The 132,546-nt window shown below is 37.9% G+C and overlaps 2 protein-coding genes and 1 long non-coding RNA gene across 10 annotated transcripts; 2 read left to right on the forward strand and 1 right to left on the reverse strand.

Moving 5' to 3' along the window:
* Positions 1-1,981: 1,981 nt before the first annotated feature.
* Positions 1,982-86,690, forward strand: ABCA1 (ATP-binding cassette A1). 7 transcript variants are annotated; one of them, XM_089924996.1, is made up of 40 exons: positions 1,982-2,244; positions 2,467-2,546; positions 2,655-2,826; positions 6,047-6,129; positions 8,017-8,233; positions 8,851-9,080; positions 16,280-16,340; positions 16,444-16,530; positions 17,506-17,738; positions 17,826-17,940; positions 18,026-18,115; positions 24,267-24,487; positions 24,571-24,683; positions 26,008-26,114; positions 27,640-27,702; positions 28,611-28,697; positions 37,189-37,287; positions 37,369-37,553; positions 39,034-39,088; positions 39,174-39,245; positions 42,840-43,544; positions 43,730-43,908; positions 49,269-49,479; positions 51,956-52,039; positions 66,648-66,689; positions 66,775-66,871; positions 67,114-67,241; positions 67,335-67,439; positions 70,616-70,762; positions 78,127-78,390; positions 78,590-78,725; positions 81,426-81,505; positions 81,584-81,691; positions 81,829-81,979; positions 82,168-82,304; positions 82,403-82,477; positions 82,543-82,840; positions 85,313-85,446; positions 86,037-86,095; positions 86,170-86,690. In XM_089924996.1, the coding sequence occupies exons 1-40, from the start codon at positions 2,158-2,160 to the stop codon at positions 86,249-86,251; spliced, it is 5,679 nt and encodes a 1,892-aa protein (XP_089781122.1). In that variant the 5' UTR covers positions 1,982-2,157; the 3' UTR covers positions 86,252-86,690. The 7 variants fall into 7 exon arrangements, 3 of the variants coding, with proteins under 3 accessions (XP_089781122.1, XP_089781123.1, XP_089781124.1); XR_016396240.1 differs by having other exon boundaries at positions 1,983-2,244; positions 81,618-81,691; XR_016396238.1 differs by having other exon boundaries at positions 1,983-2,244; positions 81,630-81,691.
* Positions 86,691-117,304: 30,614 nt separating this feature from the next.
* On the forward strand, positions 117,305-122,397 carry LOC149753042 (phosphatidylinositol 4-phosphate 5-kinase 6-like). Of its 2 annotated transcripts, XR_016396242.1 has the most exons (7): positions 117,305-119,299; positions 120,450-120,617; positions 120,711-120,876; positions 120,965-121,081; positions 121,178-121,371; positions 121,500-121,609; positions 121,696-122,397. XR_016396242.1 is itself a non-coding variant. In XM_089924999.1 (5 exons), the coding sequence occupies exons 1-5, from the start codon at positions 118,017-118,019 to the stop codon at positions 121,337-121,339; spliced, it is 1,896 nt and encodes a 631-aa protein (XP_089781125.1). In that variant the 5' UTR covers positions 117,305-118,016; the 3' UTR covers positions 121,340-121,462. The 2 variants fall into 2 exon arrangements, 1 of the variants encoding a protein (XP_089781125.1); XM_089924999.1 differs by lacking the exons at positions 121,500-121,609; positions 121,696-122,397 and having other exon boundaries at positions 121,178-121,462.
* Positions 122,398-127,044: 4,647 nt separating this feature from the next.
* Positions 127,045-131,089, reverse strand: LOC149753043 (uncharacterized). Its single transcript, XR_016396243.1, has 4 exons — positions 130,495-131,089; positions 130,108-130,176; positions 127,216-127,347; positions 127,045-127,128 (listed from the first exon to the last, which is right to left on the reverse strand). It is a non-coding gene; the product is annotated as an uncharacterized LOC149753043 (long non-coding RNA).
* Between the last annotated feature and the right edge of the window lie 1,457 nt (positions 131,090-132,546).

Here is a 132,546-nt window from a genome sequence, read left to right on the forward strand (position 1 = left end):
CCATAATTTTTATATATTGTGATGATTTAGTAAAGAATTCATCCTAGATTATTTAGGTTTTCTAAAATTTTGAATTCTGGTCATGCCCTACGGGGCTTATAAATACCTCGCTTATATATTTTATAATTGAATCAATAAAAATTTGTCCCTTTTAAGTATATGCTAACTCATGTTTCTTTTTGGAATGGTTTGCATAATTGATTTTGCGTGGCTTGTATAGCAAATTCTAAAGAATTTCGAGAATTAATAAGTTGGTCGATTCTAGAGGATCGTAGCCTTTTTCAAATATTCTTTATGAATTCCAAGCATGGGCGAAGATTTTAAGTAGCAGCACAAGCTACAAGCTATCTTTCTAGCCATAAATTTAGTTATAATCTATCATTTAGTTTAATATCTTTTAATTTATCTTTTTAATTACTTTTCTAGTTTAGGTTATTAGTTCATACTGCTTTTCCTTCAATTGTGTTGTTCCAAAGCCCGTGATAGACCTTCCAACCTGTGTCAATGCCTCCTCTCCACTTATCTTTAATTTGAGGGATCTAAGAGGAAGTTTAGATCAAGAAGCCAAATTAATTACTTATTTATTATCAAAATATTTGTTTATTATTTGCAATAGATAAATGAATTATAGGTAATTGAAGATTCATGTAGCAATGAAATAGAGAGCTAGCAAATAATTTAGTAATGTCAACTAACAAAAAAAATCTTTCATAACAATATGGTGAGTATGATTATATTTACTTTCAAATCTTCTTCATTGCACCCTTTCCATGATTTTCGATTTATGATCGCGGTAAAACTAGGAGTCTTATCCATTGATGCCATTTTAGGTCAGCTACTAAGTCTTATCCATAGATTGAAATAAGGAAACATCTAGTTGGTTATCAAAATGGGTTAAATAAATTTTGAAATATCATTTGACATAAGAAGGTGATTCATTGCTTCACTTTACTAAATGAAGCAACAGTTGCATTTAGAACCATGCTTGGGGGCAAGAGAAGCATTAGGATTGGAGATGGCTTGCTACAATAGTAATGGCTTTTGCCAACATTCAAAGATTTCCAATAGAAGGCACAAAAATGCCAGGCACTTCAAAACCAACATCCCTATCAAATGCCATATAAATGCAAGTCAAAGTTATCTCAGGAATTATATGTCGGCATTTTCATAAAACGTCAATAGAAATACGGCTTTTTTGCGACACTTCTATTGGGCTTTCCTACATTTAAAAGGATACCATGGTTGCATCGTACAACACTTATAAATACCGAAAATTATATTATAATGGTTATCCTACTTAAATTCAAAATATTTTGACTAATATTTTTTATTGTTAGTAGAAGATTCTGGTCAACATTTAAGAATAATACAAATTTTGTATTGGTTACAAGCAAATAGATTTTGGTGGCACGTAGAAATGTTGAAAAACAGTGATTTTAGCCTTCTATTTTGTAGCACTAGAAACTACCAGCACATATCTCTATTATTATATTGAATGCATGATCTAGAACATCTATGCCATTGCAATCAATGTGAAATAATTATTTGTAGGTATATACTTTTTTAAGATATATTTACAAGATGAACTATATTTTGCATAGCTATTTTTGGATCAATATAATATGTAGTTATGTAACCATATTTACTAGTTATAGCTATTTTAAGATATATATGCGAAGGATACGACTTCGATCCGGACGGCGATCGCCACCAACCTATGGTAGAATCTATCTAGGAAACTTCTCAGGACAAGTCCGATCCAACGCTTGATATAGGCTCGACGTGGGGGCAGGTCAAGCCCATGTACTGGCCCACAGAAATATCAGTGCGCTACGCGCCAGTAACCCCATCCGTTTCTTTTGGCAACTTCCGAGCACCACCTTGGGCCACCACACTCGGCCGCCCACCCGGGCGGCGGCTGGGCCCTCCCTCTCCCCGCTTTACCAAATGTAAATGATCCTCGAAAGCAACCCCTCAGGCCCTCCTCTCTTTTCCAAAGTCTTCTCTCTTCGCGTCTCCTTTCCCCTCCACCCACGCAGTCTCCGGTTCCTCCATATTCTCTCTCTCTCCCTCTCTCTTCGTTTTATCGAGTAATTGGTGGTCTCTTCTGAATCCTTGGAACGAAGAAAGAGGGATTCTTGCAGGGGGGAGAGAGATATGGGGAGCTCTCGGCGGCAGCTGAGAGCGATGCTCCGAAAGAACTGGCTCCTTAAAATCCGCCATCCTTTCGCCACTTGTGCCGAGGTTTTCATCCCTCTCTCTTTCGAGGGTTTCAATTCTCGCCTTTCTTTTAATTTCATTACTTTTATACATTTTTTTTGGGCGTTGGCGGAAAATTTCGCTCAAAAGATCACTTTTTTCGTCCTTTCTTGAATAAATTCCGGTTCTTGCTGGATTATGCATCTGCTTTTTGGTTTTCTCAGACGAACAGGGTATGAATTTTTGAATTCTTTGCTATTGGTGCAGATTCTACTGCCGACTATTGTGATGTTGATGCTAGTTGGCGTTCGGTCAGGAGTCGATACACAAATTCACCCCGTACAAGCGTATGATATATCTGGATTTCCATCACTCTTCTGGCTTTATACCTTTTTTCTTATGTAAGTTTTTGAGTAAGCATTAGCATGAAGGCATTTAATTGGGCTTCTGTCCAGGTATATTCGAAAGGGCATGTTTGTTGAAGTGGGAAACAGCGAGATTTCTCCGAGTTTCGATGACATTTTGAAATTGATGGTTGTCAAAGGTGAACATTTGGCTTTTGCACCTGACACTAATGAAACGAGATTGATGTTGGATGTATTATCCCTAAAGTTCCCACTCCTAAAGGTACTGCCGACCATTTGCTTCACAAAAAAGACCCTTTTTTGCTTGAAGGTTTTGCGTATCTGTATCTTCCTTTGCTGCGTCACTCAGTCATATGAAAGAACTTTGGAGAAAATGGACATATAATTAAAACTAGGAGATGAATATGTGAAATATACAGCCACATGACTTTGGCATCTCTGTGATGAATAAGACAGAATTATACATGCAACGAACAGATCCAGTGGAAGAAGGTATGCTTAGGCCTGAAAATTGTTGCTTGACATGAATCTTGGTCAAGCTTAGGACAATAGTTTGTGAGTGCAGCAGCCCCACTTAGGCTCGAGTAGAGTATATGTTGTATTGCCTATATATATATTAATATATTACACACATTGGTGTGCCATATGCATGACACAATGGGAAATTTTCAGTAGCTTCTTAGTAAATTTTTCTTGGTATATGTTCAATATCAGAAACCTCATTTGTTTGCTCAATTATTTGATTTCTCTTAATTTGAGTTTCCAATTATTCAGATTGAGATGGTTGGCATCTCTTTGAGCTTTCAACTAACTTGAGTCAAAACTCAAACTTGGGCTGCTCTGAGTTTGCTGGAGCTAAGCTCTCAACACAACGGGCTATGCTGAACTTCATTTATGTCAGGCCTACGGCAAATTTTAGGCAAAGGTGGTAATGCTGGGTAAACCAATATCACCCTCGGCACATTTTAGCCCAATTGCTTTTCAATGCTGCCAAGGGCATGAAATTGCCAGGCAATGCTAGGTGGTGGACCCGCTAAAATGCCTAGGAAGTAGCTTAGATATGAAAGGATGCTAATGCTAAGAATTATGCTTCCATAACTAAAAATGTTCATTAAATAGTAAAAAATACATGGTTTTGCATCATAAAATTTGTTTATCATGCACCAAGCATAACAAAAAAGCCTTACATGCCTCTAAGTTATAGTACTATCATAACCATGATTTGCAAAAAGAGGAAAGAAAGAAGTTAGAGAAGAATTAGGAGGAAAGGAAGGAAAAGAAAAGGAAAGGAGGAAAAGTTGAGAGAAAAGGAGAAGAAAATGAAGGAGGAAGAGGCAAGAAAAAAAATTAGGAAGAAAAATATATTATTGGATAAAGAACCAAGGACATTGTTTCGTGAATGAGTGCTTAAATGGAGTAGCACACTTTGGCTGATGCCTCCATCAGCATTGTTTGTCTTTAGTGCCCGTTAATCCCTTGTGATGCATTTACCTTTCTTCCATGATAAATTAATGTTTAAATTGTCAGCAACTTGGTGCTACATGACTATACCATTTATATTGAGATTGGCTCTCACTTTGTGCACTATTACTTTTTTTTTTTTCAGTTGGGGGGGGGGGGGGTTGCCAACAGATCAAGTTGTTGATTTCTTGGTGAGTGGGAAACCACATTTTACAGAATGGTTCTTTTTTCCTTCCTAGGAAACTCTTTTAAAGTGATAATTTATGATATAGAGAAAAGGTGGAGGCAGCTTCATGTCTATAGGATCACACTATAAACTGACCATTTTTCTATAGCTGTTATGTTATTACCACCTTGGTTGCCCTAAGCAAAATGCGTTGTTTGCTCTCTTCCTCTAACTTCTTGCTTTGTGTATGAATCCTTAATATTAAGGAGTTTATTGTGCTATTCCTTTGTACTTCCAATCTCCAAGTCATCATTTCCAGTGAGCAGAATGTTTATGGAGGTCGTTGAAACTATGATCATTTTCTTGTTCTTCTACGTATACAACACAATAATTGATGTTTTTTTGTCACAATATGTACATTACTTACTTCGAATTAGCAGACTACACTTTAGTTGACTGCAATAATTTTAACTTTTTTCAGTTTGCTTAATTTACCCCCTTGACACCTGAGGCTATGCTGGTGTATGCTTTCTTGTTGACACTCAAAGCATTTTTCAGATATGGTATGATGCAAATGAATTATATACTACTGCGATGAGGTGAATGTGTAGATTTGTGCCTATCATTTGGAGCAAGGTCTCTGCATAATTGATTACTGTTAATTGGCTATATTTCTTTGCTACTAATTTGGGCTTACTTTTGTGATATGGTCCCATCAAGTTATACTTTAGGGTAAATGCCCAACAACACCTTATAGATGTCATGAAGTTAGGGATGTTGTTACACTATGATCTATTATGGACCTATTAGATGCCACTGCTGGTAAACAAGGCTTGATATTGACCATACTGTACTGTCTTGATACACACTGTATCAACTTGTATCAACATGGGGGTATCTTTTTGTATCTCCTACCATACCCTTATATGAATGATACAGGATTCATACACGAGTTTCAAACTTTGGTGGTAAAAGTGCATTCTTCGTGTTCATTTAATAAAGAGATTGACTCTGCACATTGGTGATCCCAAATTCTGGTCTCTGATCTTTTCTAGAGTTGTCAATTCCATACTTCTCATTAGAACCATGATGAAAATAAAACTCCTGTAGAGCATAACCATCCAAGTCAGTCTTGAGTCTTGACCTTGTATGTTCACTTGGTTTCATCTTAAATCTTTATCATGAGATCTGTGGGTCTTTGAAGGTGCATGGTATTCGTTTTTGTTTGTCTGCCATCGTGGATGCCGAGTCACCTCACTATATGACTGTGGCTCTTTAAATAAATGACTGGTTGCAAGCAAAAAATGAAAGTATGAGAAAATAAGATCATCCCAAAGTTTACGATTTAACACATCCTCTTAAGCACATGAGGGCAGTCTTTAGAGTTGCATCAAAAGGGCATCAACAGGGACATTCTAAAGCAAAAGAACCATATAAAATAATTAAGGATCGGCAAGAGTAGATAATCTCTTATGATTGATGACTCAAGAGTTTACAAAAAACTAAAAAGTGGAAATTTAAATCATAATAATTTAATTTATTCAATAAATATGTTTATGAGCTGTCAAAAAGCATAGCCTTTGCAATTGTCCTTGTCCCAACTATGCAGGGTTGGTTTTATGAATCCTAGTATTCTATTCATTCCCACTTATAAGCCATGTGCTTTAGTTATCTTAGTTATGTTGGTCATGTTTTTCTATGGTATCCACTTTCAACATCACCATTTATGTTTAATATAAATTTCTTTGTTAAATCATGCCTTGAGTTGTACTTTGTGGTGCTTTTTTCAATCTCTTCTATGGGCTAATTGCAACTATAACTTAATTTTGATGGGTCTTCTTCTGCCTGTTAATAGATGGTCGCGAGAATTTACAAAGATGAGCTAGACCTAGAAACTTACATACGCTCAGATCTTTATGGCGTTAATGATCAAGACAAGTAAGTTATGTTTCTTTTCACATGCCTTGTTATCGTTGTTGTGAACTTTAATCTTTTGTCCAAAATACTACTGAAGCTCTTAATTACAGTTTGGATTCCCTAGGATTGTTCAGTTGATTTAACCTAAATAACAATTCTCAAAATCTAGTCAGTGAATTGTGATATTTGATAAGCTGAAGCCAGATTCTTAAAAAGGTTTGGCAAGTTATATATGATATATAATGGCTGTGACATCTGTGCATGCATTGATGTGTCTGTTGGTGTGGAAGTGGGCATGGTTGTGTGCAGGGTGCATGTGTTCGCCAGTGTGTATATTTGCTCGTACCTGTGTATATGCATGCAAGCATGCATATGTGCGTCCGTGCATGCATATGTGGGTACTTCTATCTACTAGTGAAGTATTGCACTTGCATTCACTCCAACACCTGTTTTAATCTCAGTTGATAAGTAATGCAAATTGTGGTTCAAACTTCCATGACTTCATTAAGTCTGGTCTAGTGATACTCACTCCTGTGTTCTTGATGGCAATCATAAAATTGGATCCTTAATGACCTCTGCTTTGCTGGAAATTTAATCTTCGGACCATTGCTATAAAGTTTTGAACTGTTGCCAGCCATGCGATAAGAATTTTACTGGAATCAGCATGAACTGTGGATTTAATCTTCCAAGAAAACTTGACAAACTTGTTCCCTTTCTGCTATATGCTACAGGGCCATTGCTGGAATTCTTTAACCTGTTGCAAATGACATGATAAGAAGTATGCAGAATTAGCAAAGATCATTGGCTTTATCTTCCGAGAAAGCTTTAATCAATGTTCCAGTCATCTGTCTCTCAACAGTTCTAATGATCTAATGGAATCTTCAGGATTTAGTATTATGTTTGTTAATACTATAATTTTCCTTTTTCCTGGATAAAATTAGATCCGGGGGCCTCTTGTTTAAGTATGGAAGGATCTAAAATCACCATCATGGAGCTTTAATGGTTTTTGCTCCTCCTGTGAAATTCTGCTGATATATGACCAGACTATTCTCTGATATTTCCTCCCGTCTCTATTACAACCTGTTTTCTCTTTTCAGATCATCTTCCTGCTGGATATTGTGCCTTTTTTGTTGCACTATTATTTGGTTTTATGGTTTTCTTTAGATTTTCAATAATTCAATAATTGGTTGTTTTCCAATGCTTCTTATTGCATTATATCTCTATCCTAATAGTTTTTCCAGACCATAATATCTTCTGATCATGAATTTTAAACTTGCTTCTGTGATCAAGTGTGTTGTTTGGTCAAGTGAACTCCCCATGCAGCTTCCAGATCCTACATGTGGGAACATGGCCTTCTGGACTGCATCATTTGAGACTTGATAGATTTTCAGATCCTGTTATGTGTCCTATGCATATTTAGAATGATATCTAAAGGTTGGATAATTTGCTAGTCTAAAGTTTTGGAGGTCGGTAAGAGGGATTAGCTGATACAGAGCATTGGAAGCATGCCATTCATCAATTTAGTTATCACAAAAATTAGATTAAACCAACTGAAACTGAGTTGAATTAAATTTAAAATAGAAGTGTACATGGTCTGGACCTAAATATCTGGAGTTCTGGACTTGTCTACAATAACAAAATTTGGGCATGAAAGCTTATCTATGTTATTATATTTAAAATATGATTATCATTGAAAATTCATCAATCCCTCTCATTTTTTCGGAATTAAATATGAGCTATTTTCCCAAGCCGGTTGGTCCTTCATATTTCATGTGGACTTGTCTAATATTTTCAGATTTTATATTTTTTTACATGTTTTCAGCTTAAAGAATGCAGTACTTTTTTTGGAAAGTCGATATTTTTATTACTTAGTTTCATAGATTCTGACAATCATCTTTCTCTGTTCAGGAACTTTTCGTACCCCATGATCAAAGGAGCAGTAGTATTTCATACACAAGGTCCTCAAATATTTGACTATAGCATACGTCTTAACCACACATGGGCTTTCTCAGGTTTTCCTGATGTTAAAACTATCATGGATGTAAATGGACCGTATCTTGATGACTTGGAGTTAGGTGTCAATATTGTACCAACTCATCAGTATGGATTTAGCGGATTTCTGACTGTATGAGTTCTTCTCCTCTCCCTTTTAGCTTCTCCATCTTGCGTCAGGATAACTGATTTTTGTAACTTGTAGATTATATTGTTTGGAGATTTGTGCCTTGTTGTGGCTTTTCTATTTTATTATCACTTTCACATTCCTTTTGATTGCTGGTCCTCTGAAGATTTCTTTGGCTTTAAAAATGCTACATATCAAGTGATTCAGAAAGCTGCTTTCTAAGCTATGAATAATTAAATTCTCTATATTTGCCTTATGAATAAATTATGCTACTTTGCATGTTTTTCTTTTCCGGCTGTTTGGGGGGGGGGGGGGGTGATAAAATCAAGTTCTGTTTTGGCCCCAAGTTCTGTTTTGGCTTCATTCTAACTCCTGTTCTCCTTCTGATGACGAAATAGGCACAAACATGGCAAACAAGTGATAAAATCAGAACTTGTTGAGAAATAGAAAACATAAAACATGTCAAATGAAACCTGGCTAGGGGCCACAAGTCAGCCATGAAACTTGGGGGGGGGGGGGGTGGGTGCGGTGGAGGGGGCTGGTTACGATTGGATACTTTTGTTATATGTGGTGCTTCATTTTTTTTCTTACAAAATTAATCTTTTTTTACTTTGTTCTTGCAGTTGCAGAAGGTAGTGGATTCATTAGTAATACTTCTTGCACAGCAAAATGGAACTCATACTACCCCTGAGAATAGAGCACTGCCGTTGTTCCACCCATATGGCATTCATTCTCATATCAACCTTCCATGGACACAGTACAGTCCAGCAAACATTAGTATTGCTCCATTTCCAACTCGTGAATACACAGATGATGAGTTCCAGTCAATTGTAAAGAGTGTAATGGGGGTATTGTGAGTATAGTTACATTCCTACTTGAGTTTTGTATTATCTCTTTTGTTATATTTTCCTTAAAAGAACCGTTCATTCGTCCTGCAGATCATTACATCTCAAAAATAAAGACTGCATAAAAATAGTTTAAACTGATTTAAATTTTTCCTTATGTCCTAACCCGTATGCTGTCATCGTTATTGTTGTAAGAACATTGATTTGAGTTAGTTTGGTGTCATAGTCATACTATTGGTGCCTAATTTACGTTTAAGCTTGGGGTTTTTCTTTTTTCTTTTTTTTTTGAAGTTATATGCTTACATATTTGTTGGTGTCTGCTATATGTATTAACATATTGGGCCTTTTCACTATTTTTTCATTGTAATTGGCATCACATATAAGATGCAAAATATGTAAAATACCAATAAGTGACCAAGCTACTTAGGAGGGACCATGGCATGCTATACCGGCCTGAACCGAGCGGTACGGAGCATACTATACCATATTGGTTCGGTACCGGTATCTGATACGGGTGGTGTACCAACACTCGGTACGCCAAAAATACTTCGTACTATACCATATTGATATTGTGCTAGTGTGGCACCAGTACGGGGTCCGGTACCGAGACGGCGAACCTTGGGAGGGACATTCTAATTTTTGGTTATCACAAGTCGTTACACTGTCTAATCAAAGAGGAGCAATATCTACTGATCATTCTAATCATTTTATTCATCTTACTCTCAGGTATATTGAGGTCTGACCCTGATTGACTGTCATATTATGTTTAATTCCTGTTAACTGAAGAAGTTATTCCTGGTCCTTGCTTTTGATGTCCATTTTATTTCTAATCTCTGGTTGTGCATAAATATGCATAAAACAAATAATTATGTATTGAAAAATGTATAACTGTGTCTGAAAACGGTCCAACTGTGTAAGGACTAATCAAAATGGCAGTTCAACAAATCACTGGGTGTCAAGTTCCCCCATCTTCTTTAAGTATTTTTCTTCATCCTTGCCTTTTTCATTCTTTCTGTTTTATTCATCTGTCTTCATCTTTTCCTTATCTACTTCCTTTGGTTTCATACATTTTTTCTACATTAGAGAAGTAGGACTTGCACCAAATTAGTATACATGATGGACTATCAATTGAGAGGGTATGGGCATGTCCAGTGATGACCTCAGAAGACATTAATAGAACATGTTTTCGAATTTGTCTAAAGAGCTATGAGAAATGAGAAGACCTAAGGTTATGTGAATGGTGATTGGGAGAGAGGATTTGGAAAAGCTCTTATTGATAGCAGAGGTGCTGAGGTAGCTTTAAATGGTTGGAAAAAATTCATGAAATTGGCCTCAAATAAATTGTATAAATCTTGATACTTATAGGATTTTTTGTTTTCCCACATCTCTAAAAAAGTTTTTCCTCTCTGGCATGGTTCACCATCTTGGTATTGGACCCCCTACTGGTACGATGATGGTATAGTGTTGGTATGCCTGGTACGAGGGTTGGTTTCTCGGTTCGGTACCCATATGGTACGGTATGCTAGGTATGGGGCAGTATGTATTAGTACCATGCTCTCAGGAGATCTAATCTACAGGTTGCTATCTCATTAATGTTTTCGGGATGTAATCTAGGGCTTATCCATTTTGTTCTGGAGATCAATTTGGTAAGAAGAGCATGCTTAATTGGGATATTCCTTTTCTATTCCCACCCTTTTGAAATCCTACCTAAAATCTGCTTGGAGATCTTTTGGTTTGTCTCCTGTGGTGCATTTATGGTGTCTTGTAGATATCATGTTTGCAAGGTTTTGAGTTTTGGTCTAAATCATTCCATTCTGGCTGGAATGGACCAAAATAGATTGGTTTTGGCTGGACTGATTTGAAATCGACCTCTATTTTTGGGTTTGAACAGTTTCAATCAATTATGGTCGTCATTATCTGATTTCGGTCTAGTTTCAAATGTTCTGATCAATTCCAAGTGAGACTGGCTGAACCAGCGAACTAGTCTTTTTTTAAGTTTTATTTTAGTGTTTACTATTATCAGGGTCATCTCTTTCTTTATTAAATGCATAACCTATGTAGTATCACTTTTCAATGATTTATCTTTTTTTTTAAGAGTTCAAAGAGGGGATTGATGTTAACACAATCCTTGATGGGTCAAGGCCTCCAAAAAGGCCCTAGCACTGTAGTTTACAAAGATAAAGTGAACATCCTAGTACACACATTTCATAGGAATAACATCTTTTTTATATAGAATATATACAATTTTTTATAACTATATGCATTTTGTCATATTATATTATTATAATATTTTATAGTATCTATAAGTCCTATGAAAAAAATGAAGAAAAATATGTTCTTTGTACAAAATACTGATATAGATAATGTATTTCATGTATTGTTAACTTCAGTCTATAATGAAACTGCACCAATAAAAAAACCCATATAATAGAAAATACCCTAAAGTCTAAGCTTTTATTTAATAACTTTTATTTGGCATTTTTATTTTTCTATCAGTATTACTGAAATTGCAAAGCTTGGAGATAAACATTGAAGACCACCAAAACTATTGAAACTGAAACTCAACAAAACCAGGCCCAAAATTGAAATCAAATTGACTTTTCAAATCTTGGTTCGCGTCCTAATCTTCATGACAGAAGCCAGAAAATTTTCAAAAATATATACTATACTTTTCTTAGAGAGGGTGGGCCTTGGTATAAAGGTAAGGGTACTCCATCGTGATCCTGGTGCCATGAGTTTAAAACACAGACACTGCCTCTCCACACATGGGGTAAGGCTGCATACGTTTGACTCTCCCCATATCCCATAGTGGTGAAAGCCTCGTGCACTAGAAAACCCTTGTTATATATGGTGATGTTCTTAGAAATGCTAGTTAAGTAGTTGTGGACAATTTGCTTATCGAGCTGAAGATAATGAGGATCATGTCTGCCAAGGTTCAGTGTCTTGTTATCGGACCCTATACTAGTACCATGCTGGTATAGTGGCAGTATGCGCGGTACTAGGGCTGGTTCGACATACTGTACTAAATCTCGGTTTGGTATCAGTACGGTGTAGTGCGCCCAGTACGGAGCGGTATGCATAGGTACGATGAACCTCATTGTTAGGTGCTAGCCTTGAGCTTGGAAAGTTTTTTGTATAAGACTAGAGTAGCAAATAAGTTGTTGCTATTGGTGCATATTTGTGTAAATTGTGGCATGCAAATACCTACAAATGTCTGTAAATTTATGTTCTTATTTTCTCTTGTGATATAAATTGTCCGTCAATTGTTGATTATTAGAAAGCCGATTGACCTTGTAAAAATTTATTTTTTAGCATGATTTGCATTAGTAATAGAAGGTATGGTACCTTATATTGCATGAAAGAAGATATATGTTATTTCTTCTACTCTTAATGAATTTAATGTCAAGCTTGGAGAATGACATCATAAAAGGGAAAGGGTCATGAATTGCTTAAGTAACTGTGTATATTTGCATATTAGTTACTATGCAGTGCTTTTTGAAACCTTAAGAGGAATTTGATAAGCTTCGAAGAAAGTAGTAACTCAAATTCATTTAGGGAACATGGGAGAATGCACTTGTACTGTACAGTTTGTCTAGCAAGTATCGTCGTCTATCCAGAAAAAAGAAACTAAAGCTTTGTTATTCATAGAATCAATCTCCACACAGTAGTCAAGAAAAACCAAGTTTTTGCCCCTCTTTTTTTTTTTTGCTAGGATGGGTAACTCATACTTGACGAGTACGAATACACCCAATAAAATCAGAAAACAGAATATCTCGAAGTGTCCGAGGCAACTCCCTATCCTTAGCCCACAGGATACCACCCGCATGGTTGGCCACATAGGCGGCCACCCAATCCGCAGCCCGATTGCCCCTTTTTTTAGGTTTATCTATAGATACTAATTTAGCAGTCAAGCTTTTAATTTTAATGAATAGCGTATGGAATGAAAAAATTGGAGTCTCGAATGGAGTAAGCAAACCTAGACATATTTGGAATGACAAGGTCAAACATGAGTCTCATGCCCTTCATGCAGTTATGGAGTGTCAAAATCATAGATACTCTTGCCTCTCCCTTCCCAAACCCCAAAGTTGGGTGCGACAGGAATCTTATTGGCCAAATTCAAGAAAAAACTCCTATTTCCCACTAGAAGCCCGAAGATATCTGATAGCTTTCCACATACTTTGTGTAAAATTTCTAAAATATTGATAATTTGGTACAATGCATACTATAGAGTTGGCAGGCACGCTTTTCCATCCTTCCTTTGTCTCAGCTATCTTAGAGTCAAAGGTTGGGGCATTTTGGTTATCCTTCATTTCAGTTGGTGAATTGAATTCAATTTCTTCGGCTATGTTCAAGGAATTTTTTTTCATAGAGTTGCATGAAGTAGTAGGGTGACTTTGACAAGAAAATGATCTAAGGGTTTTTTAAAAGTAAAATTCATCAAACTGATACCAGAGGTCGTACCGGTAGGCAATTGACACGGTATGGTACAGGTCCATACCATGTCATTCCAAGGCGTACTGAAAACAGGAGAGGGAGGGGGAGAGGGAGAAGGAGAGAGAGGAAGAGGAAGAGGGAGATGGAGGGAGTGAGGAAGGGATGGGGAGAGAGGGGGAGAGAGAGAGAGGGGTTGGGGCTTGATCTATCTTGGAAGAGCTTCGAGAGCTCCGGATTCGGCGATGGGGATCAAGGGAGAGAGGGAAGAGAGAGGGAGGGAGAGACGCTCAAAGCCCCAGCAATGGGGATCGAGGGAGAGAGAGGGAGAGGGTTGACTCCCCTGGGATTTGTCGATTAGGGTTTCAGGGATGGAGCTCTGCTACATCAGATGGAGGCTTTCTTTTTTGAAGCCTTGCGACACGATTGACATGTCCTTCTTCAAGCGGGGAGGCTTTAAAAAAAAGACGAGCTCTATATTGGACCGGCCAGACGAACCGTGCTGGTAACCGACCGGTCCGGTTTGGTACGCCCCGAACCGGCTAGTTCGGCATAGTTTGGCAATCTTTGTTTAGAAGTTTTAAAGACATGGAGCAAATATGGTGATTTGGAGGTAGCTCCAGCCATAAGGGGAAAACTAACCTTTTGCCTAACCGGAAGGGATGAAGGTATGAAGAAATCAAGGAACCGTGTGATTGTCTTTTGAGGAAAACCATGCAAGTGTCAAATTAGAAATTTCTTGAATTTCTGAAAAGTTAGAGACATCCTTTTATCTAGAAATATCAATTCCAGCATCACACTTTGAATTGTAAACAGCAAATGAAGATTAATGATACTTGTTTAGGCATACCTAGTGGTGTGAAGTGTGAACCAACAATTTATTCACTATCCTATGTGGTCAACTCTAGTGTCTGGTGATTTAACATCTCCAGTCTCTATAGGTCAAAAGAGAGACAGTCTTCCTTCTCATTTGGTTCATATTGATTCTTTTATGCATTTACTTCTTCACTATTGAATGTCTACTAACAAATACTTGTTGTTAGTCAAGGCTTATCAAGGCTAGTAAAATCTATGCAGGAAAAGGTAAAACTCTATGATATTGATACAAATGAGCTAGTTTCCCTTCCTCGAGGAAACATGCAAACTGCTGTCAAGGTTGGATTGATCTAGGTTGTTGACTGTTAGCTTGGTGGAACAATGGAAAGGTTGAAATAGTGCTTGTTGCTGAAGAGTGTGCCTGGACCTGTATGAGTAGATTATTTTGAGACTTCTTGTTTTTTTTTTTTGGCTGCAAAGCATCATTCCCTGAAAGTGATTTTTCTGTAATTGTTAGTTTAAATTAGAAACTGTAATGGTGTGATGTGGCGAGTGTTTCGCTTTTTCCTAAGTTCTATTTTAGAAAGTTAATATGCAACAACCTCTTGATTTTTTGCTCCGGAGGAAAAAGAGATACGTGGGTAATTTCATTACAATTCTAAACAGTCTCATGAATCCTTCTTGAAAAGGTTTTTTAGGGAGTTTGCTTGATGGAATTAGAAGTCATGTTGATTATATAGTTCAAAATTGTAATCTGCTGCTGAGGCTCAGTCAGGTGCGTTTACTAGTGGATAGAAAGTCATCGATAAACTTCTCTGCCTTTTGTTGTTGGAAAGCTTGTGGCCCAGAGAACTAAGAAGCTGAGTATAGTTTGGGATTAGCTGTAGCAACTGAATATGCCCTTGCTCATGTCTCTTATGTTACATGCACTAATGTTACTAGGGCAGTTTTTTCTGGGTTCAAAGTTTGATCAAAGGTCTAACTGAATAACACTCTGCGACATGGAAGCTAGATGAACAGCTAGTATTCTGGACAAAAGGAAGAAAAAACATATATGATATTTCATTTGAGAGCATGTTTTAAGTGAAGTGGTCACTCTGTGAATCTAGTTGGAGGATCAACTGATAGGTGTTGTTGCAAATCATGCTGTCATCTCCTGTGCTCTCCAATTTGATGAGAATTATTGAAGATTTAACCTTAAATTCAAACCTTTAGTGTGTGCTGGTTCTATAATCATTTAGTCATTGTCTCGTATTTTTTCTTTGTAGTGTGGCTCCAATAAAGTCCCAAAACATAATTGTTCTCCATAGAAGTGACTACCACTTAGGCAGCATCCGAGCTATGGGATTGCTAGCTTATGAAAGATCATAGATTGGGGACATCTGACTGAGATAGATTGTCTGGGTGAACCTCTCTTTGAATCTTTGTCGATCAGGTAACTATGAGAATTATTCGGTATGGGAATTAAAGAAAATAAGAGACATAAGACTGATAAGAGTTCATATGCAGTTGTTTGAATCCTATGCCTACCACCTCCCTTATCTGCTGATTTATCGTAGATAGCAGGCTGTCAGAGGTTTTGATAAAATAAAAGGAGTGCTACAAGAATAATCATCCAAGACATATTGTTTCTCCTTGCTATCTCATGTAATCTCAGATTTTCTTCTTTAATCTTATCTTTTTAATTTTTATTTTCTAATTGCCATATTCTGCTGCATTCCTTTGGAGGATTTTGTTTAAGAGATCAAATATGCGGGTCACTATTCTTCTAAGTGATTTTAATATCTAATCAAGGGTCTATCTATAGTCTTAAGTATGAGAAAATTTACTGGTAGTTGTATAGGGGGTCATCTTTTGTAGGTTGCCAAAAATTATTTTAATCATTTTATGAATAGCAATCGGTAAGCTTCCTCTGTTATTTTCATTTTTTTGAATTTTTACCCTCCTTGGCAATGGGCAGATATCTCTTGGGATTTCTCTATCCAATTTCTCGTCTAATCAGCTATTCTGTTTTTGAGAAGGTATGAATATGAACATGAGTTTGAATAATTTGTTGCTCTAATTTGATATATTTTTTTGTTCCCTTTATTTGGAAATAATTGCATTGTTACTTCTCTGTTTCAGGAGCAGAAGATTAAAGAAGGCCTGCACATGATGGGTCTTAAAGATGAGATATTTTACCTTTCCTGGTTGATCACATATTCCTTACAGGCAACTACTGCATACCTGAGAAGTATTTGATTTATCTTAATTATTTAACTGTAGCAACATACTTATTTGTTCACATGGATATGCGATAAATTTGCTTATTTATCTCTTTATGCCCTGTGAAATATTAAATGTGCCTCATACCTGTGAAACTGTAGTTCTACCTGTAGAGAAACCCAGATGTACCCAACAAGCCTTTTTTGATCATTTTGGTTTAGCTTTATGAATTCCTTTTCTCCAGTCATTGCTATCAAGTGCTACATTCTTGCTGATCTTCATCATATGTGGTTCTGTTATCTCAATATTTATGGCATAGGTAGCTGCTTTCATTTTTAAAGAGTTTAACTAAATTTAATATTCATTTTGCACAAAGAGACTTGGTTCCTGTGATAGCTAGTTACACCATCGTACCCTTTGGGTGATAGGTTGGCAAGAATATATAGTTAATTGAATGATTCCCATCTTTAGAGTTTCTTCCATATGTACAAATTACTTTTTCTTTTTGGAAGAAAAAATAAATATTAGGAGAAGCCAAAGCGTCTGGACTACATCCACCAGCAACCATGGCGTTTTCTTCTCAGTGATACAGCAACTCTGAAACGTATAAAAGGAATTTTGTGTTCTGTGAGGTGTTTTTAGCTTTGCTGATTTATTTAGATTAGATGGTCATGGTTGTTGATTTCTTTTTACATATACTGGTGATTTTATGTGCACATGATTCTTATCTAAAGCAACTTTTTTCCTCTGATCATGTAGAGTACTGTATCCTTGGTCTTTCTTTGACTTTGTTCCATTATCCTGTTCTCATCTTCCTTTTTTTGCTTTTCTTACATAAAAAACAATTATCCTATAATATTTATATAGGATATAAGGATATTATTATGAATTTATGACCGGCATGCTTTTTTTTTTATCAATTCTGCTTCTTTTAGTTTCAAGCAGTGTTTCTCACTAAACTTATTCTGGTTTTTCATGCAGTTTGCAATTTCTTCAGCAATCATTACAATATGCACGATGAGCAGTCTTTTTATATATAGTGATAAATCACTGGTCTTCGTCTACTTCTTCTTTTTTGGTTTAAGTGCGGTCACGCTTTCCTTTTTGATCTCCACATTTTTTTCTCGTGCAAAGACAGCTGTGGCAGTCGGCACCCTTTCTTTTCTGGGAGCCTTCTTTCCTTATTACTCGGTCAATGATCCTGCTGTCCCTATGTTAGTATTGCTGCTACATTCTGTCTTCAATTATCTCTGCTAGAATTCTTTTCTAATGCAAATACATTAATGCGCTTGGACTGCTAGGATATGGAAGATCTTGGCCTCTTTGCTTTCACCTACAGCATTTGCCCTTGGGACGGTAAACTTTGCTGATTACGAACGTGCTCATGTTGGAGTTCGGTGGACCAATATCTGGCAGGTAATTACTTATCTGAATAGTGAAATCATCTCAAGATTCAAAACTTCCATATTCAGATTCAGATCCCGTGAATGAAAAACTGCAGGCTTCCTCTGGAGTCAATTTTTTGGTCTGCCTCTCAATGATGATGCTTGACATGGTTTTGTATTGTGCTATTGGTTTATACTTAGATAAGGTAATGTTTTACTGCTTTATTTGAAGTTTAATTTTGTGCATCCTCGAAAGCTAGCTTGTTTAGAATTTGTTAATAACACAACACACTACTTTCTGTGAAACTTAAATACATCCATCTAAATGTCTATCTCAATAAGTATAGTTGTGTATCTGCAGTTATTAATTTCTTTGTTATTTTCATATTACTTTCTTTATTATTTTCTCTTTTAAGGATTTAATAACAATGTTTTTACTGAAAGGTTATTAATAGAACATGATTACTTACAGACTAGATGCTCATGACTGCTGTTTTACAAATGCTTTCTTCTTGCTTATCTTTTAAAGGGCATTTTAATGCATCTTCTGTAGGCACCTTCACTAGCAAGGTTTTAAATCCAGGGTCCTAGACCCGGTATCATTTGCTTGTTTTCTTTTCTTCTTTTTTTTTCAGAATTAGGACGAGAGGAAGCCTAACCAAAAATCGGGTAAGGTAGGGATTGGAACTTATATTATTGGTGCTGACCGCAATAAATTTACCAGTTGCACTAGTCGGCACCCTCTAGACTAGGTACGAATTATGGACAAGGTTGGGATGATATCTTCCTAACACTTGGGATCAAGGTACGCGGTACCGACTGTACCGACGTACCGGTGGGCATCGGTACTGATACGGTACCGAACCAAACCGAGCCGAACCAGTACTGTACCGATGGGGCTAAAAGCCAAAAAAAATTGCAGCCGGTACGGACTGGTTGGTTCGGGCCGGTATCGGTTCGGTACGGGCCGGTACCGAGTCGGTACGGTCGGTACCGGTCGGTACGGTTCGGTACCGAAATATGTAGCTGTACCGTACCGGTAGGGTCCGGTACCGGTATGTATCGGCCGGTATCGGTCCGTACCGACTGGTACGGCAGACCATACTTGGGATTGGTGGCGGCCTAATTATTCTCTAGATACCAATTCCTTTTTTCTTTCCTTTTTTATTTTGTTTTTTGTTGTTTTTAATTTTTGTTTAGAGGATTTCTAGGGTAATTTTGTCATAATTAAGGATTAGGGTAGGTTTTTGTGCTGATCATTAGGGTTACAGTGTGTTATTGCTACCAAGGTTTTAAAAACTAGTGGGGAATTAAGGGCATCCCACTGTCCTGGGTGTCGGGATAGGGCACCCCTTCCTGAGTACCAAGACAGAACGAGTCCAGAAATAGATTAGACAAGAAGGGACATCCATCATCCAAGTGTCGAGATTCAACGCATCCCATTCCACAGAAAAAAGGGACAACCCTATCCCATGATATTTAAAACCATGATCAGTACTGACATTGATGGGGTATTAGGTTTGTGATGGCCATGATCCGAGCTCTCTCTCCTCTTCTTCTCTCTCTTTTCTATTGTTATGTTGTCTTATATTTAGAAGACATGCTAGTCCAAGCTATCTCCTTGGGCCTTCAAACTAGGGGCTGAAGCACACAACGGAAACGCCCATGTGGCCCTAGTATTGGCCGGTTTTGATCATTGACCCATTATATATGCCTAGGAAGAATTCCGTAAGTTTGAGAAGTTCAAAATTTAGAAAAATCCAATATGTTTGGAAAATAGAAATGTTTAAAATATCTAAAACAATAAATGTTTGTGAACTTATATTTATATGTGTATATATGTTTATACGTCTATATTTATATAGTTATGTGTATGTTTATGTATATATATGTATCCATATATACATACACACACACACACATGAATGCACGCACACATGCACAAGCATGCACGCATGCATACATATATATAAAATTTATTCTAATTTCTAAGTTTACAATAGGAGTTTGGTGTAAAGGCAATTAGCTTGCTTCTTTGAGGAAGCCTCCAGCCCATGGTCTGTCGTTCCACTTGGTACGGGGCATACCGTACCGTATCGAGAGAAAACCAGTATGAAACATACCTTCAAGTTGGTACAAGCTTCGTATCGAGTCGTATCGAGGTATGTAGCTGTCCATATCGAGGCGTATTGAGAAAAAATTGAGAAAATTATTAGCGAGTTATTTTGGTACAAAGCTGTACCGTACTGTACCGCTAAGATACCGAGATTGCGGACCTTGCTCCAACCTGTTAGTCATTATCTTGGAGGCTTAGAAAAATACAAACATGGAGTGGAGCAGAAAGAGAATAGGAGAAAAGAAAAGAGAACAAGAGAGAGAAATAGGGATCATCCCTCTGCTTTCCTTGTTGGAATCCAAAATAAGAAACTTCGATATTTTTTTGACTTGTCAGGTCCTTTACAACCCACGTCACCATGCATGTGACCATAGTCTGCTATACCGCCCTGTACTGCTTGGTACGGGGCATACGTACTAGCAGAAAATCGGTATGAGTACCGTCCGTATCGAGACGTACCGATACGTACCAATCCGTACCGAGGTGCGTACTAGTTCGTATCGAGGTGTACCGAGATGGAGATTGAGAAAAATGGTTGGAGAGCTATTTGTGATTTTTGCAAACTTAATGAATTTTTCATGATCCATTCTCGAATTAACAAGTTTTTCGCTCAATGATTTGGCCAAACAGCTAGTCATGAATAATTCATGAATTTTTCAGATATTCTCTAAAGTCTAAATATTGTAACTATGTAGATTGATGCCAACGGGGATGACCTGATTTTATTGGTATTGGGGTCCCAGACTCATTCTAGGACATGGTCTATGATTTTGGTCTAATCCGGGATGGGTAGGATGGACTAGTCCTAAACGGATCTTTAAACCTTGACCATTAGCATTAATTCATAGTTTCATACTGTTGTTTATATAGATTGATAAGATTAGTCATTTAACTGGTTATCAAGCTACCAGTACATGCTTGATTTTTGAGGTTAGGTTACAATGATAATAAAACTTATTAAACATTCACAATTAATGTACTTCTAATTGCTGTTTCAGGATTTATACTCTTGCTATGTCCTTTCATTTTCTCATCTTGCTTGCTTGAATGTGAAGAACAGAAATGCATGCAATCATCCATATTGTCACCTGGTTACTTATGAATGGGATTTTAATTTTTTTTTCCCTTTCTTTCTTTTTCCCCTTTATTTAGGGTCATTCTAGCTGTACTATTGAGCACATAAAGAGCTGAATGGGTCAACCATTTCCAGCCGTTTGGTCTCTCTTCAACCTCTCTTTTCTTTTGTCCTCTCCTTTTGCCTCCGATTTCCTTTTTTCCCTAAATTTATTACTTTCCTTTTTATTTATCTTTCTTTCTGCTGTATATCATCTCCTTCATCAATGCGTTGAGAAAGGGCAGAGAACCTTTCAACGAGATAGTGCCTTTTCAAATCTCTACAAATGTAATCTGTTCCAAACATGCCATGTTCAACAGATTATTGGGCCTCATGCTTTGACTCCATTGCTTTGTGAGAAATCATCATAAAGACAACATGGGAGCAAGCTTCTTATAGATATATTTTCCCTCCCTTGCTTTTCATTCTTTGATCTTTCTCCTTTCATAATGTAGATCTGCCCTAATGTAAATTTGGACATTTATATTTCTGTTCCTTTATGTTGTGGAATCAACATGGATTTCCACTTGTTGAAGTTTAGTAAGTCCTCATTGTGCTAGATGCTTGAAGACTTTGTCAGGGAGTTTGTGCTGTCTTGAATTATTTCTTGGATGGTCTGGTGATTTGAGTTGAGCAATATGCAATTCAGTGTCTTGAATTATTTCTTCGATGGTTTGGCGATTTCAGTTGAGCACTATGCAATTCAGTTACGGTCGTCACTTTCAATCGTAAAGGTGCATGTATATATTCTTAAAATAAGTTATTGCTGTAAAACTGTATGGACATCATTATTGATGTTGCTTGACAAACATGTCAAAAGGGAAACATATTCATTTCACTTCTTTTATTGGTTATGATACAACATAAGACTATGCTTTGGATATGAGACTATCTGAAAGAAGCATTTACTCCTGCTGTAATACTGCTAGAGGCTCAAGAAAGTCTTGGGTAGCTTTCTTCAAGGTGGAATCTTGTTCCTATTTAAAAAGATACTTTCTGTCTCACTGACCTTGCCAAATGAGACTTAGAATTCTATTATAGTCACGAAGGGTCAAGGGTCATGAAGGAAGAAGTGAGAGTCATGAAGAGAAAGTCTCGAGTCTCAAAGAATAAAATTAACAATTGATGGGAACTCTCTGGTAGACTAACTTGGAGAAAACAATGATAGTGGCCAATCATGAACTGTGGACACTGGACAAAACACTTCCCCACCTATGAAACCAAAGTAAGGTCTCATGCCGTCAAATGAGGACTCTTTCTTACCCCAAATTCTCAAGAATCATTATCTAACAATTTCGTGCCGCAGATGCAATTCAAGTACTCACTGCCTTATGGCATATAGGTCTATACTTGGTGTGATTAGGGGTGCAGATGGGTCGGGTCGGATCGGATCGGATCATGAGTGACCCCGACCCAACTCGGTTTCTTGTTTGGGTCCTAATTTTGGACTTAGACCCGATCCGATAGAAGATCCGGTTGGGTCGGGTTGGATCCACCGCTACAATTTTTGACCTAACGGGTCATTCGGGTCGGGTCCATGTATAATTCGGACCCAATCAAAAAATTTGGGTCAGGGTCTGGGTCTGGTTCGGGTCCGGTTCGGGTTCGGGTCCGATCCGGGTTTGGGTCGGGTCCAGTCCGGGTCAATTCATCCATAGCTTCAGAATTTGTGTTTGCACCCTCGCGGGCTGCAACCCGTGGGCCCAAATAATTTTACAAATTTAGGTCGAGTCGGGTCGTAGGATTGAAAATTCAAAATTATTCAAATTTCAAGTAGGTCAAGTCGGATCGGTTCGGGTTTGAATTCAGTAAACCCAGACCCGACCTGAAAAATGAAATGGGTCCACTTTAGAATCCGATCCGGCCCCACGGATCCTCCAAAATGGGTCGGGTCGGGTCACAGGTCAACCCGACCCATTTGCAGTCTTAGGTGTGATTGTAGCACATTTGGTCACATGAGTAGGTAGTTCTTGCTTTCTTCTATCGATAATTTATCTTCTAGCAGCTTTTTTTTTTAAAAAAAAAACTTTAGTTAATGTTTCTTCGACCAGGTTGCTGGAGCTTAGTTTCTCAAAATTGATGCTTTTTTTCCGTCTTCGTTGTTTCTATGCATGTTTTCTGAAACTTCCATGAATGATCATGGCGATGGACTTATTGTAGATGGGAATGTGGAGGTTATGGTGGCTGCCTTAGAGGAATAACTCTTTTTTCTTTCCCCCCTCCGAAAAGCCGTCCACGAGGATGAGGGGTTTGGTTCTACAGAAGAGCAACATGACGTATGCTAGATGTAATCTACAAATTATTGTACTTGATGTTGTTGAGACATGAACGGGAAGCCACAATAGGTCAGTGCTATAATTGGAAATCAGATTTTTCTTTTTCTCCACACCTAATCTTGAAATGTCACCCTCTTTCTAGAGACCATCACCATAACTTAAGGTGTGCATGGTCTCAATTCCTATGAAAGGTGTAAATATGGAATCAGTGTATATAACACGTACCACTAATGCTGATCTGGCACATTGTGGTTTGGGGCTGCAGCTTGGGTGGGTGGGTCAGGTTAACCTAACCCAACCTCTAAAACCCCAATCCTAACCCAGCCCAACCTGGTCTCAAGTTGGAATTTCACTAGCCAAACCCCATCTTAAGCTAAATTTGGGTTTGCTCTTGTTAATAGGGTTGGGTTGTTTTGGGTTTGGCCATGTCATTTGGGTTACATCTGGTTGAATAGGGATTTTAAAATAGGAGAAAGTCTTGGGAGGTTGTTGAACATCTTGACATGCATGTACATTTATAATCACCTGCAGACCTAAACATGCAGATTATTTGCCGGAGTGGAAGAAGATAACATTCACCTATCAGTCATGCTGCCACAGATTGTTTCCCAAAAAAGACTTGCTTAATGGATTTTCTCTACCTTTTGACATGACGTAACATCACTTCTATTCTTGCATTAATTTTGCAATAACTAGTTACTATTCCGTATTTCTTTCCAATTTAGCTACCTTCTTTGTGAAGGGCAGTCATCTCTTTGAGTTTGAGATTCTGTCAGATTCTGGGTTTAACCATTACTATCTTATATCATGTTTGCAACTTTGCATAATTGTATCTTTTGTTATTTTATTAGGTTCTTCCTAGAGAGAATGGAGTTCATTATCCTTGGAATTTCCTGTTTACTAGGCAATTTTGGCAAAGGAAAAAAATGTTTCATCATCATGCTGATAGCCTGGAACACAAGCTCCATGATGAAACATTAGAAAGCAAATCACATTATGCTGGTAAAGGTACCTTTGAACCTTCAATAGAAGCAGCAAGCTTGGATATGAAACAACAGGAACTTGATGGCCGGTATGTATGCTACAACTCTCAAAGATGAACCATTCTAAGTTTGGTTAGTTTACTGAACTTTATTTTGTTTTTTCTTTCTATAGCTGTATATGTATCAGGAATCTGCATAAAGTCTATATGACAAAGAAGGGAAAATGTTGTGCAGTCAACTCGCTTCAACTCACTCTCTTTGAAAACCAGATTCTAGCTCTTCTAGGTATGCTTAACCATTTTATAACTTCCAATAATTTCTATTTCGTTCTAGTGGAGACATTTGAATAACTCAGATACTTGCATTCATCTCACTTCTCTTATATCCTAGGATTAAGTACTGCTACCTTACTAATATGGTAAGGAGTGGTAGGTATGCTACCGTACTGATGCAAGATAGCTATTGGTGATGATACTTGCAGACAATATAGCTACTGATATGGTGTTGAGGGGTGTACTAATGCCGGTACCTTATTAGTACGATATGGCCGGAACCAAGGCTTTGAATCATGTGGGATGGGGTTGTTCTGGTTTTCCCATGGAATGAAACGCGCCACCATCCTGCCATGTCCCGACACTTGGGACAGAAGATGTCCCAGAATGTGCTGATCAGGATGCTGAGACAATGGCAGGACGGTCGTATTGTGAACAGAATCTAGGAAAACATCCTGTTATGCAGGATTTAGTCCCAAACTGAAATAAATGGTATTTGTACATGGACTAGCATCAAATAATTGCTTGTTAATTAATAATTTATGGTAAAACTAATGAACTTGGGGTGCCCTTGGCTATTATCTATTCTTATTGTTGTGGTTATATCATACATTCTTGCATTGTCTGATAGTTATTAGTTTAATTACTATTACTAGCATAATTCAGATCTTTTCCTATGAGTGTCGAAACTCTGTAAAAAAGATAAAAATGGATGTGTAGTGCTTGAAGAGGAGGGGGGGGGGGGGGATGGATGTAGGGAAATAAACAAATTCATTAGGCCGGATCTTCAAGAGTTGGTTCTGTTTCTTCGGAGGAGGTAAACCCACAGGGTTTTGGTAAAAGTTTAATTACAACTTTATGGCAGGGAAACATGGGTTTGAGTTTTATTCAGGTCACTCGAAGAGTTGCTCAAGAGGGAAGATACAAAGTAATATCTGAAGCAGATTTCATGATGCTCCTAGCTACGCTATTTGAATGATAGGTATTGTTCTGAAGGTCTTGGAGAAGTCTGAAAAAAGATGGTTAAATCATTGTAGGCAAAATCATATATCTCAAATGGGTGGTTCATGTGCTTTTCATTGTAACTGATCTGATAGGTAGGTACTACTCTTTTGACTTTGAATGCTTAAATGGCCATACTTATCTAGCCACAACTTGCAAAGACCCTGGGCATATTTTTAGGTGGTATTATGACATTCTACTTGATAAATATCTCATTTGTCAAAGTTTTCCTTAATGTTAACTCAGTGAGATCCAACTTATAAAAGAATTGAAGCTGTATGCAAGTTATATTTATTTTTATTACTACTACTAAAATGTTATTTTTTATCAATTAGGGCATAATGGTGCTGGCAAAAGCACAACCATTTCTATGCTTGTTGGTCTTCTACCTCCTACATTTGGTGATGCACTAGTTTTTGGCAAGAATATTAGAACAGACATGGTGAGTTCTATGCTTGGTCCTTTAGATGTTCCACTAGGTAATTAATTTAATTGGTGATGACAGGTTTAAGGTGTGGAATTTCACAATCATTTTCTGTAGTTCTTATATTTGGCGAACATCTCTTCTTAATATTGTTGATTGTATTATATGTATATTAAGAATCCTCTTTGTATGTGAGATGTTGGCACATGAACATGGAGCACACTGATCTTAATTTGTGCTATGTCTATATATATATATATATATATATATTTGTATTTCAATTCAATTAAATTTGGTTACTATATTATTTTACTTGAATACTTGCAATCTTCTGTAAAGCTACCAGATCTGCGTCCTTTTTTTTTTGTGGGGTGGGGGGTGGGTGCGGACAGGGGGCCAAAAGATTTTGAGGTGTGTGATAAAAGGACAGAAGCTATTAGAGGAACTTGGGTGAACCGTCGGAGCCTATGTTACTTTAGGAATTCGTGAGAGTAACTTATTTCATTCTTATTTTTTAGAATCTTTTTTGGGTGGGTAATGCAGTGCATTGGTTCCAAAGGAAGAAATCCAAACTGGACCAACTTCCTGCATTGGATTGATCTGACAGGTCAATACATGCATCAAAGACATGCAGACTGGCACCCCAAAGGCAAATAAGAGGAGACATCTGGTGCACTGATTTTAGCATCAGATTCTATCCAGCGAGTTGTTTCATGCATCAGATGCCTTGGAGCATCAGAATTGGTCAAAATGAGTTGGTTTTTTCTTTCCTTTTGTTCATTTTTGAAGGTGCTCATGAGTCTTAACTAGCATAAATACCTAACAATTGTTCTTAATTTACATGTCAAGCAATAAAGTTAGCATGATTTATCTCAGTTTTTGTGTGGCATGAGGCCTTATGAGAAATCCATAGTGCAATGCTGGGGATTCAATGGGAGGAGCTTGATTTGAGGTTGGGTGAATATGGTTCAGATCCTCTGAAGACTGGAGGTGCAAGGCCTTGCCAGTTCTTCCATCTATCAATTTACATTAACTTTTTGCTTTCTATCTTGCTTTCCACTGAACCAATCTTTAACTGATTAGCTGCACTAATCTAGATTACACTGTGGGCCCTCCCTTTGCATGTATCAGTGGGTCATTTAGGTGTACAGTTTAAGTTATTTTATAATTTTTGACAATTTAAGATTGTATACTCAAGTTTGGTCCATTACACATTCTAGGTTTTAGCAGGCAAGCCTATTTCTGATCGGGTAAGATTCCAGATATAAAATATACATGTGACTGTTGTTCCAGTCAGAGATTTGGTTAAGTCACATGCTCATAGACAATAAAGATTTTGAAATCTTAGCTGCAACTATAATTTGAAAGGCCAGCAAATAAAATAAAATCTTGTGTAATGCTGTTATGATTCAAAATTTTATTACTAGTTATATATCTTATTATGGTAAGTGTATTCTGTGCACCCTATCATTTAATGTTTGGAATCATCATTTGTTTTCCTTTTTGTTAACATTATTTGTTCTGTTTTTTTCCTCACTTTTAGGATGAAATACGGAAGACATTGGGTGTATGTCCACAAAATGACATACTTTTTCCAGAACTAACGGTAAGTATGACCATCTAATTCTATGTCTAAACACATTGTTGTTCCATCATTTATTCTTTTATAACTACTGTTCCAAATATTGCGTAAATGATGATGTCTACAAGGTTCCAGTTGCCAGCTGTGCTGGTCCATGCTAGTTAATATGTGTACCTTATTAGACCAGTAGTGGCACTTGGCACCATTTTTAATTAAAGAAGTTTTATAAGTTTTATTTTGGGCTTTGGCATGGATTGGAACATGGCATGGAATGGTTGGCATGACATGACACCTGCTGTGCCAGAACGAATTTTAACATTGTATGTGTTTGCTGTAAAATTAGTTTTTTAGAAATCTTTTTGGCTGAGCTATGCATATTGATGGTTGTGTCCTTTGGTCACAATATATTGTTTCATTTGCAAATTTTCTTAAAGTGCATAAGTTACTTTGGAGGGCAGTTGTTTAGAGAATGAAAGAAAGTACTCGAGAAGATCCTGAAACTACTCCTGAATATTTCTTCATTTCTGGGTTCATTCACATCCTTGAATACAGAGTATAGATTATAGAATATAGGAAAAGATTCAGGGCCTCTTTTGCTATTACACATATCTCAAACTGAATATGTTGATTAGCTAATACATTATCTGATGAAAGAAGCTGTTGGCTGTAGAATAAGATTTTTTGATGAAAAAGTGTTCAACAAGATTCTTAGACATGGTATACCTTAGAATACATAATTTGCCTTCAATTTTACTTCATAAAAATGTTGATGTTTCATTTTTTGATTTATTGAATGAAAGATTGGTTTAATGCAGAATTGTATGTTGATTATTAATGTATGAGACATTACCATACTAATTATTTTTTATGAAGAATTTGACAACTATTTATTCTTTTACTTCATTTATAGCTTTTTGCTGTATTCCTTCTAGGTCAAGGAACACATGGAAATATTTGCCATTTTGAAAGGTGTTGAGGAGGACTGCTTGGATAGGAAGGTGAAAAATATGATTGATGAAGTGAGTTCCTTTGCTATATATCTGCGAGAATTGCTTACATTGGTTTCTAGTAGGTTTGGCTGTGATATTGCATTCATGATGCAGAAACTTCGCAACTTTGTTGCTTTTAATTAGATTCTTAGAACTTTATTTTGTATTGGTTCCTTTGTTAGGAAATCAAATATCACCTCCACTATATGAATGATGAGTGCAATTACAATTACAGGAAGAGATGTCAGTTAATAAGATCGCTCGCAAACTGTTGTTAGTAAGATCTCAGAGGGCTTGGGCAGTAGTCTGATGAGTATTAAGATGATCTGTCAGAGTTATGGTGTATCTGAGCAAACGTGCATGCAGAGTGCTAGCATGCTAGTGCCGGTTCCTTGTTGACCATGCACACATGGCATGCTTTACTACAATCTACACGTAGCAATACCTAGACAAAAGATAGATACTGACATTTTATGATTGACTAGGACAATCTGATATACTGCATCAAGGATACTTTCACTTTTATGGGTTTTAAACAACAATATGATTTTTTTACTCGATCAAATGAAGCTAACTTTCAAATCTGCGTTAATAGTGCATGCTGATTGCTGATATATAGACCTTAAAATTTTTTTTATAATTTCACAGAAATCTGACCAAGGAGATAGTGTAAACTAGCACTTTTATTGGATTTAACAAACAGAAACAAAGATAATGACTTAAAATAGATTGGTGAGATCAGGAAAAGTTAATTTGATAAAGGAGTCACCTGAATGAAATGATCAAGCTTAGGTAGGTTCGCTGTGTTTCTGAAATATGAGCACGTGCTTACTTATATTGTCTTGTATTGCCACAATATGCTAACTCACTAGTGGATATGAGTTAAGGTCCGCCGTACTGACCGTACCGACATACTGGTGGGCGTCGGTACCGAACCGGTACTGCTGGTTCGACTTGGTTCACGCATCCAAAAGTTTCAAAAAAATTTGGAACCGGTACGGGCCGGTACGGTTGAACGGTTCGGGCCGGTACGGTTGAACGGTTCGGGCCGGTACGGTTGAACGGTTCGGGCCGGTACGGTTGAACGGTTCGGGCCGGTACGGTTGAACGGTTCGGGCCGGTATCGATTTTTAACATCGAACCGGACCGGTCAAAGATGGTACCGGTTCGGTACGGGCTGAATCGACCAGTACGGGCCGGGTCAGCATTCTTTGCTTATACCCAAAGATCACTGAATCAGTACCGGTAGGTGTATCTGTCGGCCATCGGACCGGTTTGAACCGGTACCAAATCGGTACCACTGGTTCGGCCTCCAAAAGCCTAAAAAAAATTGGCCTTACCGGTCGGTACAGGCCGATACCATTTTTTAACATCGAACTCGACTGGTCAGAGATCGGACCGATTCGGTATAGGCGGAACCGGCCGATATGGGCCAGTTCAGCATGCTTTGCCAAAGTACGCCAAATCGGTACCAGTCGACGTACCGGTGGAGATCTGGACCAGTTTGGTACCAGTTCGGGCGGTACCGAACCGGTTCGGCTGGGTTTCAGCTACGACGCCTTTTTTTGGAAGTTCTCTTTTTTGGATCTTTTTCTATGCAATGAAGTCAAATTTGATGTTTTTTTGTTGGTTTTTGAGTTTTTTCATGTTTTTTGATGTTTCTATGTTCAGGTTTAAGATTTAAGCTAAATGATGCATCTTATTACTTCAAAATGATACAAATCATAAAATAAAGAATATAAATATTTTCAAATTAAGATACAATCAATTACATATATTTAAAGCATTCTCGGCTATCTAAAATCTGGTTAAGTAGCGATGCTTCTCGTAGATATTTGGATCATCAGCATAATAAGAAGGCATATCAACCATCCCTCTAACCAAACGGCGTTGTAGCCTTCTATGCTCAATCCCTGAGGAATCCGGGTTGGGTCATAAGAACTCTCGAATCTCTCGCTGAAGCTTTGGCTCTGAAAGGAGTCCTCTTGCTGATAATATGGTTGTGGAGGGGCCCATCCAAATATGGCAACAGCAAAGATTCAACCCGTGAGACTTTTCGGACTGCATAGGGTAGTAGCCACCAGAAGATGACTCTGATGCACCGTATCCATAGGCTGCCTGACGCCGCAGATAATAGGATCCAGTATACGATTCGGAACTTGATACATTTATGGATCCTACTCCATATGTGAGGTCATTTGCAGCTGTATCCTATCCTAACGGATTCTATCAGATGGCCTACCGTGGTCCCTATGCTGTATAGCATGCCTAAACTGGGACTTACCGGTGTATCGATTACCAGCCTCCGATTGTGTCTCATAAGTAGTACCATATTGTCCTTCACTCCCTCCATGGCTAGTAGATCCATTACCACCAGAATCTTCATCGCTGCTGCTCGAGGTCTTCTTGTCACTCTTCATTGGGGCCCTTTGTTTCTTTTTTTTGTTTGCTGGGCAGGTGCTTTCTACCCTTCATGTCCCTCTGCCTGACTACCACGCCCTTTTGACCAAGTCGACTGGGTACTGTAGCATCCTCGTCTGAGCATCTTTATCATCTCTCTGAGAGGGTGTGTCGTACTAGTCATGTGGTGACTGGCTCCCCTCTAGCTGTGACTGATCAACTGTGGGAGTGCGTGGAATATTGCGCTCAGCCCATTGCTATAGATCGACTTCAGCCTCGCTGGCTATGAAGCAGGTTGGTTGTGGAGGCGATCCTGGCTCGTCAAGCTCGGGCTTCTGCTGCTGGCCCACAAGCTCTCCGAGCATAGGATCATCGTTATCATCTTTGAAAGCCTTATAGATTGGATTTGCATATTTGAGGTCCACCTCCTTCTGAATGCATTTTAGCCTCAATCATAGATTGTAGCACACATAAGCAAGGTCGTTGAGGTGCTTTTGTGTCAAACGGTTTCTTTGTTTGGTGTAGATGAGGGCGAAGGTGGATCAGTTGCGCTCACAGTCACTCGAGGAGACCATCTGGGAGAGGATCTGGATAGTCATCCGCTTAAGATTTCTTACGGACCCGCCAAAATGAATTCACCATTCAGCTGCAAAAATATTAAAAAAAATTACATATATGATAGTGCCATATTAGTAACCATGTAATGCCAGGTGAATGTCTTCCTGATGTATAACATATCTGGATTCATAGTGTCTTGCTCACGATAGCTGCTCGTTCAAAGCTGTTGCTGCCTTCTCTAAATAATTTGGTCTGTAAAAAAGAAGCATCTTGTACTATGTTAATAATAGAAGATGTCGGTATACTTACACATGCTACTAAATCATGTTACCTCTTCTGGACATAATGCTGCGACTTCTGAATCAGACCTCATCTGGTAAATAACATTACATAGAGCCTCTAGATGTTCGTCATCCATACCGATTTCAACTTTGTTGTACTGAAATTGGGGGTTCAGGTAGTATGTTGCACATAGACGAGACCGTCTTAGTAAAATTATACAAGTACATCTATCAATATAATTATCAATGTTCTTGCTTACATGCTACATGTAATTTTCTACCCATTTGGGCTCTCCACCGCCGCTCAATGATGTTGATGTACTCATGGGCATGGGCTGGATCTGCCTCCATGATCTGAGCCTTTGCCATGTCCATCATGTGATATAGAAAGCCTATTTGGGGATACCTCTCGTTATCCACGATCCGCAGCACTTCATATAATGGTTTGATAGCCTTGACTATCGCAGTGGTCCGCTGCCAGAATGACTACCACGTAACCAAGTCTTCCATCTTGCTCCCTTCAGTGCCGGCCTAGGCATACCTACTTTGCTGCCACTCGGGACTGACAAACATCTGATGTAGGGCTTCTTTCCTTTCGATAAGGCTATCAAGTGCAATGTAGTTCGTAGTAAACCGTGTGACTCCTGGTCTCAGAATCTCTTTCCCTGCAAACTTTCTCATGAGTGAAAGAACCCAGGTACGACTATAAATATATTTGGTGATGCGTTGGGCTATCTCCACCATATGCTTCACCCTACGGATCTTTTCAATGTCCATCAGCATGAGGTCGATACAATGTGCATCTATAGGGTTTAGAAATTTTGTGGTCGCCGCTCCATCAAGATCTCTCCGGTCAACTTATATTGCGACCCATTATCAGTGACGACGTGCACGACGTTCTCCTCTCCTACCTGATCAATCACCTCTTCCATAAGTCCGAGGATGTATTCGGCGTCATGTACCTGATCCGAACCATCAACCGACTTGTGGAAGAAAGTCTTCGCATCACCGTATGTCAGAAAGTTGATGCTCTGCCTTGTCGAACCGGTCCAACCATAATACATCACAGTAAGTCCATATGTGGGCCACTTGCTCTTATAGGAGGCAATCCTCTAGCTTCTTATTGTTGTCAAGAAGCTCATCATAGATGTCCTTCGAGCCTAGAGGATCTACACCAGGACCGACAGCCTGTATGGCGGAAATGGTAGACTATAGTATGTATTGTCTGCCACATTTGCTGGGATGTGGCTGAAGTGGAACCAGGATCCAATAGCTTGCCACATATCTTTCTTTTACATTGAGTCTACCCTTTGCTGCTTCGAATCTTTGCTTTGGAAGGCATGCAGATCTACATCATAGATTGATGCTCCTGGTGGAATCCCTCTGGTCTCTGGATGACTTCTTTCGAAAATCAAAACCACTCAGAATAGATGTAATCCAGCCACGTCCTCTGCTGACGCCCTCCCTGACTAAGGTTGTCGTCATGAACTCTGAATCTTCTCTGCTGCTCGCAGAATCGGCTCCTGACTCGTAAGATGAGGGCTCAAATCGAGCCCTATGCCTCACCACCTCCTTCTGCTGCCACTGATCATCCAGGCTCGCCCGCATGACAGCTTGGATCTGTGCCTCCTCCTTATCTATACGCTCAACCTCCTCTGACTCTCTAAAGTGATAGGAAGGTGGCTCTGTCATTTGGTATTCCACCTCTGCTTTCTTCTTGGCAGCCCTCTTCTTGGCTTCTTTGATGCCAGCGAGGTTTTGTCTCATCAGCAAACGGATTTTCAGTGGGCAATTGGGGCACGTAGCTACCTCACCGGAATTACCGGCTAAGTGCTGCTTCAATCTGGTTACCTCTCCTCTCTTAAAGCACCTGCGGCAATATTTGCATTGAAACTGATGCCTTTCTTCGAGCATGTACCCATGCTCGCTACCAATATCACGCTATGAGGTTTGGTTTTTCTTGATGACTCCATTCCTATGAGAATGATAATTTTTTTATTTTAAAATTAATTTTTATTTTTTTTTATTTTTTATTTTTCATTAAAAAATTAATTTTTAATTTTTTTATTTTTCATTAAAAAAATATATATTCCGAAAAAAAAATTGTCACCATGCACATCGTGCATAGATTTACACCATATAACAAAATTAAGCCCGAATCGAAAAATTGGGCATGATCTTATCTTTTTTTGCAATTTTTGTTGTATTTTTTTAAAGTACCTTAAGAAAAATAAAGAAAAAGGATAGAAAAAATAAATCATACCTTAATTAGCCTTCGCTAGAATTTTTTGGAAGGAGAACATCGCTCTCTGACCTCAATTTTTTTTCACGCCGCCTCTATTGGATCCCTGTTCGATCCGCCTTCCCTTCCTGTGCTGAATGCTTTGATCCTTGCTTGAATCACTCGATTTTTATAGCTGAAAAGGAAGGGCGACATCACGTGCTTCCTCTGATAGGACATCGCACGCACTGTGGCCGAAAGGGCCACAACGCCACTCGCTGTCGGCCATTTTCAAAAGTCCACGCGCTGTGGTCAAAAAGGCCACAACGTGGCGGCCTTTAAAAAAAAATGATACCGGTCCGGACCGGTTCACACCAGTACGAAGCAGGAACCGCTCGATTCTGGAACCGTTTTCCACGGCTGTACTGGACCGGTCCGGTACGGGCCGGTTCAATATACCATGGGTGGGCCTTTATGTGCTCATCCTTTGTTACATGAATAGCCGCTCCAATACTCGTCATCGTCACTATCAATCATCTTCATCTTCATCATCATTATTGTCATCGTCGTCGTCTCCTAATATTTATTAATTGAAGTTTTTAACCATGCATATTGAAACTGTCCGCCTTCTGATTCTTGAGTATCTTGTAGCTGACTTGCAGCTTTCATCAAACCCACCACAATCATCATCATCATCATCATCATTGTCGTTGTCGTGGACATCTTGTCATCGTCATCAATTCATCATAATCATTGTCGTCATCATCGTCACCGTTGGCATCTTCATCCTCCTCCTCCTCCTCATCATCCCTCAACTTTGTAGAATTTATACTTCAACTAACTATTGACATCAGTACCCAAAAAAGACAGAATTACTTATATTTAGCTAAGTATTTTGAGTAGAACAGATTAGCGAAATCTCTTATACTAGTGAAGCATTCTGTATTTTCAAAATTCACAGGCAGTCCATGAATGTGGAGTAAATATTCTTTTAGATTTCTGTTGTTGTAAACCTCCAACTTTTCAAGTTGTTGGACTGTTATGCCCAGACTGAGAAATTGAGTAGCTGATCTTTACAAAATTAATGAAAAGCCTTAAATTTTAATACATGTCACTTGAGATCCATGTGCATGAAGATAACTTCTGTAAGTGCTATCTAGTTTATTTTTTTTAATACTAACTTATACTTTCCTTTCCAATGGATGTGTCATTGAAGCTAGTTCTAGTGCTTATTTTGTCACTATAATCCATTATGTTCTCCAAATCCACCTCTAACATACAACAACGCTAAGGCTTGTCTTAATGGTTACACCCATGGTCTGCCGTACTGATCCGTACTGGCCGGTACAGGCCGGTATGTACGGTCCGGCCTGAGATCGGTACCGAATTAGCGTGGAATCTGGTACCGGTAGTTTATTGTTGAAGAACCGGTACGGGACCAATTCGGACCGATCCGGGCTGCCACCGGTACGCCGACCGGTACCGGTACGGCGGACTTTTTATGCCACTCTGCTTTGGTAACTAGAGATTCAGTTCTTGGATGGTCCATCCCCAGCGAACTAGACTTAAATAACTATAGTGTGGGTGGATCTCCCTCCTTTTCTCTTAACTAAAACACTCTATGGCTAGACATAAAACCCAAATTGAATGTAGAAGGATCATATGATGAGGTAGTGTATCATTGTATGATTTAATTTCAGTTTGAAATCTTTGAATATTGCATGCTAAAACTATCTATTAAGGTTGATTTTGTGTTTAGACAAGCATCATGGCAATATTTATGGGCTTATGTCTTAAAGAAAGATAGGAACAAAAGGGAGAAGCCGAGAAGCCCAATTTAAAATAGGTATTGTTTTCATTAATTTATCAGATATGTGTGCTATATTTCAAGTGGATTTGAAAAATCATTCCAATGAATCCTTTTCTTATAAATCTTTGAAGAAAAAAAAGTAAAAGGTTAAATTTACTAGAACTTTAGAAAGAAACCGAGAGTGTTCATCCATGCTAAGATATCATATATCTAACACTTATCCCGAGTTTCTAGGGAAATTATTATTTATCCATTGAAAAAGATAAAAAAAGTTATTGTTATTGTACATTGAATTAATTAATTATTTTAACCTGTTCCTCAAATTGCTTATAAGTATGTCTTTGCAATGGATCTCGCATGAAGGGTTACGTGGGTCTTAATGTGTAAACTACCAGGGAGATGCTTTTGTATACATTTTTTTTTTATTCTTGATCCCTGTCAGTCCATCTTCTAGTTCTGCACATGCTAAAACTGACTGCTCTGATGATTCTATATGTTTTTTACAATAAACTAACTTGTATCTCGGCAAATGCTTGATTTCCTGGTGTACTTGCTTCAATTGTTTGTTAAATGATCCACTGTTCAAAGTCAAACAGTGATTTGTGAAAACAATTAGAGCTAATATATAGTTGATTCTACATCTCTTTAGTTTGAATGCCCAATTTCTGGATGTCCTTTCCTTGGGTCTACTAATTCCAATAAAAATTTCCAAATCCTTCTTTTCAAGCATCAGCCAAACACTGTTTATGACAAACTTCAGTTTAGAGAGATTAAGACATTATTGGTTGTTATGATTCTTAAAGTCTTTAGATGGCTAATATCTCCAGCAAGGGAGTTGCCTCCTACCATGCATATCTCTCCGGTCCAGGTTCTCGCTACTTCGAGAGTGTTGTCGGGATAAGGAAAAAAGACTGTTAGCTGTTAGTAGTTATGTGCTTGTTGATTATCAAGAGTATAGTCATTGTCATACATGTCCAAATATAAATAAGTCAAGAAACGAGCATCATAACATGAACTGAAGGTATAAGTCAGTACTTCATAATTTTCCATCCTTTTCATTTCTTTACTCCATTGCCTTTTCAGGTTACCAACCGGGAAACAACTAATGTACTCATGCTTAACAAACAATACTCAATTTCCATGCATTGGTATTGTGGAAAAAGAATAATGGTTATAATTAATCAACCATGACATTATGAAATTTTATGAAACAAACCTATATATTTTCTTCACTAATTGGATTGAGATCAGGTGGGTTTGGCAGACAAAGTTAACACAACTGTAGGTGCACTTTCTGGGGGAATGAAGAGGAAATTATCCCTTGGTATTGCTCTTATTGGAAATAGCAAGGTGCGGTGAAGATAAAATAATTGCTTTCCATATTGTTCTTCATGTTACTTCATAAATGTAAAATTTGTTCTCAATTCACAGGTTATCATCCTTGATGAACCAACCAGTGGTATGGATCCATACTCAATGCGTTCAACATGGCAGTTGATAAAGAAGATCAAGAAGGGAAGGATAATATTATTGACAACACATTCCATGGATGAAGCCGACGTTCTAGGTGATCGAATAGCTATCATGGCAAATGGTCAATTGAGATGCTGTGGAAGGTCTCACCTGTTCAAACTTATGATGTTTAATCAGCATATATATTTATATAATTGCAATAAGATATGCTCTTCATCTAATATTCTAATTATAATATAATTGATTTTTGCTTGGCCTTTCGGTAAATAAATTCATGGAATATTGACTTATGGGGAATTTTTTATATATATATGTTAATTCTCAAATAGACACGTAACAGTTGCATCTAGGTTCAATTTGATCATGATTCCTTTTGTTTTGATGGTTGAAAAACATCAAAAGAATTGTTTGTAATTTTGAATCTGTCAATGGGTTCTCAAATTCTTACTGAAAGTTTATGTACCAAGTTACTGTCAACAAACTTTGTCAAGAACTACTAAGCTTTTCCTTTAAAGAAGATAGCATTGAGGTACTGTATTGAACCAGTTTGGTAGATACCTAGAATCTTGGAAAAAAATTAAAATGGAGATGGTCAGAAGCAGATTGTTTTGCCGGAGATTTCGTGCAAGGCTAAGGAAGAAGAACTAATGGATGGTTTTGATGAGGATGTTCTTGGTTGTACACCGAGTTATTACGATATAGTGCATCCTAATTATCTACATCCGCTGTCTATATCATTCAGCTCTTTATGCTTGAAAACAAAGAGAGATTAATGAATTTATAATAGTTAAGGTAAAGAAAAAGTGAACTCACTAAGACATACTTAATGTACTCTGTAATAGACAACGTTACTAGCATGACTGCACACTTAGTATGCTGTGACCTTGTTTCTTGGGGTTTAGACTGAGGCTCCTCTTCTTCCATTCATTTATACCGAGAGCCTGATCCTATTGTAGGTAAAGCATCTTCAGATTGTTGTGGACCACCACGATCTAAATAATCTTTGAGTTACTCCGGTTTGTTTTGTCGATGATGTGTCATCCTATGCAGTATGCACCAATGATTGCTTCCTCCATTGTATATGACCAGACCATCATAGTAATACACATCCCAAAATTTTATTCTTAACCCAGTTTACTTATCCATTGGACTCTAATTTTAACTTTAGTATCTGAACTACATATTCTCCTTAGCATCCTTATCATATTTTACTTACCATGTATCTGTCCACTTCTTTATTTCTCAACATTCTGATCCATTCAGCATGAAAGGTCTAATTCCCTCAACTCTCCCATAGTTTTGCCTTCCCACCATATAGAGCCTATATTGAGTTATCCAGTGATACTGCTTTCCATGGTGTATCTTTGTCTTGGTTGTGTCCTTCCAACTTACTATTATCTGTGTTGAATGTAGTTAATGTCTTTATTCTGTAATTTGGTGGGTGTACCATCTTATGTGAATGAGGGTCTTGGTCAAATCTTACTTTCAAGAGGTAGTGCAAGCAATAACATTTAGAACTTTTAATACATAGTAATTACCAAGCTCCTTATATTCTACACAACATTTTTTTGGGTTTGTGCCTTTAACTACCTTCTTAGTTGTATAATTTCTTTTTCTTGGCAGCTCCCTTTACTTAAAGCATAAATACGGGGTTGGTTACACCCTTACAATGGTGAAGGTTTGTTTCTTAGCTTATCTTTCAGTTTTTTTTAATGTAAATTTAACTCTTGTTTACTATCTAATATTCATAATATTCTATTCAGGCTGCACCTGGTGTCTCTGTGGCTGCGGACATTGTTCATCGTCATGTTCCAACTGCTACATGCTTATCTGATGTACTTCTCTTTCACTGATCTGTTTTTGGTCTTTAGCAGATATCTCTTACCGTTCTTTTTCTTGCTTTTACTAAATAACTAAGGACATTAGGAGCATCTTGATTGAAACTGTTGTTTCCAACTTTCCATGATTCGTAGAGTATTAATGATTTATTTCTTTTATTTGGAGTGCTCTTGTTGTGGCCATATTTTTATTTTAGAATGTAAAAAATTTGTTCCTAGTATGCTTTAGAATTATCCATGTTTTGCTGTATATGTTGTGAACAGAAATACGGATCACTGTGTACATGCTCTTATGAAACTAAGATATCAATTAAATGACAGCATCCATTCAGTACTGCAACTTTCTTTAATTTGATTGGTTCATGCATTATCTTTTGCCTAGTTGATGACCTGAAACAACTGCATATTCTTCATCATAATGCTGCAGTTGTTTTACATGGTTTATTGCCACTTGAAGTGTAAGAGAATGTTGTATGTTTTTCGGACATGTTCTGGTGCCTTAGAGAATATTCAAAATCCAGATATTGAGTCTGAAGCAGCACTGATGCTTTGAAATACTTAATTAAGTAATTTAGTTCCCTTATCCAAGGAGAGTTGGTCAGAAATAGTGACATCGGACACCGTAGGGAACCTCAAAATGCCATTGCTGATATCTGGAATCAACTGCAGCAAAAATACGAAATATGAATTTCGATTGTGTTCTGTTGCTTGCAAAGTAATGTTTGAGGATCACTCTTCATGAAAATAAAACTCACAACAGATATCTAAGTGCCTTTATATACGTTTTGACTGATATTTACATGCTCACCTTTAACACTCATGACTGAAGGGCCCAAATGTTGTTATCAAGATTGGGATTTAGTCATAAACCCTAAAGGGGGTTAGATTGGATGGGATCATAACTCATAAGTGTTTTTCGATTTCTTTCAGATTTGTTTTTTAAATATAAGGAAATGAGATATGAGTCAAGTGTAAAATAGATGAATGGTGAATAGAAAGCCTTATATTCCAAAAATTCTAGTTTCGACCAATATAGGCGCATAGCATGTCTTATGGAACAATACTTTGTTTGGTTATTCAAGAAATTTATATATTATCAATCAATTTAACAATAGTTTTACATAGAATGTTTTAGAAAAAGCAAGGACAAGACTTTAACGTGTGGCTGTAAAAATACAAAAAAATTCTTCTTTTTTTTTATCAACTCTATGAGCTTCAATAATAGATTTACTAATTTTACTACCCAAGAGTTATTGTTGGCAAATAATTTGAGAGCCCCAAAGTCATGTTAATTACTGAAAACTGATCCATCCATGATTTTAATTAGCATAATCAAGTTAGATCCTCTGATCCAAGGAGGATCATATAGTACATCATATGGATCTAAATCTTGTGTTCCTACATTGATCCTGATCCAAGGATGGGATCAGATCATCTAGGGGCATTTTGGTCCAGATTGTAAGATCTAGATCATGAATTGTAAGATTTTAACAACAATGGGACCAAATAGAAAAGGATTCTTCAGACAAATTCTTTTCGTTGAGGCATCACATGAAAAGACTGAAACCCTGTTATACCACTTGATGCATTCATTTTCTTAATAATAATAATTTGATGAAAACAAGAAAACCTTTCTGGTTGCAGTTATCCATCTTGATGAAGCACCATCTTGCCTTTGAGGAAACTCCACCTTTGTGTGGGCAAAAGCCAAGATTTTGATCATGACAACCTTTTACGTTTAGCATCCTTTGCATAAGGGCATTGGTCTTGCATATCCTCCATTATGTGTTTGATAGGCTCTTTAGCAATAATAACTAATGTTGAAGCTGGTTCCTGTCAGTCCTTCTGAAGTTGCTTGAAGTCTTAAGTTATTGTGGCTTGAAGAGATGATAGAGGAACTTGTTAACCTGATCAAGCTTTTGAGCAATCTCCCTGTCCAGTTTGCTTCAAACTCAGCCCTCCTTTGCAACTATGGTTTGATAGTTGGCTTGTTAACAAGAACTCCTGTATCCATGGCATACAAATTGAGGTTTATGATTCAAACTTTTCATTTTGATTGCACGTGACAGTCATGCACTAAGGACACTTGATGTCAAGATGACCACACCCAAAGCCCTTATCAATTGTATTTTGAGCAGAAATAGACGAAACAGAAAATGAGAAAGAGGTAAAAGATGGGATATTTACTTAAGACAGTTTGAAACCTCCAAAAACATTTAGAGTTTAGGTCAATTTTATTAAATCGATCAATTGAATATGTGTTCTTTAGGCACTATAAATACATTGACTCCATGGATAATTGTCCTACAAGAATAAGGAAAATCTATATAGAAAAGATACTCAATTTCCAAAGCCACCGAGGACGAGAAAAATATGAAGCACGAGGTAGCCAATTCCCATTGGATCTGGACTCCTTATACTAAAATAAATTCCCTAATTCGATTTAAGTCTTCTAACAATATGATAATTTAAAAAACCTAAAGAAAGGAACCGAGGAAGGAAAAAATGAGGAGCAAAGGGATTAGTTAGAGCGATGAAAGAGACTGAACGTGGCCAAGATGTTTCTTTGAAACAAAATAACTCCAATTCTTCACAGTTCATCTCTCTAGATAGACCATTGACTCAGGAGTCAGGACTTTCAAACATGATTTCAAAAGGCATTCTTAATCAATCTGCAGTTCTGCTACATCCAAAGGTTTTCAAATAACAACCAAATAAAAGGAAAGGAGAGATACATGAGTTATGACTCCTCTCATTTAATACTAGGAGATCAAAGAATCTCTTTTGCTGGGCTATGTCTCAGTCATTAGGTATATCAAATGCTCCAATAATCTTCCATGATGCTTGCAGCAGTTGAACTAGGTGCTCAAAAGAGCTCCAATATCGTATGTCATGTGAGATGTATTTGGGGACCATAGTTTGCAAAATGTAATTAAATAAGGCCTGCCACTAAAGGAGGTTTTTAATTATATTTCCATTGCTTCAGCAGTTGTGCTAATTGATACTAATAAAGGGATTATTTTTAGGTCAGTGTGCAGCAAGGCGCCATTCTTTGTTTTCCTCACAAACCTTCCTCTCTTCTGTTTCATTTTCTTCTGATTTCAGTTATTGAGGCTTCATTTATTGCACCTGCAATGATCAAGAAGAATAACCTGTAAGGCATGATGAATAATTTGAAGTTGAAGACAAGATTATCTGCATCTTTTTTTTGGGTTAGAGAAAAGCACACACTTCACTGACCTAAGTGTAGATAAAGACATGAAATACAAGGAAAAAGATAACCTAGGTTTTACATTTACGGCCATTTTATTTACTTGACATGAAATTAATTCCATGAGTACTCAAGCACCTTTGCTGTCCTTGCATCTAAATCATGTTTATTTCAATGATCTATGTGGGGAATGTGGTTTTAGATAGTTTTTAATTTTTGTAAGCTTTCATTGCAGGCTTGTTGTTCATTTTATCTTGTAAAGCCTGGATGATCACTTTTACTAAAGTTAATCTACTATTTTCTTGCTCCTATTTTTCTGTTGTTTATTCAATTATTCTTTATTGCTGAAACTTTTTGCATTTCATTTTCTGCTTCTTTAGGTAGGCACAGAAATTTCCTTCAGACTTCCTCTTACATCATCTTCTTCCTTTGAGAACATGTTTCGAGAAATTGAGAGTTGCATAAGACGACCACATCTAAGCTCTGAAAAATGTCACTCCGGTTACAGTGAGGGAAATTTTGGCATTGAGAGTTATGGTATCTCTGTCACAACCTTGGAGGAGGTGTTCTTGAGAGTTTCAGGGCAAAACTTTGATGAAAATGATAAAAGTGTATATTATGCATCTCATACTGGATCTGATACAGTGGTTTCTGAAGCTTCCCACAATACACTGATAAAACCAACAAACTCAAAACTACCCTTTCAGGTTCAAGTGTTCTTCATATGGATTTGTTATTCTCTGGGAAGCACCTGCAGATTAATATTTTCCACAGTTTGTAGTTTCATAGCATTTGTTACAGTTAAGTTTTGTAGCTGTGGTTTGGTTACGAGGTCTACATTTTGGGAACATAGCAAGGCTCTTTTCATAAAAAGGGCAATATCTGCTCGGAGAGATCGAAGGACAATTGTTTTCCAGCTGTTCATTCCAGCTGTATTTTTGCTGTTTGGTTTGCTGTTTTTGAAACTTAAGCCACATCCTGATCAGTATTCTATGACTTTGACAACATCATATTTCAATCCTTTGCTACGAGGAGGTGGTGGAGGACCTATTCCGTTCAATCTGTCTCTTCCTATTGCCAAGAAGGTTTGTTTTGCAACAGAAAGAAAACCTTATCTTTTGTGCAGTTTATCTCTTTTCATTTCAGTGCAGTATATCAGTTGTTTTAAGTATATCATTTCACGTGTGCATGCATGTCTTTTGAGATGTATGGTTTCATCGTTACTAAAATTTCTTGAAGGAGAGACTTTATCATATTTCTAATCCTACAGGTTGCATCTCATGTGAGGGGGGGTTGGATACAGAAACAGGAACCAAGGACTTTCAGGTTCCCTCATTCAGGAAGGATACTTGCTGATGCCATTGATGCAGCAGGGCCAGATCTGGGCCCTGCTCTTCTTTCCATCAGTGAATTTCTGATCACGAGTCTGAATGAATCTTACCAGTCTAGGTATTGTTGGTTTGGACCTTAAAATTCTCAACATCTTTGCTAAATTCCATTTCACTGACCATTCATTCTAACTAATATAATGTTTGTATTGAGATGTGTTAGAATTAGAAATCTGTCTAAGAAACTGATACATTAATCAGGGTTTTTTTTTGAGTTTTTTTAAGGAATTATTTTTCACATCTATACAAAATTAAAACAACTATAGTTGTTGCCTTAAAACACTGTTTCAATGTCAATATCTTTCATAATTTTGTTCCTTTGGTTCTAAGCCTTTCCTTTTTATTCTGTTTAGAGAATATGTTGTTTAAGACTTTGTCTTGATAGATGCTTGACTTATGGTTAATTTCAACCTGACTAGAACTGCTAACTGTTCATCCTATGCAATGCAGTGTCCCCTAATCCATTATTTATTCCCTTGGATTCTTCTACTACTTTTCTTTTCTTTGCGCCTTTCAATTTTGCCGTCCCTTTCCATTCTGTTTTCAATTTTCCATGTTTACTTGCTTGCTTGCACGTGGGTGCACTTGTGTGTGCTTAATTGCTTTTATATTTCTTCATTTTATGTGGGTTAGGAACTAGGACCAACGCGCTTGTGAAAATAAAGAAACTGTAACCCAAGGAAGTATTGTTTGTATAATATTATTTGGCAACCAAATCTTCTTTTTTTGGTTGTTTTCTCATAGCAAGTAGTTGGTGGTCACTATAGTATCATTCCTTCAGCACTTAACTGCATCAAAGCCAATTTAATAATGCTATTGTGTGACCACGCGGTAGAATTTTGATTGGACTGATTAAATGTAAAATAAGGAATGTTTCACCTAGCTGGGTGCAAGAGCAAAAAGATATTGGAGTGCATGGTTGAAAGTTACGTTCGAAAACTTTGAAACCAATCAAAATCTGTTAAGAGTTTTGGTTGAAATTAACTTATGGAGCAAAATTTAATACTACTATATATGTCATCTATTTTAATTATTTTAAATTTCTTCATTTCATTAAAGGCTGAGAAGCATTTTCTCTATGCTAAACCTATACCTGAGAAGTGAGAACAGTTGGAAGCATTTTTGCATTGGATTCCAAAAAAGTTAGAAGGAAGAATAAATCTTTTTGACGTAGATGTGGCTACTCTAGAGCTCAAATTCGATAGCTTTTTTTTATTTGTCATGTGTTGGCTTGCCAATGAGATAGTAAGGTCTAAACAAAACTTTTGAACATTTTATTTTCAAAAAATAATTTTAATTGTCACATTGTAGGATTGTCAAATAATGGCATTTAAAGGTCGAAATTACTGAAACTAGAGTATAACCACAGGACTGAAACTCTTTTGCTTTGGTCAAAAGTGGAACCACGTCTTTGAACCGTTTTAGAGCAGTTTCCCATTAGAATATTCGAGCTGTCAAGCTAGTTTGTGGATACTCAATTTTAAGATTTCTAGAAGTATCAACACTTCTGGACATTTGGGCATGATGAGAAGTGATGTAAGAAGGCTGAACACTCTGCATCGATGCATCCTGCTGATGTCAGCCAAAAGATTTGGTGCTTTTTTGGAGTGTCTTGCAAGGGACTTACAGTTTCAAGTGTTGGACAATTTGTGTCATTATGTTTAGTATCAAGTTTTTCCGATTATTTATCAACTCAAGTATATTAAAAGTTTAAAACATCATAAGCAACTTTAGCTGTAAACTCGGCATATCTCTCTCTCCCCTTCCCCTTTTCAGTTTTTCTTTTTCAGATAAGCATCAAAACAATGGCTTGTATATTTGTATATACTCATATTTTTGTATATTCATGCATACATGCATACATATATATATGTACATATCTAGGTTCGCTGTACCAGTATCGGATCCCATACCGGTGCCATACTAGTATAGTGTCGGTACGGTATGGTACGCGGTATGCCTGGCGTATTGAGTGTCGGTATGCCATCGGTATCGGTACCGGTACCAAATTGGTATGGTATGGTACGTTCGGTACCGTCCGGTTCGGTACGGTACAACATACCATGGTACATACAAACATACATAAATGTATGCATTCATGCATAAATATATGTACCTATGTACAGGTGCCAACTTTAGAGGTGAAACTTCTTTAATTGTGTAGCATAGCTTTTATATGTGGTTTGGCATTGTTGGTTAACATTCCGACTTCTCTTTGCGCTATTCAAAATTATGTTGTGAGGTTACATGTCGTTGAAAGTGGGTCAAATGGGCGTTACCTGCTATTTTTTTTATTTCACTGGTTTTCGAAAAGGAACTAGTGGTGGAAATGCTTTTTGCTTTATCGAAGCCCTTATTATTTTATATTAGAAATTGCACTAGTTGTATCCAAACTATATGCAATCAAATCCAATTTGTCTTGACTTCTTCACATTTTGCTTTAAATTGTGTTCCAAAGTAACCTATTTAAACTGTTTCTAAATTTAGATTGAACATTCCCTCCTGGCACTTTTGTATTTAGCTCTAAGTTTCTTTATTTAGCTCTATGAAAAAGCAAATACAACAATGAGCTGATATTGTCGTGGGCTAGCTCGCCCTGTAATAGGACACCTTGCTCTTTGTGGGGTGATGAGAATTTTGGAACATCAAGACAGACTTGGACTCAAGAATATTTTTTTTTAAAAAAAATAGTCCTTCAGTTTACAAAAAGGATTTATGGCTTAAAAAAGAAGAAAAGAAAAGATTTATGATTTCAAGCTTTTGAATGTTGGAAGCACCTTTGTTTGAATTTAAGTTGATTTTTTGAGAATAATAGGAGAGTTTTACATCTTACGTATAGCTGAGCTTTGTATATTTTCTTACTAGATGTTCAAAATTTAAAGTCTTGTTTTTTTTTGGTGTGTGTTTTTCAGCAATTTGTCTGTAGAAATTCTTAAGACTCCAATAAATGGCAATTGTTCAGTAATACTATGCTTAACTTGAAAATATTGTTTTAGTCATGTACTATATTGTAGTTTCTTACTTTCTTTTGAAATGTATGTTACTGCTTTCTTCACGTAAAAATAATTTTTTAGATTAAATGTACAGGTTAATGAATTAACATGATATTCCATTGGTTCACATTAATTAGAAGAAGTCTCAAATAATCAGGCTGAAAATTTTCATTCTTCTTTTGTTCTTCTTCTTTGCTTTAGATATTTGTATCTATGTTAATAGATACTATGTTGAAACTCATGAATAATTAAATTCATGATATTGATTGCTAAGGGAGAGCGAAAGAATGTCTGCCCTGCCCCTTAGTCTTTATCATGATTAAAATTCTTTGGGAATGATTCCCATGTTATATGCTCTCTTTTTTTGTCATACCTGAATTGGACACTACAATAGGTCGACGCATTCTTTTAGACAGATCTCCCTCGAAAGCTGAAACTAATGTGACTAAGGCAAGGTGATGTTACTTACTAAAAGAATATGTACATATTTCGCCACATTGTGATTATATAATTAATCTTGCAAATTTAGAGGATATTAAAGTATAGTACAAGTCCTCGGTGCAAATTATACTTAAACCCCATTTGGCAGAGCTTTTGGCGGGCCAGAAAATACCAAAATAGCCATGATAAAATATTATAATTACAGATTATACTAATAGAACTAATCTTCTTTAAAAGATTTCCCATAACCAATCTTGCCTGCTGCTGCGGTAAAGGCTTTTTAATATATAATGATGATAATTATAATATTTTATACCTTTATTATTGTATTATACTATAAATATAATATTATATTACATTAATCATAATATATTAATATGTTATGTTGCATAATATCAAATTATGTTATATTATTATGCTATACTATACAATATTATATTAATATATTATAATAATGTTATACTATATTATATATTTATGTATTAATATATATTACATTTTATTATGCTCTGTTGTATAATACTATGTAATGTTCTTTGTGGTCATTTTGTCATATCAGAAGTACTTTCTCAGTTTGTTTACCAAATACATATTAAAGTTCCACAACGCTTTAGAAATGTAGTTACCAAACAACGAATAGCTTTTTATAAAAGCTCTACTTCAAAAAGCTCTACTTCCGAAAGCTCTACTGCCAACAGCTCTGCTAAACGGGGCCTTAATGATTTCCTTCAGAATTTGGTTATTCTATTCTTTGGCCTTCAAAACACTGAATGGAATCCTTAATTAATTTCAAAATCCCTTCAAGTGGAAACTCCCTGCTGGTTAGTTCTCTTAGCAACATTGGTTTTAAAGGGACATGTGAGTGTGTAAAATGAGTTACAATCCCATGGGGAAAAGAAATAAATGAAAAAGGAGGTTTGATGAAGATAGGAAGTAGAAAGAAAAGGAGTGTGAAAGATTTTACAGCTAGAACCATCAGTTTATGTGACTTACTTTCTTTTTGTAATTGCTTGAGCAACCATTTGTGAAATGAGAGGAGCCAAAGAACCAAAGTGCCCTTTGAACTGGCCAATCACTTTATGTTGATTGAAATTTTGGGCCTTACATTTAAGCTCAGTTACATAAGAATTATAAAGCAACTGGTGTAAATGCCTACGCAGCTGGAAAGCTAATAAGTGCACAATGCTTATCTTTAAAGATCCCACATGCTGGAGCTTATTAGTCTGACAATCCTCTTATAGATGTTTCTTCTTCTCAAGGACCATGTGGATCTATCAGTCAGTTGATATTATAATTTAATGCATGGATTAGTTAGTTCTTTAGAGCCATTCTTTCGATGAATCAAAGTTCACTTCAACACAATGTTGTATAATTGCCCAGGTGGTCCTAAGCCATGGCCCCTCGAAATTTCATAATTGGCAAGCTTAGGCAGCCAGGCAAATGCCTAGAGTTAAAATCCCTGAAAATTAAATGAAGTTTATATTATGTTCTTGTATACAGATGCATATATTCGGTTCATGGAACCAGATAAAAAACACCATACTATCTAAATATATGTTGAAATACTAGGGAGTGAATAAATTTGTATTGTATATGAAGAAACATGGAATTTAAAATGATAAATAATATCATAAATAGGCACCCTTGTAAAAAAGCAGTCAAAAAGTGACAGGTGCCAACTTCAGCACGTGAGCAGCCACCTAACCTCCAGCTAGAAAAGTACGAGGTGCCTAAGTGTTGTGGCTGGCACCTAGGAGGACTGCCTAGGTGCCTAGGTGGCTGCCCGTGGCAACACTGCTTCAACATGATTAGTTCCTTCATGACATGGTAGATTATTGTGATGAATTATTATTTATATGTCAAATATCTCGTAGCAAACTGAATTTACATATGTTTTTAGCTGTGGCTTAATGCTCAGATTTTACTTCTGAGTCCTGACTTTGCGACCTGTGTTCTGCTTCTATATATAAGCTTGTCTTTCTTGTAGGTATGGTGCAATTGTAATGAATGATCAGAATGATGATGGGAGTGTTGGATACACAGTACTTCATAACAGTTCCTGTCAGCATGCCGCACCAACTTATATCAATGTGATGAATGCTGCAATTTTGAGGCTTGCAACTGGTAATAAAAATATGACAATTCGAACTCGTAATCACCCTTTACCGATGACTGTATCACAGAGGTCGCAGAGACATGTATGTATCTTTCTTTCATTCTGTTTGCTACTAACTGCCATTATTGTTCTCATAGTTTCTCATGTATTGTTAGACTTATACAGTTAATACTTAGTAGGAAATATGAAAGTCAATTACAGTGCTTCCAGTGGTCAAATTTTACAACTACTTGAGATGGGCCAAAAGAAAATGGACTGATAAAGTTACTTAACTTTCTTCTTAGAAATTCTGCCAGAAATCCTTTGACTTTATCAAAGTCTATATCTTAAATAAGTCACGTTTTAGAGTAAATGTATACCTGAAGTGTACTAACAATATCTTAAGGACATGGATGCGTTCAGTAGTTCAACTTTGACAATTGGGGGCATCATATCTGCTTTTGGCTTCACCTTTACAAATTTTATCTGCTACTAGTTCCTAGGACAGGAACATGATGTCTGAGATCGCATTCAAATTTCCCCAGCAGTGCTAAACATTTCCTTTCAGCAACTCATTTTGAGCATCTTCCATAGCATCATCATTATTTAATTATCTGTTGAATGTATGAAAGCCATCTTGGACTATTCTTCATGGCGTCTTAACCTATCTGGTTGTTTCTAGGTTTGTTTGAAGTGATCAATATTTGCTATAGATTTTGTAGATATTACCTAATGCAATTATTTGTTTAGTTATATATGTTCCCAGTGATTGATTCCGTGATGTAATTGGCAAAGAGAAGGAAAAAATATCTAATAGGCACTTACATTTGGTATGGGTGCAATTGTGCTAGGTTGGATTCAAACCGTCCGTAATCCAATTTGAGTGTTTATACTCTATAATCATTTGTCCAAAATTGACCATCTTCTGTCTTCAGGTTTTCACTTGATGATCTACAACATTTGACCCCAATGGATCAGGTGTAAAAGGAATAGAAATGGACTGTATGCAACATTTGTAACATTATCCATTTGTTGAGACGTGATGGTATCAAAAATTTCTAAGAACTTTACAAGTCCTAGAAGACCTCAAGAAGGAAAACTATGAATTTATCCTGGTGTGATAATTGCTACTATTTCTTGACGAATTTCAAGTAACTAAGTACTAATTTGTGGTGATCTGAAATTTATATAAATTAAATTGAGATCACAATAACAGAGGTAGAATTGGAGGTGTAATTTTGTTGATATTCTGGACCAAATAATCAAATATGAGGTGTTTATGTTCTGATCCTATGTTTTAAGTACTGTGTTTTAGATCCCATATCAGTCAAGTAGCCGGTCGGAATGGGTACCTTTATGGTAGGGTACTGACATATGGTATGCTACACCATACTGGTCTACACCGATGCATTAAAAAATGATCATCATTTGTTCTTTTAGTGTTTCGTAGGTTTTTAATGTTGCTTTTTTCCTAGTTTTTTTCCAGTTTTAACAGTATTATAGGGTTTCATGCTAGAGCATAGTTTTTTCCCAGTTTTAATAGTTTTTTAGGGTTTCATGCTAGAGCTCCAGCATATAATGAAGATCATGCCAAAACAAGAAATTTTAGCATGATTTTCCTTGTATTTTTTCGTTTTTATCCTTTTTTCTGGACAAAAATAAAGGCGGAAGGGATGATAGTTACCCTAACAAAGGGACTTGGAGATTTGATTGTGCCAATTTGCAGCCTGATATGGAAGAACTTGAGCTCATCCACTCAGTTTTCCTCTCCTATCTTGAACAAACTAATACTAGTGCGAAACTGCCAGATGCTAGACCATACTGCTTGGTACCAATCAATACCGAGCGGTTTGGACTAGTTCTTCCTGATCTGGCAAGGAACCTGGTACTGAACCTACTCTTTGTAACTATCTTCACCATGTCAGCATGATATGCCCTGTACCACCCATTTCGGACCGGTACTTAAAACACATTTATAAGTTATAACCCTTTGTTTTTGCTTGAACTCTTGAATCAAATGGGTCCCTAGGGTACATGCTTTTGTACATTGTTGAGAATGTATTAATGAAGCTGGTCTGATGTAGTTTTAATCATCTGGCAATGCTATTCTGAATATGTTGCACCACATGATAAGGAAAGTTGCATACTTTTTTGAATTGTAGTTTAACTATATATATATTACTTCCTGCAAAAGAAAGTAGCATACTTCTTTGATCTGTAGTCTAATTATATCTATTGCTTCCTACAGAAAAATCTTAGATGGAGATATCTAATTGTGCATAAATTATACTAAATTTCTTTGACTTACTTTGCTCCATCCTTCTGAATGAACCTTATAGATCTTCATGTATGTCATTGTAGCTTATTTAGTTGTTTTGAACATGTTATGCTTACTTGCAGTCATCATTTTTTTTTTTTCAAATTGTTAATGCCATCTATATTTCCATCCAAAGTGCTCATGTATACAGTTTCCTGGCTTGGCTATTTTTTGACTTGCTGCATATGGTTTCATATATTCACATTACTTATGCTAACTTCCATGTTGTATTCGCTTTTGATGGCATGTATCCCTGTTGTAGGATTTGGATGCGTTCTCTGCTTCAATTATTGTTAATATTGCATTTTCCTTCATCCCAGCCTCATTTGCAGTCGCCATTGTTAAGGTGATTCCTTTTTGCTCATCTTTTAAACATTTAAATAAGCAATGTATTTCAAGTCGCTCATTTCATGCATTTTGTGTTGCCTGTTAAGAGTATGAATGCTCTTCTACATTTTCCAAGGTTTGTGCATGCTTCTAGGATGCATGGTAGAGTATATGATATCTGAAAATTGAATATGCATGGTAGAGGATCTTAGATGGCATAGGATTTATATTTTAAGCATTTGCAATCCTTTGCATCACTTTTCATGTTCAATGAGTTTTGCTTTTAGATTGTTAGGACCTTTGTTGGGGTGGTGTGCTTATAATCTATGTATTGGTCCACCTACCTAGCTTACCCATATATATAAAGGAGGGTATGCTAATCAACTTTTGTGGAATCAATGCCTAGTGATTTTATTTGACTGACTGAGCCAGTTGGCACCCTACCTTAGCAGTAGATTATTGAAACATCCTTTTACTTTAGTTTTAACAAAAATGTGATGCAACACCTTAAGTATCACCTTTCAGCGAAATAAGTTGGGTTGTTGATGACCCAAAGATTGATTCAAAGATTGATTTTGATGATCACAAAACCTTGAAGTATAAATACTAATGTTTGTGTTGCAAGGAGAAAGATATTTATTTTGCAAGGAACATAGCAAGTTGGAAGAATACAAGAAGGCCTCCAAAGTTCTCAAGAAAAGTTGGAAGAAAGCTACAATTCATTGGCCCAAGCTTAAAGTTCAAAGGATTCAAATTGGAGGAGTAAAATCAAAAGAAAAATTCAAAAGAACAGTCTTCGAGTCGACTCCAGTGGAATTCGAGTCGACTCCAGAGAAGTATGAGTCGACTCCGGAGAAGTATGAGTCGACTCCTAGGAGTCACAGGCAGAAAAGTCAGAGAGCAGTTTTCGGGTCTGAGATTCGAGTCGACTCCAGTGGAACGCGAGTCGACTCCGATGGTTGGTAGGTCGACTCCGAAGAAAGCAAGAGTCGACTCTCAGCGGAACACAAGGAAAAAGTCAGAGAGCATTTTTGGGACTCTGAGATTCGAGTCGACTCCCGCATTGCACGAGTCGACTCCGAGACTCCGCGACCATCAACAGACAGAAAACCAAGTTACTGCCTCTGAGATTCGAGTCGACTCCCAGACAGCTCGAGTCGACTCCAAGGCAGCGCTACACCAAGATGGCAGAAGGTTGTGTTTCACAAACTGAGAGCCGAGTCGACTCCAAGGAAGTTCGAGTCGACTCCAAGACTGGACGAGCCAAAAGACAGAGGATCGGGAGTTCGGGGTCTGAGATTCGAGTCGACTCCCAGGACAGTCGAGTCGACTCGAGAGGACAAAATTCAAAATTGGATCCACGGACTTCAGTGGATGAGCCGACTCCGAAATTGCCAAGTCAGCTCCAGAAGTTGGCGAGTCGACTCCGGGTTAAGACGAGTCGACTCCCAGTCGAGGATGCACCATAATTCAAATTTGGAACAGTGGCCGAGTCGTCTCCAGTAAAGCACGAGTCGACTCCTGCAACAGGCGAGTCGACTCCTGATCGCGCGAGTCGACTCCGATCCCAACGGTAATATTGTCAGGAGGTGCAGACTGGTTCCAACGGCTCTATTTTTGTCTCTAACGGCTATATTCTTGTTTCCACGTTATCAAAAGCTATAAAAACAAGAAGAGAGCTAGGAGAGAACTTATGGAAGTGGGAGAAAACATTTAGGAAAGAGATTACAAGGAAAATCTCCCATAAGCACAAAAAGGGCCATCCAAAGAGAAATAGAGAGAAGAAGAGCTTCCAAGTGAATCCCAAAGCTTCCTCTCCATCAGTGTGCTGCCTCGGTGATCCTCTACTTCGTGCCAAATCAGAAGAGGGTCAAGTAAAGAAGAAGTCGAGCTCCTCCATCTTCAAAACTCGTTTGAGGGCTTCTCTTTACTCTGTTTGTTTATATTGTTATATTTGCTTGTTTAAGAAGCTTTGATTTGTTTTAAACTTTGTTTTATTATCTTGTAACTTGATTCAATCACGGGATTGAATCAAGGGGTTAAGGTTTGTTGGTGAGCCAAAGGGAAAACCAACGGTGTAAGGTTTGTTGGTGAGCCGAAGGGAAAACCAACGGAGATAGGTTTGTTGGTGAGCCGAGGGTAAAACCAACGTGAAAGGGTTTGATTGTGAGCCCGGGAAAACAATCGGGGTTGGTTCTAGTCGGTGAGCCTGGGAAAACCGACCGAGTTCGTTGTGATCTCGCAAAACAACAAGTTGGGTTGTGAGCTTGTAAAACAACCGACTGTAATCTGTAGGATTATAGTGAAATTCCCAAGAAGTCTTGGGGAGTGGATGTAGGTGCTGGGGTGCACCGAACCACTATATGTTTGCTGTGTTTGTAATGCTTTTTGTCATTATCTAACTCACACACTTACTCACTTAGATAAATTGCTTGCTTAACTATTATCCGCGAATTCTTTAGTTGCAAGCATACTCAATCAAGTCACATTCTATACATCAAACTGTCGCTAAGTTTAACTTTCACTGCGCATATATACAACTTAGCATAATTAATCAAAAAGTGCTAGAAGTAGCTTAAAAGTATTAAAAGACCCAATTCACCCCCCCTCTTGGGTTGTATCTACTGGGCAACAAGTGGTATCAGAGCAGGTGCTCTAAGATTAATTATTGATCTCACGATCAAGAGCCAAAGATCATGACAACTCAAATAGATAGTTTTCTAGGAGAAGGACAGTTAATTGATAGGCCTCCACTGTTTAATGGCATAGACTACACATATTGGAAAGCACGCATGCGCATTTTTATTCAATCACAAAACTATTATTTATGGAAAATCATAATAAATGACCTTCATACACTCTCTAAAACTATTAATGAAAAGGACTTAGCACAATTGAATGCTAATGCTATGAACATATTATATTGTGCTATTCATGAAACGAAGTTTAATGAAATTTCTGCATGCTTATCTGCTAAGGAGATCTGGGATACTTTAGAAACTATTTATGATAAATCTCAGATTAGCTCACATGTGCTTCAATTGCGTACTAACAATGAGATTGCAGAATCCTCCACAGTAGCCGAGTCGACTCCCAGTTCGTCCGAGTCGACTCCTAGAGAAGAACAGTCTGAAAGGCAGAGACACAGTCTTGAAGACCCTGTGAACGAGTCGACTCCAAGTAGTTCCGAGTCGACTCCCAAGCTAGCCGAGTCGACTCCAATAAGGTCCGAGTCGACTCCGAGGCAAATCAGCTTCCTAAAGACAAGGAAAAAGAGAAAGCAAGAAGAAAGGAAGAAAGAGATAAAAAGGAAGAAAGCCTTGACCAAGAAAGAGTCAAGCCAAAAAATAAAGGTTAGGAGCAACAATGATGATATTAGCTCCAAGAAACTACAAGAGGTAACTGACTTGTGCTTTATGGCACAAGAAGACAAGGTAAAATCTGAATCTACTCTTACCTCAAATGATTTTCAAGAAGAATTCTCTTATGATGAATTATTAAATGCTTTTCATGAGTTGTATAGTGAATGTAGAAAATTAACTGTAAAGAATAAAAATCTTAAGAAACTAAATTCTGAAAATGAAAGCTTAAGGTCATTTTCAGAAGAATTGATTCAGAAAAATCATAGCTTAATTAAAGAAAATCAAAACTTACGCGAAGAAATTAATCAATTAAAATCTTGCATTAACAAATTCACCGTAAGCTCAGAAAGATTAAAAATGATGTTTGAAAGCCAACATGCTGATTTTGATAAATCAAAATTTAGCTTGACTCCTTCACTTAGCCATAAATCTCTAGAGAAAAAGGTTATCAATTTATCAAGCAAACCATTAAATAAGATAACTTATTTCAAAAATGAAAAGGATGGGAATAACAACTTTACCTATCGTTCTAGTATAATTAAATTAAATGGTAAAGTTATTACTATTAAACAGATATGGGTTCCAAAAGGAACCATATGTCCTAACTCTCAAGGACTCAAGCAAGCTTGGGTACCCAAAATGAGAAAATGAGGATGGACACATAGGTGTACCAAGGTACCCATGGAACATAAAGAAACTTAAAAAGTTATTAACAAAAAAATAATAATGAAATCAGTAATTCTCGCATCCTCTCATACTGAAATTGTTTTATTAGTTGATTAAAACACATCTTGCAAGTATTAATCATTCTTTTCTTGTGATATAAGTGATATTTCTGATATGAAAAGAAAATATATCCAAATCACTCCATCTTTCTAGATTATGCTTTACTTATAGATGGATAATTTGGTAAATCAATTCTCCTAAGAATAACTCAATGAATTCTCTATATGCTTGACTGAGAGTTTTTATCCATGGCATTATTGTTCATTGATCATAGATATGAAAATGTGTACTTGGTATATCTTTGAATATATGTATTATAAATACTATGATCAAAGAATTCTTTTTGGCATATAAAATTAACTTATGCTAGTATGGACCTAATCTCAAAAGATCTTGTCATTGGTTTACTTAGAATATCTTCTGCAAGGTCAAAGTTTACTATGCATGTTAACTAAGGAAACAAACAAGACTAAAGATGTTGTTTCCATCACTAAGTTTTCACAAGCTTACATTGGATTTGTTTTTGGCAAGTAAAATTAAAGTATTTTCTGCATTTGCTAAATCTTGTGAAAGGGATCAAATGAAAAAGGTTTGCAAACTATGAAAGTAAAAAAAAAAGGCAATGTTGTACGATAGTCATTTAAAAGCTATCATCATTGCTTGTCATATATATGGTTTCTATTAGGTCTATATTTAATGAAAACTCCATTTGATCTTCTGAAAAATAGAAAATGAACTACTGCATATCTTTCATATTTTTCAGTCGTACACGTTATACCTGATATATTCTTATGAAAATAATGCCAAATCTGATAAAGATATTTCTATCCTTGGATATCATTCATCAAGCAATGCATATAGAATATTCAATGAAAAGATTCTAGTTAAAGAAATATCAATTCAGTTTATTCTTTATGAGACTAATGATTCATTATCAAGATACTAAAATCAAATTATATATGGATATGTTTAATCTTTTACATATGACAATCTGAAAACTTGTTAATAATTAGAACCAAATTGAGTTTTCAGAAATGCACTTAATGAAGAAAAATTGGTGACTACTAAAAGATTCAATCAAGAAAAGATGAATTAGATCTTGATGAAATTCTTGCATGATTAGAAGTAAAGATCACCATTATCATTTGCTTGCTTTATGAGCTTTATATTCTGTCAAATGAATGTGTAGAATATACGTCTATGTGGTTATTTCATTTAAAAAAAAAAATCTATGTAAAATAACCACCTTATTTGAAAACACTCATTACCAATATGATAAAGCAATATGTGATTTGGAACAAGCATCAAAAGCATGATAGAATAATTATTTCATCAAACACCTAATAGACCAGATTGTGTGATCATTATGTGCCCTTATGCAAGACTTCAATCTAACTCTAATGAATCATAATTTATTGATAACAAATGAATCATAATCTGAATTTTGATAGAAACAAATGTTTAAGATAAATTGATTAAAACATAGTTAACATATCTTATTAATAATTATCTTAAGCAAATAGAATCTAAACTAAATTGACTTAAACTATCTTGGTTAATGAATCTATCTCTTTAGTTCAAATGATATGTGCTTGCTTATATTTAGGCAATCTCTTGAGTAAAGTGACTCAACATGCAACTATTGTCATATCTTATATTGAGTCATCTAGTTAAAAAATATATATGTTGGATGAATGCTTTGTATCTTAAAGAAACTAATGACCTTCCTTCAAGAAAGAAAAATGAGAGATTTCAACTTGAAGGATATCTTCATGTAAGATACAATAAACATTCACATGCAAACAAGAGAGAGGACCTTCTTCAGCCAAAAGTTCATACATAAGAAATCTAGTAGGTATTTGACTGAAGAATGCAGAATGAAATGGTAATTCTAGATACTTCTCTCATAAATTAATTGAGCAAAGTCAATAACTTAAGTCTTATTACGACATGATTAAAGTCTTTAATTATTAATTTTTGATATCATGTCTATAATTGATTGAATTGTACTTTTAGAGAGTGTTTCATGGTTTGCCAAAACTAGAATATATCTTTGCATATGTCATAACCATGAAATACACAAGTATATGCTTAAAATTTTGATGTAAAATAACTTATGAGAAGTTATGAATCCATGAGCATAATGAAAATGTTGTTTGCATGATACACATATAAATGATACACAAGATAAATTCTTTATTCTGCTCTTTCGTGTAAATTACTTGAGAATAACAAAAAGAGAGAGAGATAAAGAAAAGAAAATGGATATTATTCAAGAGAAGTAAAATCCAAGTAGAGGCAAATACCCCAATCTTAAGGAAAAGCAAAACAAGCATAATATATTCGGCACATTTGGAAGGGATAAAATTCGTAATTAATTACACTTAAACAGGAATAGTTTGAAGTGAACTTTATAAATTTTCTATATTGCTCATCATAGGGATGGTGCCAATGGGGAGGCTAGTGGTAGTACCCGGCACTATTTGACCCAACTATTCGGTGTAGGGCATATTAGGGACGGCACAAGAGGGAGGCTAGTGGTAGTACCTCGTGCCCCTTCCAACTCCACCGGATAGGGAGCAAATAGAGTATAGAGCATAAGAAAGTTATAAATGAAAGACAAAGTTAATGAAAGTAGAATTAAGTCAATTTTTTTTAATCACTTGAAAACACACTTTAAGGATAAAATCATTGCAAGATTATATTTAAATAGGGGGAGTTTATTTGAAAAATATTGATTTGGATCCTTGACATGCTTGTTCTTAATATTTTAATGCATGATTTAACACATGATTTATTTTGCATATGGTATGATGTCTTGATTTATTGGTTCTCAATGTTTTGTAATGCTTCATCCTTGGACAATTTGTTTGAATGTTTGAATTGCTACATAACATCTTTTGTTTGGTTCTATTGAAAAGAAATTTCAGATTTGTCGTTCACAATCATCTTTAAAATCTGAAAGTTAAATAAATTTGTAAAAAGGAGAAGAGAAAGATATCTCTATTTAGGCAGAATGAATTAATCTTGATCTATCCTTCAACTTGCCTAAATTTGGTATATAATGTTCAAATTCGTACCAAAACTCAACATTTAATACAAAGATTCTGAATATGCTCTTATATGTTTGAAATATGTATTTTCAATCGTAATGATTTAAGATGAGCTATAATGTGGAAGATACATATCTCAAATTATGATTTTGAAAGCCTCAATTGAAAATCCTATGTAATTCAGAATCTGATTTTGTATACAAGCTTAAACTCAATATGATTTCTAAATAAAATCTTAATGTAAGAAAAACAGAATTAATTCTGATGCCTTTGGTTGATTGCTCCGATACGCATCCGAAACATATCATTTCTTATCTTCAAAGTGTACTAATATTGGTCCAAATGATGTGTTTTTCGATGATCTTGATTGCAAACAAAAATTTCTAAATATATGATTTTATTTTGATATTAAAAAGATTTATTGTGTTTCATGAATACATTGGTGAAAAACTATGATTAAGAAATTGAGTTCTAAAAATATATATATTTCAATAATCATCTATATGTTTTTCTCCCCTACATTATTAAACACTTCTATCAATAGAGTGAATGATCTTAAAGCTAGAAATATTTCAGCTCACTCAAATGATTCTAAAAGAAAGAAAATGTAAATGCGGTTGAAAGAAACTAAGCTTCAAATGAATCATTTTCTGATTAATATTTCTACACATTTTCTCTAAGATTATGAGAAAGCATAACTTGTTCGTAAAGGATTAGAAAGAGTAATTACTACAAATTTTGAAATAATACTAGATTACTCTACATTCTCGATGTCATAGAATTTCAGTGTTATTCACGTTTATCACTATAATCTGAAATTCAACAATTTAAAATGATTAAAGAAGAATGCATCTTTTGAGGGGGAGCTTTAGATATTCAGTATCCTATCCCAAAGACACTTTATTTTGATGCATGCTTTGAACTTTATGGATTGATTTTGATGAACCTCCTTATATTGCAAGACATGCTTTAATTACCTTGAGATGAGTTCTATAAAGGTTGTCTTATCTCAAACCTTGAGTCTTATGAAAATAAGCTGAAACTTATAGAAAATATATTTTTGAGATTGACAATTTTGTTGAACATTATCTTAGGATTCTAAACTCTTAAATGGAATGATCAATTGAGGGGGAGAAAGAAAATTTCAGAAGGAGAGGTCTTATGGAACTTAATTACATGAATCTATAGGAGAGGGAAAGAATACTAAATGAAAAGTGATCCTAATACTCTCCAATATGTATCATCTGAAATTTAAATCTGAAAATCTTTATGATACACCTTGAGGCGTGTTATTTGGTTAGTATATCTTATGCATCACTCATGAACCAAATTACAAATCTTGAGAGCCTCTAACTTAATGAAAAAGGGGGAGAATAACGTGTAATTGACTTGAACTTTAGAACTTAAATTGTGTGCCAATTCATATTGTTATGTATCAAATTGTGCTTACTTTCTACAGAGATAAAAGAAAGTCTCTAAAGAAATCATGTTGCATGATTTCATATTTTGGTGTTTGTGCCCCAATGATCTTATTATCATTAAAGAACTTTGAAGTTATTAAGACTTAATGATCCAACATGATGATGTGTCTTTTACATATATAGGTTTTGACCTGTTACTCTGAAAATTAATTAAATTGCTCTCCTGTTGATAAAACACTTAATAGATTGGGCAAAAGATCTTAAATGAACAAGCTTTCATACTTATTATTGAAGAGATGTTAGACTTCCATTCGTGCTTTTCATTGAATATCATTTGTGGTACTTCTTGAATTAACCTAAGAGAGATTCCACCCACACTTGATTAGAAAACTATCTGTGGTATCAAATTAGAAAACTTCTTGAAATCACATTCAATGTGTTCTGCTCTGAAATTATCTTAATTGGCTCTGATCTGTGCTCACTAATCTGATTCCAATATTATTGCCTTGAGTTATATGATTCATATTCTTGCAATAATTCAACATTCAAATCAGAGTACAATAAGGAAAAGAAATATTTGTGCTTAATGTTTCCCTATTTTTTTTTGATGTTGTCAAAAAGGGGGAGAAATATTTAAGTATATGCTTATAATGCTTTTTGTATTGAGTACAAATCAGCTTAAATATTAAGGGGGAGAAATATTTAAGTATATGCTTTTTGCTTATAATGCTTTTTAAATTGATTGTGTTAAGCTGATTGAATCTAAAGCAGTATCATGAAGTATGTTTCAAATATATATGTTTTCTACTTCATGCAACTTTGCTATGTATTACTTCTAGAAAACAATATCTTTTATATTGCATATACTCCAAGTTTTGTCATCATCAAAAAGGGGGAGACTGATGACCCAAAGATTGATTCAAAGATTGATTTTGATGATCACAAAACCTTGAAGTATAAATACTAATGTTTGTGTTGCAAGGAGAAAGATATTTATTTTGCAAGGAACATAGCAAGTTGGAAGAATACAAGAAGGCCTCCAAAGTTCTCAAGAAAAGTTGGAAGAAAGCTACAATTCATTGGCCCAAGCTTAAAGTTCAAAGGATTCAAATTGGAGGAGTAAAATCAAAAGAAAAATTCAAAAGAACAGTCTTCGAGTCGACTCCAGTGGAATTCGAGTCGACTCCAGAGAAGTATGAGTCGACTCCGGAGAAGTATGAGTCGACTCCTAGGAGTCACAGGCAGAAAAGTCAGAGAGCAGTTTTCGGGTCTGAGATTCGAGTCGACTCCAGTGGAACGCGAGTCGACTCCGATGGTTGGTAGGTCGACTCCGAAGAAAGCAAGAGTCGACTCTCAGCGGAACACAAGGAAAAAGTCAGAGAGCATTTTTGGGACTCTGAGATTCGAGTCGACTCCCGCATTGCACGAGTCGACTCCGAGACTCCGCGACCATCAACAGACAGAAAACCAAGTTACTGCCTCTGAGATTCGAGTCGACTCCCAGACAGCTCGAGTCGACTCCAAGGCAGCGCTACACCAAGATGGCAGAAGGTTGTGTTTCACAAACTGAGAGCCGAGTCGACTCCAAGGAAGTTCGAGTCGACTCCAAGACTGGACGAGCCAAAAGACAGAGGATCGGGAGTTCGGGGTCTGAGATTCGAGTCGACTCCCAGGACAGTCGAGTCGACTCGAGAGGACAAAATTCAAAATTGGATCCACGGACTTCAGTGGATGAGCCGACTCCGAAATTGCCAAGTCAGCTCCAGAAGTTGGCGAGTCGACTCCGGGTTAAGACGAGTCGACTCCCAGTCGAGGATGCACCATAATTCAAATTTGGAACAGTGGCCGAGTCGTCTCCAGTAAAGCACGAGTCGACTCCTGCAACAGGCGAGTCGACTCCTGATCGCGCGAGTCGACTCCGATCCCAACGGTAATATTGTCAGGAGGTGCAGACTGGTTCCAACGGCTCTATTTTTGTCTCTAACGGCTATATTCTTGTTTCCACGTTATCAAAAGCTATAAAAACAAGAAGAGAGCTAGGAGAGAACTTATGGAAGTGGGAGAAAACATTTAGGAAAGAGATTACAAGGAAAATCTCCCATAAGCACAAAAAGGGCCATCCAAAGAGAAATAGAGAGAAGAAGAGCTTCCAAGTGAATCCCAAAGCTTCCTCTCCATCAGTGTGCTGCCTCGGTGATCCTCTACTTCGTGCCAAATCAGAAGAGGGTCAAGTAAAGAAGAAGTCGAGCTCCTCCATCTTCAAAACTCGTTTGAGGGCTTCTCTTTACTCTGTTTGTTTATATTGTTATATTTGCTTGTTTAAGAAGCTTTGATTTGTTTTAAACTTTGTTTTATTATCTTGTAACTTGATTCAATCACGGGATTGAATCAAGGGGTTAAGGTTTGTTGGTGAGCCAAAGGGAAAACCAACGGTGTAAGGTTTGTTGGTGAGCCGAAGGGAAAACCAACGGAGATAGGTTTGTTGGTGAGCCGAGGGTAAAACCAACGTGAAAGGGTTTGATTGTGAGCCCGGGAAAACAATCGGGGTTGGTTCTAGTCGGTGAGCCTGGGAAAACCGACCGAGTTCGTTGTGATCTCGCAAAACAACAAGTTGGGTTGTGAGCTTGTAAAACAACCGACTGTAATCTGTAGGATTATAGTGAAATTCCCAAGAAGTCTTGGGGAGTGGATGTAGGTGCTGGGGTGCACCGAACCACTATATGTTTGCTGTGTTTGTAATGCTTTTTGTCATTATCTAACTCACACACTTACTCACTTAGATAAATTGCTTGCTTAACTATTATCCGCGAATTCTTTAGTTGCAAGCATACTCAATCAAGTCACATTCTATACATCAAACTGTCGCTAAGTTTAACTTTCACTGCGCATATATACAACTTAGCATAATTAATCAAAAAGTGCTAGAAGTAGCTTAAAAGTATTAAAAGACCCAATTCACCCCCCCTCTTGGGTTGTATCTACTGGGCAACAGTTGTGTTGGTACATCTGACACCCTTATGTTGATTTAGAGTTTAGACATTATAAACAAATAGATTAATGTTAAAAAGTCCACTGATAATTTGAAGCTTTGGCAAATTAATGGAAATCTCTTTCAGGATTTGTGAGCCAATTAAAAATTTTGAAACCTGAGGGGGTGTGAGAGCTACTAGGGCAAAGTAGGGGGAATGAAACTGTAATTTCCGTTCTTTTAATTATCATCAACAAATATGCAATCTTGTCCATTCAGTATTCTAATATTCTAAACTGCACACACAATTTGATTAGTGAGCTGTTTTATTCCCCTCCTTTTTGACAATCTTTTAATCTTGGAGGAACATATTCTGCTCCTGCACTATGCTTGGGGCCTTTTGTGGATGTTTGTTTGGCTTGTGCTCATATTGATCAGTGTTTTGGTATTTGCATCTTCCTTGAAGTTCTCTTTATCATTAGGAAGAGCAGTAAGTATGATATTGTTTCTCATTTTATCACTGTGGCTGGCTGAGAATACTTCAGTCTGAATTTTTGTTAATCTATTTCCCTAAGTACTCTCGGTTGCATCCAATTAGGGTTGTCAAACGAACTAAGCAGCTCAAGGTTGGCTTGAGCTCAGCTAAAGAAAAGCTCAAACCATGCTTAATTGAAACCTTAACAAATCAAACTTGAACTTGCAAAACAAGCTCGAATTTAATTTCGAGCCATGCCAAAGATTGATCCAACTCAATCAGGTTTGGCTCAATAAGGCTTGAATATAGTTGTGGATTATATAGATAATGGGCTGTTGGATAAGCCTTTAACCAGTGTAGTTTGTTTATTCTTTGAATTTATGAATGTTAATTCTGGCTTGAACCTAGCTTGAAATCAAGCTTGAATCAAGCTATCATTCAAACTTGAACTGAGCATGTTTCAAGCTTGAATTGATTTCAGATCAATTTAGGATTTCCAAACTTATCAATTAGGCTCAAATTAAGCTAGGTTCAAAATTAAGTTTGAATTGAGCTCAATATAATGGTAAATAAGTCAAGCTTGATTTCAAGGTTCAAGCTCAAAATTAATTTCAAACCAAGCTTGGTCAAACCCAAGCTTGATCATCCTCGGCCCGATTACATGCTCACATCCAATCAAACTCGTTGCTTGTGGATTTCTTTGCAAAGCCACACCCAGATGCACAAATGATATCTGCTCTGCACCTTTTCTGGTTTTGGTCCATCATGAATTTAAAGTTGGGTATAATGTATCTCATAAAGTGTATATTTATGTCCTTGTGTTCTCATAGTTTGCTTTAGTTAATCATATATGCTACATGATGATATAATGGCCTATGGTCATTTGCATAAAATATAAAGGGTTTTTTGCATGAATACCCTTCTAAATATCGAATTTTGCGTGAATACCCTTTTAAACTTGATATCTGCATGTATACCCTCATAAAACTCTGTTATTGTACAAATACCCCTAATATAACGGTTGTTCTAACGGTGTTAAAAAAAATCATATTTATATTAATGAAAAATAAAATAAAAATTTGAAATGACGTTATTATCCTTACTCTTTCTTTTGCCCCCCCCCCCCCCCCCCCCCCCCCGCGCGCGGTGCCTTCCTCTCCCCTCCCCATCCCGGCTTCAGCACCCCCCGGTGCCCGGCTTCCCCCCCACCCCCAGCTGTTCTTGTGCCGGAAGAAGAAGAAGAAGAAGACAGGAGCTTCACACAGCTGTGCTCTGCTTCAGAATCTCTTGGGCCCAGAAGAGAGAGAGAGAGAGAGCGAGAGAGAGAGAGAGGACTGCTGGTTTGAGTTGGAAGGAAGGTGGCTTGTCTAAGGACCAGAAATGATGCTAAGTAGGTGGCTTTAACAGCACTGAGTTGGTGGTAATGGAAACAGAAAAAGAGAAACAAAATCAGGATAAAGGCTGCACAAAGCCACCGAAAATCCAGCAAAAGCTCAGAGAAATGAGTTTGCTTTGTGATAACAAGCAAGAGCGTCTCTTCTTTTTTTTGTGTGTGGATGGTGGTACTATTGGTCGTTTTTAAGTGAATTTATGGCGGGTTTTCAAGGCAGACAGGAAGGAGATATGGGTTTCTTAGGAGCTTGTTAGCTTGCTCCCATGGCCTTATTATTCTCTAAAGGGATGGGAAATGCCAGTCAATGAGGAGGAAAAGCCCCAAGGGGAGTAGGGTTCAAGTGTGGAACGATAGCAACAACCATAGGTTCATAGAATCCAAAGGAACCTCGGCCCGTCAGGATTCTCCCTCGATCTATTACACTGTTGATACCTCTGGTGTCTCGGTAGCTGGCTTTTTTTTTTTTCTTCTGTTTTTTGGTTTTTGTTTCTTTTAACTTTTGAAGGGAGAGAGGGAACACTCAACCATTCTGACTGGAGGTAAATGGCAAGTCTTTCGAGTCATGGGTCGCCCAGCACCCCATAATTATGATATGATTAATTAGATTTGCCCAAATTCTTATCCAAAAGCATGTAAAATTTCTATTTACTTGTATATTCTTATAAAAATTTCTATTTGCACACTTACCTATTAAGAATATTTTAGTCATTTTAATTTAAAACCGTCAATTTTTTAACGGCATTAGATGGCATGGGTACCTATGCAAAAATAAGAATAAAAAAGGGTATAATAGCAAAACAAATATTTTATGAGGGTATATATGCAAATATTAATTTTGGAAGGGTATTCACGCAAAATCCGATATTTAGAAGGATATTCATGCAAAAAACCCAAATATAAATTGGGTCATTGCGATGCTTTAGAGGATTATGCACACTTGTGACCCATCCGACAGCTCCAGAGGTAACTATTAAGCTCAGATTACTTATCAGTGGTTAAGTGGGGCTAAAGTTGGAGGTTAAATTGCAAAGGGAAATAAATGCTTTAATATATTTTACTTTCGCAAACTGGAAAATACTAACGGAGTAAAAGATGCATGAAACCAAATATATTTGTATTTAGCTTAATGATTGCAGTAAATCCTTCATGTTGTAATCCTTGGTTAGTTTTGTGCAGTTCTATTTCTTCGTTTGAGTATATGGGCTGATGACTTGTCTTAATTGATGTAGGAACGTGAAGTCAAAGCAAAGCACCAGCAGTTGATTAGTGGGGTATTATGATATTTTTAAATTTTAACTAGTAGTGGCTTCTGTGTTCATTTCTCTTAAAATTTAACATTTCTTTACGTCTACTCAGGTTTCTATATCGTCATATTGGATATCAACATATGTATGGGATTTCATCAGCTTCTTATTTCCTACTTCACTTGCAGTTATACTATTTTTTATCTTTGGTGAGTAGTGAAATTATGTGAATATTAAATAACTATCACACTTGATTTTGTTATAATTTGATGCATAGTTAAAAAAGGGAAGTGCTTTCTGCGCGGGTGCGTGGGAAGCACAAATCAAGAATATGGTTTTGAGTTGTTATCAAGTTAAATTAGTTTTATTCTTATAAGTGCTTAGTATCATTTCTATATTTGGCTTTGAACAATAATTTGTCACAGAACTTATAAAATATCTCTATCTGTAGATCTGAGTCAGTTTATTGGAAATGGTTGTTTCGTTCCAACAATTGTCATGTTTCTGGAATATGGTTCAGCAATTGCCGCATCAACTTATTGCCTCACTTTTTTCTTTTCTGACCATTCAGTTGCACAGGTATATCAACTCTATATCTCTTTGTATGCCTAGACACTGTGAATGTTTATTTTACACTTTTACTGTTGTCTTCTTTTTGCCTTTTGATTGCAGAATGTAGTTTTGCTGGTCCACTTTTTCAGTGGGCTCATTCTTATGGTTATTTCATTTCTAATGGGGCTTATTGAGGCAACAAAAGAGGCGAACTCTTTATTGAAGGTTTGTTTACATTTTAGCCATTTTCACAAAGTTAAGCAATTTCTTGCGGCATCACTATCTTTATGTACCTTGCTTCTTTTCTTATTACTATTTTACCAGAGCTTTTTAATTGCACTTCTATATTCTATGGACCTAGAGATGTTGAATCTCATGCTTATTAAATCTTACCTTCTTAAAATTTGCTTTTGCTTTATATATTTGTATCCTTTCTTGCATTACTAAGCAACCATTATTGTGTGAGAAAATACTGATTTCACTTACCAAGTAGACAACAACAACATCAGAAACTATGAATTGCAGCTTTTCAAAAACAAGAAAACAGATACCATTTGAACATAAGATTTCAGCTAAATGACAACCTCAAAAACTATAATAATTGCCCATTAGACCTATTCACAGGCCATGCTGGGTTCGGGCCAGGCTTAGCCCAAGGTATAACTTAATTTAGTCAGGCCCGGCCTTTGGGCGTACTTCCCAAGCCCGAGCTTGCTACGTACTCGGGCTTCAGGCTTCCTAGACCTTTTTTCCAGTTTAAAAATGCAAAAAAAAAAACTTACAAATATTAAATATTTGGAAGGGATTGGTAGGGCCCATGAGCTTATGTCTTTATGGTTTCAAGTGATGTCAAATTTATACAATGTAATGCAGTGGCTATCATATCTTAAAAGGTAGAAAGGATTTTAAGATGCGAACACCAAAAACTGGTAGACTTCTAGTCAATGACACATTGGGCATGGAGATAATCATGGCCCTGGTGCTAGACCTCAGACCACCAAATAGACCAAAACATGGCGTTGCATGAGATTCGCATTACTGAAAATCATATAGTTTAAGCTGTTGCCAGCAAAACAGCAACAGAACCAAGCAGTAGTTTTAAGCAAAAACTAAGAATGTTCCCAGCTGCTTCTCAGATAAACACTTCTGTTGTACTAGAACTTCAAAAGAAAACCAACAACGATCCTACTATTTCTTATTACAGAAATTGACCGCAAGTTCCTAGGTAGATTAAAATTAATTTTAAGACCACTATCCAATTCCAACTTGCTGCTGTTAGAATGTAGTTGAGGCAAACAGCTATAGCTAGTGAAATAATTGATCAGAATAAAATTGATAATGAACTAACTTTTCCAACTAACCTTGTGCTGATATATAAGCAAACAAATTTTATATTATATCCCTTCCAAAATATTACTAGTGTTTCTTTCTTCTCAAGTTATTTGACCAATACCAGTCTTCTTCCCAAGTTTCTTGGCTCGCAAGAAGTTGAGTTGACCCCAATGTTGGGAACCATAAAACAATAAAAAAATTGGCATCAACAACAAACACTGACTCTATATAAAGATATACAAGATCAAGCTTTGGTGGGTGAAGGAAGTGGTTGTATGGGTCTCAGCTTAGCTCTTTTTATGCCATGGTCCATCACACCCTCAAGTCCATTGCGATGACTTCTTAAAGAAGAACCCTCATGATGCAAAATTTGTATCAAAATGAGAAAATCAGGAGAGGGATCTCACCTTTGGAGTGGGAGAAGAAGAAAAACGAAGGTGGTGCTGCGATTGAGGGGGAGACAACAGTGAAGAAGGCGGTTTGCTGCTACTGCAATGGGAGAGGAAGATGATGAGAAGAGGAGGTGCTGCTGCAAAGAAAGCAATGCTGCTGCCAACGACAACTGGAGAAGAAGAAGAGGAAGAGGAGGCGATCTCAATTCTCGAAGAGGATGAGACGAGAGGAAGACTCGGCTGTTCTCGACCTAGAAGAAGTGGCAGACCGGGAACACCAACCCTAGCCGCCTTATTCCTCAATTGAACCGGCCGCTTGTTTAGTTTAAACCATGGTCATCTATGGGCTGGGCTATGGCATACATGTATGGTATATAAAATCCGGGCTGGGCTGGGCTCAAACCGGGCGTTAAGATCTCAACCCAAGTCTGGCCCATTTAACAGACGGGCTTCTATTTCAGGCCTGACGTGGTCCGCGGGGTTCAAAATTCAGGCATAGGCCTGTTTGAAAGGTTTCGGGCTTGAGCAGGCCGGGCGGACCATTCGGCCTGCGAACCGGTCTAATACCCATGCAATTAAAGAAGCCCAAGATGCATTCTAGATTTCTTAATTAAAAAATTCACATGAAATTCATTACAAAAATGGACCAAGAAGTATACTGTTACCATCCAAGCATGTATCTCCTGATATTTGCCTCTTTCAAATTTTCTCAAGGTCTCCAATGGTGAAACTGGCATGCTGCTCTACTTGTGACACTTTAAAGCCCTAGGGGAAATCTATTTGATAAAGAAAGAAGATGTGCATTCATTGCAGTCGCCTCTTGTTCCTTTAACCTGTTGCAAAGTAATCATACAGATATATGTGCATGAGTAATTACTCATTTGTATGTCCTACAAAATTACCAAAATATGTGTATGTTATGCAAAACAATGTAGAGTATGCCTTTTTTTTATTAACAACCATACTTTTCAGATGTTATGCACAATCATCAGTGGATTCTTTGTGGCAATTGGCAGAGTCTTCATGTCTGAAAATCTTGACAACTAGTATTCAAATGTTAAAATTAGAAGTTCTTTTATTTAATGTTATTTTAACTTGGATCTTGGTTTTTAAATTTGTTCCTTAGTGATGAAAGTGACTTCTTGTATGAATTGCACCTTGTTTCTTTGTCACCTAGATCTTCCCAAGTGTAAGAGAAATTACAAGAGTTATTCATTGGATGCATGAGCTTAAACTGTATAATTAATAGAATGGGTGTCAAGTACGAGCAAACCTGTCTTCTAGGATTCTATCATAAAGTTCCTTAGCCAGGAATTCAGCACTAATTTAGAAGTTTCATGTCAGGCTGAGAACCATAAATCAAAGTTCCTCGAACTTTGATTTGATGTATCATATCTATAATGTCACACAAATGAAAATGGAAGAACAATGTACTTGATACATTAGCTAGTATATTGGATATATGAATGGAGGTGCAGATGGAGTTGTTAACTGCACTAGCGACTTCTATCAAATTGTCGAGTTACTTCCTGAGCAGTATGTAGTTATATTTAAACATCACATTTCAAAAAAGAACATTTGCCTTCAAACTAGGCTGAAAACAAACAGTTTACTGCTTTTATGATTTTTATTGAGAATTGAATCCTTTTCTCCCTGACGTTAAGGCATATTTTGCAGAATTTCTTCAGGTTATCACCAGGGTTTTGCTTTGCGGACGGGCTTGCTTCACTTGCTCTTCGACGGCAAGAAATGAAAGAGGGAACTGGAAATGACGTTCTTGACTGGAATGTCACTGGTGCCTCTATCTGCTATTTACTTCTTGAGGTTTCTCTTTTATCTCATTCCCCTTTTATTAAATGTTTGGCTCTTTTTTCATGTGTACTGGTTTTAATATATGTTGAAATCAGTGACAGTGGTATCAGGATCAGATATCCACTCACTTTTCAACTAATCAGACACCAATTGTTTCTTTTTAATCTGACTTTAGCAAAATTTAGAAACTAAGCTTCATTTGTTTGATCTTACTGTTACAGTGCGACAATGCTATTATTTGGGCTTTTCTCAGTGATTCTCTTATCCATTTCTCATTATAAATGCATGAAAAATGAATTATAAGTGGACCTGCCATGGGCACCCATGGAGATTGATAACATCACAGCGTATTTTCTTTTGGAGTTCCTGCCAAACAAGTTTGGAGTGATCAAAGATGGTCTGCCCACTGAAATGCTTTGGGATGCTTTGCTATTCCAAAAGTTTTTGAACATCATGCCTGTTGCAGATGAAATTTTGCAAGCATTAAGTTCTGCATTTTAAGGATTTTCACAATAAATAGCTCACTTCTGGCTCTGATATTAATGTTGGAAGATCAGATCCATCTCCTTGTCTTTGATTATGTGCTCGTAAGATAAGAAGTTGGAGAAAGAGATAGAAGGCTCACTAAGCAAAAAGACACGTGTGGATGTGATGAGCTTTCATTTGCATCATATGTATCTTGGAAAGATTTCAGTATCTATACAACCCATATCGGGTCGAACAAAGAACAAGTCTATTGAATTTTTACAAGCTTTTCTATGGTGTGTGGGCAATAATATACAAAGAGCAGTTCAAGTAGAACTATAAATAGGTTGGGTTTATATAATTGGTAAGTCTAATTCTTGAAAAGTGGACAAGAAATAAGAAGAGAAAAAACTTGGCTATAAGAATTGTAGGGCTTGAATATTTTTCTGAAGCCAGTTATGATTCATGCATGCTAAATGATTTTAATTAGTACAATCTCTATTTCTTGCGGCTTGAATTTAACAAAGCAGAAAATTCTTCACATGAGGGGCTTGTTTGTAACTTCTAGTCGGATTCGGCAAGATTGGCCAGAGAGCGAGAGTATGGGGAAGTAGGGAGCCAGCAGGAGAGTCATGGGCATGATTTGTCAAATCGACCCGAACTGGACGGTTCGGCCCATATCGAACCAAAGTGATGCCAGCTCAGGATGGTTCATCCTGCTGGGGTCAGGTTGGCCTATATAAGCTCTCGATTGCCCCCGCTCGCCTTCCCTGATGCCTCTTTCCAGCTCTCTTGAAGGTGGAGAAGATGGAAAGCTAGGGTTCCATTTGAAGATGGTCTTCTCCACCTCTCTCGAACTCGCATTCAGAAGGGCTGCAGGTGGAGGTGCTTTGGCATCCCCTTTCCGGCATTGCCCCCCTCTCTCTCCCTTCCTCTTCTTCTCTCTCTTCTCCCTATCCCCCCTGTGTTTCTTTCTCCCTCTCCTCCCTATACCGGTATCATGCTAAACTGGTTGCCTTCCGACATGCCCTTCAGTACCGATTTGGCGAACCTAGGTCATGGGAGAGTGGATCCAAGCGAGAATGCAAGGTCGCCAGGTCCGATCCCTACAAGTTAAGGAACAAAAAGATCTTGAGGGATCTTTTCTTTAGTGTACGGGGAAAGAGCCATATGACAACCCGCCGCCCAAACAGTTGCCCTTCTTCTTCTCCTACTTCCTTTCTCATTTCATGCGGCAGTCCAATCGCAGCCTATCTAGCTGGACCTAGCCAAACGAGCCTTAAGAAGAAAGATTTGACAATAAAACACATGAAGAAGTCGATAGAACTTTTTAAAAAAATGATAGAAATTTTAGAACACTATTGGTAGAGGAAAAAAGAAAAAAATATAGAAAATTGCAAGAAAAGTATGTGTGAAATGATAAATATAACCTCTTAAAGTAGCAAGGTTCGCCGGACTGATACCGAGGGTCGTATCGGCCGTCAACTGGTTCGTCTTGGCACCTGTACATACTGTACTGATTTGAGGCGTATTGAACCAAGGAGAGTGAGGGAGAGGGAGAAGGGGAGGAAGAGAGAGGAGGGATGGAGGGAGGAAAAGAGAGGAAGGGGGAGAGAGAGAGAGATAGTGAGAGAAGGAGGGAGGGAGATAGGGGAAGAGAGGGATGGCTTATGGAGAGGAGAGGGAAGAAGAAAGGGTGGGGAAGGAGGGATTATGGAGAGGGGGGAAAGGGAGGAGGGGAGCAGAGAGAGGAAGTGGGGGGAGAGAGAGAGAAGGGGCCCTTACCTTGTTGGTGGTGGCAGCTGGAACTCCGAAAGGCGTCAGTCGACATTGAAGAGAGAGCGAGAGTGTGAGCGAGCGAGGGAGAGAAACTGTTAGGGGGGTGGGCGATTTTATAATCCAAAGTTCCAAACGATTCGCATGGCTGAATCGACCCAATTTGGTGTTCAATTTGGTTTGGTATGGGTCAAGTCTAGTTAGGATCGGTTTGGTGGCCCTTTTGAAGCAGTCTAGATCTTGGTTTGCCATTCCAGTGCATACAACCCTATATCGGGCGTACCATAGTAACCATACCATACTGGTACTGAATTGAGACTTGGTATGGAGAGCGTACCAAGTCTCAATATGCCGAGCCGACCTTTCATACGGGGCATACCGACATTGTACTAGCATGGTACCAGTACAACGTCTAGTACTAGAACGGCAAACTTTGGTTTAGATCAGGGTCAGCGGAATTGTCCCGAACCGAGCGGCTCTGACTGTCCCGAATCGTACCGGTGGCTCATCAATATGGTTCCGGCAACGAAAACAGAACCCGTTGCCGAGGCCGGAGAAGGAGAAAAGAGCTAGCAGGGGAGGGAGGGAGAGAGAGAAGGCAGGACGCTGGTGGAGGCCGTTCGAGGCCAGCGAAGTGCCGATGGAGGCCGCATGAAGCGAGGCCGCAGCTACTAACCCTATTTCGAATGAAACAGGGTCCAACCACGATCTTAAAAAAATCTGTGATTTTTAAGTGAAGTCGACAAGAGATTTGCCAACTTCACTTAAAAAACACAATTTTTTAAGGTCGCGGCCAGAGCCTGCTCTGCTGACCTCCAATGACCTCCACCGACACTTCGCCAGTGTCTGCCACCCTCCTCTGGCCCTCCCTCCCCTGCTTGATCTCTCTTTCTCTTTTCCTCTCTCCCACAGTCCCTCTCTCGGTATGGGCCTGACACAGCCCGTACCGAATCGTCCTGTTGGAGAACCGGTACCATGTCCGGTACTGGTTCCTCCGACCTTGGTTTAGATTATTGTTGGAGACTTTAAGTCAAAAGCTTTTTCTATTGCATAAGTATTAAAGAATGAGGAATTCTTTGCTGGAACTGTTAGCATTAATCTTTTGGGTGCTTGAACCCTCTCATTCTTGATGGCATAGGGTTGAGTTTACAATGTCTTAAAATTTCTGATCTCTTATTAAACATCGTTGGAGGGTCTTTTTATTGACTGCTTGCACATTTCTCACCTATCTTGTTGCTTGATTAAAAAACTCTGTTTTCGTGCGAATTTGTTTTCCATTCAAAGTTTTTGTTTGTATAATAGCCATAATCCTTGGAAAGTCAATACAGTCCTAGATATGCACAAATACATGCATACAGACGCAAGGGAGGGAAGGGAGGAGTAGAGTGTGTCTGTTGTTAAAAGCAACTGCCTAGGTGGCCACCTAGGTGCTTAGTTTGGCCAAGCTCTTAAATTTTACCTTTTTGAGGGTTTCTTTTTCCATTTTCTTTCTCCATTTAAGCCCCATATGGGACATGTGGGAGGAGAACAAAGGCTACCATCAACCTAGTATAATGAGTGGGCTGGTCAATGGCTATCAACAAGTCAGCTGACAACGACGAATGGTAGTGGCTGGTATAGTGACCAGCTCACCTCTTCCTCATCTGGCCATTCTTCTAATTTACCCCTAATTTTTTTTCTTTGTCTTTGCTTACTAGCCTCCAGTCTACTTGCCTCCTTTTGCTTCTTGTTAGGTGCTGGCTACATAATTTTGTTCTGCACCTTGTTGGATGATGCAGGAGCTACAATGTTGTTATTGTTGTCCTTATGGATTTTGATCTTTGGACATTTTAAGTATAAAAATAAGGTTCGTGATCCCATGTCTAGTGAAAAAGGAGTATACATATCATGGTTTGCTGTTTTGGTACTGGATTTGTATCGATACCATTTTATTACGGTGTAGATACGTAGTATGGTATAAGATGGCAAGCCGTACTGAGTGTCAGTATGGTTTAAGACTGCGTACCATTACCGTATGTTAGGGTATGTCTAGAACGGTACGGTATGGTCCTGTACACCAAGCCTTATATAGAATATACGGACATGCTTATTTATTCATATAATTAAAAGTAGACATAAATAAAAGTTTAGAGAGCTTTCCTGCCTAGGAGGCCGGCTAAGTGCCTAGGCGCCCACCTAGGCCATACAAGGGGTCCGCCGGTTGGCCTTGCCTCGGCAATTTGACAACCTTGGTCGATTCACACAAGGGTGGATGGGGTTGCTAGTGTAGTGAGGAATAACGCTTAGAACATGCAGGCTAAAGTTTCATAATGTAGCAGATAGGATTGATATTTGGGTTAACCTTATCGGATAAGGCTTCAAATGTATGCTCTTAGAGATTTTTTCATATTTGGGATTGGATTTAATATTATTTTAAGTAAGAATGCTAAGAATGCTATCACTTGTATAATATTGTTAGGATCCATGTTCTTGGATATAGAAAAAAATCAAGATTGGACATCATACAGCAGCCTGTTCTCTTCAAAAATTTTACCTCAGAGAGTCACAGAAATAGTAGAAGGATAATGAAAGACAGAAGAACAGAAAAGAATGAAGGGAGATGAAAAAGATAAAGGAGAAGGGGGAGTTTGATAATACTAGTTTGTATAATTAATCTTTTCACTATAATAAGCTAGTTGAAAACTTCTAGTGAGAAAAGATTGATATTATCCCCATTAGTTGCCAGCAGTTATAGTTATTGTGCTGTACTAATTTAACCCCTTATAACAGCACCTAGAAACAATCTAGAAGCTCAAATAAGCATTCTAAGCAATAAGTGCACAAGTTCAGCTTTCAAAATTTATTGAGTTAGTACAACCATTGTGATGAGACTCTTGTCAAATGTATCTAACCAAGTACCTCAAAAACATATTAACGATAATGTAAGAACCTTCTTTTAGGATCAAACCTGATTTCTCAGATAGCAAGATCAGATGGGTGGGCTATCAGGTAACATCTACAAAACCAAGTAGGCAAGTGCAAATTATGATGTACTGATAAAGGTTAGAAATTATGGTACTCATCATCTAGCATTTTCCAATAGGCATCTTTCTTTAAACATGCCTTAACAAGGTTTGAAGAAGCATTTCTTTTGCTGATATCAATCACCTAAAAATATTCTTCGATACAATTTCCTCAGCAGTTCACCAAATTTTGGGTAGACACTTGGTAAAGTTGTCTTATTATCATATGGACTACTCCTTGATGATTTATTTCAAAAATTGACACACTAACAAAAAATTTAAAGCATATGTTTGTCATCTAAATGTGTTTAATATTATAATCATTTAGATTTGCATGTGAGTGGATATTCAGAAGTGAAAAACATTCAAGATACCATTCTAGCATACGTTATGTTATATGAGCACCTAAAAACACTACTACAGTGTATTGAAGGCATACAATCTTGAGGATGAAGGCATATTTTATTTGTGCATGTAACTCACCAAAGTAAAGTATAATTCAGAATTTGAAGGCTCTTGTATCCTGTTAATAGAATAAAAAAATAATGGCTTTCAATTTCTTTTTTAGTTACTACTGTAGTTGTTTTTTGCTATAACAAGAACTTTTTTAAAAACTGCATCTACCATGGTCTACTACGCCGGAACCGGGGCCTAGACCGGTTGCTCGGCAGCACGGGTCAGTACGCCCCAATACCGTTTCGTGCCAGGCCCGTACTGACATTGTAGAGGAGGCGGAGGAGAGGGAGAATGAGAGAGAGGAAATGAGAGAGAGTAAGAAGGGGAAGAGAGGGAGAGAGAGACAAAGAGGCCGGGGGAGGGTTGGCGAGTGCGTGGAGGGCCATTGCCTCCGATTTTCTGTTTCGTTCAAAACAGAGGCTCCGGAGGGTGCCCCTTTTTAAATTTACGATTTTTAAGTGAAGTCGGCCGGGGCCTTTGTTTCGAACGAAACAGGAGACCGGAGGCGGAGCCCGTCCTTTAATGGAACAGAATGGTCTCGCTCGATGCGTCATTTTCTTTTTTTTATCTTCATATTAAGAGTTCTGGCAGAGTTCTTGGCGGCCCTCCACATGCTCCCCGGCCTCCTCTCGTCCTTCCTCTCCCTCCCTCCCTCCCCCTCTCGCTCTCTCTTTTCCTCTCTTTCCTTCTCCTTCTCCTTATTTCGTTTTGGTTGCCGGAACCGTCCTGATCCACTGTCGGTAAGGCTCGGTACTTCCTGAACTGCCTGGTTCGGGATGGTTCCGCTGACCATGGCATCTACATTGCAAAAACAAGTAACAGGAACATTACACAACCAAACCAAGGTCAAGTTAATGGATTTTCTAGCTCATCCATAAACTAAGTTATAGCCATAGTATAACCATCTAGCCTCACTAGTCATTCATGGGTCAAATTAAATAATTTTTCTGTGCCATTAACTCTTGGTAAGGGCTATATCTTTTCTCTCTGCCAGTCTTTTCCCAATTACTACTTCCCCGATGTAGGCTTAATTCTCCCTTTTTGTTGACATTTTGAATTGGAAATACAAGGAGATTTTATCAGTTTGCTTCCCTAATTTATCTTTTAAAATGAGAAAACTCATTATTTGCATCTACAAGGATCCTCATCGAAGAATTAATTTATGATTGTACCATATTTAAGTCATTCTTTAATCAAATTGATGTCAAAAATAAAAAGAACTGACTTGTTTTTAGTTTGCTTGAGTATGGGTTTGTAACTTGTTGGTCTAATAGGTAAGCTGATACACATGAATATATGCTGCTATGATGCAACACATATCAATATACCATTATATGACTACTCATATATGAAGGTATAATAGGTACTATATTCCACATGAAGCCACAAATATATTGTAAAAAACTCTTTGATACTTTTGTGCTTCATGACTTTCTTCAGATTACCGTTTCTTTAAGCATTTGAGAAGCTTCCCACTTATTCTTATATAGTAAGTAAATTACATATGACCTGGCTATGGTATAAAATAAATATCTTAAATTCTGCAACAATTGCAACCCCGACAGTGTCTTTTCATAATTGATAGGCATGCGCTAGTACTAATTATTAGCAGTTTTTATTGCCTTCCCAGCATTGTAAGAATGTTATAGTGATTTTCATTTTCTTTGATTGCAACAGAGTATCATTTACTTCCTCTTCACTATTGGGCTTGAACTGGTTCCTCATCAAAAACTAAAGGTGGCTACAATTAGAGAGTCATGGCATAACTTTTTCTCTCTCCGACATGATAAAACCACAAGCTATACCCAGCCTCTTTTGGGATCATTTGATGATTCTGCTATATCGATAGTTGAAGAAGATATGGATGTTAAAGCAGAAAGATATAGAATACTCAGTGGTTGTGTCGATAATGCAATAATCTACTTGCAAAATCTGCGGAAGGTGCTAATTTTTTTCTTTGGTCTTCTTATTTGTACCATGAATTTTACAGTTTCCTTGGAGATGACGACAATCAATTTAGTTTCTACTAGCATGTATTTCCACATATAATCAGGGCATGGGCTTCACCTTTTTTTAATTTATATGGGGTTTCTGTTGAACATTTTAATAGATGTGCTATGCCTTATTGGTGAATTATCAGGTCTATCCTGCCAGAAGAAATCATGCTGCAAAGGTTGCAGTTCATTCGTTGGCTTTCTCTGTTCAGGAAGGAGAATGTTTTGGCTTTCTAGGAACAAATGGTGCAGGGAAGACTACAACTTTGTCAATGTTAACTGGTATGTTCTTAGTATCAGAACTGTTCTGAGATAAACTGACAAACTTTCCTAGTTGCAACTGCTTTTCCCTTCATGGATAATTCTCATGCCATTACCCTCTTTTCTTGCAAATTTTATTTTTATAAATCTAGCAACAACTCAGAATCTAAGCTAAGTTGTAAACTGCTAGATTTCCATCAATGAGTGAGGGATTGAACCAAGCCTTTGCTTGGAAAGTTGTGAGTCAATTGTGGAAACATACTTTGAACATGATGAAACATACTTTGATATCTAATGCTGATCCCAGATAGATGGAGGCGGTTTAGTTTATGGTTTTTGCTCTCTTAGAATAACAGGTCACAATTCTTAAAAGTGTCAATGTATTATAGTATAAGTTAAATGTCCACTCAAGTGCTGTTATGTTGTTCTCGTATATGTAATATGATGATGATTGACAATTCAGTAAAGAACTATAGGTGGTCAAGCAGTTTCCTTCTGTTTTCTTATTTGCAAATTGCACTTGTAACTTGCATATGAATGAAGGCTGCTAGTTGGAGTTTTTGACGATATCAATCTTAGTAATGTCAGTCGGGAAAGCTTGTCTTCCATTATGCTATGGGTTTAATATTTTCTTTTTTTTTTCTTTGTGTGTGAGCGCTTATGTTGCTTTTAGTCTTCTAGGCCACTTTTCCTGCTTGCTCTTCTGTTTGCAAGGCTCCAATTCGTGCGCTTCGAATATTTAGTTCCTAAAATATGCTTTGGCACATGGCCCCACTGTTCAATTCTCAGCCCATTCCTAGATCTCACATACAGAAGTAGCACAATTAGAGCGTATGGTTATCAACCAGAAGGTCGATAACGTTAACATTTATTATTTTTGTCTTTTCTTTTCTTCTTTTTTTTTTTGGAAAAAGCATGTGCAGCCCACATGCCATCCTCTAGTCATGGTCCTCCATCCCTTATCTTCGGTTGCTCTTCCATAGGAACCCATCTTGTTACTAAAAACTCAACTAGGCTTGTTGTGCAAAACATATGAAACATCTTAGCTTTTGAAGTGGTTACTTTGGCTTAGTTTTGTAAATTTTCTTTTCATTGCTGATTTGAACCGATAGAGAAAGAAGCAATTGCTTCAATCCACTCAACTTGAACCTCTCACAAAAAGTAATACTAAAACTCCGGTGGCAAAAGTAGGGTTTTGAGCTTTCATTAATTGATTTCCGAACTAATTACAGTTTCTTACTTATAATAGTGAGATCCGAGTCCCCAATTCCATGTCGGATTCCTCTCCTAGTTATAAGATGTTAGAAATTTCCTAAAATAGTGAGTAGTAAGAGATCCTTGATAAGATGAAAATCATCTTCAAGTTTGATCTCAACTTCTACATCAACTTTACCCTTGCTGCCGCATTGCCTAATTCTTCCCAAATCAGAAAATATGTCCATACATGAAAGGAAAGTACTTTGATTGGCTTGTTTCAAGGCCATACCCCCACATAGCAAGGTGTGATGAACGCTTTGGGGGTTGTGACACCCTTAAATTTTGAAAAATTACCCAATTTACAAACATATACATACAAAAAAAAAGGTTATCATAATTAGATGTAGTACGACGAAGTTATGGCTTTCGAAAGTTTAGGCTGCATGATCAAGTCCCAATTGTGGTGGATCTTGCTCTCGAACTCGGTCTAGATTCTAGACCTATCCGAAGTCGCCAAATCAGTCCACAGTGTGTTTGATGATCCTCTTGGATCAATTGCAGTAGTTCGGTTGCACTCTGTACTAGCAATTGAAACAAATAAGTGGCTTTAGTCAACAATTATACCTTTCCTCTTTGTTTTGGGTCAGCATTGTGGATGCTAGATACTGTTAGATTCGAAGGAAACCCCTCTGAAACAGCATATATTTTAATACTTCTCATAAATTCTATCTATAGTTGTATCTTGCACAATCTAATTCTTACAACTAATAGATCAATCTGTGCCCTCTAGATTTCTGATAATCCAAATAGCACTAATATATTCTCATCTAATTATCAAATCCTGAAGACATACATCAGCAAGTTTCACAGTAGTTAAATAATTTGGTCGTTGTTCTAGCACCATGACTAACTTAAGTGAGTTGCTTCATTACTTCATCCATGTTCATTGCAATGTATTTTTTACATGGAATTTAAAATTTTATCTATATTTAGGCATATTTTGTTGAAGTTAAATTTACAATTTTGAAATCTCGATCCTCTTATGTCCCATAAATAACTCCTCTGTTCTCATCCAAGCTCATGTAACAAAGGGTGAACCGTGGCTCAAAGGTAAGGTTGCTCCACTGTGACCTCTAGGGTTCGAAACCTGGAAACAGCCTCTTGCATACATTTAACCCTCCCCAAATCCCAGAATGGTGGAAGTTTCATGCATTGGGCTGCCCTTTTTTCATCCAAGATCATGTAACAGCCTATTTAGCAGTTTGCTTCATGAGGTTCATGGCTTTGTTGGCGGAAAATTAGTTGGAACCCTACTTTAGCATTATAACCATCATTCCATATGTACACTTAGACATGCATACAGTAGAAATAGATATAAACCCTAAGAAATGATGGTTTTTAAATTTTAATAACCACCGGCAACCTCACTCTTTTGGTTGTGATCAAAGTCTACTGTGCTTGTGCTCATGTGTCTGCAATAGCCAGGTTATTCATTTCTAATGTCATTCCCATATTGTCATTCAGGGGAAGAGTGGCCAACAGGTGGAACTGCATATATTTTTGGCAATGACATACGATTGCATCCCAAGGCTGCTCGTCGGCTTGTAATATCCTTGAGCCACTATTTCTCTTCTCCATCTAAAAGAAAGTTTGATGATCACTTTTTTCCTTTTTCTGTGCAGATTGGTTATTGCCCACAATTTGATGCACTTCTAGAATTTCTGACAGCCCGTGAGCATCTTGAGCTTTATGCAAGAATAAAGGGTGTTCCTGAAATCGGCATAAATGATGTATGGAGATCATCTCATAGTTTGTTGACTATGCCATGCATTAGAGATTTTTATTCCATTTTCTTTCATGCTTGCATCTTGCATGAGACTGCTAGTCATTCCATGCAACTGATCCCTACAAGTGGCAATACTGGTAGGTCGTCAATGAGAAGTTGATAGAGTTTGATTTATGCAAGCATGCAAATAAGCCATCATATTCTTTAAGTGGGGGTAACAAGCGCAAGCTGTCTGTTGCTATTGCAATGATTGGCAATCCTCCTATAGTGATTCTTGATGAGCCTTCTACAGGTAAACCAAAATATCTCTAACAATAAAATAGGTTACTACTTCACAGTTTACTACAGTAAATATGGTGTTAGTTATATGATATAATTACTTATGCTACTCTGCTAAAAATCTTAAATATCAGCAAGTTCAATAATTCTTGCAACTAATTCCTAGAAGTATCTTTTTTGAATTCTAATTATACACTACAGGTATGGATCCTCTTGCTAAACGATTTATGTGGGATGTCATATCTCGCTTATCAACTAGACGAGGAAAGACAGCTGTTATCCTTACTACACACAGCATGAATGAAGCTCAGGCCCTCTGCACACGGATTGGCATTATGGTACTACTTTAAAATATATATTTTAGATTAGTGATATGATTCAAGGACTACGTAGACAATACTAAGCTTTTTTCTTTTTCCCTTTCTCCTCCTTAAAGGTCGGTGGCAGCCTTAGATGCATTGGGAGCCCACAGCATCTGAAAACCCGATTTGGAAATCATCTTGAGCTTGAGGTATTTCACATCTTCATATCATTTGATATGTCATGCCACTTATCATTGATTGTCCTTGTTTTCAGGTAAAACCCACTGAGGTCAGCTCCATCGAGCTAGATAATCTATGTAAAAGAATTCAAGAGTCTCTGTTTAACTTCCCAAGTCATACAAAGAGCATACTTAGCGACCTTGAAATTTGCATTGGCGGGAGTGAAACAATACAAACAGACAGTGTATCAGAAATCAGTTTGACATGGGAAATGATAATATTAATTGCACGCATGCTTGGAAATGAAGAATCCATCCGGACAATTGTATCCTCCACACCTATCACTGATGGCGTATTTGGTGAACAGTTATCAGAGCAGCTAACTCGAGATGGTATTGCATGCTTTTATCTATGTCTCAGTTGCTCCTATACCTTGAATTCTTTTTATCATTCTCACGGCCAATAGAAGAGCTTATTCGTATATTTTTTTGGAAATAATGCTTTTACATGAACGGAAGAGGCCACCTATCGGTTGCACTCTTCAAATCCAGCAAATAACCTTCCTTAAAACCAACAAGCCTAAACAAGATTTTTTTTTTCATTGACCAAAATGAATCATTATCTTTACTTCTATGGAATTCTAAGAAATTTTTGTCAACATCAAACCAAACATTAAGCATGACTGCTTCTACTGAAAAAGGTACCCTAGCAAAACTACTCATCAATACAAAAGCATCATTCAAATGCATTACCAATGCCATTCTTCAGCCATTTACTTGCTGTTTGGCATTCATAAACACAATTTTACAGTTTTGCTGAATTTCTTTTAGATTTTTTCCCCATTACATAACCCACTGTTATGCAGTTGTTCATTAAGAATGAAGTTATGTACATGTATCATTCTTGTATCATCTTGTTAACATCAGTCTCCCTTAGATTTATTTGGTTTTGTATTTATAAAATGTGATTATACTGAAAATTTATATCACTAGCGCTATATGACCCTCTTCACAAGTTGGATGTTATTAATTCACGCAAAAATTTGTTCAATGCTTCCAAACATGCATCTCACATTACAAACATGAAGGTAATGGGAAGAATTAAAGATATGAAATCTTTGATGGGAGATATAGTAGATAGGATGAATAAATATCAACAAGAGGGATGTAAAAGTAAAAGAAACTGGAAGTTATATTGTGGTTTGCATAAGACCTATATCTGCAATTCCATCTCTCAACTTCAACTGTGAGACACTATCTGGGGAAATGAGTACTCCAACTATATATCTGTTCAGTAATTGCACTTGAGCTGGGCGATATTTATAACTAAGCAAGCCGATTATTGGGATGTTTAGTTGGAATATGCGAAACCATGTGGTCTTTGTGCACAGTATGCCCCAAGAAAAGCTGGTTAAGATGAAAAGGGTATGGAAGACAACAATGTTTGGGCATATTGTTAATGAAAAAAGCTGTGTACGATATCTTCTATAGCATGTTGAAAAGAAATAAATAGGGTTTGCAGGAAAGTTTATTCTTTTATTTCAACAAAGTGGCTTTCTTTGTGTATGAATTCTCAAGTGAAGGAAATTTCTAGGAAGAAACTTTTTGGGATTTTTTTTTGGTGTTGGGAGGATGGCAATCGTAAAAGCTTGAGTTTACATGGAGAAAATGGGGAAAAGAAATGAAAATTGCTAAGGGATCTGTCGGTATTTATTTCACGCCAGACAGCATAACAAATGCTGCCCCCCCCCCCCCCCCCCCTCTCTCTCTCTCTCTAACCCATAGGAAAAGTTTCTTGCTTGCTTGCTTGTTTGGACTTGGATCAATCTATAACATAGATATCTTGGATGACGTTTCGACTTTCTGTAATATGTTTAGAAGTTAATGCTTATAATGAATTTCTTTATTCAAATTAATGATGGCGAGGAAATGGAAGAAGTAGGAGGCAACTGTTTGTAAATGTTGTAGGGTGTTCTTCTTAAAACTAAGATGAACATTAAAGTTCCAAATGGATTTGTGAATGCAACAGAGAGGTGTTATTGGTATTATATGAGTACACAAGTAGAGCATAAATTGGATGCACGTTCAAAAAGGTGAAGGGATTCAGGATCCTTGATTCTTAATGGGGAGGATTGTTATTTGGACCCTAGGAGATTTAGGGACAAATTGATGCTCTAGATTGCAATAAATTTGAACATTAATAATTAAGTGAACATAAAAGCTGGCAAGGATAACATAGAGGATGAGAACCATCTAAAATATTTTGAATATTTGATGATCATTGGTTTTTAATTCAGCAAAACCGATAAAGATGGTTAGCTTGTTGGTTAAGCTTTACCAAAGAAAACATAAAGTTCGATGTTGATCGACTACAATGTAGTAGAGATGTGTTTTTTGATTAAAAAATTTTGATGTTTGAGCTCCTGAAACATCTTTCTTGATTTGTTATCATGAACCGAAGTAAGAAGTGTGCTGACATCAGAGAGACATAAAATTGGAAATGAGGATCTAGTAGGCTTTTGATTACACATCTTTCAAAATGTTTCTATTCGTTTCATCCATATTCTTCTGCAATGTTTGTATAGTAGTTTTACAATCTCTCCTGTTTAATTTGACTCTGAATCAGTTATCTTTATTGTTGCTTCAGATCTTCGGAATTTCTGCTTGTTTAACAATTAAGCAACTTGTATATGCTGGAGGCCTTCTTCTTACGATGTGATTTTATCTCTTCAAATTTCTAAGATTTTAATAGTTCTTTCTTTATTTGCAGTTTTAGAATATGCTTAGTGTTGCCTTGTGAGTAGATGGCACCTTAGTTTGACATTTTGAAACTTCTAATTGGTTTATTTTGGTTTTTATGAATAGGCGGTATCCCCTTGAGAATATTCTTTGAATGGTGGTTGGCCAAAGAAAAGTTTTCATTGATTGATTCATTTATCATCTCATCATTTCCTGGAGCTACATTTCATGGGTGCAACGGATTAAGTGTCAAATACCAGGTAAAGGGTGTCACAAATAAGTTTTAAAATATTATTCAAAAACAATTTTTTTCATCTAGGTGATGTGTTTATATTTGGGTAATTTGCATATCTGAGTGCAGTTTATCTCTCCTTGGTCATTACGGGGTTGTTTTTTCCCCGTTCATTGAATCAATGTTTTTTGCAAAGTTACGGAAGTCCTTTGGATTTCTAGTACTCTTGTTAGGGTTTTTAGCACGTTGGAAATCTGCAATATATCTATCTGTACCCCAGTGTTGAAATTATATACAAAAATAGCCATTGACCACATTGCAAATAGTATCACTCCAAAACTGTAGAAGAATCTCGTGCCCTCACCTCCAAATATCTTGCAGCTTAGTGCTTAAATTCATGGAGTTTTTTCTAGGATGACTTAAGGTCTTAATGTAGTCTGCATTTTTATTTTAAAGCGGGTACAAACATCATTTTCTTGCCCGTGTCGATCCCTACCAGAGATGTTGTTTAACAGGACACACAAAAGCATCTGCATGTATAAAGCAGATGCTCTCAGATAGTTGAGCTTGTTCTTTTGTTCTTTCTTTGCTGATACATTGTCTGGTGCTGAGTTTCAGTTGCCTTATGGAGAAGGGTCCTCTCTTGCTGACATATTTGGACATCTGGAGCACAACAGGTATAAAATGGCATCTGAATTTCCATGTATGGAATTGGTTGTCTCTTGCTAAGCCTGTCGATTTTATAAATCAGGGAGAAACTTGGGATAGAAGAATACAGCATCAGTCAATCAACATTGGAGACCATATTTAATCATTTTGCGGCAACGCAATAATCAAACCAGACAGGAAACAAAACAGTCAGATGGCAGTCAAATGTTCATACATTAATTGGGTCATTACAAAGAAACTTGGTATAGAAGAATACAGCATCAGTCAATCAACAGAGATAACTTGGTATAAAAAGAATGCAGGATCAGTCAGTCAACAGAGAAACATGATATCGAAGAATACATTAGTCGATAACATTGGAGACCATTGTTTAATTATTTTGCTGCTACCTCATGGATCTTGTAAATTCACCCCAAAAATATGTAGTGTTTCATTTTCTTTCTAATTCTAGATTTTTGAAATGAGCCACTTGGCCTTTTTCTTTTGGTGTAATTATGGCAGGTTTTGAATTTTTATTTTATATAAATGTTGTATAATCTGTCATCTTCTTAATACTTTGGGGTTGTACATTTTTAAAAATTCTGAGAAAAGTTTGATCGTAAAGCTGATGCATGTGAAGAGTTGTGCATATATTGTCATCAATTTCATTTAGTCTTTATAAGTTGACGTTGAAAAGAAAGAACAATCTAAAGATCTTTTTTCCCTAAGTTTGTACCCATCTTTAATAAAATTTTATACTGCACAGATTTGTTGCTGATGATCCATCAATAAGTAGTCATAGTATTTGAATTTTGTAAGTTATGGGAAAGATGTCTTTTTAATCCCAAATTGTGATCATAGAGGAATTATATATCTCGGCTTCTATATGATTTAGAATTTGTTTGGTTTGATTTTTGGTGGCTGGATGAATGCTTACAAGATGCCAGTGTGGCCGGTACATGATTTGGTGTGGTTCTGCACTAGCTTAATTAAAAGTATGCAGATCATAGACTGATTTGGATTAATAGTAATGAAATCCAATTACTGATCCGCAAGAACAAAAGCTTGGAGGGTCAAAAAGTGCTTTCTAGCCCATTAGACTTTACCAAATGGGGCTTAAGTTGGACAACTCATTTTGATGTAGATATGTTGTAAGTTTAAACATTTGAAAAATAGAAAGGAGAGTAAGTACTAAGGCCGTACTTGGTTGCTGAGAAAGTGAAAGAAAACGGGGCTGTCGGAGAAAATGTTTCTTTTCTGCTGTCTGATAAGGAGCAAATCACCCAACATTAGATCAAACTTTCCTCCAACAAATGACAAATAGGCAAATCACCCAAGTTAACTTAGACATATGTTGACCAGTTTTTAAAAATTTTCAGTTCTTTCTTTCTTTTATTTATTTTTTGTGTATTCTAAGGATAGGTTTTGGTGAAATGGTAAGGTCTTTTATTGTGTCATGGATTCAGGATACGTAGACAACATCTTCATACTTGATGGTAAGGCTATATAGATCTTACCCTTCTCGGACTCTATAGTGGCAGGGTCTTGAACGCATAAATTTTCATGCTCTAGACCTAATATATTTATCTTGAGCTATAAAATATTTAGCGTAAAGAACCTCATGGACAATAGGAAGGAGTTATTACGGCTCCAGCTTCACCTGTACAAGGAATCAACATCAAGCTGGCAATATGGTTTTAACCAAGATCTTGAAGTTCCACTCCATATTTCAGGGCGAGTCACATTGGGTGGTTCAAGCCACTCTTAACAGTTCAAGCTTCGTGCATTTTGGCAGCTATAGAAAATAAGACTTAGCCTCCTCACGAATAACTATTAGAATACATCTTATTGTTAGCTTTGCATGCAGCCAATTGTGTAAATCACATAACTGAAGCGAACCTTTTGTTTTCTAAAAGTCTGAGCATGTCTTCTTGCCACTCTGAGAGAATTGATATGGCCCGCCTTGCAATCTCATTCCAAAACCATTGTTACAAGGAGGCAAAAAGAAGGTTGATTCAACCTCTTTACCATGTGTTTCACAATGTAGCACCATTTGAAGGTAGGGTGTACATAATAACAGCAATGTGAGCCTCTCCAAACTATTGTTAATTAAGTTGTGCATAGTTTCTTTCCTTTTCTGCTTGTTGCCTGCTGAACCAAAACGGTTTTATTAGAAGGTTGGATGAGCTGTGTTTTTTCTCTTCTAATGAAAGAGCTTGAAGGATTACTTAATCTACTTCTGATGGTTGATGACCAAATTGATCCACAACAACAAAAGTTTGGAGTGTCACGAAGTGCTTTCTGGCCTATCAAACTCTGTCAAATGGGGCCTAAGTCGGACAACTCATTTTGATGTAGATATGTTGTAAGTTTAAACATTTGAAAAATAGAAAGGAGAGCGAGTACTAAGGTTGTGCCTGGTTGCTGAGAAAGGGAAAGAAAACAGGGTTGTCGAATAAAAATATTTCTTTTCTGTTGTCTGATATTGAAAAGAAAGTTCAAGGAGCAAATGTCAAAGGAGAAACATTAGATCAAAATTTCCTCCAACAAATGACAAATAGGCAAATCACCAAAGTTAACATAGGCATATGTTGACCAGTTTTTAAAAATTTTTAGTTCCTTTTTTTTTTTTTTTGTGTATTCTAAAGATAGGTTTTGATGTAATGGTAAGGTTTTTCATTGTATCTTGCATTCAGAATACGTAAACAACATCTTCGTACTTGACAGTAAGGCTATATAGAGCTTACCCTTCTCGAACTCTATAGTGGCAGGGGTCTCGTACACATAAATTTTCATGCTTTAGACCTAATATATTTATCTCGAGCTATAAAATATTTAGCGTAAAGAATCTTATGGACAATAGGAAGGAGTTATTACGCCCCCAACTTCACCTGTACAAGAAATCAACATCAAGCTGGGCAATACGGTTTTAACCAAGATCTTGAAGTTCCACTCCATATTTCAGGGCGAGTCTCATTGGGTGGCTTAAGCCACTCCTAACAGTTCAAGCTTCGTGCATTTTGGCAGCTACAGAAAATAAGACTTAGCCTCCTAGCGAACAACTATCAGAATACTTCTTTTTGTTAGCTTTGCATGCAGCCAATTGTGTAAATCACATAACTAAAGCAAACTTTTTGTTTTCTGAAAGTTTGAGCATGCCTCCTTGCCACTCCGAGAGAATTGATGTGGCCCGCCCTTGCAATCTCATCCCAAAGTCATTGTTCCAAATTACAAAGAGGCAAAAAAAAGGTTGATTCAACCTCTTTGCCATTCCAGCGCAACTAGTGTTTCACAATATAGCATCATTTGAAGATAGGGTGTACATAATAACAGCAACGTGAGCCTCTCCAAACTATTGTTAATTAAGTTGTGCATAGTTCCTTTCTTTTTCTGCTTGTTGCCTGCTGAACCATAACGGTTTTGTTAGTAGGTTGGATGAGCTGTCTTTTCTCTCTTCTAATGAAAGAGCTTGTTAGGATTACTTTATCTAGTTCTGATGGTTGATGACCAAATTGATCCTATTATTAATGTGGACGGAAGTGCCATGTATCTGTTCTTCTTTTTTTTTTGCATTTTTACCGATAGATGCGTAAATTAGATCGAGTCAATATCTTGAAACACACAATAAGACGTTGTTTGTTGTTGAGACCAAAGCTTGTACACCAAAACTGAAGTCCTAACATCAGTTGGTCTGTTGGTCCGTGTAACAATATTGGGCTAGTACTAATTATTAGCAGTTTTTGAACGTCTGTTGATCTGTTCTTTTATTCTTTTTGAACGTGCAACGTCTCTCCCCGAATCCTAATTCTCTTAACATCTCTCCCTGAATCCTAATTCATTTAAGAAGACGCTCAACAAACGATAAATAGAGAACGCCGTTCTTCCTCAATCTTGATAACATTGAGCAGCTACAGAAAATAAGACTTAGCCTCCTAGCGAACAACTATCAGAACACTTCTTATTGTTAACTTTGCATGCAGCCAATTGTGTAAATCACATAACTGAAGCAAACCTTTTATTTTCTGAAAGTCTGAGCATGACTCCTTGCCACTCCGAGAGAATTGATGTGGCCCGCCCTTCCAAAAAATCTCATCCCAAAGCCATTGTTACAAGGAGGCAAAAAAAAGGTTGATTCAACCTCTTTGCCATTCCAGCGCAGCTAGTGTTTCACAATGTAGCATCATTTGAAGACAGGGTGTACATAATAACAGCAATGTGAGCCTCTCCAAACTATTGTTAATTAAGTTGTGCATGGTTCCTTTCTTTTTCTGCTTGTTGCCTGCTGAACCATAACGGTTTTGTTAGCAGGTTGGATAAGATGTGTTTTCTCTCTTCTAATGAAAGAGCTTGTTAGGATTACTTTATCTAATTCTGATGGTTGATGACCAAATTGATCTTATTATTAATGTGGACGGAAGTGCCATGTATCTGTTCTTTTTTTTTTGTCTTTTTACTGATAGACGCGTAAATTAGATCGAGTCAATTTCTTGAAACACGCAATAAGACGTTGTTTGCTGTTGAGACCAACGCTTCTACACCAAAACTGAAGTCCTAACATTAGTTGGTCTGTTGGTCTGTGTAACAATATTGGGCTAGTACTAATTATTAGCAGTTTTTGAACGTCTGTTGATCTGTTCTTTTATTCTTATTGAACGTCTAACGTCTCTCCCCGAATCCTAATTCTTTTAACGTCTCTCCCTGAATCCTAATTCATTTAAGACGACGCTCAACAAATGATAAATAGAGGACGCCGTTCTTCCTCAATCCTCATAACATTGAGCAGCTACAGAAAATAAGACAGCCTCCTAGCGAACAACTATCAGAACACTTCTTATTGTTAGCTTTGCATGCAGCTAATTGTGTAAATCACATAACTGAAGCAAACCTTTTGTTTTCTGAAAGTCTGAGCATGCCTCCTTGCCACTCCGAGAGAATTGATGTGGCCCGCCCTTGCAATCTCATCCCAAAGCTATTGTTACAAGGAGGCAAACAAAGGTTGATTCAACCTCTTTGCCATTCCAGCGCAGCTAGTGCTTCACAATGTAGCATCATTTGAAGATAGGGTGTACATAATAACAACAATGTGAGCCTCTCCAAACTATTATTAATTAAGTTGTGCATGGTTCCTTTCTTTTTCTGCTTGTTGCCTGCTGAACCATAACGGATTTGTTAGCAGGTTGGATGAGCTGTGTTTTCTCTCTTCTAATAAAAGAGCCTGTTAGGATTACTTTATCTAGTTCTGATGGTTGATGACCAAATTAATCCTATTATTAATGTGGACGAAAGTGCCATGTATCTGTTCTTTTTTTTTTTTTGCTTTTTTACTGATAGATGCGTAAATTAGATCGAGTCAATCTCTGGAAACACACAGTAAGACGTTGTTTGTTATTGAGACCAAGCGTTGTACACCAAAACTGAAGTCCTAACATTAGTTGGTCTGTTGGTCTATGTAACAATATTGGGCCAGTAGTAATTATTAGCAGTTTTTGAACGTCTGTTGGTCTGTTGGTCTGTTCTTTTATTCTTTTTGAATGTCTAACGTGTCTCCCCGAATCCTAATTCTTTTAACGTCTCTCCCTGAATCCTAATTCATTTAAGACGACGCTCAACAAACGATAAATAGGGGACGCCGTTATTCCTCAATCCTCATAACATTGAGCAGCTACAGAAAATAAGACTTAGCCTCCTAGCGAACAACTATCAGAACACTTCTTATTGTTAGCTTTGCATGCAGTCAATTGTGTAAATTACATAACTGAAGCAAACCTTTTGTTTTCTGAAAGTCTGAGCATCACTCCTTGCCACTCCGAGAGAATTGATGTGGCCCGCCCTTGCAATCTCATCCCAAAGCTATTGTTACAAGGAGGCAAAAAAAAGGTTGATTCAACCTCTTTGCCATTCCGGCGCAGCTAGTGTTTCACAATGTAGCACCATTTGAAGAGAGGGTACATAATAACAGCAATGTGAGCCTCTCCAAACTATTGTTAATTAAGTTGTGCATGGTTTCTTTCTTTTTTTGCTTATTGCCTGCTGAACCATAACGGTTTTGTTAGCAGGTTTGATGAGCTGTGTTTTCTCTCTTCTAATAAAAGAGCTTGTTAGGATTACTTTTTCTAGTTTTGATGGTTGATTACCAAATTGATCCTATTATTAATGTGGACAGAAGTGCCATGTATCTGTTCTTTTTTTTTTGCCTTTTTACTGATAGACGCATAAATTAGATCGACTCAATTTCTTGAAACACGCAATAAGACGTTGTTTGCTGTTGAGACCAAGGCTTGTACACCAAAACTGAAGTCCTAACATCAGTTGGTTTGTTGGTCTGTGTAACAATATTGGGCTAGTACTAATTATTAGCAGTTTTTGAACGTCTGTTGATCTGTTTTTTTATTCTTTTTGAACGTCTAACGTCTCTCCCCGAATCCTAATTCTTTTAACGTCTATCCCTGAATCCTAATTCATTTAAGACGACGCTCAATAAACGATAAATAGAGGACGCCGTTCTTCCTCAATCCTCATAACATTGAGCAGCTACAGAAAATAAGACATAGCCTCCTAGCGAACAACTATCAGAACACTTCTTATTGTTAGCTTTGCATGCAGCCAATTGTGTAAATCACATAACTGAAGCAAACCTTTTGTTTTCTGAATGTCTGAGCATGCCTCTTTGCCACTCTGAGAGAATTGATGTGGCCCGCCCTTGCAATCTCATCCCAAAGCCATTGTTACAAGGAGGCAAACAAAGGTTGATTCAATCTCTTTGCCATTCCAGCGCAGCTAGTGCTTCACAATGTAGCATCATTTGAAGATAGGGTGTACATAATAACAGCAATGTGAGCCTCTCCAAACTATTGTTAATTAAGTTGTGCATGGTTTCTTTCTTTTTCTGCTTGTTGCCTGCTGAACCATAACGGTTTTGTTAGCAGGTTGGATGAGCTGTGTTTTCTCTCTTCTAATGAAAGAGCTTGTTAGGATTACTTTATCTAGTTCTGATGGTTGATGACCAAAATAATCCTATTATTAATGTGGACGGAAGTGCCATGTATCTGTTCTTTTTTTTTTTGCCTTTTCACTGATAGATGCGTAAATTAGATCGAGTTAATCTCTTGAAACGCATAATAAGACGTTGTTTGCTGTTGAGACCAAGGCTTGTACACCAAAACTGAAGTCCTAACATCAGTTGGTCTGTTGGTCTGTTGGTCTGTGTAACAATATTGGGCTAGTACTAATTATTAGCAGTTTTTGAACGTCTGTTGGTCTGTGCTTTTATTATTTTTGAACGTCTAACGTCTCTCCTTGAATCCTAATTCTTTTAACGTCTCTCCTTGAATCCTAATTAATTTAAGACGACGCTCAACAAACGATAAATAGAGGACGCCGTTCTCCCTCAATCCTCATTACATTGAGCAGCTACAGAAAATAAGACTTAGCCTCCTAGCGAACAACTAACAAAACACTTCTTATTGTTAGCTTTGCATGCAGCCAATTGTGTAAATCACATAACTGAAGCAAACTTTTTGTTTTCTGAAAGTCTGAGCAGGCCTCCTTGCCACTCCGAGAGAATTGATGTGGCCCGTCCTTGCAATCTCATCTTAAAGCCATTGTTACAAGGAGGCAAAAAAAAGGTTGATTCAACCTCTTCGCCATTCCAGCGAAGCTAGTGTTTCACAATATAGCATCATTTGAAGACAGGGTGCACATAATAACAGCAATATGAGCCTCTGCAAACTATTGTTAATTAAGTTGTGCATGGTTCCTTTATTTTTCTTCTTGTTGCCTGCTGAACCATAACGGTTTTGTTAGCAGGTTGGATGAGCTGTATTTTCTCTCTTCTAATGAAAGAGCTTGTTAGGATTACTTTATCTAGTTCTGATGGTTGATGACCAAATTAATCCTATTATTAATGTGGACGGAAGTGCCATGTATCTGTTCTCTTTTTTTTTGCCTTTTCACTGATAGATGCGTAAATTACATTGAGTCAATCTCTTAAAACGCACAATAAGACGTTGTTTGCTGTTGAAACCAAGGCTTGTACACCAAAACTGAAGTCCTAACATCAGTTGGTCTGTGTAACGATATTGGGCTAGTACTAATTATTAGCAGTTTTTGAATGTCTGTTGGTCTGTTATTTTATTCTTTTTGAACGTCTAACGTCTCTCCCCGAATCCTAATTCTTTTAACGTCTCTTCCTGAATCCTAGTTCTTTTAAGACGACGCTTAACAAACGATAAATAGAGGACGCCGTTCTTCCTCAATCCTCATAACATTGAGCAGCTACAGAAAATAAGACTTAGCCTCCTAGCGAACAACTATCAGAACACTTCTTATTGTTAGCTTTGCATGCAGCCAATTGTGTAAATCACATAACTGAAGCAAACCTTTTGTTTTCTGAAAGTCTGAGCATGACTCCTTGCCACTCCGAGAGAATTGATGTGGCCCGCCCTTGCAATCTCATCCCAAAGCCATTGTTACAAGGAGGCAAAAAAAAGGTTGATTCAACCTCTTTGCCATTCCAGCGCAGCTAGTGTTTCATAATGTAGCATCATTTGAAGATAGGGTGTACATAATAACAGCAATGTGAGCCTCTCCAAACTATTGTTAATTAAGTTGTGCATAGTTCCTTTCTTTTTCTGCTTGTTGCCTGCTGAACCATAACGGTTTTGTTAGCAGGTTGGATGAGCTGTGTTTTCTCCCTTCTAATGAAAGAGCTTGTTAGGATTACTTTATCTAGTTCTGATGGTTGATGACCAAATTGCTCTTATTATTAATGTGGACGGAAGTGCCATGTATCTGTTCTTTTTTTTTGCCTTTTTACTGATAGACGCCTAAATTAGATCGAGTCAATTTCTTGAAACACGCAATAAGACGTTGTTTGCTGTTGAGACCAAGGCTTGTACACCAAAACTGAAATCCTAACATCAGTTGGTCTGTTGGTCTGTGTAACAATATTGGGCTAGTACTAATTATTAGCAGTTTTTGAACGTCTGTTGATCTGTTCTTTTATTCTTTTTGAATGTATAACGTCTCTCCCCGAATCCTAATTCTTTCAACGTCTCTCCCAGAATCCTAATTCATTTAAGATGACGCTCAATAAACGATAAATAGAGGACGCCGTTCTTACTCAATCCTCATAACATTGAGCAGCTACAGAAAATAAGATATAGCCTCCTAGCGAACAACTATCAGAACACTTCTTATTGTTAGCTTTGCATGCAGCCAATTGTGTAAATCACATAACTGAAGCAAACATTTTGTTTTCTGAAAGTCTGAGCATGCCTCCTTGCCACTCTGAGAGAATTGATGTGGCCCGCCCTTGCAATCTCATCCCAAAGCCATTGTTACAAGGAGGCAAACAAAGGTTGATTCAACCTCTTTGCCATTCCAGCGCGGCTAGTGCTTCACAATGTAGCATCATTTGAAGATAGGGTGTACATAATAACAGCAATGTGGGCCTCTCCAAACTATTGTTAATTAAGTTGTGCATGGTTCCTTTCTTTTTCTGCTTGTTGCCTGCTGAACCATAACGGTTTTGTTAGCAGGTTGGATGAGCTGTGTTTTCTCTCTTCTAATGAAAGAGCGTCTTAGGATTACTTTATCTAGTTCTGATGGTTGATGACCAAACTGATCCTATTATTAATGTGGACGGAAGTGCCATGTATCTGTTCTTTTTTTTTGCCTTTTTACTGATAGATGTGTAACTTAGATCGAGTCAATCTCTTGAAACACGCAATAAGATGTTGTTTGCTGATGAGACCAAGGCTTGTACACCAAAACTGAAGTCCTAACATCAGTTGGTCTGTTGGTCTGTGTAACAATATTGGGCTAGTACTAATTATTAGCAGTTTTTGAACGTCTGTTGGTTTGTTGGTCTGTTCTTTTATTCTTTTTGAACGTCTAACGTTTCTCCTCGAATCCTAATTCTTTTAACGTCTCTCCCTGAATTCTAATTCATTTAGGACGATGCTTAACAAACGATAAATAGAGGACGCCATTCTTCCTCAATCCTCATAACATTGAGCAGCTACAGAAAATAAGACTTGGCCTCCTAGCGAACAACTATCAGAACACTTCTTATTGTTAGCTTTGCATGCAGCCAATTGTATAAATCACATAACTGAAGCAAACCTTTTGTTTTCTGAAAGTCTGAGCATGACTCCTTGCCACTCCGAGAGAATTGATGTGGCCCGCCCTTGCAATCTCATCCCAAAGCCATTGTTACAAGGAGGCAAAAAAAAGGTTGATTCAACCTCTTTGCCATTCCGGCGTAGCTAGTGTTTCACAATGTAGCACCATTTGAAGACAGGGTGTACATAATAACAGCAATGTGAGCCTCTCCAAACTATTGTTAATTAAGTTGTGCATGGTTCCTTTCTTTTTCTGCTTGTTGCCCGCTGAACCATAACGGTTTTGTTAGTAGGTTGGATAAGCTGTGTTTTCTCTCTTCTAATGAAAGAGCTTGTTAGGATTACTTTTTCTAGTTTTGATGGTTGATTACCAAATTGATCCTATTATTAATGTGGACGGAAGTGCCATGTATCTGTTCTTTTTTTTTTGCCTTTTTACTGATAGACGCATAAATTAGATTGAGTCAATTTCTTGAAACACGCAATAAGACGTTGTTTGCTGTTGAGACCAAGGCTTGTACACCAAAACTGAAGTCCTAACATCAGTTGGTCTGTTGGTCTGTGTAACAATATTGGGCTAGTACTAATTATTAGCAGTTTTTCAACGTCTGTTGATCTGTTTTTTTATTCTTTTTGAACGTCTAACGTCTCTCCCCGAATCCTAATTCTTTTAACGTCTATCCCTGAATCCTAATTCTTTTAAGACGACGCTCAACAAACGATAAATAGAGGACGCCGTTTTTCCTCAATCCTCATAACATTGAGCAGCTGCAGAAAATAAGATTTAGCCTCGTAGCGAACAACTAACAGAACACTTCTTATTGTTAGCTTTGCTTGCAGCCAATTGTGTAAATCGCATAACTGAAGCAAACCTTTTATTTTCTGAAAGTCTGAGCATGCCTCATTGCCACTCTGAGAGAATTGATGTGGCCCGCCCTTGCAATCTCATCTCAAAGCCATTGTTACAAGGAGGCAAAAAAAAGGTTGATTCAACCTCTTCGCCATTCCAGCGCAGCTAGTGTTTCACAATATGGCATCATTTGAAGATAGGGTGTACATAATAACAGCAATATGAGCCTCTCCAAACTATTGTTAATTAAGTTGTGCATGGTTCCTTTCTTTTTCTTCTTATTGCCTGCTGAACCATAACGGTTTTGTTAGCAGGTTGGATGAGCTGTATTTTCTCTCTTCTAATGAAAGAGCTTGTTAGGATTACTTTATCTAGTTCTGATGGTTGATGTCCAAATTAATCCTATTATTAATGTGGACAGAAGTGCCATGTATCTGTTCTTTTTTTTTTGCCTTTTCACTGATAGATGCGTAAATTAGATCGAGTCAATCTCTTGAAACGCACAATAATACGTTGTTTGCTGCTGAAACCAAGGCTTGTACACCAAAACTGAAGTCCTAACATCAGTTGGTCTGTTGGTCTGTGTAACAATATTGGGCTAGTACTAATTATTAGCAGTTTTTGAACGTCTGTTGGTCTGTTCTTTTATTCTTTTTGAACGTCTAACGTCTCTCCCCGAATCCTAATTCTTTTAACGTCTCTCCCTGAATCCTAATTCATTTAAGACGACGCTTAACAAATGATAAATAGAGGACGCCGTTCTTCCTCAATCCTCATAACATTGAGCAGCTACAGAAAATAAGACTTAGCCTCCTAGCGAACAACTATCAGAACATTTCTTATTGTTAGCTTTGCATGCAGCCAATTGTGTAAATCACATAACTCAAGCAAACCTTTTGTTTTCTGAAAGTCTGAGCATGACTCCTTGTTACTCCGAGAGAATTGATGTGGCCCGCCCTTGCAATCTCATCCCAAAGCCATTGTTACAAGGAGGCAAAAAAAAGGTTGATTCAACTTTTTTGCCATTCCAGCGCAGCTAGTGTTTCACAATGTAGCATAATTTGAAGATAGGGTGTACATAATAACAGCAATGTGAGCCTTTCCAAACTATTATTAATTAAGTTGTGCATGGTTCCTTTCTTTTTCTGCTTGTTGCCTGCTGAACCATAACGATTTTGTTAGCAGGTTGGATGAGCTGTGTTTTCTCTCTTCTAATGAAAGAGCTTGTTAGGATTACTTTATCTAGTTCTGATGGTTGATGACCAAATTGTTCCTATTATTAATGTGGACGGAAGTGCCATGTATCTGTTCTTTTTTTTGCCTTTTTACTGATAGACGCGTAAATTAGATCGAGTCAATTTCTTGAAACACGCAATAAGACGTTGTTTGCTGTTGAGACCTGGGCTTGTACACCAAAACTGAAGTCCTAACATCAATTGGTCTGTTGGTCTGTGTAACAATATTGGGCTAGTACTAATTATTAGCAGTTTTTGAATGTCTGTTGATCTGTTCTATTATTCTTTTTGAACATATAACGTCTCTCCCCGAATCCTAATTCTTTTAACGTCTCTTCCTGAATCCTAATTCATTTAAGACGACGCTCAACAAACGATAAATAGAGGACGCAGTTCTTCCTCAATCCTCATAACATTGAGCAGCTACAGAAAATAAGACTTAGCCTCCTAGCAAACAACTATCAGAACACTTCTTATTGCTAGCTTTGCATGCAGCCAATTGTGTAAATCACATAACTGAAGCAAACCTTCTATTTTCTGAAAGTCTGAGCATGCCTCCTTGCCACTTCGAGAGAATTGATGTGACCCGCCCTTGCAATCTCATCCCAAAGCCATTGTTACAAGGAGGCAAAAAAAAGGTTGATTCAACCTCTTGGCCATTCCAACGCAGCTAGTGTTTCACAATGTAGCATCATTTGAAGACAGGGTGTACATAATAACAGCAATGTGAGCCTCTCCAAACTATTATTAATTAAGTTGTGCATGATTTCTTTCTTTTTCTGCTTGTTGCCTGCTGAACCATAATGGTTTTGTTAGCAAGTTGGATGAGCTGTGTTTTCTCTCTTCTAATGAAAGAGCTTGTTAGGATTATTTTATCTAGTTCTGATGGTTGATGACCAAATCGATCCTATTTTTAATGTGGACGGAAGTGCCATGTATCTATTCTTTTTTTTTGCCTTTTTACTGATAGATGCGTAAATTAGATCGAGTCAATCTCTTGAAACATACAATAAGACGTTGTTTGCTGTTGAGACGAAGGCTTGTACACCAAAACTGAAGTCCTAACATCAGTTGGTCTGTTGATGTGTGTAACAATATTGGGCTAGTACTAATTATTAGCAATTTTTGAACGTCTGTTGATCTATTTTTTTTGAACGTCTAACGTCTCTCCCCGAATCCTAATTCTTTTAACGTCTCTCCCTGAATCCTAATTCATTTAGGACGACGCTCAACAAACGATAAATAGAGGACGCCGTTCTTCCTCAATCCTTATAACATTGAGCAGCTACAGAAAATAAGACTTAGCCTCCTAGCGAACAACTATCAGAACACTTCTTATTGTTAGCTTTGCATGCAGCCAATTGTGTAAATCACATAATAGAAGCAAACCTTTTGTTTTCTGAAAGTCTGAGCATGCCTCCTTGCCACTCCGAGAGAATTGATGTGGCCCGCCCTTGCAATCTCATCCCAAAGCCATTGTTACAAGGAGGCAAAAAAAGGTTGATTCAACCTCTTTGCCATTCCAGCGCAGCTAGTGTTTTACAATGTAGCATCATTTGAAGATAGGGTGTACATAATAACGCAATGTGAGCCTCTCGAAACTATTGTTAATTAAGTTATGTGATGAGAGCACAAAAATGCAATCGTCAGACTATTTTAATTAGTATTTTAGCTAATCATTAATAATAAAATTTACTAATTAATGTGATATTTGTGTTTGAGTGCAATAATCCAAGAAACCAATTAACATTAGGTTTGAGCCCAATGCCTGGCAGCCCGAGCTCAAGTCAAGCCAGCATCTTCTAGGGCCTGCCTGACTTCATCCCGCGATACAACACAACATTGCGAGCATCTTCGTGTCCGCATCCAATGATCCAGATCAGCTCCCTCCGGCTTCAACCCCTCTTCCAAGCCTCCCAAATAAGCAAGCTGCATCAAATCCCCCCTCAAAGCAAGGCAGATCCCAGCCATCCGTGCCTTCCTTCCTTGCACCCACGATCAGCCCCTCCTCCGCATTCATCTTCCTCCCATTGATCACGGAAGATCCCAGCTCTTCTGTGATTCCGCATCCTTCCCAGATCAGCATCATCCAAGCCACAGCAACGGATTTTCAGCAACCCCCAAGCACCGCGTCCGTGATCGGCTCCTCCCAGCGCCCGGATCCGCGTCCCCACCTTCCGCATACGTTCCAAATCCTTCGCAATCACCGACGATCCTAGCCCCTCTTCCGTGATCTGGCGATCCCGCACCGCGTCCAACCCCTTCTCCGTGATCCCAGTAGCGCCCGACGAAGGAAGTCCGCGCCTCCCTTCCGCATCAGGCGTCCGGCGATCTCGCGTCCGTGGCCAAAGAGGGAAGCCGTCCGGAGCAATCCGCCCACCATTTCCTCGTCCTTCCCAGCATCCCGGAAGACCCGTGATTCCATTTCAAGTGAATCCGCGGCTATAAGAGGAGAAGGAGGAAGAGGAGGAGGGAGTGCTCGGTGGAGGCCAAGAAACGGAGGAGGGAGGGGAGGTTCCCGATTTGGTTTGGAAGAGAGGGCTCGGTTCGGTGGGGAGAGGAGAAGAAACAGAGCATTGCTCTGTTCTTGGGAAGAAGAAAGAAATAAAAAAATATATTTTATGTTGAAAGTCCACCGTGGGAGAGAAAGGGAGAGGAAATAAAATTTCTTATTTTTATTTTTTTTACTTGTAGAAGAAAGAAGCATTAGGCTTCATCTTCACTCTTTTTACTTTTTGTAATTATTTCTTTTTATGAAATCAATTAATTTTCCTTCATGCAATCCATGTTCTAGGTTCAGTTTAATTTCTACTTTTTATGCAATGCATTAAACTTTCTTTCATTCAGTCTATATTCCAGGCTTCAATCTTCCTAAGCACTATTTTCATCCATGCCAAAGTTTTCCTTTGAATAGTTAAATATTTTATTAAATTTATAAATGCTCTTCGATTCCAAGTATCTGTCTTGTAGTTAATTTCAATTAGAAAACATTCTCTGATAGACTAGAGAATCATTCAACTTTCCCAATGTAAGGTTTTTCTTTCGTTATTCAAAAATTGATTTCGAATCCAAGTGAACGTTTTTATTTTTATGCAACTCCAATCGCCTCCCTGTGGATCGACCTCTTACAACCACTATTCTTTGGGTAGAACAGGTAAGAGTAAATTAAATTTAAACTTTGTTTGTCGATTCTAACAACGATCTGTTTAGCATATGTTTAGGTAAATAGGAATCGGACGAACATTGTGCATAGTTCCTTTCCTTTTCTGCTTGTTGCCTGCTGAACCACAATGGTTTTGTTAGCAGGTTGGATGAGCGGTATTTTCTCTCTTCTAATGAAAGAGCTTGTTAGGATTACTTTATCTAGTTTTGATAGTTGATGACCAAATTGATCCTATTATTAATGTGGATGGAAGTGCCATGTATCTGTTCTTTTTTTTTGCCTTTTTACTGATAGATGCGTAAATTAGATCGAGTCAATCTCTTGAAACACACAATAAGACGTTATTTGCTATTGAGACCAAGGCTTGTACACCAAAACTGAAGTCCTAACATCAGTTGGTATGTTGGCCTGTGTAACAATATCGGGTAGTACTAATTATTAGCAGTTTTTGAATGCCTGTTGGTCTGTTCTTTTATTCTTTTTAAACGTCTAATATCTCTCCCCGAATCCTAATTCTTTTAACGTCTCTCCCTGAATCCTAATTCATTTAAGACGACGCTCAACAAACGATAAAAAGGGGACGCCGTTCTTCCTCAATCCTCATAACATTGAGCAGCTACAAAAAATAAGATTTAGCCTCCTAGCGAACAAATGTCAGAACACTTCTTATTGTTAGCTTTGCATGCGGCCAATTGTGTAAATCACATAACTGAAGCAAACCTTTTATTTTCTAAATGTCTGAGCATGCCTCCTTGCCACTCCGAGAGAATTGATGTGGCCCGCCCTTGCAATCTCATCCCAAAGCCATTGTTACAAGGAGGCAAAAAAAAGGTTGATTCAACCTCTTTGCCATTCCAGTGCAACTAGTGTTTCACAATGTAGCATCATTTGAAGACAGGGTGTACATAATAACAGCAATGTGAGCCTCTCCAAACTATTGTTAATTAAGTTGTGCATTGTTCCTTTCTTTTTATGCTTGTTGCCCGTTGAACCATAATGGTTTTGTTAGCAGGTTGGATGAGCTGTGTTTTCACTCTTCTAATGAAAGAGCTTGTTAGGATTGCTTTATCTAGTTCAGATGGTTGATTACCAAACTGATCCTATTATTAATGTGGACGGAAGTGCCATGTATATGTTCCTTTTTTTTGCCTTTTTACTGATAGATGCGTAAATTAGATCGAGTCAATCTCTTGAAACACGCAATAAGACGTTGTTTGCTGTTGAGACCAAGGCTTGTACACCAAAACTGAAGTCCTAACATCAGTTGGTCTGTTGGTCTGTGTAACAATATTGGGCTAGTACTAATTATTAGCAGTTTTTGAACGTCTGTTGGTCTGTTCTTTTATACTTTTTGAACGACTAACGTCTCTCCCCGAATCCTAATTCTTTTAACGTCTCTCCCAAAATCCAAATTCATTTAAGACGACGCTCAACAAACGATAAATAGAGGACGCCGTTCTTCCTCAATCCTCATAACATTGAGCACCTACAGAAAATAAGACCTAGCCTCCTAGTGAACAACTATCAGAACACTTCTTATTGTCAGCTTTGCATGCAGCCAATTGTGTAAATCACATAACTGAAGCAAACCTTTTGTTTTCTGAATGTCTGAGCATGCCTCCTTGCCACTCCGAGAGAATTGATGTGGCCCGCCCTTGCAATCTCATGCCAAAGCCATTGTTACAAGGAGGCAAAAAAAGGTTTATTCAACCTCTTTGCCATTCCAGCGCAGCTAGTGTTTCACAATGTAGCATCATTTGAAGATAGGGTGTACATAATAACAGCAATGTGAGCCTCTCCAAACTATTGTTAATCAAGTTGTGCATGGTAGAAGCTGAACTGTAGTACGGCCCACATGCATGAACTCCTGAGACAAAGCTCGGCGAGCAAGATCCCTAGAAGGGAAAGCAATGAGGAACAAGTTGCCAGGCAACATCCTGATCCACCAATCCCAATTGGCATCCCAGTACAAACGGCGAACCTATGCTGTCTGTTGTCGCGGAAAATTTGTTGAAGTATTTCAAACAGAAAGGGGATTTCAAGGCAGCTGCAAAAGTGGCCTTAAGGCGCGTCGAGCTTCCTTTCTTTTTCTGCTTGTTGCCTGCTGAACCATAATGGTTTTGTTTGCAGGTTGGATGAGCTGTGTTTTCTCTCTCCTAATGAAAGAGCTTGTTAGGATTATTTTATCTAGTTCTAATGGTTGATGACCAAATTGATCCTATTATTAATGTGGACGAAAGTGCCATGTATTTGTTCTTTTTTTTTTGCCTTTTTACTGATAGATGCGTAAGTTAGATTGAGTCAATCTCTTGAAACACACAATAAGACGTTGTTTGCTATTGAGACCAAAGCTTGTACACCAAAACTGAAGTCCTAACGTTAGTTGGTCTGTTGGTCTGTGTAACAATATTGGGCTAGTACTAATTATTAGCAGTTTTTGAACGTCCGTTGGTCTGTTCTTTTATTCTTTTTGAACGTCTAACGTCTCTCCGCGAATCCTAATTTTTTTAACGTCTCTTCCTGAATCCTAATTCATTTAAGACGACGCTCAACAAACAATAAATAGAGAACGCCGTTCTTCCTCAATCCTCATAACATTGAGCAGCTACAGAAAATAAGACTTAGCCTCCTAGCGAACAACTATCAGAACACTTCTTATTGTTAGCTTTGCATGCAGCCAATTATGTAAATCACATAACTGAAGCAAACCTTTTCTTTTCTGAATGTCTAAGCATGCCTCCTTGCCAGTCCGAGAGAATTGATGTGGCCCGCCCTTGCAATCTCATCCCAAAGCCATTGTTACAAGGACGCAAAAAAAGGTTGATTCAACCGCTTTGCCATTCCAGCGCAGCTAGTGTTTCACAATATAGCATCATTTGAAGAAAGGGTGTACATAATAACAGCAATGTGAGCCTCTCCAAATTATTGTTAATTAAGTTGTGCATGGTTCCTTTCTTTTTCTGCTTGTTGCCTGCTGAACCATAACGATTTTGTTAGCAGGCTGGATGAGCTGTGTTTTCTCTCTCCTAATGAAAGAGCTTGTTAGGATTATTTTATCTAGTTCTAATGGTTGATGACCAAATTGATCCTATTATTAATGTGGACGAAAGTGCCATGTATCTGTTCTTTTTTTTTTTGCCTTTTTACTGATAGATGCGTAAGTTAGATTGAGTCAATCTCTTGAAACACACAATAAGACGTTGTTTGCTATTGAGACCAAGGCTTGTACACCAAAACTGAAGTCCTAACATCAGTTGGTCTATTGGTCTGTGTAACAATATTGGGCTAGTACTAATTATTAGCAGTTTTTGAACGTCTGTTGGTCTGTTCTTTTATTCTTTTTGAACGTCTAACGTCTCTCCCCGAATCCTAATTCTTTTAACGTCTCTTTCTGAATCCTAATTCATTTAAGACGACGCTCAACAAATAATAAATAAAGGACGCCGTTCTTCCTCAATCCTCATAATATTGAGCAGCTACAGAAAATAAGACTTAGCCTCCTAGCGAACAACTATCAGAACACTTCTTATTGTTAGCTTTGCATGCAGCCAATTGTGTAAATCACATAACTGAAGCAAACCTTTTGTTTTCTGAAAGTCTGAGCATGCCTCCTTGCCACTTCGAGAGAATTGATGTGGCCCGCCCTTGCAATCTCATCCCAAAGCCATTGTTAAAAGGAGGCAAAAAAAAGGTTGATTCAACCTCTTTGCTATTCCAGCGCAGCTAGTGTTTTACAATGTAGCATCATTTGAAGACAGGGTATACATAATAACAGCAATGTGAGCCTCTCCAAACTATTATTAAATAAGTTGTGCATGGTTCCTTTCTTTTTCTGCTTGTTGCCTGCTGAACCATAACGGTTTTGTTAGCAGGTTGGATGAGCTGTGTTTTCTCTCTTCTAATGAAAGAGCTTGTTAGGATTACTTTATGTAGTTCTGATGGTTGATCACCAAATCGATCCTATTATTAATGTGGACGGAAGTGCCATGTATCTGTTTTTTTTGTGCCTTTTTACTGATTGCTGCGTAAATTAGAACGAGTCAATCTCTTGAAGCACACAATAAGACGTAGTTTGCTGTTGAGACCAAGGCTTGTACACCAAAACTGAAGTCCTAACATCAGTTGGTCTGTTGGTCTGTGTAACAATATTGGGCTTGTACTAATTATTAACAGTTTTTGAACTTCTGTTGATATGTTCTTTTTGAACGTCTAACGTCTCTCCCCGAATCCTAATTCTTTTAACGTCTCTCCCTGAATCCTAATTAATTTAAGACGACGCTCAACAAACGATAAATAGAGGACGCCGTTCTTCCTCAATCCTCATAACATTAAGCAGCTATAGAAAATAAGACTTAGCCTCCTAGCGAACGACTATCAGAACACTTCTTATTATTAGCTTTGCATGCAGCCACTTGTGTAAATCACATAACTGAAGCAAACTTTTTGTTTTCTGAAAGTCTGAGCATGACTCCTTGCCACTCCGAGAGAATTGATGTGGCCCGCCCTTGCAATCTCATCCCAAAGCCATTGTTATAAGGAGGCAAAAAAAAGGTTGATTCAACCTCTTTGCCATTCCAGCGCAGCTAGTGTTTCACAATGTAGCATCATTTGAAGACAACGTGTACATAATAACAGCAATGTGATCCTCTCCAAACTATTGTTAATTAGGTTGTGCATGGTTCCTTTCTTTTTCTGCTTTTTGCCTGCTGAACCATAACGGTTTTGTTAGCCGGTTGGATGAGCTGTGTTTTCTCTCTTCTAATGAAAGAGCTTGTTAGGATTACTTTATCTAGTTCTGATGGTTGATGACCAAATTGATCCTATTATTAATGTGGAGGGAAGTGCCATGTATCTGTTCTTTTTTTTTTGCCTTTTTACTGATAGATGCGTAAATTAGATCGAGTCAATCTCTTGAAACACACAATAAGACGTTGTTTGCTGTTGAGATCAAGGCTTGTACACCAAAACTGAAGTCCTAACATCAGTTGGTTTGTTGGTCTGTGTAACAATTTTGGGCTAGTACTAATTATTAGCAGTTTTTGAACGTCTGTTGGTCTGTTCTTTTATTCTTTTTGAACGTCTAACGTCTCTCCCTGAATCCTAATTCTTTTAAGGTCTCTTCCTGAATCCTAATTCATTTAAGACGACGCTCAACAAACGATAAATAGAGGACGCCGTTCTTCCTCAATCCTCATAACATTGAGCAGCTACAGAAAATAAAACTTAGCCTTCTAGCGAACAACTATCAGAACACTTCTTATTGTTAGCTTTGCATGCAGCCAATTGTGTAAATCACATAACTGAAGCAAACCTTTTATTTTCTGAAAGTCTGAGTATGACTCCTTGCCACTCCGAGAGAATTGATGTGGCCCGCCCTTGCAATCTCATCCCAAAGCCATTGTTACAAGGAGGCAAAAAAAAGGTTGATTCAACCTCTTTGCCATTCCAGCGCAGCTAGTGTTTCACAATATAGCATCATTTGCAGACAGGGTGTACATAATAACAGCAATGTGATCCTCTCCAAACTATTGTTAATTAGGTTGTGCATGGTTCCTTTCTTTTTCTGCTTTTTGCCTGCTGAACCATAACGGTTTTGTTAGCCGGTTGGATGAGCTGTGTTTTCTCTCTTCTAATGGAAGAGCTTGTTAGGATTACTTTATCTAGTTCTGATGGTTAATGACCAAATTGATCCTATTATTAATGTGGACGGAAGTGCCATGTATCTGTTCTTTTTTTTTTTGCCTTTTTACTGATACATGCGTAAATGAGATCGAGTCAATCTCTTGAAACACGCAATAAGACGTTGTTTGCTATTAAGACCAAGGCTTGTACACCAAAACTAAAGTCCTAACATCAGTTGGTCTGTTGGTTTGTGTAACAATATTGGGCTAGTACAAATTATTAACATTTTTTGAACGTCTGTTGGTCTGTTCTTTTATTCTTTTTGAACGTCTAAAATCTCTCCCCGAATCCTAATTCTTTTAATGTCTCTCTCTGAATCCTAATTCATTTAAGACGACGCTCAACAAACGATAAATAGAGGACGTCGTTCTTCCTCAATCCACAAAACATTAAGCAGCTACAGAAAATAAGACTTAGCCTTCTAGCGAACAACTATCAGAACACTTCTTATTGTTAGCTTTGCATGCAGCCAATTGTGTAAATCACATAACAGAAGCAAACCTTTTATTTTCTGAAAGTCCGAGCATGACTCCTTGCCACTCCAAGAGAATTGATGTGGCCCGCCCTTGCAATCTCATCCCAGAGCCATTGTTACAAGGAGGCAAAAAAAAGGTTGATTCAACCTCTTTGCCATTCCAGTGCAGCTAGTGTTTCACAATGTAGCATCATTTGAAGACAGGGTGTACATAATAACAGCAATGTGAGCCTCTCCAAACTATTGTTAATTAAGTTGTGCATGATTTCTTTCTTTTTCTACTTGTTGCCTGCTGAACCATAACGGTTTTGTTAACAGGTTGGATGAGCTGTGTTTTCTCTCTTCTAATGAAAGAGCTTATTAGGATTACTTTATCTAGTTCTGATGGTTGATGACCAAATTGATCCTATTATTATTGTGGATGGAAGTGCCATGTGTCTGTTCTTTTTTTTTTTGCCTTTTCACAGATAGATGCGCAAATTAGATCAAGTCAATCTCTTGAAACACACAATAAGACGTTGTTTGCTATTGAGACCAAAGCTTGTACACCAAAACTGAAGTCCTAACATCAGTTGGTCAGTTGGTCTGTGTAACGATATTGGGGTAGTACTAATTATTAGCAGTTTTAGAACGTCTGTTGGTCTGTTGGTCTGTTCTTTTATTCTTTTTGACCGTCTAACGTCTCTCCCCAAATCCTAATTCTTTTAACGTCTCCTCCTGAATCCTAATTCATTTAAGACGACGCTCAACAAATGATAAGTAGAGGATGATGTTCTTCCTCAATCCTCATAACATTGAGCAGCTACAGAAAATAAGACTTAGCCTCCTAGCGAACAACTATCAAAACACTTCTTATTGTTAGCTTTGCATGCAGCCAATTGTGTAAATCACATAACTGAAGCAAACCTTTTGTTTTCTGAAAGTCTGAGCATGCCTCCTTGCCACTCCGAGAGAATTGATGAGGCCCGCCATTGCAATCTCATCCCACAGCCATTGTTACAAAGAGGCAAAAAAGGTTGATTCAACCTCTTTGCCATTCCAGCGCAGCTAGTGTTTCACAATGTAGCATTATTTGAAGATAGGGTGTACATAATAACAGCAATGTGAGCCTCTCCAAACTATTGTTAATTAACTTGTGCATGGTTCCTTTCTTTTTCTGTTTGTTGCCTGCTGAACCATAACGGTTTTGTTAGCAGGTTGGATGAGCTATGTTTTCTCTCTTCTAATTAAAGAGCTTGTTAGGATTACTTTATCTAGTTCTGATGGTTGATGACCAAATTGATCTTATTATTAATGTGGACGGAAGTGCTATGTATTTGTTCTTTTTTTTTGTTTGCCTTTTTACTGATAGATGCGTAAATTAGATCGAGTCAATCTCTTGAAACACACAATAAGACGTTGTTTGCTGTTGAGACCAAGGCTTGTACACCAAAACTGAAGTCCTAACATCAGTTGGTCTGTTGTTCTGTGTAATAATATTGGGCTAGTACTAATTATTAGCAGTTTATGGAAGTCTGTTGGTCTGTTGGTCTGTTCTTTTATTCTTTTTGACCGTCTAACGTCTCTCCCCAAATCCTAATTCTTTTAACGTCTCCTCCTGAATCTTAATTCATTTAAGACGATGCTCAACAAACGATAAGTAGAGGATGATGTTCTTCCTCAATCCTCATAACATTGAGCAGCTACAGAAAATAAGACTTAGCCTCCTAGCGAACAACTATCAAAACACTTCTTATTGTTAGCTTTGCATGCAGCCAATTGTGTAAATCACATAACTGAAGCAAACCTTTTGTTTTCTGAAAGTCTGAGCATGCCTCCTTGCCACTCCGAGAGAATTGATGAGGCTCGCCATTGCAGTCTCATCCCACAGCCATTATTACAAGGAGGCAAAAAAAGGTTGATTCAACCTCTTTGCCATTCCAGCGCAGCTAGTGTTTCACAATGTAGCATCATTTGAAGATAGGGTGTACATAATAACAGCAATGTGATCCTCTCCAAACTATTGTTAATTAAGTTGTGCATGGTTCCTTTCTTTTTCTGCTTTTTGCCTGCTGAACCATAACGGTTTTGTTAGCAGGTTGGATAAGCTATGTTTTCTCTCTTCTAATGAAAGAGCTTGTTAGGATTACTTTATCTAGTTCTGATGGTTGATGACCAAATTGATCCTATTATTAATGTGGACGGAAGTGCCATGTATCTGTTCTTTTTTTTTTTTGCCTTTTTACTGATAGATGCGTAAATTAGATCGAGTCAATCTCTTGAAACACACAATAAGACGTTGTTTGCTGTTGAGATCAAAACTTGTACACCAAAACTGAAGTCCTAACATCAGTTGGTCTGTTGGTCTCTGTAACAATATTGGGCTAGTACTAATTATTAGCAGTTTTTGAACGTCTGTTGGTCTGTTCTTTTATTCTTTTTGAACGTCTAACGTCTCTCCCCGAATCCTAATTCTTTTAAGGTCTCTTCCTGAATCCTAATTTATTTAAGACGACGCTCAACAAACGATAAATAGAGGACGCCGTTCTTCCTCAATCCTCATAACATTGAGCAGTTACAGAAAATAAGACTTAGCCTCCTAGCGAACAACTATCAGAATACTTCTTATTGTTAGCTTTGCATGCAGCCAATTGTGTAATCACATAACTGAAGCAAACCTTTTGTTTTCTGAAAGTCTGAGCATGCCTCCTTGCCACTCTGAGAGAATTGATGTGGCCCGCCTTTGCAATCTCATCCCAAAGCCATTGTTTCAAGAAGGCAAAAACAAGGTTGATTCAACATCTTTGCCATTCCAACGCAGCTAGTGTTTCACAATGTAGCATCATTTGAAGATAGGGTGTACATATTAACAGCAATGTGAGCCTCTCCGAACTATTGTTAATTAAGTTGCGCATGGTTCCTTTCTTTTTCTGCTTCTTGCCTGCTACCGGTACGCCAACCCTGTTATACCACTTGATGCATTCATTTTCTTAATAATAATAACTTGATGAAAATAAGAAAACCTCTCTGGTTGCAGTTATTCATCTTGATGAAGCACCATTGGTCATGACAACCTTTTACCTTTAGCATCCTCTGCATAAAGGCATTGGTCCTGCATATCCTCTATTATGTGTTTGATAGGCTCTTAAGCAATAATAACTAATGTTGAAGCTGGTTCCTGTCAGTCCTTCTGAAGTTGCTTGAAGTCTTAAGTTATTGTGGCTTGAAGAGTTGATAGAGGGAACTTGTTAACCTGATCAAGCTTTTGAGCAATCTCTCTGTCCAGTTTGCTTCAAACTCAGCCCTCCTTTGCAACTCTGGTTTGATAGTTGGCTTGTTAAGAAGAACTCCTGTAACCATGGCATACAAATTGAAGTCTATGATTTAAACTTTTCATTTTGATTGCATGTGACGGTTATGCACTAAGGACACTTGATGTCAAGATGACCACACCCAAAGCCCTTATCAATTGTATTTTGAGCAGAAACAGATGAAACAGAAAATGAGAAAGAGGTAAAAGATGGGATATTTACTTTAGACAGTTTGAAACCTTCAAAAACATTTAGAGTTTAGGTCAATTTTATTAAATCGGTCAATTGAATATATGTTCTTTAGGCACTATAAATACATTGACTCCATGGATAATTGTCCTACAAGAATAAGGAAAATCAATATAGAAAAGATACTCACAATTTCTAAAGCCACCAAGGACGAGAAAAATAGGAAGCATGAGGTAGCCAATTCCCATTGGATCTGGACTCCTTATCCTAAAATAAATTCCCTAATTCGATTTAAGTCTTCTAACAATATGATAATTTAAAAAACCTAAAGAAAGGAACCAAAGAAGGAAAAGATGAGGAGCAAAGGGACTAGTTAGAGGGATGAAAGAGACCAAAGCTGGCCAAGATGTTTCTTTGAAACAAAATAACTCCAAATTCTTCACAGAATCACAGTTCATCTTTCTAGATAGACCATTGACTCAAGACTTTCAAACATGATTTCAAAAAGCATTCTTAATCAATCTGCAGTTCTGCTACGTCCAAAGTTTTTCAAATAACAACCAAATAAAAGGAAAGGAGAGATACATGAGTTATGACTCCTCTCATTTAATACTAGGAGATCAAAGAATCTCTTTTGCTGGACTATGTCTCAGTCATTAAGTATATCAAATGCTCCAATAATATTCCATGATGCTTGCAGCAGTTGAACTAGGTGCTCAAAAGAGCTCCAATATCGTATGTCATGTGAGATGTATTTGGGCACCATATATAGTTTGCAAAATGTAATTAAATAAGGCCTATCACTAAAGGAGGTTTTTAATTATATTTCCATTACTTCAACAGTTGTGCTAATTGATACTAATAAAGGGATTATTTTTAGGTCAGTATGTAGCAAGGCGCCATTCTTTGTTTTCCTCACAAACCTTTCTCTCTTCTGTTTCATTTTCTTCTGATTTCAGTTATTGAGGTTTCATTTATTGCACCTGCAATGATCAAGAAGAATAACCTGTAAGGCATGATGAATGATTTGAAGTTGAAGACAAGATTATCTGCATCTTTTTTTTGGGTTAGAGAAAAGCACACACTTCGCTGACCTAGGTGTAGATAAAGACATGAAATACAAGGAAAAAGATAACCAAGGTTTTACATTTATGGCCAATTTATTTACTTGACATGAAATTAATTCCACGAGTACTAAAGCAACTTTGCTGTCCTTGCATCTAAATCATGTTTATTTCAATGATCTATGTGGGGAATATGGTTTTAGATAGTTTTTAATCTTTTTAATAATCTGCCTTTCATTGCAGGCTTGTTGTTCATTTTATCTTGTAAAGCCTGGATAACCACTTTTACTAAAGTTAACCTACTATTTTCTTGCTCCTATTTTTCTGTTGTTCATTCAATTATTCTTTATTGCTGAAACTTTTTGCATTTCATTTTCTGCTTCTTTAGGTAGGTACAGAAATTTCCTTCAGACTTCCTCTTACATCATCTTCTTCCTTTGAGAACATGTTTCGAGAAATTGACAGTTGCATAAGACGACCACATCTAAGCTCTGAAAAATATCACTCCAGTTACAGTGAGGGAAATTTTGGCATTGAGAGTTATGGTATCTCTGTCACAACCTTGGAAGAGGTGTTCTTGAGAGTTTCAGGGCAGAACTTTGATGAAAATGATAAAAGTGTATATTATGCATCTCATACTGGATCTGATACAGTGGTTTCTGAAGCTTCCCACGGTACACTGATAAAACCAACAAACTCAAAACTACCTTTTAGGTTCAAATGTTCTTCATATGGATTTGTTATACTCTGGGAAGCACCTGCAGATTAATATTTTCCACAGTTTGTAGTTTCATAGCATTTGTTACAGTTAAGTTTTGTAGCTGTGGTTTGGTTACGAGGTCTACATTTTGGGAACATTGCAAGGCTCTTTTCATAAAAAGGGCAATATCTGCTCGGAGAGATCGAAGGACAATTGTTTTCCAGCTGTATTTTTGCTGTTTGGTTTGCTGTTTTTGAAACTTAAGTCACATCCTGATCAGTATTCTATGACTTTGACAACAACATAGTTCAATCCTTTGCTACGAGGAGGTGGTGGAGGACCTATTCCGTTCATGAGTTCCATCGCACGTGCCTCAGCAAGTGATTGGAGCAGAGCCACTTCTGCCCTTTGTGCCGCTTCCCCATGCCAAATGAGGACGCATGAGTTGCTCATATGTTGTGTTTGCGTAGGTTTTAGTGATTCATGTTAGATTTGATGCATTGCGGTCTAATTGATTGATCCTACTTCGCCTATTAGCCTTTGGTTGAGTTTTGATGATGTAAAGATGTATTAATTCTCAACATTATCTGTACTGTATCTATTCTGCTTTTCAATAGTGTCGAATTTTGATTATCTCCGACAGAATTGTTTATGGTGTCCTATATTTATATTCTTTCTGTCCTCTTATTAACTTATAGTTCGTTAAAGTTATTACATTGAGCCATATATATATATATACACACACACATATATGTATTAAATTTATACCAAATAATTGTTTAATATAACAGTTTTACGGATCAAAATAAACTTCAATTCCAAATACCTCACTTTTGACATGGTAATGCGCATTACTATAGAATGAGAAATCCTAATGGTCACCAACGGCTTCCAGCTGTGAAAAACATCTTCTCATCAACCTGATTGTCATACACCTTCCCCCCTCTCAAATAACCTTCATTGTTTGAAGCATCGTAGAACCACCAGCCAATGTAGTCGAGGTGGAAATGGTTATGCGCACGTTGGTGAGGGGAAGGAGGTGTGGGTGTCTGTGAAGCCCAACCTCACGTTGAATATATGGGCCAGCCTCTTGGCCCGACCCGGCACTAAATAGAAGGCCCGATGGTCCAATCCCATTGTCCAAACAGGGCAAGCCCTGCTCGAACACAAAGGAAGGAGGATGAGTCCTCCTCCTCCTCCTCCTCCAACTTTGCCGGAGGCTAAGAAAGCCTAGCCTCTATTCCTATTTAAAGGCCCCAACCCCAGTTCTTCCTCACTAGAAAATTGCCATAGCCTACCGCGCTTTTCGCTCTCTTCCCCTATTGGAAAACCGTGAATCAGGCTCACTGTGCTCGCTGAAGATTGCAGCCGAGCCCTCGTCGGAACCAAGGTAAGGCCTTTGGATCTTTTTCCCTTCCCTTCTTTGATCATAAGCCTCACCACCGGCCGAGATTTCACCAGAATAATCCAAGGATAAGAGGCATTGTTTATCCTCTGTTTTCGTATCCAAAAGCTATTAGAACTCCGAAGCCTATCCTACCGAGTCTATCTTACCGTTACCCAGAATTTGAACGCCTCTCCCTCCCCGAATCCTAATTCTTTTAGGACGTTGCTGAACCAACGATAAATAGGACACCGTTCTTCCTCAACCCTCAGAACATTGATCCCCACTGCCATACGCTCTCTCTGTCTCTCTCTCACGCACACCCATGGCCATGGAGTGGTCGAACGGCAACACAACGTTGAACCTGAGGGCCTTCTCCTTCTTCTCCCAAGGTGGAGGCCAAGCTATAGGAGAGCGCATGGTGGAAGTACGGATCCAAGTCTCGAGGTCCCGCGTCCACCATGGGAGCCAAATCTTGCCAGTCCAGAACCGAGTGGATGTCTTTGGGTTCCTCTTCCCCCTCCCTCGCCTCTTCTCCCACCAGCTCCGGCAGGCCCAAGTGGGGTACATGCTCTCCTTCGTCAGCCATCCCTATCACCACGACGTCGAGTTCTGGAGTCGCCAGATATCTTCGTTCGCCTTGCATGCCGCCAGAGCCGCAGTTCTTGAAGGCCGTAGTGGGTTCTTGATGGACGTCGGCATTAGAATCCGCATGGTCGATCGGTTTCCGTGGTCGATCTTCTACCGGGGCGCCGAGTTGGTGGACGAATCCTTGATTCTTTCTTCCGACGGGGGCTTTGGAGAGGCTGATGAGCCGGCGAACGAGATCTTGATGATTCCTTCGGAGGAGAGTGCAGGCGGCCGAGGGGAGTTCGGCGGCGTTCCAGCATCGAAGTCTTCGATCAACGCGCTGGAGACGAGAAGCTTTCAAGAACATGAGTCGGCATCGGCATGCGTCATTTGCCTGGAGGATTGGGAGGCTGGGGTGGAGGTCACGGCGATGCCATGCTCCCACGAGTTCCATCGGACGTGCCTCGGCAAATGGTTGGAGAAGAGCCACCTCTGCCCTTTGTGCCGCTTTCCCATGCCGACTGTGGGCTCACAAGTTCCTCATCGAGTCACTGGAGTTGGACAATAGACACATATGTTGTTCGTGATTCAAGTTTGATTTGGTGCGTTGTGGGTGTAATTGATGCATCCTACTTTGTATATTGAGTTTTGATGCTGTAAAGATGTATTATTTCTTTCATTTAATTGATTGGAAATCAACATTATCTATATTGTATCAATTCCGCTCTTCAATAGTGTTGAATTTTGATAATCTTGGACAAGTTTGTTTATGATGCCCAATATTTATACTCTCTATTCTACAAACGAGTCCCACAGTAAGGTCTAATGTCGATGCTGGCCTCCCGCTCATGAGATAGCATGAGGGAGGTTGTACGTGAAAATTAGAAATCTTCCAGGCGAGCAAGATTGGGGGATTGCCAAGAAGTGGAGGAGACTCCGAATGGACAGGGTCGGCCCAACCTTTAGACGACTAAGACGGTTGCTTAAGGTTCCGGCCCAAAGAAGGCCCACCGCAGAGAAAGTCTTAAAGACAAAATAGAAAGAAGAAAAAAAAGGCTCCCCTTAGTGAGTTCGCCTTAGGCCGGCCTACTGCAGGGAATGTCTCAAAGATAAAAGAGAAAGAAAAAAAATCTCTCTTAGTGAGTTCGCCTTAAGCCCCCAAATGCATTGAGCCGCTCTTGCGAATGAGATTACTAGAGGCTTTCGAACAATATTCTGGGCAAAGGAGATGAAAGGATAGTCGGATAGGGGAGAAGAATCTGGACGGAGCTTATTGGAAGGAAAGCTTACAAAGTAAACATAACGTAAAATACATTTGCAAATCATTCAATAAGTAGTTTTACTAATTATTATATCTAGCCAAGTTTCATATGAAGTAAATAATAAAAATTATTCAGCTACATGGTTCCATTGTTTATTTGGTATTAGAGATGTGCTAACTACTCATTTGATTGGTCACCGTTTTCAAACTATCTGAGACTAGGCACATCCTGTGGCTTCGAAAAATGCAACAGTTAACGGCCTAGGAAGAAACCCCAAAACATCAATATAAATAAAAAAATTATAGATAGAGATTAGCCCAAAACATCAATATAAATAAAAAATTATAGATAGAGATTAGCAAATAAATAATATGGGAATGACGATAAAAATCATGAATTCTTATGTCCGCCATCTTGCACAGCTCAAATAAATTTAAATATACATATAAATATACATCATCAATCATGAAATACCTATTTTATTCGAAAGTGATATATCATATATCATTAAATAGAATTTTTTATTTAATGGTGATTTTATATATCTTATCTTCTATTTCTCGTTAATCCAAGTTCGACAACGGTTAACATTCTGAATTTTTTGGACTAGTCACGGCAAATATGCTCATGGCGGTTCATCTCTTTAAGTGCGCATGGAAAGTTAGGCACTCTTTGTTTGGATGCACTCATAGTAATTTCTTAATTGGCAAAGATTATTTAATCTTTTGGCCTGAATCTCTGCCTCTTCCTGTCGGAAAGTTGGCATTTTGCACACGACAACGTGATATATATCTGAATATATACTCGTAGCTCATAGGTATAATAACAAGTTAACATGCAAATAACTTTACATATACATTATCACTGTCCTTGACATAGATGGTCGATTCCGACGAAGCTTTATTAGGAAAATCGTGGTGAAGAATTTCGGTATAGGTGTAAGGATCCATACGGGTGTGTGTTTAATCCTACGTCGATTATTTGCTAAATAAATTTTGGGTACTTATATAGGATCAAAAAATCTAACTAATACTTTCCAACTAGCTATTTTAGATATTGTCTTGAGTCGTGACAAATAGCATAAGAATGGATCCGATCCATAACCTATATAGAGTAGGGCACATTGCAGCATGGATCAATTGAGGCTAGCCACGGATGGAATGTAATGCTTATGATTAGATTTAAATGAATTTGAATTTTTAGTGTGCCGGATTAAAAAAAAATTAAATAATAATTTTTGGCTAGCTATTTTGTCACCGGCTAATTTAATTATGAGTGGAGACTGCCCTCGCTCTTTCTTAATGGGGATTTAGATTATGGAATTCATCTCTCATTTCAGGTTTTTGGTGAGCCCGGCCTCTATTTCCACGGTGGACCAAGCAATTCCCCGGCATCCCGAGTATCAAGAGACATCTGGGATTCTCAAGATGTCCGTTATATAATTTAAACCTATGAAGCCTCGTTGTTCTCAGCGAACGCTACGACTCTGTGCCCCGCTGTCCACAACTCCACCCCCATTATCCCTAAAATAAGAAGAGAATAACGCCTCGTATTTGTGTAAGAAGAGGAGGAGGAGGAGGAGGAGGAGGAAGAGGCCTGGGGCTAGAAAGAAGGGGATGTCTCCGTTGTTCCTCCCTCCAGGTGTTGGGTTTCCCATCCTTCGTCGGAGCCCCATCCGGAACCCAGCCCGAAAAAGATGGGGACTCATCAGAATCCCCTTCCTCCCTCGTTGCAATCTCCATCTGGAGAAAACAACATCTCGAACAAAAACAAAGCAAACGACAGGATCCAAAAGAAGAACACCAAATCTAAAGTACCTGGATATATCGATCCGCATTCTCCTCCTCCCCATTTGCCGGGCTCTCAGAAATGATACACCGAGCATTGGTGTTGGTGAAAGAAAGACGTTAAAAAATTGCACCGTTAAGCCGGAAGCGGAGGAAGAAAAGAAGGGAGAGTAGAATGTTCAAAGATATCCAACGCATCAAGGCGTGGGAGTCCACCGTCCGGAGGACGCACCAGAAGCATCAGCCGTCGGCGAGGCGGCGCAGCCTCGTCCTCCCCCCCGTGTCGGCCTCCCCCACCGCCGCCGACGTCGACGACGCCGATGATCTCGATGACCCCACCCTCCACCACGCCGAGCGCCTCCTCCCCAACGGGGACTTCTACACCGGCCAGTGGCACAACAACCTCCCCCACGGCACCGGCAAGTACCTATGGACGGACGGCTGCATGTACGAAGGCGAATGGCGCCACGGCAAGACCATGGGGAAAGGCAAGTTCAGCTGGCCCTCCGGCGCCACCTACGAAGGCGAGTTCAAGTCCGGCTTCATGGATGGCTTCGGCACCTACACCGGCTCCCTTGGGGACACCTACCGCGGCTCCTGGTCCATGAATCTCAAGCACGGCCAGGGCAAGAAGTCCTACGCCAACGGCGACTACTACGACGGCGAGTGGCGCTCCGGCCTCCAGGACGGCCACGGTCGCTATACTTGGAAGAATGGCAACGAGTACGTCGGCGAGTGGCGCGCCGGCGTCATCCACGGCCGCGGCACCCTCGTCTGGGTCAACGGCAACCGCTACGACGGCGGGTGGGAGGACGGCTTCCCGAAAGGCAACGGAAGCTTCCGCTGGGCCGACGGCAGCCTCTACGTTGGGTACTGGAGTGAGGAGAACGACGGCATCCAGCAGAAGGGCGTTTACTATCCGCCGCGCGCCGCCACTTCGCCGACGGCTCGGGATCCTCATGCTGCGTTTGCGGCCGACCTCGGCGATTGCAAGGTTTGCCCGGGCGAGACGGTGTCGATTCTCCCGTCGCAGAAGACGCCGAACTGGTTGGGAATGGAGGAGAATTTCCTACAGAAGCAGGCCGTATGGAGGCAGTCCAAGTCGAACGACGGCCGGCCGAGAAGGCGGGCGTCGGCCGACACGGCCGGGACCGGTGAGACGCCCAAGAGGACTAATGGGCACAACAATAGCATCATCGGCGCTGCCGGCAGTTGGGAGGCGGATGGGGATTATAATTGTGATGCAGAGGAAGGTAGTGTGGCCAGGGGGAGAGGGGCGTCCAGCGACGGGGCTAATGACTTGATGGGAGGGCTTAGCCTGGAGGAAACGGAGTCGACGGGAACGGGGAGGTGGTTGCCAATAAAGTGGCCGCCACCGGAGGTGAAGAAGCAGGGGGAGACTATCTCCAAGGGGCCCAAGAATTATGACCTCATGCTCAATCTCCAGCTTGGGATCAGGTATCCTGCTTTCTCTGCTGTAATCTCTGGCTTCTATGGAGGTTTTGGTTGTGGCCCCAGCAAATGATGCATGGAAAGAGAAATATAAATGCTGTGCCAACTAATTACCTCCTATTGATCTCTAGTTTTGTTTATATTGTGAAATTATCTTTTTGCAAAATGGTGGCTTACGCCACCAATTGTTTCATTAGGTATAAAATGATTGCATGGAAAAACAGGGTAGGGCCCCCTCAACACACCACAATGATGGATGACTTCATGGTTGCAGGCCTCATTCAGCCCTAAACCCACAAATAAGACACAGAAAATGAGACAGCTAAACAATATAGAACAAGGCAGTCCTAGATAACACTTCTTCGTTTCATTGTGAATTTTTGAAAAATATGATATATCTTTACCATTTTCATATTTTTGTCATCCTTTCCTTTAGTCTGCATCTAGTTTTAGGTTATGTCTTTTTATAGACAACAACTGATTTTTTAGTTTGTGTGATCTGGGAAGAATGGATCTGACAGTTGTTCAAGTTATGAATCCACAAAACTGGAAAACAAAAATCATGTATCAAGAGTTGGATTATGGCTTTATAGACCCACTGTTTTACAACCATGGTAAAGTCTATGGTACTCGGATTCCATAGACTCCTATGTCCATGTCCATGCAACAACAGATCCATGCATCCGGCATCTACACTTGGATTCCTTTTTTTTTTTTTTGAGAAAAACATTGGGACAGATCACCACACATTTTATAAGAGTAACGCTTGGAGTCTTATGTAAATGTGGATTGGTCTTCCATGTGATATTCTTCATGCACATAATGATTTTAAAAATATAAAAAGAATATAAACTTGCAATGTAGTGGGTAGTGGGAAGGTTCAGTAAGCATGCCATGCATTACTATACCTATCTGTCATGTTTAGTATTTGCAAAAATAATAGATTTTCTTCCCTTCAATTTCTTCTCTTTAACTGAGAACTCCTCTGCATAATCTATGTTAAGAGTCCTTTCTTTTGGTGTTGAGCTGATTATGTGGTGTCATTCAGCAATGGTTTAGTTATCAAGAACTATTTGAAATATTAGCTATGTGAATGTTTATGCTCTTCTAAGTCTGATCATCTTAGCTAGTATTTTACTTTGTCTTGGCATTTTAGACATGCAGTAGGAAGGCCAGCTCAACCTACATCACTTGATCTGAAAGCATCAGCCTTTGACCCAAAGGAAAAGGTATGGACAAGGTTTCCTCCTGAAGGAACAAAACAGACTCCTCCGCACCAGTCTTGTGATTTTAAGTGGAAGGATTACTGCCCATTGGTTTTCAGGTTTGCCCAAGAATATGTTTGCTCAACTTGTATCCAATATCCAGCTTATTTCATGCAGGCTTGATAACCCCATTTTCTGCATTGGATCTTCAGGACGCTGCGCAAACTTTTTAAGGTTGATCCGGGTGATTATATGATCTCTATCTGCGGAAATGATGCCCTTCGGGAACTATCATCTCCTGGGAAAAGTGGAAGCTTCTTTTACCTAACCAATGATGATAAGTACATGATAAAGACCATGAAGAAATCTGTAGTAAAAGTGAGATTTTGCCCCTATATGTCACTCTGAATCGAAGAAAGACTACCATTTCCTGATCTGTCTCGATGCATCCTGTTTTATGATACAGGTGCTTCTGAGGATGCTCCCAGCCTACTATAATCATGTCCGGGCTTTTGAAAGTACTCTAGTTACCAAGTTTTTTGGCTTGCACTGTGTCAAATTAACTGGGGCTACCCAAAGGAAGGTTAGATCATCGTGTTGAAGTCAAAGATTAGTAAGGGTAAGTCTCATAGTAAATTATGTTTCATAGCCTTTAACTTCTTTGGTAAAAATGAATCAGGTACGCTTTGTAATTATGGGAAATCTCTTCTGCACTGAGTATGCAATTCATAGGCGCTTCGATCTCAAAGGGTCTTCCCATGGCCGTACAACTGATAAGCCTGAGGAAGAAATTGATGCAAACACTACTTTGAAAGACCTTGACCTTAATTTTATATTCTGACTGCAAAAATCTTGGTTTCAGGATTTCCACAGGTAATTATGCTGTTCCATTTCTATATGTTCCAGTCTTGGAACGACAAATACTTTGCCTTATTTAACAATTTTTTTAAACTCAGTCAGTTTGGAATTGCATTCTCATTTAATGCATACTTCTTTCGCAGGCAAGTAGATAGAGACCTCGAGCTTCTCGAGCAGGAAAGGATTATGGATTATAGTCTTTTGGTGGGTGTTCCTTTTAGAGAAGTATCCAAAGACATGCTCCCTACTGAAGGTCAATTTGAAATGAAGCAATCCTTTCAAATTTCCTTGTGATTTTTCAGCTCTGTGGCTCAGGAGTTCCATTTATTTCGGTTCCAGGTAGTGGTGATAATGACAACACAAGTGAAGCAACTCCCCGCCTTTCAAGAGCAGACATGGATCAGTTTCTTTGTGATCCAACCAGCTATGACGCAAAAAAATGTTGACTTTGTTAACTTTGTTCTTTATGCATGGATTCGATTCTTAGTGAAAGTATTCAGAATTCATAGAGTGATAAACCATTCACAGACTTCACTCATTCAAAAATTTGTTGAAGGTCACAGGATAGTATCACATGGAGTCTGAACAGATAGATGGAGGTCATGTGGACAGATGCATCAGAAGTGCTTCTAATCTACTTGATCTAACTATAAGCAACTAACCTCGACTTGATCTAATTTTATGTGGACAAATGCAACGTGTACTTGTGTCACAATACACTCAATAAAGTTTAATTCAGTACAGTTATGTTACTTGTTTTTGTTGATTTTCTTGGTCAAAGTGACCATCTTCAACTTATTCATTGTTGCTTTTTGTAGGATATTTTCATTGGTACATTTAACTATGATTAGCTCATATACATCTTGCTTAACTAAACACTCGGTATAGATGATAGTCTGTTACCATGGGTCCTCACGGTTTATGAACTTGAGAGGTTTCATCATGACAAGTTAAATCTTTCTTTGAGAACCTCTTAAGGCTCTTATTGCTCCTTCTTTGAAGATGCTAGTTGGAGCTGTGCTCGGTTTAGTCATACAGATCATATTTAGCTTGATGAAGCTTGTGGTAGAATAATAACATGTGACCATGGCCCCGGTGATTAATTACTGTACATAGTTAGCCCGTGCCATGAATCTCAAGTTGTGGTTTATAGATGTAGTTCCGTGTTATAAGAAGTAAATCAAAAATCAAATGGGGTTTGAATATGGGATTAGGGTTCTGAGGGTTGTTTCCTGATTAATTTGTTTTTGATGATCTGGTGTGAATTTTTGATTTCTATTTGTTATTATAGGTTGATACACATGATTTGATATGGTTCTTTATTGTTGAAGGCTAAACCCATTTGGTTCAGATGCCAGTCATGGGATGAGGATTTTGAGGGATTGTCTACTAATTTCTTCATGTTCTTCTGTCTATCGGATTATTTTGTCATAGATATATATTTTTTCTGTAGACTATAAAAGAAGTGCGATGTGAGAATCTTCTTTTACTTGGGTGAGGCTGACGTGGGCACACTATCGGAACCATACGTGTATGAGGAAATTGAATAGTTAAAGCTTAAATAAATAGTATTACTGTTTCAACTAAATGATGGGTGGGACGAAAGGCTTCGATTTTTAGGAGAATGATGGGGCATAGTAAGTAGAGTTATTTGGTGAATACACATGCTGTATCTGGTTTGCTGTGGATCGAACATTCATGGTGCCGTTTGAATGTTATGTTTCATTCTTAGTGCTCCTTGGTTAGTATGAACTTGAAGCTGTTTAGCAGATTATTAGCTATTGTTTGCAAAGGACTAAATTTTCATGTTTGGAAAACCTTTAATGATTCTATTGTTTAATTACCTATAAGCTGGCTTTAGCTCCACATTTTTATGCCAAAAGGCTTTCTTGTATATTTATGCCACATTTTTATATTCTAAGCTTCTGCCAGCTCAAAGCCTGGTATGAACATGGCCCAGCTTGATGGTTTTCTATCCAAGGCCCATTACCAACCCCTTCTAGGATTTAATACTCACTACATCAATTGATTACCATAATAATGGATAATTTATGTATGTGACTAGATTTTGTGGTAATTTATCACATAAGCGACAAGTAATCTTCTAATTTACTTTGAAGAGCATGGTTAAAATTTTCACCTGTAACTCTAAAACCAAAACTGAGATTTCAGTCTTGACCAAAATCAATCCAAAATGAAGCCAGTTTTGGAATTTTTACTGAAAATAACTGAGGGTCAAATCGATTGTGTATGTGAATTCATGCTTGATTTCATATCATTTTGTCATTTCTGTCAATGCTGAAAATGGTACTCTAAATTAAACTTAGGATTCTGCAGATTGTTATGACTTGAAAGCATTGAATACTAGACGAAGACTTTTGACAAAGATTTGGCTATCCTAAAATGCAAGTCTCATAGATATTTACATGCTAATTTGTCATCAAAAAATGGAACAATATATTAATCTAAATATGATTTTAACATTTTTTTTGAAAAGAGTAATTTTTATTGTTTTAGTGCAAACCACTTAATTATACATCTAAATATCCAAAATAATATAATATTTCTAAAATAATGTCTAATCTTTCTTAGTTAATTTTTATTGGTATTTTATGATTTTTCTTAATTCGGATTCTTTTAATAATTTCCAAATTGCCTAAACTGGAGCTGAAACCATTTGAGGCTACTGAATATGAAACCTACTTGGCCTTGGTGTTTGGCCAAAACTGAGAACTGAGACCGAGTTTTACTTTCTTGAAGACATACCGAATGACTGATTTGATTTTCTTTGTTCTATCATTCTAGTCTGCTCTTTGTCTGATTTATATCACGTTGAATCTCAATTTAAAATCTTCTTTCAGTAAGGTATATTGGACAGTAGAATACTGAAGTTCCAAATAAAATGACTCTCACTTTGTTTCTTTTGAAATATTGTATGTGGACAATGCAGGTGGGCTACAATCAAACTTGGTGTAAACATGCCTGCTAGGGTTGAACGGATAGTGAGGACTGATGTTGAATCCCTGCTGATCGGGGAGCCCACAAGGGAATTTTATGATGTGATATTGTTCTTTGGCATCATGTATATCCTTCTCACTAATTGAATGAAGGTCCCACCATCTAGTAGAACTTGGATAGAATTCTGGAGCCCTTTCCATTTTAATTCAAAACATTCCACAAAGTTCTTTAGTTCCTTCTGCTTCTATTGATATTATAACTTTTCTTACAATCAATAGAGCGAGCCACTTTCTTCTTTCCCCATGTATTGGTGCTTGTGTACATGGCATGCGCAAGATGGCACATCATTACAATATTTCCCACCAATTCACTATTTTAGATGCATGTGCTCATCATGAGCAAAATTCTTCCTTGATCCGAAGCTCATCCCTTCTTGCACCTGAGCACAAACTTTTCCACGGTTCCGCACAAAACAAAGGTCACCAATGTGGTTGAATACCAACATTAATAAACAAAGGTCACCAATGTTCTTACAGCACTCTTGCAAGCTCCCCTATGGACAAGTCAGCTTTACCACTTCTTGCACTCAGAGTTCTTTAGAAATTAAGCATAAGAGAAGAAAACACTAAAGAGCACAAGAGAGAGAAGAAAGCTTCTAACAAAATTCTATTTCTTGGGAACTGGGTACATACAAAATGAGGGGCCCATGATACCAACTACTTACCTGCCCTGAAAGTTTAAATTATTTTGATATATAGATTGAATTATATGCAAGATTCTTTTCAAATACACTATAACCATATGACATAGAAGAAAGTTTATGCCAATGAATGACATGAAAAAAGAGAACCTGCAGAGATCCAGGATACAAGATAATAAAGGAGCATCAAGCTCATTAGCCAGACACAAGGATGACCAGCAATATTTATTTGAACTTTTTCAGATACTCGATAAAACAAAGATCTGGAATAAAGGATTTTGTTTAGATTCTTTAGAAAGAGTAAAATGCTGTCAGAAGTTGCCAAATGTTGACCTTCTTATTTAAATAGTGAAAGAAAAATTTAATAATGTAAATGCTCAAGAGGTATACATACCTAAGGTTACTGGACACTGCCATATAGACACCATAGGCAACACTAGTTGATAATATAGGGACATCCTCTGCTTCACCAGCAAAATTCTTATCCAATGCCTTTCTTGCATTAATCAAGGCATTCGTTGTACCAACACCAATCTGCAAAAAGACTGAATTCAGCTGATAGCTGAAAATTTTGCTTATAATTATTTTGGTTACTTGTTGATATGCTTAATGAATTAACCAAAATGATAATAAATGAATACAGGATTTACTGATTGGCTTGCTGTGCAGCCATTTCAACTGTTATATTCTGTACAAACCTCCCAAGCCTTGGGAATACACATGCATCAATTAATTCATATAGATATCCAGAATGCTCATGAATAAAAGCATAAATACAATGATGAGGAAATAATTAATCTCTTAGCAGTGGATAATTTAATTATATCATTTAATGTTTTCTTTATTTATACATTAATAAACTGAGTCTTTTAAAAAAAGATAACTTCCAGAAGAAATTGTCCAAATAAACAAATCCATGAAGATATTATGCCAGTAAAACAAGAAGTTGCAATACTAACATAATTAAGGGGAAAATTAGAACATAGACACTGCCAGGGAATCAGTAGAATCAATTTTCCAATCCATACCATGAAGCTTGGTCATTAACCCAGGGGAAAGCAAAACATGAATGATACATACAGTAGTGAAATGCAATTCCCAAAAGCAAAATATGCTTTTAGGTTTGATTGTGTAAAGTTGATCATTAACCAGGCAACCCAGGCTTCTTTACTCCAAAAAAAAATTAACATCTAAAAGTTCTACGGGAGTGGATAGTGGTTGGAAGAAAAGCAGGTAATCACAAAGTTAAAAGCAAGCTGACACAATTGCGAAGGGATGGACTTGACTGAAGGGCAGGGCCACTATCAAACACAATTGCGAAGGGCAATCAGGCATGGCTTAATACCATGCAGCAAGAATTACAAAACATTTCTATTTCTCAACCTTCTAGAACATATAAGAATCTTGAAGATAGACATTGCAACAATGCATCTATGGGTATGATTGAAATACCACAGAAGAATATGACCTCCGAAAAATTAGAAGTATCATAAGCTACCCCCACTTTGCCAAGAAGAAAATGAAGATGTGAATGATATCATGGTAAAAGTTTTAAGAAAATGCTGGAATTTGTCACAGAAACCCCCTAATTGGTGAAAGAATCTAGCCTACTAGAGATGCACCAGTCCCAACAGCAAATAGCTTTGACCCATTTCTCTGCACATAAAAAAGGAAAAAGAAGGAAAATTACCATATGAATATGAAGTAGTAACTAAATTAGTTATTTAGTTTTTTACAGATAGCTGATCACAACAGATCAATGGAGCATTTTTGTAGATTTACCACTATTGCACCAACTCTCTATGTTGAATCTATCGGTTCCTCATTTCATGGAAGTCATCGTCATCCCCTCCCCGATCGGCAATAGCAGTCCTTATTCCATCACAACGAATAACAAACTCTGTTTTTCCTTCTTATTTGAACACAGTTCAGTAACTTATTTAATTCATGTACTGTGGACGAAACGGCGCAACGGGAAAAACAATTCTCTTATTGAAACGTTTGATTCTCTCTCTGAAACGTTTCAAAGTCTCCTTCGTTCTCCTCGGAAACACCTTCTCCTTTCGAATCTTTATACTCTGCAATAATGAGTATGATGTTCCAGCCAAAGTAACCTGGAAAAAAAAAGTTCCAGCATTATCGATAAGAGTTACACAATTATCTCAAATAATTTTTTGGACTCATAGAATAGTAGCATTCACCTGAAAAGCATTATCAGGGCAGCTGTAAAAGAATTTGACAATAGGTCCAGCACTGAATACTAGAGGTGGTTGAAGAGAAACAGTTGGTGCAGGAAGCCAGACAAGCATAAAATCAGCAACTATGGCCATCGCCTAAAACAAAAGGTTGATTAGCATGCAAATAAACCATGTAGTAAGAAGCAGGGAATGGTTCAGCTAATGAAAAACAAATTATCTAAGAAAAACCTTTTTTCTATCAGGCCAACTAGCCTTTTAGTTTTCATGGCAGGCCCTTTACCAAAAGCTTGTTTACCCAGAAAATGGGAACCAATTGGCATCAAGGTCAAAGCAAGTCATGAAAAATAATCAAACTTTAACTAGCCTTATAGTTTTCATGGCAGGCCCCTTTATTACAGAAAGTTGCTTAGTCATACATAAGGACATACATACATACACACATACATATATACGCACATACATACATATGGAAGTGGGGACACAGTGCACTCCGGAAAAACTAGAGAGCAAGTTCCTAAATATTTTTTTCATTAATTTTTTTTTTTGAAAGAAGTAACCATCCTAAATTGTTGCACTACTTCACTTAATGGTAAGATTTTTTTTTCCTTTATAAAGTTATTCATGCTGATATCTTAATTAAAATATAATGATGGTTCATATAACCAAGGATTAGAAACTGATGTGCTGGTCCATGCCATATTGCACAAGCAGTAGCAATGTTGGATGAGCATGTGGCAAACCCAACCCCCCTGCAAGCAAAGGGGTTCCAGTACTCATGCATGTTGCACATAATGCTTGTTTGAGTGGTTATTCACTGGGGCACATTCCTTAAAATCTTATCTACAATGACAAAAGAAATAAAAAGCGCCATCTTTATGGTCGTTTTCTGCTGAAGTTAAAATTTGGTAGATTGTTAAGGGGGTTGAAACATCAAAAGCATGAGGGGGTCAAGATTTTGAAGTGGGCATCGCTCTTTCAGTATAGGATTACAAATACTATGTGTTAATTCATACAACATTATGAGTAATGCTGCCATCTTGTAAAATTCCTTAAGTCTTAAAATCATGCATCAATCTCTGAGCACCCTAGATGCACTTTTTGCTTGATAGGTTTATCATTAAGACCCATTAACACTTCCTTGAAATTTTCCCTGCATAGTTCCAATTTACCATTCAACTTAAAACCACATATTACTAGTTAGCACTAGAACCAAGATATGTTGTACCGGCCCGTACCGGCCGGTACGAACCAGTCCGGGCAAGGACCGGTACTGGATCAGCGTGAGATCCGGTACCGGAAGCTTTTCATTGAAAAACCAGCCGGTACGACTGCCGTACCGGTATGGAATCGGCACGGACCGGTCCGGGCCACCACCATTACGCCGACCGGTACCGGTATGGCGAACCTTGACTAGAACATTTGATCATTTGAAACAAGTGTGAGACCTTCGGAATAGGCTAGAAAGCTACTAGTTTCTCCATTACTATTGTCAGTGTTTCGCACTGTTTTATCGTAAATATCCTTAATAATTTCAGTTCATATTTTAAGTCCTCTTTTCATCTTTAATGCCACTAAACTACCTCTCTTGATGCTCTATGTATGATTTCATCATTTGCCACCAAACTTCAATTCTCTCTTCTATTTAATCTTTTTGTTAGTTCCAAAGCAAGCCAAAGAAAATGTATTACTTTCTTAGAACACATCCATATTGGTTCCTCCATATTGTGATTGATGTTCTTGGTCCTTGTCCCCTGCTCCCCAACCCCTCTCTCTTTCTCATAACTTCACAGTGCATGTCATAAATTTATTTTTATGATAGTTAGTTCAATTGTTGCATCACTTAGACATGTGCATCTCTATACATTTTCTCTAATGATATAGTGTGCAAACCTTAATTTCTATATATAATGAGTAAGCCTGGCTGCCAATAGCCAAGTACATATGTTTTCTCTCATAACTTCCTGAACTCTATTCATTCAGCCCAAAAGTTCACCTTAATCCAAACATCTGGTTCAAATATTTTGTTGAATAATGGTATTCATACCAAATGCCTGATTATGTGTTTGCTGAATAGTTTCTAACTTACAAAAGCAATGGTCCCATCCTTCTTTAATCTTACCATCTCTCATTAAAATTATATTATCCTCTCTCTCTCTCTCTCTGCATGTGTGCATGCACACGTCTGTGTGTTGTGCTTCTGATTTAGCTTATTGATAACTCTGTGCTTACCTTCTTCAAAGCCCAGCCTATCATATAAACTATCATAAGACGTAGACCATATTTCTTTTTTCAAAGGTAACCATTAGATTTATATTTGGCATCATAAATTTCTCCTTATGCGCCTTAACGATGGATATAGTAATAATATGTTTTAAAAAATGCACATTGTCATACTTCCCATTTTGCCAACCTATTTTATGTAAAGTGTTGTTCCAGCTTGCTTGCACAATAAACAGGGCATTTGGTTTTCATGTTTGTTTCATAAAAGCGGCTAGGCAAAAGCTATTACTTGAGGCCTCCTAGTCTCAATGCCATTCGAGCAATTTAGTTTCTTGTTTAAGTAAGACAACTTGCATTAAGATCGCATAGCCTCGTGTTCTAATAGATTGGAACTACACAAGTTCTGAAGTCAAGTTCATTTTTATTATTAGTGAGAAAAAGGTGATTCTAGATGATAGTGTAAGCTCAATTATTTAGAATCAATGACTGCCATAGTCTAATGGAAAGTTTTATTTATTATTCTCGACATGATGATTTTATATTGATGTATATAATCAGAAAAGCAATTTCTCAGTATATGACAGATCGAGAAGAATAAAGAAAGAGAAGAAAGTGAAACTTTTTTTGTGCAACCCCACGGTAAGATACAGGAAATGCTTCTAGCAAAACTCATACCACATCTGCGAAAACGAAATCCAGTTCCTTGACAAAATTCTCTCTGCGACGTTCCCACTCAGCAGCAGTCTGGAAAATGTAAGCCCAACAGATCAGCATTATCATGTCAGTCATAAATTCTTCCAGAAAACAAATTAATGAAAATTATATGAGATGAAATGAATGCAAGGAAACTCAAAAGGCATTCATTTCAGCAAATAAATGAATTGTAATTTGCTAGGAAACTCAAAAGGCATTATCACGTACAACCTGTTCTCCAAGTCCAGGTCTATATCAGGCAAAACTGTAATTTGAAGTTATTTCCCAACCTGGAACTAACCCATACACAGTTTTTTTTGCCATCCATGCGATTAGATATCTAGATCAAGAAGTTGTTCGGAATCCTACCGTTACCCGGAGAAGCAGCCAGCTGGAAATCCGAAGCCTATTAGAACTCGAATACCCAGTATTTGAATGTCCCTCCCCAAGTCCTAATTTTTTTAACGTCTCTCAATCCTCAGAACATTGATCCCCACTGCCATACTCTCTCTCTCTGTCTCTCTCTCAAGCACACCCATGGCCATGGCGTGGTCGAACGGCAACACAGCGTTGAACCTGAGGGCGTTCTTCTCCCAAGGTGGAGGCCAAGCCATAGGAGAGCGCATGGTGGAAGTACGGATCCAAGTCTCGAGGTCCCGCGTCCACCAGGGGAGCCAAATCTTGCCAGTCCAGAACCGAGTGGATGTCTTTGGGTTCCTCTTCCCCCTCCCTCGCCTCTTCTGCCACCAGCTCCGGCAGGCCCAAGTGGGGTACATGCTCTCCTTCGTCAGCCATCCCTATCACCACGACGTCGAGTTCTGGAGTCGCCAGATATCTTCGTTCGCCTTGCATGCCGCCAGAGCCGCAGTTCTTGAAGGCCGTAGTGGGTTCTTGATGGACGTCGGCATTAGTATCCGCATGGTCGCTCGGTTTCCGTGGTCGATCTTCTACCGGGGCGCCGAGTTGGTGGACGAATCCTTGATTCTTTCTTCCGACGGGGGCTTTGGAGAGGCTGATGAGCCGGCGAACGAGATCTTGATGATTCCTTCGGAGGAGAGTGCAGACAGCCGAGGGGAGTTCGGCGGCGTTCCAGCGTCGAAGTCTTCGATCAACGCGCTGGAGACGAGAAGCTTTCAAGAAGATCAGTCGGCATCGGCATGCGTCATTTGCCTGGAGGATTTGGAGGCTGGGGTGGAGGTCACGGCGATGCCATGCTCCCACGAGTTCCATCGGACGTGCCTCAGCAAATGGTTGGAGAAGAGCCACCTCTGCCCTTTGTGCCGCTTTCCCATGCCGACTGTGGGCTCACAAGTTCCTCATCGAGTGACTGGAGTTGGACAATAGACACATATGTTGTTCGTGATTCAAGTTTGATTTGGTGCGTTGTGGGTGTAATTGATGCATCCTACTTTGTATATTGAGTTTTGATGCTGTAAAGATGTATTATTTCTTTCATTTAATTGATTGGAAATCAACATTATCTATATTGTATCAATTCTGCTCTTCAATAGTGTTGAATCTTGATAATCTTGGACAAGTTTGTTTATGATGCCCAATATTTATACTCTCTGTTCTACAAACGAGTCCCACAGTAAGGTCTAATGTCGATGCTGGCCTCCCGCTCATGAGATAGCATGAGGGAGGTTGTACGTGAAAATTAGAAATCTTCCACGCGAGCAAGATTGGGGGATTGCCAAGGAGCGGAGGAGACTCCGAATGGACAGGGCCGGCCCAACCTTTAGACGGCTAAGACGGTTGCTTAAGGCAAATACATTTGCAAATCATTCAATAAGTAGTTTTACAAATTATTATATCTAGCCAAGTTTCATATGAAGTAAATAATAAAAATTATTCAGCTACATGGTTCCATTGTTTATTTGGTATTAGAGATGTGCTAACTACTCATTTGATTGGTCACCGTTTTCAGACTATCTGAGACTAAGCACATCCTGTGGCTTCGAAAAATACAACAGTTAACGGCCTAGGAAGAAACCCCAAAACATCAATATAAATACAAAAATTATAGATAGAGATTAGCCCCGAAACATCAATATAGATAAAAAAAATTGTAGATAGAGATTAGCAAATAAATAATATCGAAATGAGGATAAAAAACATGAATTCTTATGTCCGCCATCTCGCACAGCTCAAATAAATTGATATATACATATAAATATGCATCATCAATCATGAAATACCTGTTTTATTCGAAAGTGATATATCCTATATCATTAAATAGAATTTTTTATTCAATAGTGATTTTATATATGTTATCTTCTATTTCTCGTTAATCCAAGTTCGACAACGGTTAACATTCTGAATTTTTTGGACTAGTCACGGCAAATATGCTCATGGCGGTTCATCTCTTTAAGTGCGCATGGAAAGTTAGGCACTCTTTGTTTGGATGCACTCACAGTAATT

Source organism: Phoenix dactylifera, chromosome 8, assembly GCF_051530095.1.
Source record: "Phoenix dactylifera cultivar Ajwa chromosome 8, Ajwa_hap1_PhDact_Kaust_v1.1, whole genome shotgun sequence".
NCBI lineage: Eukaryota > Viridiplantae > Streptophyta > Magnoliopsida > Arecales > Arecaceae > Phoenix > Phoenix dactylifera.

Excerpts from the sequence above, each read along its gene's own strand:
- ABCA1 (XM_089924996.1), top strand. The coding sequence starts at position 2,158 with ATGGGGAGCTCTCGGCGGCAGCTGAGAGCGATGCTCCGAAAGAACTGG. Across the intron at positions 49,480-51,955 it reads CACAGAGGTCGCAGAGACAT|GATTTGGATGCGTTCTCTGC; the intron begins GTATGTATCTTT and ends TCCCTGTTGTAG. Across the intron at positions 82,841-85,312 it reads AGAGCAGCTAACTCGAGATG|GCGGTATCCCCTTGAGAATA; the intron begins GTATTGCATGCT and ends TTTTATGAATAG.
- LOC149753042 (XM_089924999.1), top strand. The coding sequence starts at position 118,017 with ATGTTCAAAGATATCCAACGCATCAAGGCGTGGGAGTCCACCGTCCGG. Across the intron at positions 120,877-120,964 it reads TGAAGAAATCTGTAGTAAAA|GTGCTTCTGAGGATGCTCCC; the intron begins GTGAGATTTTGC and ends TTTATGATACAG. Across the intron at positions 121,082-121,177 it reads CTGGGGCTACCCAAAGGAAG|GTACGCTTTGTAATTATGGG; the intron begins GTTAGATCATCG and ends AAAATGAATCAG.